The 114,017-nt window shown below is 42.4% G+C and overlaps 1 protein-coding gene across 1 annotated transcript; it reads right to left on the bottom strand.

Moving 5' to 3' along the window:
• Positions 1–41,542: 41,542 nt before the first annotated feature.
• Positions 41,543–99,619, bottom strand: CDC42SE2 (CDC42 small effector 2). The gene is made up of 5 exons (XM_072150755.1): positions 99,234–99,619; positions 55,887–56,124; positions 45,754–45,855; positions 44,815–44,928; positions 41,543–44,722 (listed from the first exon to the last, which is right to left on the bottom strand). The coding sequence occupies exons 2-4, from the start codon at positions 55,938–55,940 to the stop codon at positions 44,830–44,832; spliced, it is 255 nt and encodes an 84-aa protein (XP_072006856.1). The 5' UTR covers positions 55,941–56,124; positions 99,234–99,619; the 3' UTR covers positions 41,543–44,722; positions 44,815–44,829.
• Positions 99,620–114,017: the final 14,398 nt, after the last annotated feature.

Here is a 114,017-nt window from a genome sequence, read left to right as displayed (position 1 = left end):
TTTCACTCAGACGCACCTGAAAATATAAATTGCTGGAGATTATGATCAGGCCCCAGATGAAGCCGAAAGGGCGAAACCTAGGTCAGGCATGAGGTCCTCTGGCGGTTTTAACCATTTTGATATGCGCGCTTTTAATATTTCGTTTGTGAGTATGCTGGAATAAAATTATTGTTACTCTTGGTGATCTGCACCATCTGTCCACATTCTTACTGATACAGGACCGGTGCTGTGATCGCGTGCACAAGAGTGTAACGTGGTCTCTCACAAGATCCAGTATAGAGAGGTGAACATCGTGACAGGAGGAAATACCGAGGAATTTCTTCAATCTATAAGAAACTGGGTGAGACCGTTCTGTGGAATTCTCAATTCTAACGTTTTATTGTGGAGTTAGAGCACTAACATTGTTTTTTATTGGTGCTTAGAGCTTTAGCATGGACAAGTCTGTATATTCCAGATGTACAAACTTTTTCAACTGGTAAAGAAATTATTGGAACCAGTTTCCTGTTCCCCTAGCATAGATCATTAAGAAGATAGTAGTGGCCCAATTTGTTCAGGCTCTTTCTGACACGTTGTAGCACTGGATTGTACATGGAGACCCCAAAGATGCCAGCCAACCTGTCACCCTGGTGAAAAGGTTTCTAGTGACTGAGAATTATCTATGATATGTACTCCAGGGGTGAACCAATCCTTTCTGCTGCCTGTGGCGAGCCGTAAAGAGACGCTCCCCCCCCATATATGTAATATATAAGGGAATGTCATGACCAGATCCATCATATTGGTTTGGTGTGAAAATAAAGCAATGCAAATTGCAAACAGTGTGCCACCATGTAGTATAAAATGCATACAGTGTACCGCCATGTAGTACAAAGTGCATACAGCGTACCGCCATGTAATACAAAGTGCATACAGTGTACCGCCATGTAGTACAAAGTGCATACAGCGTACCGCCATGTAGTATAAAATGCATACAGCGTACCCCCATGTAGTATAAAATAGTATAAAATTATCCACCTCAGCTCTGCTACATGTCTCACCATATATATATATATATATATATATATATATATATATATATATATATATATATTTGGGGGCGTGGCCTGATGCCGAGCTAGGAGGACGTGCGCCGTGGAGCTGCCGGGACCCGACACCCTATCCCCCTTCCCAGGCAGCCATCCCTCACCTGTGCCCACTCCATCTCCTGCAGCCGGCCACGTGTTTTGCGCATGGGGGTTAGTTGCCTCAGCGCCGACCAACTGTGGGAACCCCCCCCCCCCCCTGCAGCTTGGGACGCCGCTCCAGCTGGCCCTGCATCCTGCCGGAGGCGCCATCTTGTTGGACTCCCCTGGGCTGCCTGAGGCCTATGATGGTTAACCCCATCCTTCCTGGACTGCAGCCAGAACTGAGGTAGGGAAGTAATTCCCCTGCTGCTGCCCACCTCCTCCCTGGGGACCCCAAGGTGGACGAGCTTCGACAGGACTTTGTTTTGCTAAGGCATGATGTCCACAAAGCCAAGGAGCGAATCACCGAAACTGAACGCTGAATATCTGAGGTGGAGGATGTTCAGAGGCAGAGTGTCCTACTATCCTGATTTCTCTGCATCAGTCAGGAAACAGCGAGCACAGTTCACCAAAGTTCGTGCCTGCCTCCGTGACAAGGGGTATAAATACTCCATGATGTACCCTTCCAAGCTCCAAATTGTGGACGGCCAGAAGACTCGATTCTTCACCTGCCCAACTGAAGCCCTTCATTGGGCTGATGCAGCGCCTCGGGCACCTGCTGGAAGGCCCGCACCTCCTGAGTGACTGGACCGATATCCTTTTATCTGATGTGCTCTGACAATGCTTGGACTCTGTCCTGAATAGATGTCAAGGGGTTCCAAATCCCTTTTCTAGTTTTCTAATATTTGTTTACATTGGGGCTCACGCCTCACAAATTGTACCCTGTGACTGATTTTGCTTTCTCTTTTGGTCAACTTGGCCTATGCACTTCTCCCCCCCCCCCCTCCTCCCCCATCCTGTTACCGCTCCCTCTCTACATCTCCCTCCTTTCTCCCCAACCCCCACATCTGCTCTTTAGTTCTCTCAAAATATGGCTGCCTAACAATCTCCTGTTTATCTATACATTGAGGGTTGGGGGTCCCGGGACAAATGGTGTATGTTTGTCTTAAGTTAGAGACCACTGTTCTACTATTTGACTGTTAGTGGGTATAGGTCTACACTACTGCTCTTAGGGTGTTAGTCAGGGGGTTTATATTCTTGGGATTGTTCGTTCAGTTCTGGTTATGTTTCTTATGCTCTCTGTTGTCTGTCTATGTCTCTGTGGTATGAAAGGATGAATGCTTGGTTGCTCATGTCTTCTTCCGCACACCCCTTTCCCTTTCGCTAATATGTCTTCACTTAAAGTAATGAGTTGGAATGTGACTCAACTCCAAATTCAAGAGGGCCCTGAAGCGGGCATGGGTGCTAGAGGATATCATTCCTCTTACTCAGTCTATGCTAGGGGAGTATCTATACTTATATCCAAAGCGCTTCCCATAGAAGTCATACAAGTAACGCCAGATCACTTCGGCCGGTATGTGGTCATACACTGTGCCCTGTGGGGCTTTACTTTCACAATAGCGTCCATCTAGGTCCCCCCTCCCTTTGATCCAGCGGTGCTGCACCTAATATCCAGTAAACTGGCTGCTATGCCTCCCAGTGGCTCACTTCTCTAGACCTCGCCGATGCTTGGCGTGGTAAGCACCCTCAAGAGAGAGAATACCCCCCCCCCCGCTGCGCTTGACAATGGTTCCCTCCCCAATTCCATGCGAGAGGCCCTTATTGTAGTTCTTCCTAAGCCTGGTAAGGACCCGCTACTTCCCTACTCATTCCGTCCAATTTCCCTCCTAAACTCAGATGTTAAAATACTAGCAAAATTTCTGGCATACAAGGCTCAACAAAGTAATATTATCCTTGGTTCACCCGGACCAAACAGACTTCATACCTGGGAGGGGAACTGACATAAACATACAAAGACTACACATAAACTTAGCGGAGGCAGAGAGATCATCGATAATGGCAAGGTGTTTGACTCTGTGGAGTGGCCCTATTTGTGGACCCTCTTGCCCAGACAGGGTATTGGCTCTCGCTTTACAGCATTAAACTACTGTATAACGACCCTAAGGCTAGGGTAAGGACCAATCTTAATATCTCACCCACTGTCCCTATGGCCAGGGGCACTAGACAGGGTTGCTCACTATCTCCCCTCCTCTTTGCACTTTTGAATATGCACAGATAAGCTCACTTCTTTTATCGTCCAGGAAGGTTCTGCCTTGTCCTCCACTTGGTGGGGGTGGGGGGGAGTGCGGCCGCTGGGAGCGGATTGGATGGGGGGTTTGGACGCGGGGTGGGAGCCCGTAGCGGACAGGTGGGGCTGCACTTCGGGCAGGGGCATGTGCCGGCTGGCGGGAAGGAGGATGTGCCGGTTTGAGTGGTGGCATGAGCGGACGGCAGCATGGGCACACAACTCCGCCCCATCGTCCAGCTGGTGCCGCACTGCCTGAGGTAAGATTCTCAACTTGCCTCATGGCAGGTGTGCCCCAGGATGTCCCGTAGCCCAGATGGAAATCTTTCTCTGGTAATTGCATTCCATTTATTTGAGAAGAGTGGAAGAGAGCAAAAGGGAAAGAGCTATGGAAGTCTCTCATGAGAAAAAGACTAAGTTGGGTTCCAAACAGCTCACTAGTCCCAGAAAGATTTCTATGCTGGAGAATCCACTGCTAGTACATTGTTGGAGATGCCCTCTCACCTCTGAGACCATGCAGCGTGAAGCTGGCTACTGTCAATTGCTGTTTGTGCTGCAGTACCAGCATACCAGCTGTAAAGTATATTACTGCCAAGCATATGAATATATATAGGAATATACAAATATAGGAACTGTTTTAGGAACAGTCTCCTGTGAAATGGGTATGTTTGGAGATCTCATGGATAATCAGATTTTGGAACTTGATGTCTGGTTGTGGGGAAAATGTAAATTATCTAAACAATGCAAGAACAAAGAATGGTGTAGACAGCGACATGCTCTAGAACAGTGTTCCTCAACCACCTCAAGACCGGGCCGTGGAGCACCTGGCACTGAAAAGCAGGGGAGGCATCCAACAGGAAATGGGCCAGTATAAGTGTGGGAAAGGGGGTGCTTCTTCGGACAATATAAGCCATACATTTTTGGCTAGACACCAGACCGACTACCCATGGCCACCGGTCCCTGGAAAAAAATTAATGCCGGTCCCTGGGAAAGAAAAGGTTGGGGAGCACTGCTCTAAATGATCTCTACCAGTCCCCTGCCCAAGCCTTAGACAACCTCAACAAGCTTTCACTGCAAATGGAAAGGTATGGTACCAGCTAATATCCGTAGCTCTTGTGTGCTCTACCTGACCATTCTTACTTCAAGGGACAGTCTACACATAACTACCAGTGTTCATAAGCTCCCCATTTTCCTCTGACTCAACTTCGATCTGGTAGGTATGGAGTATCCTCACTTGTCATGACATTCTATCTCTGGCTACATCCATCATTATTCTGCATAGTATAATTTGCTTTATCTTGCTGATCTGTTTCACTATTGTTTTTGCTCAATAAAATTGATTGAACATTAACAATGCGAAAAAACTACCCCTAAAAATTACATATATAAATGTGACACGTGATGTGAGTTGATGTCATGGATGCAGCTGACTGTCCACGTACGCTGCTCGGAGCTGGATGTTGTAGTGTTCTATGAGGGAAAAGCAGAACGGAGAAATTGTTGTAGAAACTCTCCCACCATGCATCAGAAACTGCATAAGAAGGCCCATTACATAGAGCTGGTCCTGCTTCCCAGGGGAATCCGACTTTACACCTACGAGCAGAACCCAGTTTTTCTTAAAGGCAATCCCTATATTACAGATGGCTACAGAGCTTATCTTCCATTCCGTTTGTGTCTAAAAAGTACAAGTGGGCAAAAGCAGAATTTACAATTTCTATGCTAGAGCCAGAGTTTAAATCTGGGGATATAGGGGGTTATTTATCATACGCATATGCAAATTTGCCGGTTGCATCGAATGCAGGAACGCACTTGACCACTCCCTGACGGCCGCGCCCACCCGTCATAAAAAGGGGAAAATAATGGCAAGTTCTAGCAATAAGCTAGAATTTGCAGTTATTTCTATGCCACTGGTGTGGTGCAGATGCGCTGATAAATACCCCAATAGTCCTTATCTTGGTGCCTACAGTACTGTGGAAACCTATCCAACTGAACTTGATCAAGTCCTGGAACCAAAGGGAGGTCATGCTGGTCTAAAATGTAAAAGGGATGCTATTTGCTTTGCCTCTATCCCTACATTGTCCCTCCACATGCCTGTAAACTTAAGCAATCAGGTACTAAAGCTGAATGCAAAACACCTGAGAGATGAGTCATTATCATATTCAACCTGTCCAGCTTATGTATGAGTGGGAGGAACAGCCGCACCCCCAGTGCTTGACTGACAGCCTGTATAATGATGTCACCCTCTTGGTGCTGGTGCCTCCTGCAGCCTCTGTGTGTATGAGAGATACAACTGCTCCCGGATGCAGCCACGTGTATAGGAGAACATGTCTATCTGTATCTCTCACATGTGTATAGGTGGAGAGAGCATGTCAGCAGATAAAGCACAGACTCTAGCAATGCTTTACTATACATTACACACAGACAAGAGCAGGGGCGACATCACTTTCGTGATGACCACATGTCCAGCCTCATTTACGTATATTTCCTTAACCACTAACAAACTATCTACATTGCGCAGAATTTACATCACCAGTATTACCAATGTGTATTTATGCACTCAAACTATTGATCAATTCTAAGTCTTTCCATCCTGCTTTTTGGCCGACAGAATGTTTAGCGGACAGGCGGTAGCAAAAACTATGCCTCTGTCTGCCACTATTTGTCAATGTATATGCTAAGCGTATATGTCAGATACTTAACCAACGTTTACATTTAGCGTATATGACAAAACATGATGTGAACCCAGTCTAAGATGCTTAACCCCTACGGGACACAGCATCTTTTGGCCTAAAGGACGCGGCCCCATTTTTCAAATCTGGCCTGTGTCACTATAAGTGGTTATAGCTTTGGAACGCTGTGAGATATCCAGGGGATTTTGAGATTGTTTTCTCGTGACACATTGTACTTCAAATTAGTTTAAAAATTTGGATGAAATCTTTTGCGTTTAGTTATGAAAAAAAACAAAATTTGGCAAAAATGTTGAAAAATTCTTTATTTTCAACGTTCTAAATTCTCTACTTTTGATTCAGAAAGTCATAGCACCCAAATAAATTCATAACTTACATTTCCCAAATGTCTGCTTTATGTTGGCATGGTTTTTTCAGATTCCACATATTTTACTAGAATGTTATGAAGCTCAGAATTTGGGAGCCATTTTTCACATTTTTTGTAAAATCGCCAAAACCTGTATTTAGATGGACCTGCACAGTTTCTAATTGACACTGAGAGGCCTAAATAATAGCGAGACTCGTAAATTACCCCATTGTGGAAACTACACCCCTCAACGTATGAAAAACCACTTTTAAGAAGTTTGTTAACCCTTTACGTGTTTTATAGGGGTTAAAACAAAATGGAGGTGCAGTCTGCAAATTGTAATATTTTTTCACAATACACTCATTTTGGGTGGAAAATTAAACATTTGTAATGGATAAAATGAAAAAAGGCTCCACAAAGTTTGATACGCAATTTCTCCCGAGTACACCGATACCCTACATGTGGTGGTAACCTGCTGTATGGGCGCACGGCCGGGCATAGAAGGGAAGGAGGCGCCATCCGGAGCAGATTTGCTGTCACATTGTACAGGCTATAATTTTTTTCTTTTTTTTAATGAGGACCTATAGGGGCTTATTTCTTTTGCCACATGAGATGCACTTTTCTAATACATAATTTTGGGGCATCTATAGCTAATTGGTGAGATTTAATTAACTCTTTGTTGGTGGAGGAAATGAAAATCATCAATTTTTAGGAAAATTTTTATGTGTTTTTTTTTTGGCCGTTAACCATACCATGAAAATAGTATATTATTTTTATTCTTTGGGTCGCCACGTTTATGAAAATACTTCATTTATATATATTTTTTTATTTTTTCCCATTTTTACTGAATAAAAAGTAATTTGGCAAAATTGTTGTTAATTTTAGCATCACCGACTTACATATGCATAACTTTTTTATTTTTCACCTCAAAAATCTGTTTAAGGGCTTATTTTTTGCAAGAATGATAGCTCTTTTTAGTGGTCTTATTTTAGATTGCGTAACTTTTTAAAATCACTTTTTTAGAGCATTTTTAAAGGGCATTAATAAAAAATCATCTTTATCAGAGAGAGTTTTTTTAGGTTGTTTTTTACGGGGTTCACTTTGCGGATCTAATAACGATTCTGTTTTATTATACAGATTGTTACGGACGCAGGGATACCAAATATGTGGGGGTTTTGTGTATTTTATTCAATTGTACTGAATAAAAACTAATTTGGAGAAAATCTTATTCATTTTAGCATCACCATCTTTTTATATGCATAACTTTTTTATTTTTTGGCAGATAAATCTTGTTAGGGGCTTATTTTTTGCGAGAACAGTTGTTCTTTTTAGTGGGCTTATTTTGGAGTGCATAACATTTTTTAAATCACTTTTTAGAGCATTTTTTATAGGGTATTAATTAAAAATTATCTTTTTTCGGAACGTTTTTTGCGTTTTTTTCCTCCGGCGTTTACCGTGCGGGTCCAGTAACAATTCTGTTTTATTATGCAGATTGTTACGGACGCGGCAATACCAAATATGCGGGGGTTTTTTGTTTTTTTATGTTTTTTATACTTTATTAAGTTTTTTTATGGGAAAGTGACATTTTAGGGGCTTATATTTTTATGTATTTATTTTTTATTTATTATAATGTGTAGTGTTAATTGTTTTTGCATATTTTTACTTATACATACTTGAACTTAAACCAGTGATGCTCTGATCACTGGTTTAAGTTCAATACACTGCTCTACAATACTATTTTATTGTAGAGCAGTGTAAACTGTCTGAGCAAGCTTGCGCATGCTCAGACAGTTTACAGCCAGACCCGGAAGGGGTCTGGCTGCCATGGAGACCGGGCAGCTCCGGGGCACATGCCAGTCCTCGGAGCTGCCCGGCAGAGGATCGGATCCCCCGGTAAGCGGCACGGGGGATCCGATCCACAGCGCTTACACCCTTACACGCCGCGGTCATGTTTGACCGCGGCGTGTAAGGGGTTAACACCCGCGATCGGAGCCGGCTCCGATCGCGGGTGTTAGCGCAGGCTGTCAGCTGTACTAGACAGCTGACAGCCGCTGCTTCTGGTACCGGCTCCGTTCGTGAGCCGGTGCCAGAAGCAGGACGTTATAGAACGTCCCCGTGCGCTAAGCATCTAGCGCCGGGGACGTACTATAACGTCCTGGTGCGCCTAGGGGTTAAAACTAGTCTGAAGCCCATGTACACAAATCTTAGCTTTAATATGACCCCAATAGTAAGGCTCTAGGTGCTATAGAGTTTGCAATATGGACATCTACAGTGATGCTACCCCTTCAGCCACTAATTGTGACTCATCTCTGTTCTCAGCTCTCTTGCATATGAATTTGCATATGAATTTAGAGGCACCATATGAATTTAGGGGCGAGGAGGGAGGAGAGCGGCGTTATTCGCAAAGGAGGCGTAAAAGACTGGAGCGCTGGACCCTTATTTGAATATTTTTATAACTTTTATTTTCTTAGCAATGGCACTGTTTCTGGATCAAAGAAGATAACAGCTGATTTCAGAATGAAGCCGGTGTTATGTAAGTGAGATCAGCTCAAAACTAACTTCTTCTAGTGGTAGATTTCCTTTAAGCATAAAGGAGGGAATGCTAGAAAGGATATTTAATACTCATTTAAGACAAAACATGACTGTTGTCAGCGCATGTGGAAATAAATTTAGAGGCACTTTTTTTTAAGCGAGATTTAAAACGCTAGAATGGCTATTTCATACCCTTTATACACTCATCGGCCACTTTATTAGGTACACCTGTCCAACTGCTCGTTAACACTTCATTTCTAATCAGCCAATCACATGGCGGCACATGGGTTTACAGAGAATGGTCCGAAAAAGAAAAAACATCCAGTGAGCGGCAGTTCTGTGGGCGGAAATGCCTTGTTGATGCCAGAGGTCAGAGGAGAATGGGCAGACTGGTTCGAGCTGATAGAAAGGCAAAAGTGACTCAAATTGCCACCCGTTACAACCAAGGTAGGCAGAAGAGCATCTCTGAATGCACAGTACGTCAAACTTTGAGGCAGATGCTACAGCAGCAGAAGACCACACCGGGTGCCACTCCTTTCAGCTAAGAACAGGAAACTGAGGCTACAATTTGCACAAGCTCATCGAAATTGGACAGTAGAAGATTGGAAAAACGTTGCCTGGTCTGATGAGTCTCGATTTCTGCTGCGACATTCGGATGGTAGGGTCAGAATTTGGCGTCAACAACATGAAAGCATGGATCTATCCTGCCTTGTATCAACGGTTCAGGCTGGTGGTGGTGGTGTCATGGTGTGGAGAATATTTTCTTGGCACTCTTAGGGCCCCTTGGTACCATTGAGCATTGTTGCAACACCACAGCCTACCTGAGTATTGTTGCTGACCATGTCCATCCCTTTATGACCACAATGTACCCAAGATCTGATGGCTAGTTTCAGCAGGATAATGCACCATGTCATAAAGCTGGAATCATCTCAGACTGGTTTCTTAAACGTGACAATGAGTTCACTGTACTCAAATGGCCTCCACAGTCACCAAATCTCAATCCAATAGAGCATCTTTGGGATGTGGTGGAACGGGAGATTCGCATCATGGATGTGCAGCCGACAAATCTGCGGCAACTGTGTGATGCCATCATGTCAATATGGACCAAAATCTCTGAGGAATGCTTCCTGCACCTTGTTGAATCTATGCCACGAAGAATTGATGCAGTTCTGAAGGTAAAATGGGGTCCAACCCGTTACTAGCATGGTGTACCTAATAAAGTGGCCGGTGAGTGTAATTACTAAGGACCACTGAATTGTTGTGTCAACCTTCAAGTATAAAAAGATAATTGCTTTGTCTCCTGTTTCCTTTGACTATAGGAAAATGACATAGCTATTTGTGGATGTGTCTGGAGAAATGTGACAGGTTGCTGGAATTTCTATTTTTTGCAAATTGACTCATGAGTCATTGTTATTGGCCTTTTTCCATTTATAGCAGGCTATGTGTTGTTTCACAGAGTTACAGTAAATGCTTGCCTCATCAGTTAAGGTGACTGTAATTGCTGTAATTTAATGATACAATTTCATGTAAGTGACACCTGTGTCAAGCATAGGACTTTGCCAATCTTTGTAATAAATGACAGAATGATCCCATTCAGGTTCTTGTAAAGCAAAGGACATGAAGTTAGTATTTTGACAAGTAACTTTAATTCCACTCATATTCCAAGTGAAATCCCACAAGACTATGGAACATTATGTGCAGCAAAAATGTTTAGTTAACAATCCTTTATCTATATGCTTCTCTCATAATGTCAACCCAGTGCAAATGTTACTTTAACCCCTTAGTGACCAAGTTCATTTGCACCTTGATGATCAAGGCTTTGTTTTCAAAACTTGTATGTGTCACTTTATTCGATAAGAACTTTAGAAAGCTTTAATTTACCCAGGTGTCTTTGAGATAGTGTTTTTTTTTTTTTTATGACATGTTGTACATCAAGTTAGTAGGAAATTTTAGTTGACATTAGCAATTATGTATGAAAAAAAATCTATTTTCAGAATTCAAAATGTTCTGTTTTTCAAACTAATTCTCTTAGTACTCCAATTAGTTACTAAATAACATTTACCATATTTTAAGTTTGTGTTCAGCATGTGCATAATTTTATAAGTGTCCTTTTATTTTATTATGAAGCTTGTAAGATCATGAATTGAACAGCATTCTTTCAAATTTTCATGAAAATTTTACAATCAATTATTTTAGGGACCATTTTATTTCTATAGTGGTTTTGGAAGTCCAGTTAATAGAAACCCCCCACATATCACCCCTTCTATTAACCTCACCCCTCAAAATATTCAAAGCAGTATGTGGGAGGTTTGTTAACCCTTTAAGAATTTTACAGAACTTAAAACAAAATGAAGGCTTGATTTAGAATTTACTAATTTAATCATTAATACATTCATTGTGCCCTAATTTACCAATTTAAGCTCAATAAAGGTAGAAAATAATGTATAGTGCGGTTTCTTCTGAGTACGAGGACACTACACATGTGAATGTAACCTGCTGCCTAGGCACATGACAGGACACAGAAGGGAAAGGGCATCATTGAACTTTCAACTTTCACCTTCACATGTGGCATTTCGGTTGCAAGCTAAAGGCTTCACCTGCAATCACATGTTGAGGTAATATTGCATTTCCTTCGCATTTAGTTAACACGTTGGAAAGTTTATGATACCTCAACATGTGATCATGGGTGAAGCCTTTGGGTTTCGTTTCAAAAGGCAACCAAAATTCCATGTGTGAAGTTACAAACATAATGAAATATCAGACATACATAATAGCAAACAGCAAGCCGTAAAATAAAAAGGGACAAAATAAAGAAAAAACAGACCTCTTACTAATTGGACTGGCATAGAGATCTGCGGTGGAGAAAACCGATGTAAACCCTGGAAAGTCCTGCACTTTTAATACATTCTCCATAGACTTAACGAGAATTCAATGATGGCATGTTACATTTAACTTACCACCTGATCCGCCCCCTTGGTCATGTGAGAGGGGCGTGGCTACACTTGAATCAAGGTGGTAAGTTGGAGACATATTTCCAAATTATGTAATACCTTCTCACATGGTTCTCTTGGTAAGAAGATATACCTACCACATTTCCCAGCATGAATTAACAAATATAACGATACCAAACACCAATATAAAATGTTGTCCCAATGGTCTAATAGCCATTTTCTTGGCTCCCTTCCTCTGAAATCTTTGGTGCTCGACACCCCAGGACTATAAGGGGCTGCTGATCCAGATTCATTGACCGGAAATTAAAATATTTGCTTTATGACTACGTTTTCTTACTTTGTTTCCTAAGTAGCCATTTTAAGACACATGACCCACCATGAGGGGCTTGAGTCTGTATCAATTAAAAATTCCATTCAAGTGACACAGGAAACCAATTAACATTTAATAAGGGGTGATAAGGGAATCACAGAGGGGGGTGGGATCCGTTAGCTTACGGACCAGTTGCTAAGTACGTTATCTCATAGGGCAAAGGTCCCTTCTGATGATAGCACCTATCATAAGAAGGGACCTCATCACCCATAATTTATGACAGTAAGCATGTGGAAAGTGTGGTTCTGACAGGCGAAATGGATTGCAGAGGCATAAATGGGTCTCCAATAAGAAAGCAACCTACAGTTTTCTGCCTCGGAGTAAATTAAAGAGTATAGAGCGCTTACCTGGAGGCCTTTGACATTCAAGGGGCCCACCTTCAAGGCTTTCTGAGCCATGGGAGATCGGGCCATGATGATATTAGAGGACTAGGCAAATCTCCAAGCTGAGCTGCTGGGGAGAAAAAAAGAAAGAGAGAGAAGTAGGTAGTAAGGCCAAGGAGGAAGAAGAGGAGAGCGAGGACGGGGAAGAACAAGTGGAAGAGAAGAGGGGGAAAGGAAGGACAAAGGGAACAGAGGAGGCCCAACCACAAAGGTTAAGGGCAATAGCAGGGAACGTGAGAGACTCCAAGACCGCTACCTCAGAACAACAGGGTCCTGGGAACTGTTATAACAACATCCCACAGCCTGGTCAGACTTACCCAGCCAGGCAATGGGAGGCACAGAACTTGAACGGCTGACCCTTGGCATCAGTATTAGGGGGTTAGTATGTGTCTATGGTTTCAAATGGTAAAAGCGTAGATAGGTCCGGGAAGTCCCCGGGGAGGTTCGCAGGATCAAAGGGAAGCCAGTCTGCAAAAAGTTGGTCTGAGCTGTGGAATTCAGTGGGAGAACGGTCGCTACATCGTTGTCTCTGCGTCTGGGATCAATGGACACGTGCAGAACTTGGAGCCAATCTGAAATCAGTATCGGGGTGGTGCAGCGGATCGAGAAGAGGCCAGACATGTCTGCAGGGCATCTCAGAGTGAAGACATCAAGGCCTTTTCTGAAGATAAAGTGGAAGGGATGACCCCATCTATAGAATGCTCCAAGTCTTTGATCTTAGCTAGAAGAGGTTTAAGGGAGCACCAAATATATAAGGTGCGAGCTGACACATCCGGGTGTAATTTAACTTGCAACCCGTCAAAGTACTACACTCTGCACAACACATCTCGGGGGCAGGTGGAGGGACTCCATGTCTGGCCAGCCTGGCCATTGTAGTGCCGTAGTGCACCCGGACCACCACGAAGGAGGAGTCAGACATATTGTTAGACACTAGATTGAAAATGTCATTTTCTCTTGACAACAGGTCATCAGAGGGGTGGCGCTCGACAGACCTTTGATCCTCATGTTGTTGCGGCATACCCTGTTTTCTTGCTCATCTAATTGCAAGTAGAGGGTCTGGAAATGCTGCTGGACAGTAAAAGAGGCACATTCAAGCATTTCCAACCTGTTGGACAATGAGTTGAGGACGCGTTCCTTGTCGCGATAACATCCACTTCCTGCCTCACTGATTCAAGGGCCTGCTGCTGTGAATGCTCCAAGCAGGTCACTATAGAGTCCAAGTCCTCTTTAGTGGGGAGGGCCTTATGAGGTCCTTTAAGACCTACAGGTCTATGAGAGGGATATTTTGTCCCATATACTGGGGGTCCCCTGAGGAGGTGGGGGGCTGCTATATGAAGCCTCATGACTCTGTCCACTGACAGTTGTGGGGCCATTGGAAGAAAAGATCCCCTGTGCCAGTGCAGTTTGAAGTTCTCCAGGGGTCCTGCTCTCCATCTGTCTGCCTGGCACCATGTTTTCTGAGGCTGTTGCATTAGGTCCCAGGAGTGAGGTATCTCCCGATGCCCGCAGGACGGGTGGGTTCCGCGATCTGGGGACTGGAGGAGCTGCCGTGACAGCTGCTTCTAGTCGGCTTGAGGGCGCGGGGCAATCAAACTGTGAGCCCACGGTAAGGTCCTATTGGTGCGGAGCTCAGGTGTTGAGCTTCCTCACAGCGTCATAGTCAGGCCACGCCCCAGTTGGCTCTGTTTTTACGTGTTTCACTGTGTATCCTAAATGACATCTCTAATTTATTCTTTGGGTCGGTACAATCATAGAGATACCAAGTTTATATAATTTTGCCATATCCTGATGCAAATAACTATTTAATACTTAGGTGGTGTACAATGTGGTGTAGGGTGTAATTTTTTTTGTTATGGGGTTTACCGCTGGGAATAACTGTGTTTATATTTTTATAGATTGGGAATTTTGGGATGTTGTGATAACTTATATGTTGCAAGTTTTTTTTTTTTTTACTTTTTTAGTGCTATATTTTTTGTGTTGGGGGCTTTTGGGACATTTTATTGAATTTTATTTTTAATTTTTACTTTTTTATGGAATGTTGCCTATGCCCTTGCACCATCATTAGGTCCCCTGCTGTCCAGCAGAGGAGACAGCCCCTCAAGGGCATCGGTGGGTTCTGAGGAGAGGCAGCTGCTTGTACAACTTCCACACTTTCTGCATTAATGCAAACGTGGGTTTATTTTGCTCTGACCTACCCAGTGTCATGGGTGCACCCGTGACCCATGTCTCGGGTCGCAGGCTCATCCGTGCCTCTCCGTGTGCCCTGCGACATCTACTCACCTGTCCTCGCTCCTGCTTCTGGTCCTGTGGCCGCACCTGCGTCCCACTCTCCTAGGGCAAGCACGTGCCGGCTTCAGAAGAGTTAAAGGGCCAGTGCGCCGTTAATTAGTGCTGGCCTTACCCAGAATCCTATTAAACCCAGCCTCTCCCCGCTTCTCTGCCGGATCTTTGTGCTATATGCCTCTGAGAAAGCTTGTGTCGTTGCCTACTGCCTGTTTGCTGATTTGCCGTTGTGACCCCGGTTCTGTTCCTGACCTTGACTCCGTGCTGCCTGTTCTGACCTCATGCTTTGTTCCTGACGTTGATCCTGTTCTGCCTGTCTCGACCTCCTGCCTGTCGCCGACCATGATTCTGCCTTATGTCTTTGTACCTCGCCTTGGCTGCCACCACAGACAAAGTCGCAACTGTGGAACGACCTGGTGGTACCATGCCGCAGCAAGTCCAGTGGGTCCACTTCCCCTGGAGCCTGACACCCAGGATGTCTGCCTCAAAAGCTGACATGGGTGATAGGGTGCCAGCAAAATAGCGAATCACCCTTAGACACCAAGACATATCTCCTGATAAAGCCCAACCTCTGAAATGCTGGCACTGTGCCACAAGATAAAAGGCCCGCGTATTAGGAATAGCTAATGCCAGTTTTTCTTTTAATTGCAGTTTTTCCAACAGGATCCCGGGCACTCCTCTCTTTCAAACCAAGTCTCTAAATAGACTGTGTATACTACGAAAACCAAAACTTTGGTATCCACACTTAAACATTGTGGAGAAACTGTGGCATGAAACCCATTTTAAGCAAATTCCAATGTCCTATAAAGGACAGAGGCAACCTATTGCATGCTGATATCCGGAAGGTCATCTCTATCGAAATAGGCACCGGATTCAACTTTATATAATTGCTCTTTTTTTCTAGTGATCCTCAGACCGAGATATCTGAATTCTGCCAACACTGGGAAATCTACTAACTAAAACCGGGACCTGTGCCTAGAGTGCAACAGCAGTAGGACAAACCAATTATTGCGGCACAATAAAAATTCCCAAACCTCAAATTAAATCCATCACTACAGGCAATAAGCAGTTCACATATGAGAGAAGTACATTGTCCGCATATAATGCTATTCACTCATTGGCTACCAACCATCAAGGCAGTGATAATGCAAGCATCACTGAGAAATTACAGTGGGGAGGGGGGAGTTGCTTTACGATGCAAATGTTGAATTCCACAATGGGATCCACAGTATTTGAATGTATCATAGTATAGAAGGCTGGAAAAAGACGCAAGTGCATCAAGTCCAACCTTTAAGAATTAAACAAATGTTTTTTCCCCATAACCTGTGATATTTTTTCTCTCTAGAAAGGCATCCAAGCCCCTCTTGAACACATACATAGAGTCCGCCATAAAAATCTCCTGCCAATCTCCTGTCAATGATCCTTATACTGCCTGTTCAGGTATTTGTACATTGAATGAGGTCTCCCCTCAGCTGTCTTTTTTCTAAACTGAATAATTCCAAATTTTGTAATTGATTTAGATAAATATCAGTCATTAGGGGGTACTGTATTACGCTGCAATTTTCTGCACTAAAATTCCATGTGTTATATGATCTGAATTTCTCTGCATAAAATCACACCAAATTTGGTGGAAATTGCTGGTTTTGTGTTATGGAAACACAGTCTTAGGTTACTTGTGTAAACAAGTGCAGCCAATGTAATTTCCTCAGCACTGATGTCATCAATAGAAACATAAAGGCTGACTCATGACTCAACTCATGGGAGTTGACGGAAGTTGTTAATGTATTCAAATGTTACAATCTGCACATCTAGTAGTTGTAAACAGTGATTAACCAAAGGAAGATATTTTATTTAGGTTCCTTATACAGGAAGCTGACCCAGAAAAATCTGAAAAAGGCAACTTTTAAAAAAATTCTGCCCATATACCACATAAGACAGTAAGGCCCCTTCTACACTTGCGAGTGTGATGCGATGATCTCGCATCACACTCGCAACGTGTGCTACCTGGATCGCATGACCCGAACGCTGCAAACCGGGACTGAACTGTGAGTGTGATGCAAGTGTGGAACGGGCCTAACCCTCACAAAAGGATAAAGTACTCAAACATGTAACAATACAATATTCAGTTTATATGTCATTCACTGAAAAAGATGCTTTATCCAAAACCATTAAAGGATATAAATTCATGTCTTTATTGCAATGACATTACAATTAAAAAATACCAATTAGGCTCAGTCCGCGCCCGCATCAGTTTCCATTACCCTCTCCGTCTTAGGGTAGGGTAACAGAAAATAAGAACAGGAGGTAAATTCAAAATTTATCCTTTCCCATATTCCATACTTCAATGAACGAAAGGCTGCCTTCCATTAAACATGTTATATAATAGTGAAAAAATAGGCTGTCTGCTGTACAATTTTCTCCGCTATTTGTTAACGGAAGGGGAAACGGAACCTGCCGAATGAAGATATGAACTGAGCCCTACTGTCTTTGATATGTGGTTTAGTGTCCAAAATATGTTTGTTTTTAACTCACTCTGTATCAGCTTAATCAGCCTTTATCAAACAAATATGCAGTGGATAGCAATTTATAGGGGTATCTTCTTAACGCTCTGGTGTGGAGGCTGTATGAAGAGGGCTCACGGGGCGAGCCCTCTTCATACAGAGGTGGGGTTTGCTGCATATTGCAGCAAACACAGACTGCTAATATAAACCGTTCCACATGTATTAACCCTTCTGATGCTGGCACGTGGGCACTGCCATCTTTGTTCTGATCGTCACTCCCCAGCACATTATTATGGAACATTGATTGTTTGCCATGATAGCTTCGGGTCTTCGTCAGACCCCAGGCCGCTTAGCATTTGCAGTTTCGATACATTGAGCCAGTGGCTCGTTGTAATGTATACTGTGTAAAAATGCCATAAACTGCAATATAATAGTATTGCAGTACATGGTAGGAATGATCAGGCCATCTAGGGTAAACGTACCCTAGTCGAAAGCTCCGGCATTATTCCCCAGCCCGGAGGAAGAAATCCGGAGCTTTCGACAATGCGTCGGTGGAATCCAACTTTGTCCTACCAGACTACCCGTACCGAAGGTGACGTCACCGGTACCTCCGTTCAAACAGATTCAGTGAAGCCGCCAGCCGTGGCTTCCCAAACTAAATTGTCAGCGCGTGGATATACAAAGGAGCAAGACCAAATAGGAGACCGTTTGGACATCGTCCCCGTTAATAGAAAGTGCTGCCTATACAGGTTAGTACATCTACACCAACACAAGATTTATTGCTAAGACCGCGATAAACACCGGGTTCCTTGCACCTAAGCCCCCATGCATTACACCCCTATAGTCAGCGCAGGTACATAATAAATGCCCCTATAGTCAGCGCAGGTACATAATAAATTTTCTTGAGCAATTATCTTTATAGTAGTGGTGAGGCACACTACCTGTACCAGGGAAGATATTACTATTTTCCAACAGTATCTAACCATTTAAAATCATAGTTGCACTAGTGTGTTATCTATATTTTGTATGGTTATTGATTGATGACACAAATAAAATAGTACCAACATTATAGCTAGTTTTCTTGTGACATATCAGCTCTTTACACAAACCACACAATAAAGCTGTAGTTGCATTACAGTGGCAGATGGACAGTTATACAGAATATTCATATGAATTAAAACATTGGGGCACATTTGCTTACCTGGTCCCTGTGCGATCCCCGAGGTGCGTTGTCTGACGTGGATGAAGTCTTCAGCAATTTAACATGATTGTGCGGCCGAGATCCTGCATGTGTCGCTTCCCTGCTCCGGTCCGCTGGAGTTCACCTTCTTCTTCCCAGTGTATGTGACTGCATGTCTTGCTACACAATTTGACTTGTTAAATCCCGCGCGTAGTCCAAATTCGTCAGATCGTCCGTCGCGTGAAAGCCGGCGCGATTCGCCGACGTGATCCCCGAAAACGTCGGAAAAAATGACGGAAATCCGCCTGCGGGACCTTAGTAAATAAGCCAATATATCCTGTCAGTAACACATTTTTTTACTGTCTAACAATTTTTTCAAATTTAACAAGGAATTCTTTTTGCAAATACAAGGGGCTCCTATGGGCTCAAAAATATTGGTACAGCTCCCTCAACTGTTGGGTGCATATTTATCAGCGCCTCTGCGCCACGTCAGTTATTGCTAGATGTTTGTTATTTTGGCTGTATTTTAATAAAACACCTATTAGCACCCAAAGGACTGTTTGAATTTGGAAGTTGTTACAAAACCTTTTACTATATTTTCAGACTCCACCAAATTGCCGAGGCACCTGAAAGCTTATCCAGCTATTTTTCCCAACTATGTGTACTCATTTTTTTTTTTTAATTTAAAAAAAAAAAAGGCAGAAATTGTAGACTGAAGTAAATGTTGGCAGGCTGCAGCACTTTCTGAGGCTCATCCTTCCTTACTAGAAGTAGGCAGAAGTTGAGAGATCGAAACCTTTCCTATATCCTAGAGATAGGCCATGAATCATTAGATTTCTGTGGTAAATTGTGCAGTGTACAGGCAGGTTTATGAGATACAGCCACAAGGGGACACCGCAGAGCTAAAGTAATTTTTTTTTTAATGTAGAAACATTTATAGGATGTGTAAGGACTAGAGATGAGCGAGCACTAAAATGCTCGGGTGCTCGTTATTCGAGATGAACTTTTCCCGATGCTTGAGTGCTCGTCTTGAATAAAGAACCCCATTGAAGTCAATGAGAGACTCGAGCATTTTTCAAGGGGACCAAGGTTCTGCACAGGGAAGCTTGGCCAAACACCTTGAAACCTCAGAAAATGATGAAAACACCACGGAAATGGACAGGAAACAGCAGGGGCAGCATGCATGGATGCCTCTGAGGCTGCTTAATCGCACCATTATGCCAAAATTATGGGCAACAGCATGGCGATGACAGAGTGACCGAATGAGGCTAGATAGCATCTAAAACATCCAATAATTGACCCTGACACTATATAAGACGGCATGCAGAGGCAGGCTAGAGAGTGGCATGGCGACATACCCCAAATGGACTCAGGCTTCAAACCAATGGGTGGCAGAGAGGAACCAAAGGAGGTGAGCAAGAAGCGCTGAAATGATTTCCTATGTGAATAAAAGGTTGATGGTATATTTAGTCGATGACGCAGCATGTTGGCGACATAGTGACCAAGTTCCATAACGAAATGGACAGGAAACAGCAGGGACAGTATGCATGGATGCCTCTGAGGCTGCCTAATCTTGGGATGGAGCTGGCGGTCCGCTGCCAGGTGAGCTTTCGCCTGTCCAGCCTGTCCAAGCCCCTGTCTCTCGACTCCTCCCCACCCAAAATGGGCCTAGGGGCCAGAAGCGTTTACTTTGAAAAAATTATAATTTTCAAAGCAGGCGGGGTCGCTTGAATATTTAATCTAGGAATAATAGAATAGCATAGCGGTTCTACTTTTAATTGTTTTTTCGGAAATGGTTCCATGATTAAGAGCGACAGTATGGGGCATCCATATTGCGCTGCTATGATTGCAACTTCAGGTCTCCAGCATGGCGGCGACAGATGGGCCGAGTTCCATTATGTATCTGGTGAAACACCCGAAAATTCTGCCTGACACAGCTCGTTTGATAAGGGGAAGATGTATGGAGGCAGTAAAGTAGTAGTAGATTAAAGGTGCTGCAGTTAAAACTATGTTAGTTGGATCTTGGGATGGAGCTGGTGGTCCGCTGCCAGGCGAGCTTTCACCTGTCCAAGCCCCTGTCTCTCGGCTCCTCCTCACCCAAAATGGGCCTGGGGGCCAGAATCGTTTACTTTGAAAAAATTATAATTTTCAAAGCAGGCGGGGGCTACAAACAGCACTTCTAAGAACCTTTTGTAGTACTTTTCTTATAAGTTTTGGTTATGGCGGGTGAGGGGAATGTAAACAGATGCGCAAAAAGCGCTGAAATAATATCGATGAATGATAAAAGTTTGCCAGTATATTTTGTGGATAACACAGGGTGGCGACAAAGTTAACAAGTTTGATGTGGAAGCCATGAAAACAACCCAAAATTCTGCCTGACACAGCTCGTTTGCTAAGGGGACGATGTATGGAGGCAGCTATGGAGATGATGTGTGGAGGTAGCAATGGAGACAACGTGTGGAGGCAGCTATAAAGACGACGTGTGGAGGCTGCTATGGAGACAATTAAATTTGGATAGTGCATGTATGTGGCAGTCCAAAAAAGTTTTCAAACCAGAGGAGCAGGTAGGTGGTCCTCCACAAAAATTAAATAGATTGAGTGCCTGTAGGTGGCACTCCTAAAAATTGTTTAAAACAGAGGACCGGGTAGGTGACCCTCCAGAAAAATTAAATACATAGAGTACTATAGCTAGAGCCAGTTGGCCCTGGCAAAAAATAGCCAGTTTCCTCTGCTTTAGTGTACAAAGAGGAGGAGGAGTGCATACATTATTCAGATTGAGTTTATTTCACCTGGTGGAGAATGGAAATCCTGAGAAATCTTTATTCATCTTGATAAGTGTCAGCCTGTCAGTCGACAGGCGTGTACGCTTATCGGTGATGATGCCACCAGCTGCACTGAAAACCCGATCAGACAACACGCTAGCGGCAGGGCAGGCAAGAACCTCCCAAGGCGTACAGCGCCAGTTCGTGCCACATGTCCAGCTTTGAAACCCAGTAGTTGTAGGGAGCTGTGTGATCATTTAGGACGATGGTATGGTTAGCTACGTACTCCCTCACCATCTTTCTGTAAATATCAGCCCTACTCTGCCGAGACTGGGGACAGGTGACAGTGTCTTGCTGGGGTGACATAAAACTGGCAAAGGCCTTGTAAAGCGTACCCCTGCCAGTGCTGGAAAAGCTTCCTGCTCGCCTACTCTCCCTCACTACTTGTCCCGCAGAAGTACGCCCTCAGCCGCTATCGCTGTCAGAAGGGAAATACTGTTTCAGCTTGTGCACCAGGGCCTGCTGGTATTCATGCATTCTCACACTCCTTTCCTCTCCAGGGATGAGAGTGGAAAGATTTTGCTTGTACTGTGGGTCCAGGAGAGTGAATACCCAGTAATCGGTGCTGGAATAAATTCTTTGAACGCGAGGGTCACAGGATAGGCAGCCTAGCATGAAATCTGCCATATGCGCCAGAGTCCCAACTCGCAAGAATTCACTCCCCTCACTGGCCTGACTGTTCATTTCCTCCTCCTCCAACTCCTCTTCTTCTGCCCATACACGCTGAACAGTGAAGGACTGAGCAATGCTCCCATCTTCTGTCTCGCCAACATTCTCCTCCTCTTCCTCCTCCACCTCCTCCGATATGCGCTGGGAAACAGACCTGAGGGTGCTTTGGCTATCAACAATGGAATCTTCTTCCTCCGTCTCGTGTCGAGCGCAAAGCTTCTGACTTCATACTTCACCAGAGAGTTTTTCAACAGGCCAAGCAGCGGGATGGTGAGGCTGATGATGGCGGCATCGCCACTGACCATCTGTGTTGACTCCTCAAAGTTACTCAGCACCTGACAGATATCAGACATCCACGTCCACTCCTCATTGTAGACTTGAGGAAGCTGACTGACCTGACTACCAGTTCTGGTGGAAGTTGACATCTGGCAGTCTACAATCGCTCTGCGCTGCTGGTAAACTCTGGATAACATGGTTAATGTTGAATTCCACCTCGTGGGCACGTCGCACAACAGTCGGTGAGCTGGCAGTTGGAGGCGGCGCTGCACTGCCCTGAGAGTGGCAGCATCTGTGCTGGACTTCCTGAAATGCGCACAGATGCGGCGCATCTTCGTGAGCAAATCAGACAGATTGGGGTATGTCTTGAGGAACCGCTGAACTATGAGATTTAACACATGGACCAGAAATGGCACATGTGTCAGTCTGCCGCCACCAGGTTACGGCCGTTGTCACACACAACCATGCCTGGCTTCAGGTTCAGCGGTGCCAGCCACAGATCAGTCTGCGCCGTGATGCCCTGTAATAGCTCTTGGGTGGTTTGCCTTTTATCGCCTAGGCTCAGCAGTTTGAGCACCGCCTGCTGTCGCTTAGCGACGGCACTGCTGCTGTTCCTAGAGCTACCGCCTGATGGCGCCATGCCCATGGATGGTAATTCGGAGGAGGAGGAGGCATAGTAGGCCTGAGAGACCTGGACCGAGGTAGGCCCCGCAATCCTCGGCGTCGGCAGTATATGAGCAGCCCCCGGGTCAGACTCGGTCCCAGCCTCCACCAAGTTAACCCAATGTGCCGTCAGCGATATATAGTGGCCCTGCCCGGCAGCACTCATCCACGTGTCCGTGGTCAGGTGGACCTTGTCAGAAACGGCGTTGGTCAGGGCACGGATGATGTTGTCTGACACTTGCTGGTGCAGGGCTGGGACGGCACATCGGGAAAAGTAGTGGCAGCTGGGGACCGAATACCGAGGGGCGGCCGCTGCCATGAGTTTGCGAAAGGCCTCGGTCTCTACCAGCCTATAGGGCAGCATCTCCAGGCTAAGTAATTTGGAGATGTGGACGTTGAGGGCTTGGGCGTGTGGGTGGGTTGCACTGTACTTCCTTTTGCGCTCCAGCGTCTGGGGTATGGAGAGCTGAACGCTGCGCATGGAGACATTGGTGGATGCTGTGGAGGCGAAGGTGTGGTTTTCGCACGGGAGGTGTTTGGGCCAGGGTCCTGGGCAGGGGGCTGACTAGCAGAGGCACAGGGGAAGGAGCAGTGGTGTGCCCGGCCAGAGGAGAACGGCCTTGGTTCCATTGAGTGGGGTGTTTAGCATTCATATGCCTGCGCATACTGGTGGTGGTTAAGCTGGTAGGGGTGGAACCTCTGCTGATCCTGGTGTGGCACAGGTTGCACACCACAGTCCGTCGGTCATCCGGTGTTTCCTTAAAGAACCTCCAGACTTCCGAAAATCTAGTCCTCGCCACGGGAGCTTCACTACGTGAAACATTTGGCACTGATGCACCAGCTCTGGCCCTGCCTCTCCGTCTGGCCCCACCACTGCCTCTTCCAACCTGTTGTCGTCGAGGACTCGCCTCCGTCTCAGAAGCACTGTGTTCACCCGGCCTATCAACCCAGCTCGGGTCTGTCACCTCATCATTCTCCGATTCCTCAGTCTGCTCCCCCCTCGGACTTCCTGCCCTGACAACAAATTCACCAACAAATTCTGACAACCGTGTCTCCTCATCATCCGACACCTCTTTACACACTTCTTCCACTACGTCAACAATGTCATCATCACCCAGAGACTGCGACCGGTGGAAAACTTGGGCATCGGAAAAGAGCTCAGCAGCAACCGGACAAGTGGTTTGTGACTGTGGGAAGGATCCAGAAAACAGTTCCTCAGAGTATGCCGGTTCAAATGCCAAATTTTCCTGGGAGGGGGCAGACTGGGGGGAAGGAGGCTTAGGTGGAGGAGCTGAAGGAGTGCTGATTTCGGTGACATGGGTGGACTGCGTGGAAGACTGACTGGTGGAAAAATGGCTAGAAGCATTGTCCCCAATCCACGACATCACCTGTTCGCACTGTTCTGGCCTCAACAGTGCTTTACCATGAGTCCCAGTAACTTGAGACATGAATCTAGGGAGTGTAGCTCTGCGGCATTCCACTGCTCCCTCATCAGCAGGTGGCCAGGACCACGGCCTCTGACCCCTGCAGTAGTTGGACGCCCACGCCCTTGTCCTTTACCCCTAGCCCTCGGGTTCAACATTTTCAAAATTAAAGTGTAAACTGTAAAATTTTTTTGTGTTTTTGTTTTTTTAACAAAACGATGCTATCCTATTGCTATGGCTAGTTTCTAACCTACACTGACAGCACACAACAGGATTTTGTGCTGTGCCTGATGACTTTTAGAAGAAAAAGAAAAGAAAAAGCAGACTGTGCCTAATTCAATCACACCCCTAATAAATTGTCCCACTTTGGTGTTTGAGATGGATATGTGTGTCACTAAGAGCTAAACAGAACGTTCACAAGTCTCCCTGCAAATTCGTCACAATATGGTACTAGCTGCACTACTAGTGCCAGCAAGGCCAGCCACAAGCAAATATAAAAAAAATATATATATATAACGCTATTGTAGCCCTAAGAAAGCCAGTTGGGTTCTCGTATGGCTAGTTTCTAGCCTACACTAACAGCACAATACTGGATTTTGTGCTGTGCCTGATGACTTTGAGTTATAAAAAAAATAAAAAGAAAAGTAAACAAAAAAAGAAAAAGCAGACTGTGCCTAATTCAATCAAACCCCTAATAAATTGTCCCACTTAGGTGTTTGAGATGGATATGTGTGTCACTAAGAGCTAAATAGAACATTCGCAAGTCTCCCTGCAAATTCGTCCCAATATGGTACTAGCTGCACTACTAGTGCCAGCAAGCCACAGGCAAATAAAAAAAAATATATATATAACGCTATTGTAACCCTAACAAGGGCTGTTGGGTTCTTGTAGAATCACTCCTGCCTAACACTAATCTCATAGAACACCCTAAAGCTATCCCTGACCAGCAGCAGCTCTCTCCCTAACGGCATCCAGACAGAGAATGATGCGAGCAGCGTGGGCAAGGACTAGTCTATTCCAGGGTCACCTGATCAGGCCAGCCAACCACTGCTATCGACGTGTAAGTGTACCATGTCATGCTGGGTGGAGTCTCCTGGCTTGTGATTGGCTCTGTTTCTGGCCGCCAAAAATCAAAACGGCGGGAGATGCCATTTTCTCGAGCTGGCGAAATATTCGTCCGAGCAACGAGCAGTTTCAAGTACGCTAATGCTCGAACGAGCATCAAGCTCGGACGAGTGTGTTCGCTCATCTCTAGTAAAGACTAAATAATGCATTTCTATTTTTGCTCTTTTCCTTCTTTTACCTGTTATCTTGCAATCAGATTTAAAGGGAAACTGTAACCAGATACTATCCCCTCAGGTAGGTAAATATTACTTTTAATAGTCCAATTAAAATCACACAAAAAAAAAAAAACTAAAAGCAGAATACAATGTTAAAAAACTCAGACCTGCCATTCAGTGTTCTATGTTATGTAGCAAAAAGGTGGTTCAGTCTTACCAATCTGTGGAGGGTGAGAGCCAACATTTCATCCGTGCATGGGGTGTGTATAGCCAGGCCAAACAGCTGCCCGAATCACCCACATTACAAGGGGCAATTCTGCCGCCTCATGAATGCGGCTCAACATGAGGGGTCCCCTTTAGGACAGTAGGCCCTGGGCAAATGCCCAGTTTGCCGCCCCTTAACGCCGGCCCTGCAGGTGGGCACAAACATTGCTGTGAATTGGCCCAGTAGGCTTCTTTAACCCCTTAAGGACAATTTTCAAAGGCATTTGACACCGTGCCACATAAAAGGTTGGTATATAAAATGAGACTGCTGGGAATAGGAGAAAATCTGTGTATTTGGGTAAGTAATTGGCTTAGTGATAGAAAACAGAGGGTCGTCATTAATGGCACATTCTCAGATTGGGTTGACGTTACCAGTGGAGTGCCACAGGGGTCAGTATTGGGGCCATTTCTTTTTAATATTTTTATTAATGACCTTGTAGTGGATTTACACAGTCAAGTTTCAATATTTGCAGATGATACTAAGCTGTGTAAAGTAATAAATACTGAGGTCGATAGTTTAGCATTACAGACGGATTTGTGGAAGCTTGAGGAGTGGGCAGAGAAATGGTTGATGAGGTTTAATGTAGATAAATGTAAAGTTATGCACTTGGGCCTGGGAAACAAAAAGTATAATTATATTCTAAATGGTCAATTACTTAGTAAAACTGGAGCTGAAAAGAACTTGGGGGTATTGGTGGATGGTAAACTTAATTTTAGTGACCAGAGCCAGGCGGCTGCTGCTAAAGCAAATAAAATTATGCGATGTATCAAGAGAGGAATAGATTCTCATGATAAAGACATAGTTTTGCCCTTATACAAATCCCTGGTCAGACCACACATGGAATATTGTGTACAGTTTTGGGCACCAGTGTATAAAAAGGGTATAGTAGAGCTGGAACGGGTGCAGAGGAGAGCAACCAGGATTATTAGGGGAATGGGGGGATTAGAATACAATGACAGATTACAAACATGCTTACCCTGTAGCAATATTATTCCACCTTTTTAAAGGGTCCTGAGGTTGGTAATATTCTCTCGGCATTTACACACCTACCCGGTGATACTGTGTTCCTTGGGCATTTAGCAATATAGCCTTTATTTTATTATTGAACGGTCAGGCAGGCCTTGCATCACTTATTTTGTGTTGGTCAGGAGGTTGTTTACAGTTCACCACACTGGGTGACTGTATGTATTCTTGTACATAGTGTATTTTAACTGATTTTAAATGTCTGTTCTCTGAATGTCTGTCTTGTCAAATAATTTTTTGGAATAAACTTGGATTTATACTTTTGCATCATACATGAGCCTTTTGAATGCATTCTTTCTCTTGTTGTGTTTTCGGTTAATTAATTGTGCATTGGCTCTATTAATACTTGGTTGTGCTACACCCCCCCTGCTGTTATTACAGATTACAAAATTTGGGATTATTCAGTTTAGAAAAAAGACGACTGCGGGGAGACCTCATTACAATGTACAAATACCTGAACGGACAGTACAAGGATCTCTCCAAAGATCTTTTTATACCTAGACCTGTGACCAGGACAAGGGGCATCCTCTACGCCTAGAGGAGAGGCGATTCTACCATCACCATAGACAAAGGTTCTTTACTGTAAGAGCAGTGAGACTGTGGAACTCTCTGCCGCAGGAGGTTGTTATGGCGGACTCTATGTACATGTTCAAGAGAGGCCTGGATGCCTTTCTGGAGAGAGAAAATATCACGGGTTATGGGGATAAAACATTTATTTAATTCTTGATGGACTTGCGTCTTTTTCCAGCCTTATATACTATGATACTATGAATTTTTCAATTCTGCCATGTGTCACGATATGCAGTTATAACTTTAGGATGCTTTCACTTGTCAAAATTATTTTTAGACTGTTTTTTAATGACATATTTTACTTCACATTAATTAAACTACTTTAGGGGACCAAAGCAGGGCACAGAGCTTTTGGAGGGCAGATTTTGATTATCCTTTTTTTAGGTGCCATTACACATTTATAAAGGTACCAGAACAGTGAAACCCCACAAATGATCATATTTTGGAAACAACACCATTTAAGGGCTATTTTGTGCTTTTTACCGCCACAGATTTTTCGAAAAACCTTGCTTTGCCCCATAAATCTTTATTTTTAGAAGGGGTTAAAGAAGGAAAAGGTCCCCATAGTTTGTTACCCAGATTCTTTAGAATTCAGTAATATCCCACACTTGGTCACAAACTGCGGTAGGGGCGCACACTGAGGCTCAGAAGGGAGGGAGCGTCTATTGGCTTTTGGAGAGTGGATTTTGCTGGAAGAGATTTCATGTACTGTATCACATTGACTGAGCCCCTAAGATAGTAGTGTAGTAAAAAAAAAAGATTGGACCCATTTTGAAAACAAGACCCTTCAATGAATACACTATATTTGGGGGCACAATACACCGTTGTTTAGCCTTTAATAATCTTTTTTGGAGGGGAGATGCAAAAAAAATCTATTCTGTCATTGATTTTTACTTTTTTTGTGTGTGTTTTATACACCAAATAGCATAGATATCATGTTACTTATGTTCTCTGGGTCAGTAGGATTAAGGCCATGTCCCATTACATAGCTCTTTTATGTTTGACTATGTTTCTACATAGTAAAAACTAATTTAGAGAGAAAAAATCCCATTATTTTTGCTGTATTCTAAGAGCCGTAACATTTTTTTTTAAATGTAGATTAAGCTGTTTTAGGGCTTATATTTTGCAGGACGAATTGTATTATTTTTAAGGCGTTCACCATATGGGTTCAGTATTGATTTTATTTTATTGTGCAGATTAGTTTTTTTTGTACACTTTTTTTTGTACCCTCTGGGACTTATTCAACTTAATACATTGGCAGTGTATTATTCCAGTGGGCCTATGCTTACGGATAAGCTGATACTGGCACCTTTGGCAGGACCCAGGAGGTAGTCAGACCTGGACCCCAAGGTTGCCGTGGAGACGATGGGACCCCCGTCACCAGCACAGGGGTGCCAATCTCCAGTTGGATAGGTAGGTTAGCTTAAATGGTTAAACAGCTGGGATCCTGCACGGTTCCCACAGGCTCTGCTTCTGAGTCTGTGTGGTTTCCATGACATTGGGGAACGTCATGGTGCGCTAAATACAAGCACCGCATGATGTTCGACAACATTGTGGTGCTGCAAGGGGTTGTTGGAAATGTTGGACAAATTATAACGGTGTGTTTGAGTATTATGCTTAATGGGGACAGAAAAAAAACAAGCATGAGACTGAGTCCAGAAAAATAGTATGGTGAGAGTTTGGTTACATCAGGTTAGTGTTAGACCAGCAACAACATTGGCACATTAGAGAGCCCTAGACTAGGCCATGTAGAAGACTGACATTAGGAGTTTCTGTTATGTATCAAGACAGCGAAATTTGCATTGTCTTTTCTGTACCACATCATTAAGCTAGCCTCTTACTGATTCCTTCTAAATTGATATCTTGCAGTGCTTGGCTACAATATAGTTTATTATTCTATAAGGAAAACACTGAGATGTTGTTCTATGTGTTTGTGGTCACACAGATGTAATTGTTTAAATTATATTCTCCATGTTACAATTTACTGGGATAGAAAAAGCCATAATTAGAGTAAATGTATAGATCTCATGGCCTCATTTTTGCAAACCAAGCAAAATTGGCAACATAAAATTTACTTTTCTCAATGTCAATGACTGCATTTTCTGTTTAGGTCATCTAGGGAAGAATTGCTATGTTTTCTTTTACTATACAGACGTACAAGATAGGTTCTGTAGGTTTGTTCTTAAAGGGAACCTGTCACCAGGTTTTACCCCTGTAAGCCACTAGTCCCAAGAGGTAGGGGATGATGGAACCTTTCTAGAATAACCTTTTTACCTATGTCACTTCAGCCCCTATCTTCTGTTCTATATAACCTAGAAACATTGTACTGGTGTCATATTAAAGATAATAATTTCATCTTTCAGATCACATCAAGCTTTATGCCTTTGTGAGTGACATACATTCAGTTAAACCAAAATGATTCTGTGATGGGATGTGAAGGATATAAGATCTTAACTTTAATATTATACCAGTAACAGAAGATAGGGGCATCTGAAGTGGCAATACCCCTACAATCAGAAAACTTGACTCATCTCATGTGAAAATGAGAAGAGTCAAATATGCCAGACTTCAAGGTATATTTTTAAAAGGTAAACGGGTGAGATTTAAAAGAGGGAATTCTACAAAGGGCATTTCATCCTCTACTTGAAGGCGTTGGTAGTTTAGTGGGGTAAAACTGATGACTAATTCCTTTTAAAGGGAACCTACCACCACAAATCTAGCTATAAAGATTAGATCGAATGGTAGGTGGATCAATAGAACGTGATGATAGCCCTTTTAATGGCTAATCCTCACGTCCCCGCACTGTTTCCATAACTTTTATTAGCTTTTTATGCAAATTTTGTTATGCGGCTACTGGGGTGTGGAGTAGCCGCAACTGAGGCTACACGGTGCGGCACTGTTTCGATAACTTTTATTGGCTTTATATGCACATTTTGTTATGCGGCTACTGGGGGGAGTAGCCTCTTTACTCCTCCTACCCACAATCTTCGTCGCAAAGCACCTCGTAGCTGCGCGCCCTCATCAGACGAACCTGACATCTGCGCATGCGCAGAACAGCAGGCCCGCGCCTGTGCAGCTCCGGCTTCAGAGCAGTGACCGCACAGGCGTGGGCCTGCTGTTCTGCGCATGCGCATACGGCAGGTTGTAGCTGCGCGCCGAAGATTGTGGGTAGGAAAAGTAAAGAGGCCACTGGTGTGTGGAGGAGCGGGCATGGTATTTTTTGTAAGTGTAACACCAGAATCTGGACATTTCATTAATGGGGGACATTTGAATAGCAAATGGGGGCTCTGCTGTGGGCATTTCATTAAAGGGGGGTCCGCTCTGAACATTTCATCAAATGGGGCCTCTGTTGTGGACATTTCATTAGTGAGGGGGAGGGGCTATGCTGTGGTCATTTCATTAATGGGGGAAGGCTGTTGGACAGTTTACTAGTGCTCAGAAGCCGGTGTTGGACATTTTATCAGTGAGAGGAGGGTGCTTGACATATTATTAAAGAGTAGTGGTTGCATTTCCCTACGCTTATACTCGAGTGAATACGTTTTCCCATTTTGTTTTGTGGTGAAATTAGGGGCCTTGGCTTATACTTGTGTATGTACAGTATGTAATAGGGAAGAATAGTATGCCTAACAGGGTTACCCATATTATACTTACCCTCTTAGAGCTTGCCAAGAGAGCTACAGGTCAATTGATACCCAGGCAGAAGGACTCAGACTTCCTGTGATATCCCGTGGCCTTCCGGCGGGTGGAGAGGGCTTTGCAGTCAAGGCAATTTAGTTTCAACAAAATTTAATTGAATCAAAAACATAATAGTGCCTTTCAATAGGTCGCGGCATTACATATGCCCCTGGCTGGGGGAACTCACAGAAATTATTTTAGAGTGATACATAGCCAGCTACCGTACCAAAAACTGAATAAGTAAATGGGGGAGGAGGTGGGGGAGGGCGAAGGGTTGGGGAGGGTTGGATTAACCTGAGAAGGGAGTTAGTATAAGATCAGTATAGGTGATCGCTAAAGGTGAGAGTGGTAACAATCATGTATATTGGTGAGCCATGTAGTAGTAATCTATTAATGTCATTAGGTGGACAAAGAGCCCTCTCAAGGGTAGGTGAACCCTGTGCAACGATCCATGGGTTTCAAATACCTTCAAATATAGATAGTGTTTCCGTCCTGGTTGCCTCTGTCCTCTCAAACAACAATAAAATGGCAATTTAAAGTGTAAAAACCTATAGCAAAGTTCTCTCACCAGTGCAAGAAATCAATGTTGTATTTTTTCAGTATTATCAGCAGTATTACTGCTCAAAGTATTGCTTTCTATCTACATAATCACAGCCCTGTCCCCCATAAAGGGTTTTGTGTGAAAACCATGTGTTCATCTAGATTATGTATACCAGATCTTATCCATAAGTGATCTGAAGAGGTTCCTACTTTGTTACCGCTGAATAATGTCCATCAAGGACTTCCATTGTTGCTGTGTTTAAAATATTTCCAAACATTTATGACTTTGTTTATGTGAAAACACTTTTGTGCACAGTATATATAACTAAGTAGTAATTTGTTCATTAACACAATCATCAGTAGACCATACATTCTCAGACTCTTATGACAGCTTGTACTGTAACATATTATTTCCTAGCTGATTCATGCCTTGCTAGATAGTCATTATTAAAGTTTATTTTTAGCCCCAAGAGCATACAAGAGATGGGAGTTGTTAAATGCACTTTGCTCCTGATAATATTGGAATAAAAACAACAAAAATAAACAGTGCAACGTCAGAGCTTCAAAATAGCAGTTAGCTCCGAAATAGATATTTCTTTGAAATGGGGTCAAGTCACTTCCAAATCTGTAGACATTGTTAGTTTACAGCTGAAACCATGAGAATTACTAGTGATGGTACTACATTCATGAGAATTTAGAAAAAATCAACCATTTCTATGCGTATTTACTGGTAATGTGTGTTTGAAAAGCGGTCTTGGTAGGATGGACAAACATTGATATAACTTTCAGCTGAAATTTTGCACACTATAACCCTGTATTCCTTTAGGTTGGCTTGTCATTCTGACAACTCCATTTCTTTTATCCTATTGCTAAAAGTGATTGTGTCTTGTTGGGTTGGGACACTCATCTGCTGCATGACTAAGGTTACTCATACACCATCCAAGAAAATTTGTAGGATGTACTTTACAATTTTACTCAGTTTTATTGCTGTTTCCGGTCCTATCACTTCATGATGGCCAATGGGAAATTCCAGACACTTCGTGATTCCTCTGTGCTATGAGATGTTATGTGCTGACAATGTGCTTAGATTATCAGGGTACAGGGTCATGGTTTGTCTACACTTTAATTTAGCTTCTGAATATTCTACTAGTATCTGACACATAGAAAAAGTGAGATGAGACAGATTAGAGATAAAAGATGAGAGATAATTGAGATGCCTACAACGCACAATGACAGACTTCAGATCTGCTACATCTGAGCTACAACATACTTTGTCAGCTCATCTACATTTGAGCTATAACACACATAGTGCCTCCCTGACTTGGATAAAGACCTTATCTTATCTGTATCTTGTAGAGTAAGTCTCTGCATGATGCTGCTTGGCGGCAGGAAGTGCCTGTGTGTGACATTGGGGCAGATTTATCAAGCAGTCTGAAAGTCAGAATATTTCCAGTTGCCCATGGCAACCAATCACAGCTCAGCTTTCATTTCACCAGTGCTCATGAATATTTTAAAGGGGAGCTGTGATTGGTTGCCATGGGCAATTGGAAATATTCTGACTTTCAGACTGCTTGATAAATCTGCCCCATTGTCTTTATGGGAATACCCCTTTAATAGTGTAAGTATAAAACCCTTATAGAGTCACCTATTTTATACTTAACCCGTTAAATTAAGCTTGGAGCAGCAGGGCACATGTCTCCCAAGGAGCAGGACCCAAGACTTCCTTTGATGTCATGTGTCCTGCTTCCATCAATGGTTGGAGGGCGTACGGATGTTCTTGGCAGGGTTAGTATAATATGTTTGACCCTATAACAATTTTTACTGGAATGTTCTTTTAAGTGTTTTGTTTGTGGTTTATATACAGTGGATACAGAAAGTATTCAGACCCTCTTACATTTTTACTCTTTGTTTCATTGCAGTCAATTGTTAAGATCAAAAAATTAATGTACACTTTGCACCCCCATCTTCACAGAAAAACACAGAAAAATATATATTTTTGCTAATTTATCAGACATTTCTGGGGGGGGGGGGTTCTATCGAGGTAGGGTGCAGAGTGTAAATAAAAAGGGTGTAAAATGTAAAAAGATTGGAAAACTTTAGCAATGTATAGTCATAAGATTATCTTGTCCCCAATGGGCCTGTCCCTGTGGTCCCTGTCCCCAATGGGGCTCACAATCTAATCGACCTACCAGTATGTTTTGGAGTGTGGGAGGAAACCGGATGACCCGGAGAAAACCCACACAAACACAGACATTGAAGACATTTTTTTAAATGAATTGCTTAGGGAACTTTAGTGTAATAGCACTGCATTCCCATTCCCCCTCTTGCATGGGCTAAACTTTTTTACCAAGAAACATACCATTATAATGGAGGCTGTGCAGTATGTATAATTATACGGTTACTGACAATAATGTCTAAAACTTGACTTTTCATGGCGCTTGTGCTCATTTGCAACTTTTTTGCGCCTAAAAGAGTCTTCTTTCAAAGTTCGCCATTGTCTAGTTTTATGCAGTTCTCCCTAAGTTATCACCTGACTCTAGATGTGAAAGTTGCTACTTTGGTGCAAATTTTGGTGCAAATCTACAGCTGCCTCAGACTAGGTGGATAAATTAGCTTGGAACTTATTGCGGCTTTTGTTTTAAAAAGTCTAAAATTCACTAAAGACCAAACACCACATGTATCAATAAGGAAAAACTGCTAAGATACATCTGACCAGCAGAAAAGCCAAGAAATGTCCCAAAAAACAGACGGACAAAGCCAGACTTATGATACATGTGCCCCAGTGTAAACTTAGAATTGCACCAGATTTATCATAATGGCAAATGCTGGATAATAAATTCTGCACATCTTCTGGTAGTCTACAATATACATGGTTAACCCCTTAGGACAGCACCCATTTTTCGTTTTTGCATTTCTATTTTTCACTCCCTACTTTGTATGTCTTGTTTTCTGCACAGCTAATTGTACTTCCTAGTGATAGTATTTAATATCCCATGCAGTGTACTGGGAAGCTGGATAGACAGCTTTTATTGTGCACTCCATATGACACCTCCATTTTATTAATTGGGTCTGTACGATCATAGTGATACCTAATTTATGTAGGTTTTATTATGTTTAAGTAGATTTAAAAAATTCTTATGTTTTGTACAAAAAAAAATTCTGCCGTGTTCTGTTTTTCTATTTTGATATATATCAGGCATTTTGGGACAGATGTGAGTCCAATGATATTAATAGTGTCCTGCATATGCAGTGTTCCTTGCCCTGTCTCCCTAGTCCTGATGGACAGGTCTCACTGTTACCAGTACTTAGGAATTGTCTGGCAATATGTAGCAAATATGGGTCAAATGTTTTACACAGTGCCTTGCTGAAACGTTGAGAGAGAGCTTTGTTACATCATTCAGCACTTCATTTCATGTGACCAGTGTGAAGTCATCTAAGTTACTTTGCCCCCTAACATTTGCAAAATGTACCCCATGAACGTATCTGATCACATGAAGTCACAGCATACCTTCATGGAGACCCACGGAGAACTAAAAGCCCATGGAGGCAAGCTGTGCTTTCATGTGATCAGAAACAGACATACATGGGGTAGATTTTGCAAATGTTAGGTGGTAAAGGACCTTAGATTGCATCACCCTGGTCACATGACAAAAAGTTCTGAATAGTGAGAAGAGGCATAAGGCATGGAGAGGCATGTCCCTTCACACTTCCAGCTGTATGCCAGGTAAAAGAACAAAATTAATTTTATGTGAATGTAAGGGAAAGTATTTTTAGCTTAAAAAAGGGTGACATTAAGTTAATGGGGCTGTATGGGAACCTGTCATTAGCTGTATTTGTGAAAAATGTGGTGACAGGTTCCCTTTAAGTCAGGGACTACCTGCTATAACACCAGTTAAAAAGTGCATGTAAGTTCATTAAAAAAGGTAAAAGAGTTTCTAAGAGAGATTAATACAAATGTGAACTTGGCGTTCATCTGTGCCACAATTGTGTGCCAAATTGAAGTGCACATTGTTGCATCGTAAGCCACACCCCTTTCTGTTGCTAGAGAAGGCAAAAATATTTTTTTAAAAAAAGGTCTTAAATGTAGTGCATAGCATGTAACCAGAGTTTGGGTTGTTTCTGCCACAACTGTCTCCCATCGTCTCATCTTACATGTACTCTTTATAGACCTCCTTCATATCCTCACTGCATGTTGTTTTTGGCAAATTTTCTTCTAGGCCTCCTTCATTGGAGCACTGTCTGTTATCCTGTGTTTCTGAATAATTGTACTATATAAACTTCACATTGTCAGATGTTATCTTGATGAGAACATTGTTGTTACAATATAGAAGTAAACTGTTTGTATACACTTTTGGCTGGCAGACTTCTATCCCTTGATGTCATGCATGCCTATTTTCCTGGTTATTGTTATTTTATGTGCATGAGCTCATTTCCTAGAAACTGCCCGGAATGTGAGACTTGATTATTTAAAGGAAGTTGTGACATTGGACAATTTGACATTGCAAACCTGATTCAAAGGTAATACATTCCTGAGAAATGCAAAAACAGACATGTTACTATGTTATAGGAGTATTGGGATAAGCAAAAACATTTTATCACTTGCCTAACATAGAACAAAATTGTGGTCCATGAAAAGAAAATCTATTCTTGTCTCTATAGTTACAGTTTGTAACTATAGTTATAGTTACAAATATGACAAAAATGATAATGGGCACAGCTCACCAATTTGTAGACAGCAACATGGAGTAGAGAAATAAGAGACCACGCACGGAGCAGAGAACGCTGAGTTACTTCAGGTAAAAAAAAGGGTTCCAAAAAAGAAAAGGGTAGCTCCAGCAGGTAAGTATAAAAACATTGAGGTTTATTCCATAAGGAAGTATAAAAACAAGAAAAAAATGCACTCAAAATAAAAAGAAGTTGACGCGTTTCGGACGGAATACCGTCCTTAGTTGTAAGGATTTTGAAGCAAAATTTCAGTACGTAAATTGATTAGTTCCTGCTTCACCAACTTGTTAAGTTGTGCTGCAAGGTTGTAGCGCTAACTACTGAGCCACCGTGCTGCCCTGTTTTTAAAGATCTCAGCTTGTTGTACTGTAAGTGAAAGACATTAAAGAAAACCTGTCACCAAAATCTTATCTCTCACAACAGAAATACCTGCTGGTAAAGTGTTAAAAGTCCACCAGTTATCACCTAAAAGGATCTGCCACTAAGCCACTGTACCTTAATTACAGATAATTAATTACTGATATGCAAATTAGTAGAGATGAGTCAACTTCTGAAGTCAAGTAAAGCAAAATCAAGAGTCAACTTTTCTCCCAGGCTGCCAGTGAACCACACCTCCTTCTTGACTCACATCTGTGTGTCTCTTCACATCTTGACATGAGTTGAGATGAAGTCCTCTCCGTTCGGTACTAGAATGCAGTCCTTTTTATAGCATGAGAGCACTGTGTGTGAAATTGTACATTGTCTCACCATTTAATGCGCCCCACGGTGGGTGGACCCAAGCAGCGGGCAGAGCTAACATATGCAATGGGAGAAGCAATATGGTGAATTATTTTACTGGCTGGAGGAGGAAGGTTTAACCTTTGATGTATGCACTGCACTTTTCAACAAATGCTCAGTGGGGAGAGGGGGGGGGGTAAGGTTTATTGTGCCCATTCTTGTTAAAGGTTCCCTTTAATAATATATTTAGAGTACAGACCTAGTCCTAGTATGACAATGCTACATTGAAATGCACTCCAGGACTTCCCCCGAGCTTCGCCAATTCTCTGGAATGCTCTGCCCCGGCTATCAAACTAATACCTAACCACCAAAGCTTCAAAAATGCTGTTAAAACCCATCTTTTCAGGCAGGTCCATCATATTTCCTAAGTTTATGCAACTTCAACTCCTTTTTCACTAATGAATGCTGGGTACTTTTGCTGACTGTTATCCTGCAAGCACTAGATACCTACATAAAGGCCACTCTGCAGTCCTATTCACCTTGCACTCTGTATATAAGATGGCGGCTGATGAATGGTTCATGCAGAAGCCTTATTGAATTCTGTTTTTTAGGTCCGATCCTGGTTTTATTCAATCTAATTGCCTTTTAAAACTAAATAAAAAATGCGATGGGATCTTGAATTTGATATGGCCCAACTATTAAAGAAAAGCAGAGCAAACAGGTTATGGCATGAATAGGAGGTCTCCTGACTTTTCCCATAAATAACCTCTCAATGGAAGTTATGGCCTTAGCTAGAGAGAAGATCTTGCTAAAGGTGTTAAGCTTTATTCTCACCACTGAAAAAAATGCATACATGCTTGTGAGCAATGAGGGAGTATGTGCATTCAGCTGACAGCTACTGGAGGCTTATGTGAACATTAGGTATATTTTCCAAATCACTAGGCATTGAGTCGGACCATCATTACAATGCGGTGTAAAGTCACGGCAATTGAACTATTTTAACCTTAGAAAACCAAGATTTATTCACAGTTTTTAGAATCACTTTTAGAGGCTGCCTAATATGTATGAGTTTTTGACCCACAACCATAAAGTTAATCTTGGCGAGATGTGAGGACCTTTCCCAACTACATGCAAGTGGCACTGGCTCATTATAGTCACTCTGCTGTGTGAAAATCTCACCATACTTTACTATACCAAGGGACAAAAGCCCCATTGAATTTGCACACCATCCATGTTTTTTTCACTGATCCATTGCTATAGAAACCAAAGACCACATTTATCAGATTTTATTGACAACCATTACACTTAGGCCTCTTGCTCACAAGTGAGTGCATAGATCCCAACAGTTCCCTATCCAGCAGGACAGTCCCAGTTCTCAATCACTATACCTCCATCCGCGGGGGTTGGGAGATTGTCCCAGTCTGCCCCTCTTTTTCACACCTCCTCCTGGTCTGGTACATTACAGCTGCAGAGCAGCAGAGGCATTGGGGTCAGGAGTACACTGGGTTAGCTATCTGCTACCTCCTCACATGTTGGCTTCTCTTCAGAGAACTCCTCCCCTACTCCAAATGACATTCTGAGCCCAGCAGAAGAGCAAGTGGTACTACTGCTGGGGAACGAGGGAGGGTATGTAACAGTTTTTTTTTTTCATTTCATCAGCAGGAAGACAGAAGGGGCACAGTAAGAGAATGTTGGACGAGAGGGGGCCACGGTTAGAGTAGGATGGAGGACAGGATAGCCACAGTAAGAGGAGGGTGGAGGACAAAGGGGCCACAGTAAGAGGAGGGTGGAGGACATGGGGCCACAGTAAGAGGAGGATGGAGGACAGGAAAGCCACAGTAAGAGGATGGTGGAGGATAGAGGGCCACAGTAAGAGGAGGATGGGGAACAGAGGGGCCACAGTAAGAGGAGGATGGAGGACAGAGGGGCCACAGTAAGAGTAGGATGGAGGACAGGAAAGCCACAGTAAGAGTAGGATGGAGGACAGGAAAGCCACAGTAAGAGGAGGGTGAAGGACATGGTGCCACAGTAAGAGGAGGATGGAGGACAAAGGGGCCATAGTAAGAAGAGGGTGGAGGACAAAGGGGCCACAGTAAGAGGAGGGTGGAGGACAAAGGGGCGACAGTAAGAGTAGGATGGAGGACAGGAAAGCCACAGTAAGAGTAGGATGGAGGACAGGAAAGCCACAGTAAGAGGAGGGTGAAGGACATGGTGCCACAGTAAGAGGAGGGTGAAGGACATGGTGCCACAGTAAGAGGAGGATGGAGGACAGAGGGGCCACAGTAAGAGGAGGATGGAGGACAAAGGGGCCACAGTAAGAAGAGGGTGGAGGACAAAGGGGCCACAGTAAGAGGAGGGTGGAGGACAAAGGGGCCACAGTAAGAGTAGGATGGAGGACAGGAAAGCCACAGTAAGAGTAGGATGGAGGACAGGAAATCCACAGTAAGAGGAGGGTGAAGGACATGGTGCCGCAGTAAGAGGAGGATGGAGGACAGAAGGGCCACAGTAAGAGGGGGGTGGAGGACAAAGGGGCCACAGTAAGAGTAGGATGGAGGACAGGAAAGCCACAGTAAGAGGAGGATGGAGGACAGGAAAGCCACAGTAAGAGGAGGGTGAAGGACAGGGGGCCATTATTCTGAATGCCTGTTGTGCACCCAAATGGTGCTGCATCTCATGGCGTGCATAAAGATAAATACAAGATCCCAACACGTGAAAGGCTCTGCAGACATTTTGTACCTAGATACAGTTCATGTGTCTGGAATGTAGTGGAGTGTTCTTGAGTTATTGCTTCCAGTGACAATGATGCATTCCATGGACATTCCAAGGAAACAGATTATACTTATCTTAAGAGTTCAAATATTTTGAAAGGGAGATGATTTTTCAATAAAGGGAATGTTTTTGAACATTACATCATAGCATACATGAGACTAAAGAGTACTCTGTGTAATTATTCAGACAGTTCCATTGGATGTAAAAACAATAGGGTTCAAGTAATTTTGATCATGGAATACTTTATTGAATTCATTTTTTTGTCTTACGCTTGCTGGATCCTTTAAAGTTGATTTATACCATTTACACACAGATTTGTACCTTGGTGCACGCCCCCATACATTTTGTGGTTCGTATACAGCAATTTTTAGTATTTATATAAAAATTTTTAAGGCAATTTTTACACTAGTTATTCAAGGTGACAATGCACACTACCTGTTACTATTTGTTCTACTATGTTGGTGTCTTGTGGTAACTTCTGATATTTTTACAAAGAGTAGCATACTTTACAACTATTATTTATACATTTATATGCAATTTTTGCAGTGAGCAGATATGGTACCTAATGGGGAGTCACCTTTTTAACTCCTGGAATTATCCTATTGTACCACCAGTGTTTTATAAAGCCGAGTTGGTTAGATTTTGGTTATATTGTGATTGCACCCAGTAAGATGGTTATATTTTTATATTCCTTTATTCTTGTGTGTCTTGTTGTATTAGTTATCTAATCTAGAAGGCAATACTTGGACAGAGCATGGACAATAGTCCAGTAGAACTCATATAATTGTTAATAACGCACTTCACTTTCTGCCCTCGCCCTGTGACCTCAACTTTAATAGGTCAAAAACTTTTTAACCTAGTTTACATTGGTGAGATACATATATTAACCATGAATAGATATCTCAGAGAAAATAGCTTCTTTCTAACTTTAGGACTCATTCAGAAGGGCATGTCCCTTGCATGTCCACAAAAAATGTGGATGCATGATTCAATGCATCCATTTTCAATCAGTATTTTATCTGCAATGGATTGGTTTCTAATCTACTTGTTGCCCTGCCCAGTTGGTTGTGTCATAATTTTTTTTTTTTTGCGGATCCATTAACTTCTTTTTTAGGTCCATGGTCTGCATGTGAGAAAAAAAATAGTGCATGCTGTCATTTTTTCTCACGGTCTGCACATCTTTAGAAAAAAAAGGGCATTTAAACAGACCCATAGAAATCAATGGATCTGTATTCCATCCACACAAAACCTATTAAGAAAATTAGACTTCCAGGGGATCACCATTCTCATATATTGTATGCTGCCAATACAATGGTTTGCAAGGGTTTACTATGCAGACAGATATTCTTGAAGGGTATATTTACAGTACACCATCATATTGCAATTTTGCTTTGCCTGTAGAAAGATGTAATTTGATAGATTAGCAGTAGACATTATAAAAGGTGGTAGTTTATATCGGACCTCCTGTTCTCCAATGTATAATGTCCATACACCCAGGTACATCCCACAAGAAATACACTTCTTAAACCTCACATCATTTCAGTCGCCAACTTTATCTGATAAGGTTGTGGGGAAAAAAAATGAAATAAAATCTCCAACGCAGAGATGAAAGAAAACATTTATTGAATCCATGTCAATACTTCTCTGTAATATCTACAAGCCAACACTGAACTGACTTTATTCAAGAATGAACACAATGTACAAAAAGTATGCTTTGTTATAAAAATATGTCAATTATTTACTTCTTATTCTCTTGATCAAAGAATGTGAAAATATTTTTTGATAAACCTGCTCTTGAGACAGATTGCTAGTAGGATGATAAAAAGCATGGCGAGTAATCCTGGCACAGTCTGATGCCTTCCACAGAACAGTGTGTAACACCACACAATACTGAATGTATTATAACAGTTTAATAGGCTTTTGGATGTGTCACAACAGCATAGCCATTTTGGTTGGGCGAGGTCCATGACCTGGAGACAACAGATGTCTGAATCCCACCACTGCTTGTTCATAAGGAACTTTGATCCAGCGGGTGCATTGCAAGAAATTCACATTATTCATTCCCCCCTCTGATAAGCCATCTGTTGTAACACGTTATAGTCATACTAGATATAATACAGAACAGTGTGGCTTCATGGATCTCGACAGGCATTCAGTCACACTTACATTTACATCCCATTTAATCAATACTATGTTTGAGGTGGTTCTGAAAAATAGCCTGACAAGATCGTCATGCTACCTTCAACACACAATCGCTTACATGATCTGAACACAGGACCAAACAACATGTATATCTGTAAACAGTGCAATATCAAAATATCTATTTTTTTACAGAGTGTAGAAGACATACACGTTTTGGAACCTGAGCAAAAGACATTTTACAGACGCGGTCAATAGTCACCCTGTATATTACAAGCCTTTTAACCTGTTCCTATGCCCTGCAGCACAGAGCAGCAGTCTACAATCTTATAGTCTGTAAGAAATTAAAATGGGATTAGACTGTCTCAAAGGAGGACTCTTAAAAAGGCAATATAAAAGAGGAAAATGTCAACTATACGATCACTGGGATCAAGATCTTGAAGATCCCTCAATCAGGTCCAATGACATCATTTCTGATTTTGCTTAATATCAGGATAAGACATCCATAAATTAACTCCTATTTTTCTCCCAGGGTTAAGCCGTCAGCAGGTTCATTGACATTTACAGACTGCTCTTGTTGTGTCCCTAGCTTTATATTCCCATATGAGCAAAATGACAATGTGACTGTTAGTATTGCCATCAGGAAAGTAAGAAAAGCTACTCTGGCTCATGGAAAGCAAAACTGCCAGGGCTTGGGAGGTAGATTATACATCACATTTGGAGTTTACCACTGTTGGCTTTTACCATTGCCTTTTCAAAAACTCTACTTTGAAGATCTCCAGCTATGCTTTTTATTCTTTAAAAGGAGATCCGTCCGAACCAACTGTTTTCGAGGTATCCCTGCCAGATTTGGTAACAAACCTCTCTAGAAAAAGGGCAATTCCACTCAGTTATGTGTTATACATGAATGTAATAAAATCAGCATAGAAACACCCTTCACCATTGTCACGCTCACTCTCCAATCCAGATCTCCAGAGTCATTGCTTGGAGGCAAAACTCAAACATGAAGGAGAGGGGATCTGCAATAAAGTCAATTGCCAGTGTGCATGGTGACAAACATAGGGTTTCTACGGGAAGCCACAACCACTGGGGCTTGGGGCCACTGAAAAAAATGGCAAAGCAAGAAGCAAAGGACGCTACCAGAAAAGACACACAAGATCTTGAGAAGATCAGTGCCGTCAACTTCCTTAAAAAGGATGGTGGCAGATGTTACTGATGTACCACCATGCTGTGCGTTTACCAAAGTTTACTAGTTTTGTACAATTAAGGACTGGAGTGGGTGGGGTATCCAAACAGATTTAGTTTCACTGGTTTATGAGTGGTAAATGGCTTATGACCCAACTCTACCTACATTTGGCCATTCAATGTAAAACTCAAAACCAAGTGAAAAAGCCCTTTGAATGGATCATTTTACCATCCCTGGCAGGAATCACTGACATCTCTGTCTCCTGTGGGTGATTAAACCTTTAAGAATATAACTTGGAATGATGAAATATATGAATATTTTCCAATTATAAATCTAGAAGTTCTTTTATATTCTCCTTTTTTAGAATTCTACATTTGAAAATAATAATCTTCTTCCATCTATAGCGGTTTGTGCCATTATGTAGTTTTGATTACAATGCTGGAAGAGTGCAATGTTAATATTGAAAAGCTCAGCATAAGTTTCCATGGCTAATGGATTATATTGAGAACAATACTAGATTTCCTAAGTGTGTGACTTAAATCAGAGTTCTTCAAACCAGCCATACAACGAGAGAGTTTTGCTCCTGGTGGCATTTTCTTGCCTGTACACATATTATGGGATTATTGCAGGTAGTCTGACATGCACTATTGGCCACCTGACTTTAAGCAGGTAAATGAGTAAGATAGCAGGAATGGCGATTCTAAGATTTCTTTAGAATAGACAAAAGCACCAACACAACACTTTATAGGTTACTACACTGGTTTACAATCTTGAGGTCAGATCTTCCAAATAAATATAGTGAACATTTACAACAGAATTCCTTATGAATGGAAGCTTTTTTATTATTACTTATTATTATTATTATCATCATCATCCTTAGCAGATCAGATTGGGGTAGACCTAAAGTGATATAGCCATACTAGGAGTCTTTACACATTTACTTCTGTTGCTTTAGGAGGGCATTTTGGCAGATACAAGTAGCATCATCTTCAGCAACAGGTAGTTTCCCATTTCTAGGCCCAGCATAGGGCCACTGTACAAAGTAACATTACATAGCATGCAAGTCATCTATTTCACTGACAGTCCAAATTTCAATAAGCATTGTGCTTGGCGGTCCCAGGCCTTCTCAATATCCAGGAATGAAGGCCGGCATCCAGCAATTATTATCTAAAAGGAAAAAAAAAACCCTCCAAAAATACAAAAAAAAAAAAAAAGGAGTGAAAAATGTGTAGATCTGCAAATTAAAATGGTGTCAAAGATGCTGTTGCTATCAATTTTGGCATGGGCGTCTTGTGCCCTTTTGCGCTTGGTAAGACCATCGGCACAGGTCATCATCTTTTCATGTGGGAGTACAAATGCATCTTCTTGCACACAATGAAGAACACAGAAAGCAGTCACTGATGCAAAATGAGGGTGGTAAAAACAAAAAGGAAGGACAGGTTAAGAACCATCCAGAAGACCCTAGAAAGAGAAAAAACAAATAGGTTAGAAATGGAACCTGAATGTTGCTGGTATGTGTTTATTGACAATACCCTAATGTTATATGTACTGACCAGGTAATACTATGGTTATCCTGCTTTTGTATCTACAAGCTGCATCTGGACATTCGCAGACATGTTGCCACCATAGCCGCCCTTTGACTGCATTTGGTTTTGGATAGAACTCACCTAAAACATAAAAAAAGGAATACAAATATAGGTTATTTTTCTAAATTGTACCCAGTACAGTGACAAATACAATGGAAGGTTAAAGGACTTGTCCAACTATACTGAAACATAAGTAACCACTGTAACCAGTGGCCATGTGGTCACATGAACAGAAATGATATGTCATCTTTGTTTTAAAGGGGTTGTCTGGTGGCTCAAAAACAGGGCTGGTTTTGTCCAATAACAGCTCCACTCCTGACCATGGGTTTTATGCGGTATTGTAACTAAACTCCATTCATTTCTATACATCTGAGCTGCAATATCAGCACAAACCATGGTCAGTTGTGAATAGGTTTTTGAAGATTCAGCCATGGTTTTTCAACCTCTGGACAACCCCTTTGAATATTGACTATATTGAAAAACTTAAACAATTCCTTAAAACCTCAGACACACAAGAGAGTTCTGGCTTCTGCACCAATTCATTGACTTTGTACCTTAAATTGTGATCGAGAAAGTACAGTACAATAGCAGACACTACAGATTCTTTGCTGAAAACTTTGGTTCACATTTATGAATGCGTTTAGGCCAGTTTTGTACAATTAAAATATAAAATTTGAAAAGTCTCAAATGAACACATACCAAATGCAAACTAACTATTGCAGCATTTCTACTGGATTTCATAGGATGGAAGAAAAGTGTTAGACTGCTGAGTGCTGTACTCCACCATCACCATGTCCTTGAAGACACTGCTGCAGCAGTGTGAACATTGCTTGTCTCAAAAGGGGGACACTGGGACATTATAACATAGAGATTTGCAAATGAGCATTTTCAGAAAGTAGTACTTACAGAATTCATTCCGCTAAATACATCCCCTGATCCTACATGTGCAGTATGAACAAAGTTTGTAGGTTCTCCTATCATGCTTCTGTCGATACGCCGCCTTCTTTTCTGTAATAAAAAGAGGGGGGAGAAGAGCAATGTTAGATTTTAGCTTGGTTACATGCGGCATAAGCATAATATATGACGGTCTATAAAAACTAACCATTTAAAGTCCCAAATAGTGTGGGATAAACAGATCTAGAGGACTTTGTGACCACATAACACAATTGGTAATTGTGACAACTTTGGCAAAGTAGGGCGCCATAGTATAAAACTGTGGCCAGCATGTAGTCTTTAATGAGAATTACTTCTGCATAGGGCACCTCAATTCTGGAGCCAGTTTAATAGATGCTTTCCACAGTGTTCAATTTGAGGATTAGTTTGGGACACAGGCAGATCCCGGGTTACGTTCAAGATAGGTTCTGCATGTTTGTTCTTAAGTTGAATTTGTATGCAAGTCGGAACGGTATATTTTATAAATTGTAACCCCAATCAATTTTTTTTTGTGTATGTGACAATTGGCTTTTAAAAATGTTGGATTGTCATAAGAACCAGGATTAACACTAAAGCTTAATTGCAGATACCTCTGATAACTGTTATAGCTGTTTATTTTTACCTGGAACTAAAGTACAGTAAATTACCAATATCCAGAGGTCCGTTTGTAACTAGGGGTCGTCGGTAAGTCGGGTGTTCTTAAGTAGGGGTCTGCCTGTACTAATTTAGAAATGGGTACACACCAACAGCCTATTGAGTTTCACCAATACTGTCATACATGACCCACAATGTGTACACACTAGATAGGAAGCAAGAAAGGAATAAGGATGTCCTGTTACATAAGATTATATACTAACTTGTCTCATGGTAGTAGTAAACAGCTGCATAATGCACGATAACAGGACCTGGCTGTAACTTATTGTATATGGCACAAGGGGGGCATTTATTAAGAGACAGTGGTTTGGGGCATCTCTTGGCCATTATATCGGATTCTCAAAAGGGCTATTCACATATCGCAGCTTTGAGGAAGTATTCCTGGCCTTTAACTCCTTTCTATACTCCTCTAAAGTATCCCCTTGTCAGGAACAGTTAGACTCTGTCCCTTTACAGACTTTAGGAGCAGGGCAGGTGGCTTCTCTAGATGCACCCATAACAGAAGATGAGTTGGAGTTATCTCCAGCTGCCATATATTAAGTCCCCTGGCATAGATGGATTTCCTGTTGAGTTGTTCAAGGTCCTTAAAGAGCCACTACTTCCATGCCTGTGTACCAAATAGAATGAAGCCCTAGAAAGGTAGCTTACTGGAATCCACGAGAGAGGCTGTAATAGTTATAATCCCTATGACGGGGAAGGACCCATTACTTGTGGACCCATTGACGGTCAACAACGTTTCCAGCAAAAGCATTGGCCATCTGATTTTCCAACGCAAGTGCAGTTATTATCCACCCAGATCAGGGAGGATTTTTGCCAAATATGTCCACTCAGATAAACATCAGATGCCTTTTTCTAAATATCCAACTCTCTAAACACCAGCTGCCAAATGCTGCGATCATATCTTTTAATGCAGCCAAAGCATTCGATAGTGTGGAATGGAATTATCTTTGGGCTGTAATAACTAGGTTGGGGTTTGCTCCTCAGTTTATAGCTTGGGTCCAATTTGCTCTATTCACATCCAACAGTTAGATTACAAGTCAACTCACAACTTTAGTCTGCATTTCTCCCTGTACAGAAGGACACGGCAGGGATGCATGCTGTCGCCCTTACTTTTTGCAATGGCTGTGGAATCTCTAGCCACCACGTTGTGAAGTTCTACTGAAGTTAGGAGTTTCAGTATAGGTGTTTGGAGGAGTAAGTTACACTGTATGCAGACAATCTCCTCCTTTTTATAGATGATTGGGAAAGTTCTCTTCTTGCTGCAGTGACCAGAATTATATCCTCTGGGGAGTTGTCTGGACGACTGATTAACTGGACAAAATCGGTTATTCTTCTGTTATCACTACAAGCCTGTCCACGACTGACAACAAACAGTGGTCTGGCCTTGGTATCCACTTTCAAATACCTGGGGATTGTGATAGCTGTAGTTGAGGAGTCTGATTTTCTTAATGTGCAGTGGTTACTGGCAAGATCCCAGGTTAAGATTAAGGAATGGTGTAAACTCCCCTTGACTATAATTGGTTGGGTCAACCTTCTAAAAATGATCCCTATCATCCCGGTATGGATACCAATTAAACTGTTCCATAAATTAATTTGTATGTTAATAAATCTTATATGGAGAAAGTGAATCCCTGAGTCTCAGCTTCAACACAAGAGAGGTTTTGGGGACTCTTCTATTCGATCATCCTCTTCTGCTCCTTTGTCCAATTCAGCATACAAAACATTAGGCCATAATGTATGCAGTGGACATCTAGAGGCATTACTGATTTAATTCACATATTGGACGGGGCATCTCTGAAGTAGTTTGACCAATTACGGGAAGAGTTTTCTTTATCCCACTCATGCTTCAATCAGTTTCTGCAGATCCACCACACAATATCCACTCAAAACCGAGCTAACCGGGTTGAGAAAGCTGCTAGTAACTTGGTATTGGAAATGGTGGCGATAATAAGAGAATCATCTCTTTGCACTATGGATACTTATTAGACTCCCACTTTAAAAATTTCCGCTGACAGTAAACCCTAAATGGGAAGAGGAACTGAGAAGTATCTCAAATCATCAGGGGAAGGATGTACTAGGATGTACCTAAAGCTTCCGCTAGTGAGGCGCATCGTGTCTCTAATCTATACCTAATTAACAGAGTAAACTACACTTCCACTAGGTTATTTAAAATGGGGTATAGAGCGGATGACACATGCCCAAGATGTCAGCAAACAAGAGCCAGTTGGATTAATTTGATGTGGAATTTCCCCCGGTTAAAGAACAAAATTGGCAGTAGGTGCTGGAGCTCATTCCTTCTATATATCACACTGATGTACCCTGTTCAGGGATTATATGAATTCTTAGATATGTTTCTGAACTTCGTGTGTTTCGGTTTTGTAAGTTGTTTTGTATTGGTTTTAAACTAGATACTTTTTTTTTTTAATCCGATATTTTTGTAAGAGTTGGCTTACCGACTCCACAGCCCTGCGTGCAAGTAACAACAGCCTAGGGACTTTCCACTATGATGCAAGGACTCCTGTGCCAAGCACTTGATCCGTGAAGTCCGACCAGCACGTGGCCCATAGTTCAACAACTGTGCATGGTCATTGTGTGCAGTCTGCCTTAACCAGAGGCATGGCCACAGCTGCTGGCGCACCCCTTTTTTTGTCTCCATCATGCCTGGTGCCACATCTTTAGGGCTTATTCACATGCCCGTCTGCGGTTTGCAGCCGCATGTACGTCCCCATAGACAGCAATAGTGGCACAGCGCAAAAAGATAGATCCGGGCCACACACCGCAAAAAGATAGAGCATGCTCTATCTTTCGGCGTGTGTGCAGCCCGGATGGAGGGAGTAGGGGCCACCTCCTCCTCCACTCCAGCACATGGCGGTATGACCGCACCGGCATACCGAGTGTGAATGTACCCTGTGACTGACATCCCCCATAGCAAATAAAAGGGCATATGAGCAGACACGGCCACCACACTGGAGCACTAAGGAGTTTGTATCAAAAAGCTGCAGAATTTCTTTGGTTCTGACAGGCCATTGAAAAGTATAAAAGGTATGTCTGGAAAGCTTATAAAGGGGCAGTATAGTGAACCCTTATTGGCCCACCAGATGCAGCATCATCTCACTCTGCCATTTCCATAACTTCTATTCACTACTAGGAGAGTTATGGAAAAAAATAACAAAAACAGAGAACAGCCTTGTTTGGCCATTTTCACAAATCTGACCCCCTCAGTGTGGTGGATACAAATGGCTCGGACAGGAATAGCCCTTTTACTATTCGCAGGGGCAGCAGCTCCGTCTAGTTGTGCACAGTTTGTCTGGGCATCAGATAGATGTCAGAAAGTAAGGGACATGTCACAGGGCATATTTAGCGCAATACCTATAGGACTAGACAAACCGGTTCCCCGCCTTTTGACTAGTTAAGGTAAATTTGCATATACTGAACGAAGTTTAATGAGGGGCACCAAAAGGAAGGCAGTAACCCCACCATTACCCATTTCAGTCTGCATTATTATTTGCTCCAACTTTCCTATCTTTTGATGGCATATGATTCATACCACCACAAAGGACACCACAATTAAATCTGAAAAACTCCACTATAAATCAAAAGAGTCTACCAGGGTCATTACAGATACAACACTGCGTTCCCCCATTTATCATGCTATAGCACTGGTTTATGCTATCAAAGTCTATGGTTGCTGTATCCGATTACTGGGAAATTTGCAGGACTAAAAAATAATATAAATTTTTTGGACTTGTGAATCAAGCTATAGAGAAAAGAACATTAGAAGGGTCAGACATCGTATGGGTCAGATATGTAAACAATGACTTGCTACATACCTTCCATGTTTTTGTAATTACAGAAGCCTAAAGTTCACTTTATAGGTAGTGTCCAACATCTTAAGCAGACTTACATTTCCAGAGGAAGTAAGCCAGGCCTTTTAAGTATGACTAATAAACATATGTAAATCTAATGTTCTGCATGAAATACAATATCTCCCACTAGGCCTGGAGACATCCATACTGAATAGCTTAGGGACAGTGACACTTCATACCAAAGCTTTAGTATTATTCTGCAATAAATAATCAACACAAAAATGAAGATTAGTATTAAGCTATATGGTGTTCTTGATAAAGGAGTTGGCCACTTTAGCAAACATTTTTTTGTAATGTGTGTGTAAGTGTGAGGGAAGGGGCATGATATAAGGTAACTTACCAATATACATTTCTTAAATGTTTTGCACTGCTTTCTTGATATGTTAAGTAAAGCCCCTGGTACAGAAATGCTTTTTACCACATCAGCCAAATTTTCCTGTCCATAAAATGGCCACAGAAGGAGGGTCATGTGATCATAACTGTCCATGACCAACAACCTTAATCCCTTACCAACATGCGGCATATCTGTACGTCACACGTGGGTCGTGGGCTGCATACTGCCAAGGGCCATGAGGCTGCGGTAAAGCACATCTCAAAATATTTTTAACACAGCAGAGGAGAATCTCGGGCAAGATGTCCGCTTCTGTAACCATGAACAAAAGAGGATTTCTAAAAGGCTAACTCCTAGAGACCCCATTCTAATGCAGGGGTAGGGAACCTGTGGCTCTTTTGATGGCTGCATCTTGCTTGCATTCTTTGCGCGACCCAGGCACTGCCGCTGTTTTGGAGTTTATGTCGGGGTCACAGAGAGGAGTGGAGGCAGACTCCTCTCTATGACGCAGATGCCATTGCCTAAAGAGCGGCGGCGACTGGATGATAGAGAAGAGTGCAGGAGCGATGAGGAGCTAGCTGCATGGAGCACAGGGTTTTGCTGCTTATCTACTGGGGGGCATGTGCATATTGTATGAAATTTTTAAATGTGTGGCATCATTGGCCAAAAAGGTTCCGGACCCCTGGTCTAATGTGTATGCTAAACGGGGGCTTGTGTGTCAAGGCACTGGTGTAACATTTACCAGTGGGTTCTGAAGGAGACCACCTATTTCTATTTCCAATAGTATAACTGGAGGACAGTAGACAAAATAAAATAAGACAACAACAGCCTCTGGGTAACACAGAATCAGCACCAACAGCCGGCTATAACAAACATGCCCTCAGAAATTATTCTAAAAGCCTGGAATCACACATCTGAATTCAGAGACTGCTTTTTAAAGCCCAATCCAGAAGAAGGCAGAATATAAAATGAATGACACCACTCTTATCTCACTGAATGTGCGTTTCCAGTCTTAAAGTGGGTAAGATGTATCAATATGTCTATGCTCTAATTCTGGTTCATTTGCACCTGAAATGCCACGTGCCAAATATTAGACCATTTTAGGCAGTTTTCCAGACTTTAAAAAAAAAAAAAAAGGGATGACCCGGCACCAGAAAATCCTAACATTAAACGGAATTCTGACCAACTCACAGCTGGTGTAAAGTACGCTCCACAGTCAAACTACTGTAGATACATCATCCAGCGTGATAAATCTAGCGCAGAATAAAGTTGTGGAGTCTGACTCTGCACTTCTACACACCAATCTTGCAACCAAATGGTGTACAACAGTTATCTCCCCACACCCAAAGTGCACAATTTACAGACTTTCCTTTGTTTTGTCTAAAGGATTTTTTTTTTTTCAAAGATCATAGAGCTCTGCATTTGTGTAATACTTTTGCATAATTTGGGGATTTCAATTCTTCCACAAAGAATTAAAGAGTTTAGGAGATTTCTGCAAATGGAAAAAAGACATGATCTTATAATAATGTCTGTAATATTTCCATTTCGTATTAAAGCAAATCTACCACCAGGATCAAAAATTGTAAACCGAACACACGGACATACTGATGTGTGCCCTCTGGCAGGATCCACTCTTCTTTAAGCTTCTTATGCCTTTCTTATCGTTTTTTTTTTTTTTTAAAGGGGCTTTACAAATTATACAAATGAGTCTGAGGGACTCCAGGTTCCATTATCACCGCCTGGAGCCTGGAGCACCTTAGGCTCATTTGTAGAATGTTGAAATCCTTTTTTGTTAAAAGCAGGTCATAAGAAGCTAAAAGAACAGCTTATCTTGGTATACCAGCACATCAGTGGGTTTGGTTTACAATCCCCATACCTTACATGGGAAAAGGGGTAAAGCGTTACACTTATTGGATATTATAGTCTCTTGAGAAACACTTGTATACACGATTTACACCCAGAGCTATGTAAATACTAGGTACATCTAGCACCCAGTTCAGTATCAGTCAATGTCAAAATTACAGGTTATAGCCTAGAGTCTCTAAAATGACCAAGCATGAAATATCCGTAAAACTGATATTGGCTATAATTCAAAGCAACAGAGTTTGTAGTAGGATGAGGCCTTGAAAATCTGCCAGAAGGAGAGCGGACGGCAGACTTGTAAATGTTCCCAAGTATTTAATAAAATAACAGCTTTTGGCGTTTTTACTATATCTGTTGGCATGTAACATTGCAGCGCTGATACTTAAAGGAAACTTACTGAAAGGAGCCCGTTGTGTATGAACAGATTGATAGTTTTTCAATTCTGTTACTTTTCATTTCAGAGCCAACGCCTAAACACAACATCCTCTTCCTTTGTAATACAGTCCTGGTCTAAGCCGCTAACCCCACCATCCCTCCAGCCTAGCCAATGGAGACAAGTATATATACAGTGCCTCAGGTTATGAATTAATGAAATAGCTACTAGGGATATATCAGACTTTGATGCCAGGTAGAAAATGGTGACTGGGAGCTACTTACTGGGTGCTGCATTGATCAGGGCTTTTACTAATGCTCCCAGTGCAGGTTATCACACACAATACCTGCCAGCAAAGGCAAAGAGGGCATTCGGGAATTGTCTGACAATCCCAGTTGAGAAGATCACAACACAGAAATACATGGCAGAGTATAATTGGTGTAGGTGTGCTAGAGGAGGGATCTATACCTACCATGGATGTGTATACACAACCATGGGAAAAGATGGAACGACGCTGTCAACTTTAGGCTGCAATTAACAGTCCAAGGGAGTAATCCAAAATATTATTGTAGACGCATGCCGGGCATAGATGCACTTGATCATGGATTTAATGTACGTGATGAATGTCTCCGATGTCTGAAACGCATCTTCAATAAATTATATTCTGCATTACTCCCTCGGATTGTAGACTGAAACCTATATCTATCTATCTATACATACATACATACTTGACGAAAGTCCACACAGCACACACAACTAAGCACAGCAGTGGGTGCACACCTAATAGGGCCAGGTTCAGGTCTTCAATAATATGAAATAGAAAAAAGGCAGCACTCCAAATAAATCCAGTGAAAAAGTTTCGGCGCTACAAGCCGCTGGATTGAAAGGCTCATGGAGAATCGAAACGTTGCTGTACTACAGGCGGTCCCCTACATAAGGACACCCGACTTACAGACAACCCATAGTTACAGACAGACCCCTCTGACCTCTGGTGAAGCTTTCTGAATGCTTTGCTATAGTCCCAGACTGCAATAATCAGCTGTAAAATGTCTGTTATGAAGCTTTATTGATAATCCTTGGTCCCATTACAGCAAAAAATGTTTAAACTCCAATTGTCACTGGGGCCAAAAAATTTTTTTGGCTGGATCTACAATTATAAAATATACAGTTTCGACTTGCATACAAATTCAACTTAAGAACAAACCTCCGGACGCTATCTTGTACGTAACCCGGGGACTGCCTGTATATGCTATGGAATAAAGAGGACCACTAGCTTTTTCAGCAAATTTATTTGGAGTGCTGCCTTTTTTCTATTTCACATATCTCTCTATATATTATTATATATTATACACACATATGTATATACATATATTATATATATACACACACACCGTATTTTTTGGGCTATAAGGCGCACATAAAATCTTTTGATTTTCTCAGAAATCAAAGGTGCGCCTTATAGTCCAGTGCGCGTTATATATGAACCATACTCACAGACAACAGCTGCCTTGAACTGTGCACAGGGCGTTTTAGCAGGCATCTATTGATGGTGCGCCTTATAGTCCGAAAAATACGGTACCCTGATATTTTTTTTTCACTTGAAATTTTGCAGTGCAACCATTCTTTTTTTTATCTGTTTATTGTGGATCCATGTCAAAGCTCTGGGATTTTGCACCCAAGTTACATTAACAATACAAGTGCTGCTCCTTTCCATATATATTATATATAATATATATATTTATATATACATTATATATATATACACACACACACACACACACATATATATATACATACATAACACATTTTTTGCCAGTCAACAATGCAAAATACATGGTGCTTCTTCCCAAATTCAAACATTTGGGAGAAGCTCATCCCTTCTGCATTTCAATTGCGTTCCTAAATACAGTAAAAAGTAACATGTGAACATGGCCTTACTGATATTTACATATACATTTTAAAATATATGTAACAATTTCAATTTCCTTAAAAAAGGTATTCCATAATTTATATTCACATAGTCATTAAATATAAGAAAATAAGCAATTAGTTGTTATTTAAAATTTTTCTTACTGTTCTTTAAAAAATGTTGTGGACATACATTATGGTGGAGAATTTAAATGCTACTTGCCCTTTAATCAGTCCATCGATCTTGTCCCTGTGGATGAGACACGGGGCAGAAGATGGCCGCTGGTCACATCACATGTCCTGCACCTACCTGGGCAGGTCATGTGGTCACCACTATGTTTGTCTGTAGTGGATTGGTTGCAATGCATTGGGATTATATCCAATCCTTAAGGGCAATTATAAGTACAAGATAAAAACCAAGTGTCCAGCAAACAGCATCATTTTACTCTCAAGTGTGGTTAGAAAGCCAAGAACCTCACTGGTGTTAATGCTCTCCCTATTTGCATCATTAAATACTACTTATCACCCACAGCATGAAGTGCTGTGTTACTGGTGTCTGTAAGTTTCCATCAGCTTTATGCCTACTGCCTGAGGTTCACCTATTGGACTCTTAATGACACCAGTCAGGCACATACAAAAATGTGCTCATCGGATGTTCTTTCGTATGTTAAAAAACATAAAATGGGCCGGCAAACGTAATGTGAGAAAAGGAGATGTGTTGTTGACCTTGTACAGAGGTGCTTCCTCCTACAGAGGTTTTCCTATAAGAGACCATGATCATAACCACTGCTGCCAAAGATAAGAGGATACACTTCAGCACAAGAGTTACAGTTACCATATGACACTGTTTTTCCAAGATTAATTGCACAATATAATGAACAATGCATTGCCAGACCGCTATCACATGGAAGCCTTCAACCACAATGGTGGATGCTTTAGTTCCTCCAGCTGTATGATACTGGTAGGAAACTCACTACAAACAGATAGTAGTAACAACTTACAAAATCTAAAAGAATTCTAAGACGCACAATTCTCCAACTTCATCCTGTAAAATAGGTATATGGCAATTTTTCTATGGTAATTCTAGTAATAAAAAGTGGAAAGTACTTACAGGCTGCGGTTGTTCTGCAATACAGCAGTTGAAACACAACCAGAATTCACTCATTGCTAAAAGTCCAAAAAGTTATAGTGCCTACAAAATGGTGACAGTCACGCTCCACAACCAAGTGGAAAGAGGTGAAGTCCGGAAGGTCAATATCCAACACAATGTCAAGTTCTCAACAAAGCCGTATCCTCAGAGAGTTTCGCCTGCATTGAGGAGAGTACACGGGTCTCGTGTAGATGGAAACCTGAGAAAAACATAAAAAAAAACACGTCAAACTTTACACAAATAAATGTACAAAACCTGTGCAATAGCATGTGCACACATATAACAAGCTCCTGTGTTCTGCTCAGCTACTATTGACAGCAATAATAGCTAGAACCCTTGAAGAAATGATGAATTAGGGAAGGTGTTCCCAACCATTGAGCCCCTTGAATAACATTGAGCAAAAATAAAGTCATTAGGGTCAAAACTCTATATCATACTAGGGCAGTGATGGGCAACCTTTTGAGCATGGTGTGTCAAAATTCGCCAAAAAACCGAGCATAACTCGGGTGGTGTGTCACCTTGACAAAAAAAACATAATTTTGTGATATTTATAGTTTAAATAACACATATGTATAATTATTTAACTTCTAGGGTACTTTAATCCTAGGTTGTCTGATTCATCCTACCATGTACTGCCATACTACATCTATTTATTACAATGTGCTGGACAATCTCTCAGCCTCCCGGCTACTGCACCTGGCCGTGTAGGAGCCGAGGATGAAATGTAACTCTCCGGCGGCCGCGTGTCACTGAAAATGGCTATGCGTGTCAGCACTGACACGCGTGTCATAGGTTGGCCATCACTGTACTAGGGTTATAAATGCATGTAAATTTGTTATACCTTCAATGGACCTTTTAACTTTTAATGCCCGGTGTGGCGTAACATCACCTGACATATCTAAAAATTTCACAACCTCAACATAAGGGTCTAGGAGACTTCCTAATATTTAATCTGAAGTGCTATAAACTCAAATTGCAAATGGGGTAGTGACCACAAGATTTCAGCTATATTTTTACCAAGTCCAGCTTCCCAGCGAATAATACGCACAATGTATTCTCGATGCTGCCACCACATTAATGCAGGATTTTTCGATACATATGCATGTGGCACCGGTACAGTCCAGCTATAAAAGAGCTTCAGTGACCTGACCTAACCTCAGTGCTGTAGCCAAATTCTCAGGTTTCAATAACCAAATATGCTATGATATACAAACGTTGAAATCAATTGTTTCCAATGAGGCATCATCCTTAATTCTGCCACTTGTAATTCCTTACTGGGCAAAAGTTAATAATAACATTAACCCATTACATTCCGGTTAATGTTATTATTCCTGTATGTCCCCTGCACCCGTCTGTGGAATCGGACCTGTGTGCTGGTCAGATCACACAGACCTAACACATTTCACTGTACGGTAGTCCTAGCATGATACAGAAATATGATGCAGACTCACAGTTACAATTAAATTGGATTAGTTAATAATTCACAATAATTCCATAGTTATGATCCATGCCACATTAGTTAATTAAAATCATTTCATTTACAAGGTTCAGGTTTTTGTGCAGGTCATATCTATATATAAACTGTAGATTAATGTTCAGCAAATGCCAAGTCACATTACACAACTGCGTGCCACCCATGCTCCTCATCAGTAAGTGGCAGACTTGTATGATAAAGTAATACCCTGACAGCTAGAACAGTGCAGAAGAGAAAGTGTGAGCAGAGGCTGCACACCAACTACAGGTTTGTAGATTACGATGTGGTCCGTGCCAGGCGCCATGATTTCTGAACAGAACGTAATGACACTAGAGAATGTAAAATTTTATGTATGAGCATATAGAAATGCATGTGTGCCAAATACCACATAGTACAAATAGCTGAAATATTACATTTAGTAGAAGTAGCTTACTGTGGAACTTCAAGACTGCATATGGAAGGCTTAATTTTGAAGAAAATATTAAAGTGGTTGTACCAAGTATACAAGTTATCCCCAATTCATCAGATTTGGATTGAAATTGGTGAGGGACCAAATGCTGGAAACCCCTACTGAACACGAGAACAGGATCCTAGCTATGCTGCAAGCAGGAGTTCCCTTCTAAAGATCAGTAGAGGTCTCAGTAGCAGGGATAACTTGCCAAATTGGTACAGCCACTTTACATATAGCATTTATTTCAACTAATCTGCAATGTTTAAACCCTGTCTGCAGAGAAATCATAAACCCCTCCCATTTATCTCTGTCCTAAATCCTGAGAACCAGTGAGTACCATTTAACCCCATACATCAGTGGTGGCGAACCTATGGCACGGGTGCCAGAGGCGGCACTCAGAGCCCTTTCTGTGGGCACCCGGGTCATCACCCAAGCACACCAGACAGGATTTAAAGAATCTTCCTGCAGTTCCAAGCAACTTATATGACTGAAAGCAGCATCTTTTATCTAAGTGATACTTACTTTGCTACTTGGGTATGTAGGAAGAGGGAGAATGAGCCCTTCTGCTGGCCCCAAAATTCTGTGTACAGAGGGACACTGGAAAGAAGCTAAATGATGCAAATTTTCCATCTTGTCTACAGGAGGTCAATATGATCAAACGTTGTTGAAGAACAGGGAGCAATAAGTTACTGCTTTAATATTTGGTTGGCACCTCGCAATAAATAGGGGGGGTTTGTTTTGCAGTTTGGGCACTCGGCCACTAAAAGGTTCGCCATCACTGCCCTACATACAGAAACTTCTCTCTACACATATTGGGGGGAGATGTATCAAACTGTGGATGCCCAAAATTTGCACCTGAAATGCAGTACGTCAAATTTATTTTTATAGAAAGTGTTCTGACAGTTTTCTGACTCATCTGAGAAAGAGGCAATCGTTGGTAACTGAGGGGCATGACCAGACAGAAAATAACCTGTGCATAAGAAAATTAAAATATTGTGGTGCAGCACACTAGACCAACTAAAAGGATATAGTGCACCACATTAATCATCCGGCATCAGACACTGATCTGTTGCAGCACAGAACAGTCCAGTTCTACTCTGCACTGCTCTAAATACCAACACATCAATAGATCTCCCCCATTGATACAGGGAATGCAATCAATCACCATGGTGCTAAAAATCTGGGGCAAATCTGCTATCATTCTCTCCTGAACTGACATTTTGTTATGCCATTTAGACCGTAGATTCTTCTATTAAGTAGACAAAAGAATTCTCATGCATTTATGCGAAACATAAGAGCAAATTGATTGTTTTCCTCTTAAAGTCACACTATTTAATTTCTCACTAGTGACAGCTGCTAAAAACAAACAGCGGGTATGTACAGTGTGAACTGAGCACACAACACACCCAAGGTTCACCCATTACTGGGTATTAAAGAACTACATAATTCCCCAGACCTAGGTAATCAGAAACTGTTTCATTATTTCAAATATCAAAAATAAAGAGTAAGTTACAGTGTGAAACCTGTAAAAACAGATCTGAGGATTAGCTTTGTGGTGGAAATCCCACACAGAAAGAAAAATGTATGCACTATTGAGAAGGTGAAGAGAAAAGTACTTTCCAGTCATCTGCATAAGTTTCAATTGAAATGACCTCACAGGTGGGATACAGATTTATGGGAAAAGATTCTATATTTTTCCCCCATCAGAACCATATACCAATCTCCCTGCTCTATAACATGCAGCCTGTGACAGATCCTCTTAAAGGGGTATTCCAGGAATATGAACGTCTGAAACAATAACTCATAAACTCAATGTCATTAATCAAAAAATGGAGCTTAAACAGATTGATTTTATGTCTTTATGATTTTAAGTCCCATGATCCTTTAGTTCTCAGTAACTCCTCCTCCCTCTTATGCTCTGCTCCCAGTGATGATCTGACAGACTGTCCTGCACTGTTACCATAGTAATGATGCGTACCTGCCATCACTGAGATGATGTCTCACCACAATAATGATTCAAAGAAACTGGCATTGAGTAGGTACCGTGGTGACCACGGACGTGCAGCAACCAAGCCAAGAGACAAAATAGAAAAAAAGTGCAGAAGACTCAAGTGAAATCTTTTGGATAAGGGAGATAGACACTTAGGGAGAGACTCTCACCTGGTGCATTTAAAAGAACAGCATGTCATAAAGGCTGTGGCAAAGGAGGAGCTACTGCCCATGGGACAAATTGGTCCGTTCACCCAGAATGGCGGGCCCGGCGGTGTAGCGAAGATCCACGAGATGTAGTCCCGGTGGAGTCGGCGCTGCTTCACTCAGATCTGATTACAGTGTTCTAACCATAAAAGTGCTTTATTCTATAAATGCTTAGGTACAATACAACGCGCCTTCGTCAGTTGAAATTACATACACTGTCTGAAACGCGTAAGATGCGCTTTTATTTCCATTTGTATGTATCCATAATTGCTGTTGTCGGGAATTGGCCTGATGTAACCCTACAATGGAGGGCAAAAACGAGATATAAAGGTAGCTTAAAGGGGTTGGCCACTTTACCTCATGTTTTTTGTAATGTGTGGGTAAGTGGTGGGGGCAGGATATTAGGTAACTTACCAATATACATCTATTAATAGTTCTGCACCAGTTTTTTGATATGTGAAGGGAAGCCTCCTGTCTTTTACCTCATCAGCCAGACATTACTATCCATTCAATGGCTGCAGATGGAGGGACATGTGATCTCTAACTGTCCATGAACAATCGCCTGTTAGAGATCACATGTCCCTCTATCTGCAGCCATTGTATGGACAGGAATGTCTGGCTGATGAGGTAAAAGACAGGAGGCTTCACTTCACATATCAAGAAAGCGGAGCAGAACTTTTAATAGATGTATATTGGTAAATTACCTAATATCCTTCCCCTTTCCCCACACATTACAAAAACATTAGGTAACGTTTCCAAACCCTTTAATTATGTATCTCTAAAATCTTGGAAGTAGGATGACACATCTGGTAATAGCAGGAATGAATTTCATGTAAAAGATACTACAGAATCTTAATGACTTCTCAGATGAGAAAAGGACTGTAGTGCTGACCTTTATTTTACGATAAAATTATCAATTTCTAAAAAGAGTCTTTGCGGAGCTTAGTCAATGTTTCACTGTGCATTTTCTAACACTTCTAGGCGACCTGTATGCATACGCCCGAGGTTGGGGGTAGACAGGAAATTCATCAACTTCTTCTTATACAAGATGAATTTCTAGACGCCGACGCCTCAAGCACTGTATAATGAGCCCACGCTTATGAAAAATGCTGACATGTGGGTTTATTTCATCGAAATGATGAAATATTACTAATTCAGACAACCTTACATATTTCTAGAATAAAGGAGAATGTACAAAAGGTTAATATTATATTTCTGAACAACTTCTTATGTCATATTTATAACTAACATTTTTTCTGCAGTGTTTTATAGTCTCGGGTCTTCCTGTTACACACTGGCACCGCAGAACATAGGTGACAGCCCAGAAACAGCAGACACCCTCCCAACCCACGCACTTGTGTCAGATCATAAACACAAGCGGAATAGACTGCAGACCTAATCTAGAAGATAACTACTATTAATGCCCCTCAGGTATATAATAGAATGCCAACAGCTTAAGATATAGCAACCATGGCTTTACCAGCAGTAAATATTACCAGTATAGGTTACAATTACAAGGAGAAGGAGAATGAAACTAAGTGAAAATGGAAAGAACCTGGCACAAAAGCCTGCCATTCATCCAGCCTTGAATAGACTAGCAGATGGTCAGGTTGTATTATATACATATTTACATAAATCTTTTTCATGTGTATTACAAATACAGACCGTATAATGTAACATGGAGAGTGGCTGCTGGGCGAGTTTCCGTTCTATTCTTACTATGTATGTGAACCAATTTCCCTGAAAGTTTCTTCTGTAAAGGAAGCAGCATATGAAATGTTGATGGTATCAGATATATCTCCCCAAGCTCATGACTTCAAGTAACAGCTCGCCGGGGAATCTGTTATAATGAGAGGCGCTCAGACACTACCACTGCAGACATTTATTCTAGGGTTATACTAGAGGAGTGCCGTTTTATCAGATTAGGGGCAAGGTTCATATGGTGTCAGCACAGAAACTAACAGACTAGCACAGGCAATAAGAGCATACCTTATATGTTAGCAGTACAGTAATATGTAAGCTACTGTACGAAAGCTATAAGAAACCTTGAAGGGGGGCTGTTTGACTAGTTTCCCATATAGTTAAAGGGAGCCTTCAGTAGAAATTTGACCAAATTAATCACTACCAGTATGTTGTCAATAAGGTTAACACCCAATCATGTTTCTTTCATGGTCTAGTGTGGTGGAAACATTTTCTACCAAATCAACTTTGAATTGAGATGCAAAGTGGTTGCATAAAGTGATGGAGGTGGAGAATTTACCACTATGGTCCTGCAGCTCCTAAAGTCTGGTGAATCCCAGCAGAGGGGTGTTCCCAGCTGGGGAGAGCTTGACTTCAGTACCAAACTCTCCAACTCCACAGCTATATAAAAACATTTTACATCTCATATCAAAGTTGCTTTTTTGGAGGATGATGATGCCACCATGCTGGGCCATGAAAGAAGCTGCTTGACAACCCACTGGTAGTAGTTTATTGGTTACATTTCCGCTGACAGGTTCCCTTTGAGTAAAGTGGTCACCCTTTTATTAACACAGGAGCGACCTGTATTGTGAACAGTAAAGCCAAAGCAATCAACCCCCCCGTGACTTTATATTTTCCACATATTTTACAAAAAAGATAGAATGATTTCAACATGCCCAATCCTTTTTTTCCATTCACAAGATACGCCTCTCTTGCCATTTAAAACATATGGCTTAGCCATATATCTAGGTGTATAAATGGGCCACAAATAACATGGTATGATGATAGCCACCTTATTTGCATTGTCCTCTTACAGTAATGTCAATCTTTCACTGTACAAATCTACTTCAATTTAGGCTGCAGAGATCCCAACATAAGATTTCCTTAATATTGTTATGTGTCATACCCATTCACAGCACAACTCTCTAGCACACCAAAAAAAATATTATGATGCTAAAAAGCATGAACTACCGTATATACTCGTGTATATGCCGAGTTTTTCAGCACAAAAAAAATGTGCTGAAAATCCTCACCTCAGTTTATACACGAGTCAATACATGAGCCCAGCACTTAAAAAAAAAAACAAAACAAAAAAAAACGTATATACTCACACAGCACGGCTCCACGATGTTAGCACGGCTCCTCTTCTGTCTTCCGTGATGGTCTTCTTTCGTCTGTAACATCCTGCAGGGCGCGGCCATGTTTCCTCATGGAGGAGCTGCGCTGTGCATTGGGGCGAGTATACAAGTTTTTTTCTTTTTTTTTAGTGCTGGGCTGGCAGTATAACCCAAGACCCCTAATTTTACCACCAAAAACTGGGGAAACCTATTGACTTGAGTATAAGCCGAGGGTGGGAAATGCATTGATCACGGTCTCCCAGTAGTATACATCCAGCCCCCAGTGGTAAAGAGCAAGGCAGTCAGCCCCAAGTAGTATACAGCCAGTCTCAAGCCAAGCACATACAAAAAAAAAAAAAAAAAATTACATAATCACCCTCCGGCACCCCGATGCTTGTCGCGGCTCCTCTTCGGTCTTCATTCTGCTGTATTAGCCGGCAGAGACGCGTCCATGTGATGTGCCGGCCAGCGCACTCTATGGATGTTATCAGAGGCATCATAGTGTGCGTCAACTGGCAGATCGCATGGAGGCGTCTCTGCCGGCTAATACAGCATCGGTGAGTAAGTAAGTTTATTTTTTTCATTAACTCGTGTATAAGCCGAGATGAGGTTTTTAAGCACATTTTTTGTGCTGAAAAACTCGGCTTATACACGAGTATATATACGGTAGCCATGTTTTTATCATAAAATAACGAAATATTAAAACACTTAGATTATTACGCTATTACCCAATATAGGAATTTGTGCATTCCTTGAAAAGAAGCAGAGATTGGAAGTGAACCACAATAGTGTGGGATCCTCCTGTTTATTCTGGCCTAATACAGGTGAGTCACACTAGGCATGAAACACAGCAGCCAAGTTCCCACTCCATGACATAGAGAGAAAACCAAAAAAACATTACTCAGCTTTCCGGGCACTGATGGACTGAACAGCTGAGGTATCTGCATTACTGAGCAGAAAATAACATTTCTGTCTGATAACCACTTTATAAGCCATTTCATCATTCCACCTCTAAAAGCCTCTGAGCCTTCTTGGAAGAGATGAAGATCCTGTTACCACATGCTACTGGATGAATGTGCAGGACTATGCCGAATCACTACAGATGTAACGTGGACTCAGCAAGCTGATATTTGCCACACAACTATAGTGAGCTTTAGGATTTCCCATTTTACCTATGTAAAGAAGTGTTTTTGCCAACTATTTGCAGTCATTTAAACAGTTGTAAAAAAAAGATAAACACTGCTGAATGTACCAAAATATTATCCATCGATCTGAAAGACAGGTTTCAGACACTGGAGTAGGATTCTTCAAATCCAAAATGCAGGTCAAAATTGGGGCCTAAAGAAAGAGGTAGTTTGGTGCCTCTGCTTTCTACCATTATCATTATAAGGGGTGTTCCCATTTCAGCAAATTACTGTTATTGTTTGTATCATGAAAAGTTATAAAATGTCTAATATACTTTCTCTATAGATTCATCACAGTTTTTTAAATCCCTGCTTGCTGTCTTTCTATAGAAAGCTTCTATGTTTACTTCCAGTGGACAGAAATCTGACAGGTGCACAACTCATTAGCAGCATAAAGAGTAATGAGAGCTGTGTGTTATACCGAGCCATGCACCTGTGTGACCATGGTCAGATTTCTGTCCACTGGAAGTAAACACAGCAAGCAGAGATCTAGAAAACCATGATGAATTGATACAGAAAGTATATTGGACAATTGTATAACTTTTTTTCATACAAACAATAACATTAATTTACTGTAATGGGAACACCCCTTTAATATATGGTATTTATGATATGGGATACTAAGGGGAATGCAAGTATTTACAAAGACTAAGGGTGAAGATGCACTTAGCGTTTTTAGGCCGTTTTTGGGCCGTTTTTAGTTTTCAGATCGTTAAAAACGCATGCGTTAAAAACCGCATGCGTTTTTGACCAGTTTGGATTAAGATAATTGGTCAAACCTGTCAAAAAAACGCATGCGTTTTTAACGATCTGAAAACGCACTTAGGGCCGTTTTTACTAAGTGCGTTTTCAGATCGTTAAAAACGCATGCGTTAAAAAACGCCTCCGTTTTTTAAAAACGCATGCGGTTTTTGAAAACGCATGCGTTTTTGTCGGTTTTCCGAAATTGCGCAATGAAAAACAGACAAAAACGCATGCGTTTTCAAAAAACGCATGTGTTTTTAGAAAACGGATGCGGTTTTTACGATCTGAAAACGCACTTAGTAAAAACGGCCCAAAAACGCCATGTGTGTCTTCACCCTTAGGCCGCGGTCACACGTACCGCTAGACATCCGTTAATAACATCCGTGCGACGTTGGCGCACAGGGGGAGGTCCTCGGCCCGAACGCACATGCGTTTCCAGAGACCAAGGACCTCCCCCTGTGCGCTAGCATCGCGTTATGAACGGACGTCTAGCGGTACGTGTGACCGCGGCCTTAGGGTGCTGTCACACGTCGCGTTTACTGCATGCGTTTAAAAACGCATTGCTACAACTGAATTGAGATTTGCCTAATTAAACAGCTGTTAACACCTGCGTTTACAAAACGCAAGCCTTAACAGCTGTTTAATTAGGCAAATCTCCCTTCAGCTGTAGCAATGCGTTTTTAAGTGCATGCAGTAAACGCGACGCGTGACAGCACCCTCAGGGTGAAGACACACATGGCGTTTTTGGGCCGTTTTTACTAAGTGCGTTTTCAGATCATTGCGCAATTTCTGAAAAACGGACAAAAACGCATGCGTTTTTAAAAAACTGATGCGTTTTTTAACGCATGCATTTTTAACGATCTGAAAACGCACTTAGTAAAAACGGCCCAAAAACGCCATGTGTGTCTTCACCCTTATGTTTGTAAACGCACTGCTAACGCATGCGTTAACATCGCGTTTACGATGCATTTTGTAAACGGAAATGTTAACAGTGATGTAATTAGGCAAATCACCCCTCCTCAGCTGTTGTATATGCGTTTCAAACGCAATGAAAACACAGGTCAAAACGCCACGTGTGAACGCGCCCTCACAGTATATTTTGCCCCAAGTGCAACCAGCAGGTCCTGTCTATTACAGCAATGCTGGGCTGTGGCTAGTAAATATGTAAATTCATAATGAGAGCTTCACTTCAGAACTAGTAAATGGCGTCTATCAGAATCTGCTTGAATAAGGATATAGGTAGAGGTCATGATACCAATATGAACAGAGCCTCAGAAATAGGTATTAGAGGTATATGGATAAAATCTGAACGGTCAAATTCCTTGTCCTAGGGGAACTATTATGTTGACGCAGAAAATTATTAATTATCTTTTTGGAGTTAACTATAAAAAGATGAAGCTGGAATGAGGCTCAATGTTTTTATGCTATATTCGCTGTGGCGGTAATGAATACTGTATATTTAGCAATAACTGTATTACAAGCATCTACATCCTCAATATGGCAGATGTACCTAGTCTACAGCCTGCATGCGCCCTTCCTGTAGAGGAGGCCCAATAGAAATAAACCACTTATTCCTTAGGGCGCGTTCACTCGTTGCGTTTTGGTCGCGTTTTCATTGCATTTTAAACGCATATACAACAGCTGATGAGAGGTGATTTGCCTAATTACATTACCGTTATGTTAACATTGCGTTTACGATGCGTTTTGTAAACGGAAATGTTAACAGTGATGTAATTAGGCAAATAACCCCTCCTCAGCTGTTGTATATGCTTTTCAAATGCAATGAAAACGCAAGTCAAAACACAACGTGTGAACGTGCCCTTAAAAGGGAACCTACCACCACGAATCTACCTATAAAGGTAGAACGGGTGGTAGGTGCATGTATGGTATGTGGGGATAGCCCTTTTTCGGGCTAATCCTCACGTCCCCACTATCTCTTTTAAATCTTTATTGCCCTAATATGTCAATTTTCTAAAACGACTACTGGGGCATGGAGTAGCCGGACATGAGGCTACACGTTGCGGCTACTCCACGGCCCAGTAGCCTCTTTGTCCCTCCTACCCTGAGATCTTCAGCGCTCAGCTCCTTGTAGCTGTGCACCCTCGTCCGAGAAGTCGTTGTTCCGCGCATATGCAGAATGAAGGCCGCGCGCCCACTGCAATGAAGCCAGAGATACTCCGCATGCGCAGAACTCCGGGTAGGAGATTTTAGGCCGCGGTCACACGATCCGCTAGGCGTCCGTTAATAACGCGACGCTAGCGCACAGGGGGCGGTCCTCGGCCCAACCGCACATGCGTTAACAGCGAAACGCATGCGATTGATAAGCCGATCGCATGCGTTTCCCTGTTAACGCATGTGCGTTCGGGCCGAGGACCGCCCCCTGTGCGCTAGCGTCTCGTTATGAACGGACGCCTAGCGGATCATGTGACCGCGGCCTTAGGGTAGGAGGAACAAAGAGGCTACTGGGGCATGGAGTAGCCGCAACGTGTAGCCTCATGTCCTGCTACTCCACGCCCCAGACGCCTCTTTAGAAAATGTACATAAATAGGGCAATAAAGGTTTAAAAAAGCTACAAGGTACGTGAGGGATTAGCTCTAAAAAGGGCTAATCCTCACGTTCCATACATCCACCTACCACCTGTTCTACCTTTATAGGTAGATTCGTGGTGGTACGTTCCCTTTAACCTACTGGTAACCAAACCTAAGCTTAAAAGGGGTTGGCTTATTAAAACAGCACATAGACAATTTAAATTTTAAAAATCTACGGTGAAAAAGCTAATCAAAAAGCTGCAGAGCAGCACCTCTACTTGTGGACCCACAGTGTTTTAGGGTGCGGTCACACGTTGCAGTTAAAACTGCATCGCAATTAGTTTTGGGTTGGTTTTAGGTGGTATTACTTATTTTAACAAGTGAAAGACATCAAATCAACAGGTGAATGAAATTTGTGGAATAGCTTTCTCCTTCAAAATCAAATTCACTCGTTCAGTTCATGTCTTTCACCTGTTCAATTGACAAAACTGCACCTAAAACCACCTCAGAGCCGATTGAAATGCAGTTTTAACTGCAACGTGTGAACGCACCCACAGGGCGCGTTCACACGTTGCGTTTTGACCTGCGTTTTCATTGCGTTTGAAACGCATATACAACAGCTGAGGAGAGGTGATTTGCCTAATTTCATCACTGTTAACGCATGCGTTAACAAAACGCATCGTAAACGCGATGTTAACGCATGCGTTAACAACGCGTCAACGCATGCGTTTTGTTAACGCATGCGTTAACATTGCGTTTACAAACGTAAACGGTAATGTAATTAGGCAAATTACCTCACATCAGCTGTTGTATATGCGTTCCAAACGCAATGAAAACGCAACCAAAACGCAACGTGTGAACGCGCCCTCAGGGTGCTGTCACACGTCGCGTTTACCGCATGCGTTTAAAAACGCATTGCAATAGCTGGAGAGTGATTTGCCTAATTAAACAGCTGCTAACACCTGTGTTTACAAAACGCAACCGTTAACGCATTGTTAACGCATGCGTTAACATAGCGGTTAACGCATGCGTTTTGTAAACACAAGTGTTAAGAGGTGTTTAATTAGGCAAATCACTCTCCAGCTATTCCAATGCGTTTTTTAACGCATGCGGTAAACGCGACGTGTGACCGCACCCTCAGAATGGGAATAAATTATATTCAGCTGTCATCCAGTTTCGTTTGGAGGGAGCTTTTAAAAACAAGATGTAAATAGGAATTTATCCATCTACTGAAAGAAAGCAAACTGCAGAATGTCTGGTAACAAGTAAAGCACTATTCATACAGAAGCAACTTTGTACTTCTATAGATAGGCGAGTATGCAAACAACGAGTGGCTTTCCTTGTCCCATCCTGTAAAACCTATTTGCATATTTCCCAGATTATACGTCTCAACACTTCTACAAGGTGGCCTTAATGATAATATCAGTCAGCAATGATTTATAATTCTTCTGGACAGCAAATAATTTCTGAGGACACAGTAGGAAATTTGTATAGTACATATTACATATACAGTATATATATATATATTCTAGCAGAAGTTGGTCAACCACAGAAATAACAAATACATATGTTATGGATGTTCTGTAATATATAGAAACTTTAGAAATAAAATGAAATGCAGCACATGAGGGTTATGTACCCAGAGTATTTTAACACCAAGGGGTAGGCGACATCCATCATTTAAGTACAAAGCAGCTTGAATCGGAGCATCTCCTCCATATCATTTATTTGCGTGTAGGGCCTGGCGTGTCATTGTCAGGATGTGTGCCTTGAATTAATCTGACGGATTAGTGTGCCTGGCTGCAGGCGGAGCTGTGCTTTGTGTTTGGAAGTGTGCCCTACTTCTCTCTCCCATGGTCTTGTTGCCAGGGATGCAGCTGCACTGTCACCGTCTACTAGAATGCATGTTCTGATAGAGGCACAAAGACATTCATTATGTGAGTGCTCATAACACGCTGCGGACACCACGGCATCCCCCATCACCCCGCTATACATAACACAGCCAAAAGAAACAAAGCCTCAACAAGGGTCAAACCCACAGGCCGTTATGAAACTCGAAACATAACTTTTCACCAGGTATTCAATCATTTCAATGAATTCTTATGTATTAAAGAAAACCTATCATCCAAATTCATCATGATAAACCAGAGACATTTACTCATAGATCCAGGCACAGTGACTGCGGTAATCTTCTTCTATTTGTTATCCATGGCCTCCCTCCTTCTAAAATCAACTATTAAAATTATGCTGATGAGCCGGTAGGACTCCTGGTAGTATTACCCTCTGTGCAGCAGCTTAATAGGCTATTACACTGTCTCCCACACGCCTGCTCTTCGAGCACTTACCCCCCTCCTTCTGCCAGATGTAATCTTACAGAAGCAGAGGACATTTCAGCACACAGTGGGAGGAGGGAAGTGCTCCTGCACAGGGTAACAGCCTGTGAATCTGCAGCACAGCAAGGCTCTGTTAAAAAACCCCAAAAACCCTTCATAATCATTAGCATAATTTTATAAGTTGATTTTAGAAGGAAATAGGCCATGGATAACAAATACAAGAAGATAACCATAGTCACAGTGGATCTATGAGTAATTGTCCCTGGTTTATCATCCTTGCCATCAAGCTGCTGAGCACCTTCCAGATCCTGTCTAAATTATGGCCAAGCATGTTGGCATCATCCAGAAAATCAACGTAGAAATAACGTGTTATTTGGTTGTATAACGTCAAGGAGGCGGAGGGTTTAAAACTGAAGTCAAGCTCTCCTCACTTCAGAATGCCCTCTTCACTGTAATTGATAGTCCTGCATCCAGACACATCACTAACCAGATTTCCATTCTGAAGCATGGTGAGCTCGACTACAATGCTGAGCTCTCCGCCTCCATGACCTTATACAGCCGATGTGCATCTCACTTCAAAGTTGATTTTTTGAATGATGCCACCAAATTGAGCTCAACAGCATACTGGTAATGGTTAATTAGGTCAATTTCCCTTTTAGAGTTACTCTAGATAGAAAGATACATATTACCTTTTTATATACAATGAAGTAAACATAATATTTTCTATGCAGATCACTCCAATAGCAGCTACCTTTAGGGGGAAGCCTTGTTTAGACAACATGTTGGGCCATTATATAAATTGCCCTACCTATTGCCGTTTTTTCCTTTTTCATAGATTTGGGGGCTAGTTGCCAATATCACTGACCAGCAAAATAGTAATTTTCCCTTCATCTAATTAGGTCAGCTGCAGCATGGAGTCTGCGTTCACATACTGCATAGTGTTTGCATTAAAGCATGCATTTTCAAATACATCACATCACATTTGCTCAATTACATTGCTGTCAACATAGGGTTTACAAAATGCATGTCTTAACACATGTTAACATCAAGTTAACACATGCATGTTGTGAACGCAATACTAAAAGCAATGTAATTTCCTCTTCTCAGCCGTTGTGATGCATTTGATGCAAACAAAACGCAACAGATGAACGCACCCGGAGGTGCGTTAATATGGCTACTGTGCATAACTAGCAGAGGGGGAAGTACACCTTCAGTCAGCTTAATGTGTCCTAAGTAATGTACTGACGGTCCCCTACTTAAGGGCACACCAATTTTCTCTGGATCTACAATTATAAAATATACATTTTCGACTTACATACAAGTTCAACTTAAGAACAAACCTATAGAACCTATCTTGCCTGTATAGGACATGGGGTTTTTGTGAAGCAGCCAGTATGTAAATACTGTGTACAGCATACTGCTAGAACTCTACATTTCTCTTTACCCCTCTCCTAGGAGTGCACTGGTGCTAGCAAATAGCTTCTAGACTGAATGACCTGTGAATTGCTAACACCAGAGAGATACATTCTATTAAAGGATCTGTGCAGTTATACTTTTACCGGGTCTTTCATGTCCATTCCTATAAATCCACTGTCCTCAATGAAGGCATCGCCTTTCTTAGAAGGTAACACTATACTTTTGTAAATGCAGTGGAGTAGAGGGAAGACAATGAAAGAGTGATTGATCTTCACAGCACTAAAACAGTTCAGAGAACTTTAGTTTCAGGCAAAGGAGACCTAATTATAATGAAAACTTGCCCAAAGATCTCTACATAGATTCAATACTTCAGTGAATATTGCTTAGTGTAAGGCATGTAGAAGATTAGTTGGGATCTGTTGGGATTCCATGGTTCCACCTCAGTACACAGCCCAGCATTTTATGTAAATTATTGTTTTCTAGGTAAGGAACGCTTCAGAGATGCAAAGCGTCATTTCCAGTCTACTGCCTCCTAGCAGTTCACAGATTTGTGCCACAGATGCAATTTTCCAGAGCCATGAGCTTGACATAAAGAGCAAACCATTGGATTCATGCTGACAGCTCTATCTCAATTGTCAAACAGGTAGTGTGAATAGTTGGCCTCATCAATTACATTGCAATTGTTGGGATTATCATTTACATATCACACCTAGCCACAATACTGCAGCTACCAAAGAGGAAAAGAATTAAATAAACAAAACATCTACACTTATTTGTCATGTTCCATAGTTGGATAAGTTCACATCTCGTTACATGCAAGAGTTGGAAGAGTACACCATGCTAGTAATGCGTTGGACCCCCTTTTGCCTTCAGAACTGCCTCCATTCTTCGTGGCATAGATTCAACAAGGTGCTGGAAGCATTCCTCAGAGATTTGTCGGCTGCACATCCATGATGCGAATCTCCCGTTCCACCACATCCCAAAGATGCTCTATTGGATTGAGATCTGGTGACTGTGGAGGCCATTTGAGTACAGTGAACTCATTGTCATGTTCAAGAAACCAGTCTGAGATGATTCCAGCTTTATGACATGGCGCATTATCCTGCTGAAAGTAGCCATCAGATGTTGGGTACATTGTGGTCATAAAGGGATGGACATGGTCAGCAACAATACTCAGGTAGGCTGTGGCGTTGCAACGATGCTCAATTGGTACCAAGGGGCCCAAAGAGTGCTAAGAAAATATTCCCCACACCATGACACCACCACCACCAGCCTGAACCGTTGATACAAGGCAGGATGGATCCATGCTTTCAGGTTGTTGACGGCAAATTCTGACCCTACCATCCGAATGTCGCAGCAGAAATTGAGACTCATCAGACCAGGCAACGTTTTTCCAATCTTCTACTGTCCAATTTCGATGAGCTTGTGCAAATTGTAGCCTCAGTTTCCTGTTCTTAGCTGAAAGGAGTGGCACCCGGTGTGGTCTTCTGCTGCTGTAGCCCATCTGCCTCAAAGTTCGACGTACTGTGCGTTCAGAGATGCTCAAATCGGGTGGCGATTTGAGTCACTGTTGCCTTTCTATCAGCTCGAACCAGTCTGTCCATTCTCCTCTGGTCTCTGACATCAACAAGGCATTTCCGCCCACAGAACTGCCGCTCACTGGATGTTTTTTCTTTTTCGGACCATTCTCTGTAAACCCTAGAGATGGTTGTGCGTGAAAATCCCAGTAGATCAGCAGTTTCTGAAATACTCAGACCAGCCCTTCTGGCACCAACAACCATGCCACGTTCAAAGGCACTCAAATCACCTTTCTTCCCCATACTGATGCTCGGTTTGAACTGCAGGAGATTGTCTTGACCATGTCTACATGTCTAAATGCCGCCATGTGATTGGCTGATTAGAAATTAAGTGTCAACGAGCAGTTGGACAGGTGTACCTAATAAAGTGGCCGGTGAGTGTATGTAGAAATGGTAGTGTATGTGGCCGGTGAGTAGTATGTAGAAATGGATTAAGGAAATTAACACTAATAATATACAGGTATCCGATTGTGTTCTCTAGTTTTAAAAGGTGTTCTTTTACAATTATCACATTTACATTTTTATTATGTCCTTTTGAGTATATATAATTTTTGAAATAAGCTAAAAATACTGCTAATCTACACATGTATTCACATATGACTACACAATGACCTTGGCTTTTGTGTGTTGTTCTCTAATTTTGATATCCAGTGATATGAATACCTGTTCTACCTGTAAAGTCTTTGGGTAAAGTATCTGTTGCTAGCCTATGACCTCACTCATAATATAATATCTGGGTCATGCATAAACACATGTGCTGCCAACTTTTCATGCCTTGTAATTATCTCATTTCCTGTTTTTTTTTTGTCTGTAGACTTGCCTCGTCAGATATGAAACATGACCACAATTGGCACTACCCCTGGCACAGGACTACAACTTCTCTGATGTGGTGGTATTCGATGATGGGCTGTAAACACTCAAACATTGAAATAATAAATGAAGTACATTACACAATCCCAATAATTTGGAATTATTCAGTTTAGAATAAAGACGACTGAGGGGAGACCTCATTACAATGTACAAATACCTGAACAGACAGTACAAGGATCTCTCCAAAGATCTTTTTATACCTAGGCCTGTGACCAGGACAAGGGGGCATCCTCTACGCCTAGAGGAGAGGCGATTCTACCATCACCATAGACAAAGGTTCTTTACTGTAAGAGCAGTGAGACTATGGAACTCTCTGCCGCCGGAGGTTGTTATGGCGGACTCTATGTACATGTTCAAGAGAGGCCTGGATGCCTTTCTGGAGAGCAAAAATATCACAGGTTATGGGGATAAAACATTTATTTAATTCTTAAAGGTTGGACTTGATGGACTTGCGTCTTTTTCCAGCCTTATATACTATGATGCTATGATACATAACTGTTATACATACAATCCTATGACAAGTATGCATTATGATGCCAGTCCCATACATTAAAAACATGGGAGTGTGTCAGATGAAGACATTCCAGGAGCCACCCCCCTCTAAAAGAGCAAGACTGTCTGATCTTAGGTCATTATTGTTCTCATGAATTTACATTCTGCCCCTAATATTTATTGTATATTTCCTCTCCCAGATTCCTAAGGTACCAGCCACCAGAATAGACAAGTGTTGCGTGTGTGCCCTGGACATAGACTGTACTATTCTTGCACAATTTTTTTGTCTTTTTCTAGGTGCCCAATTAGGCAATGGGGTTGATGTAATCAGGTGCATAGATGAAGGAGAAGCAACTTACTTGTGATACTAAGGGCTCTTTCAGATTGGTGTTTTTCAAGTCCGTGGTTCAGTGATTTTCATGGAAGCCTTATAAAGCCATTGATTTTTATGGGCGTTTTCACATTGGCTTGTATTTTCACTGATCCATTGTCCGTAGAAAAAAAGATGTCCTAATTTTTTCACAGATGTGGATCACGGGACGCAATAGAAGTCTAAGGGTCCGCAGAAAAAAACTGCTGAAACATCCATTTTTTGTCATTGAGGAGGCTGAAAAACCAGGTGTGATGATTTCAAAGCAATGTTAAACCTTCATGGTTTTTTTTGCAGACACAGAGACAAAAGGGAAGAAAAACGGAGACAAAACGCAACAGAAGCTGAGCACCAACGCCAATGGGAAAGAGCCCCAAGGCTCTGTCCATAGACTTATACTAGCAGAAGGAGGCATCTTTTGGACTTGGTCTGCGCTGTTGACACCCCTATCAGAAGAAGACACTGCATAAAACAACCTAGTAGCCTGCAAGGTATGGAGGAAGGATCAGTTCATTATAGCCTACGGTGACTGATACCACTGTATAGCATCCATCAACGGCCTCCGCTAAACATACATTGTGGGTGTGTTCCAGTGATTTCCATATATGGAGATTTACATCACTAGGGAGACACCCTGAAACCCAGCAGCAGCACAGTAAAGTGTACTGGAAGCTGGGCATAATCCACCATATAAACATTCAGTGGGATACATTGTAGCCCTCCATAAGTGTACACCGGAAATTCTCTTGACGTATATTTACTTCGAAGGTTAAGAACGAGATATGAAGCAGCTTGTGAAGTCAGTGAAGTTGAAAATGAAGAAAAGAACATTTTTTAAAATTTTTTAACTGGTTAGTAAGATGAATGGTTTGCTCCAATGCACAGCCATCTGCATGCACTACTGGAGCAGGAGCTCTGGGGTGAATACTGCTGTGACATATGTGAGCATGTGTTCCATCTGGAAGCTCGTGGTAGAGATCTGGAGGAAGATATTACTAAGGAAATCAATATTCGTGCTGCTTATTAAACAAGCGATTAGAGAAATAAATTTGGAGCCTGAAGAAAGAAGCCAGGAGGACAAGGTACTTAGTTTGGTTATTTCACTTAGAGGGGGTTGAAAAGGTTCCCAGAAACGGAAGGCCACTCCTGCTTTAGTGCACCCAAACACAATTGCTAGATTGGGTGATGATACAAAGTTGTCAGTGTCATAAACAGAAGCACTGGCTGATCCTGCTCTGCCAAACATCCAGAAGAACAGCCCAGCAGGTAAAGGCTGGTATGGTCCAGGTGGGCACCAATGTTTAAAATGGTCACTCTCTCATTCTGGAGAAAGGGCCTAGCTTCTTAAAGCAAAGTAAAATTGATGGTTATTCAATTTCTTCTCATGGTCGAACTAAATTTAACTAAATAGACATATGTCTTTTTCAACCATACCATACCAGAGGCATATAAATGTATCCACTCAATAACAGTTTATTCAGTATTAGTGCCAAGTAAAACCACATTTGTTCACCCTTGAATGGTTTTATCTAGCAACACGCTTGGGAATCTATCAACATTTCTCTGCTGGTTATTTAGGGTTTAATACAGCTTTAACAATGGTGTCTACCTTATATAAAAAACGTAATCTTGCCACTCATCCAAGGTGTAAATAAATGTATTTATAGTACAGGATAAACCACTGGTGAGCCTACAGGAGCATATTTTTACCTCCAATTAAATGATTCATATTTTTATTTGGGCAGGGTTAGTAACATTTTACAGACTCCACTTCCCAGGGCATAAAACAAAACAAATTTGGAAGGGGAGTGGTTGGGGGAAAGGTGGTATGAAGCTAACCCTAACCCCCTTCTTATACCAGATATATTAAGAGGTATCGGATGCCTGACATATCTGGTGGATGCCTGTGCTACTGGACAAATAACCTGCACAGGCCATAGTAAGTGCACAGGAACGATCTGAACTGGCTCACTCCACTGCCGGGCTCAGCACTCTTTATGCCCACTTGCTTTAAGGTGGTATAAGAGGGGAAAGAGTCACAATTCCTGGGTGTGCACTGCGTAACCATACCTACTTGTTATTAGTAACAACAGGACTGTGACAAATGCATTCCAGTATTGTAGATTATCCAAATGCTGTCCTCACACTGCCGTTCTCTGTATTGAGCCACTTCTTGAAAGATAAGAGCACTGCAGTGTGAGGAAACACCCCCATGTCCAATTAAAATAGCTGGGAGGTTCATTGTAATAAATACAATACCAATACAAAATAACCAATACGAAAGCGGCATCTAATTTTATGAAAGAATAATAATTGTATTAATTTTAATAAACACAGGCACCTATGCACAGGCATGGTTTTCATATTCCAATGGATAAAGAGTCATTACTACAAGATGCTGGAAGTGCTGTGGAATTTTAGGCCACCATGAGCAGATATTCATCAATTTCTGACATAATAACATAAATCTGTTGCCGCTAGTTTAAAAAGCACAACTACTAGCATTCTTTGCAAAGCAAGTCACAACAATCAGTAGTGAATGGTGACATCTGTCCTCTGTAGAGGATGTACATGGGATGTAGGCTGATGTAAAGCAGGTAACACGCTAGTGGCAACAGAATTACTTTTAGGCTACATGCACACTGTGTGCTCGCTGCACCATAGCACGGCGGGCACACGGCAGCGCGGGGAGAGGAGGAGGAGGTGAGCGCAGCTCACATATGGGCCACGGCGCCGTAATACGGGAAAAGATAGGACATGTCCTATCTTTTCCCGGGCAACGGAGCGGTACGGTGCTGCACGAAGTGTATGGGGGACGTATATTGACCGTATATACGTCGGCCGTATATACGTCCCACATACAAGTGTGTGAATGCAGCCTTATACTGTATTTACATTAAAACAGAAGTGACTTACAAAATGGTTTAGTCTTAAACCGATTGATGTAAAATGTATGTAGGTACAATTCTCCAACCAACGAAGTTATCTACACTTCCCCAAGTAAAAAAAAAAAAATCCTATGTATCTTCTATCTATAGTAACAGATTACATACAAACCCTGTGTGGTCACACTTCCTTTTAAAAGTCATTTTTTTGCTTTCACCAGGTCAGAATGAAATAAGAAAACAGATAGAAGTGGGTACAATTTAAGGATAAGACACCAACATCAAAAAACAAAAAAGTCGATAGGTCTTATTTTTTTTAAATCATGACTTCCTGAAAAGCTACCTTTTTTTTTTACAAATACATTGAAAGAATCAAAAAATTGCTAACATTCAAATTGAATTTCATTAGTTTTTACAAGTTAAAAACCATTTTAGAAAACATTTCTAGGAAATCTATGGTGAACATCTCTGTTGCCCCTATTGGACCAGCATCTCTGCCAATAACTGATGGTCAGGTATTGATGCAGCGGAAGACATCTGTTCCAACATCTTCGGATCAAAGACATTAAGTGGCTTTTTTCTCTATTATAAGTGCAGAAATCTAATACAAGACAGGACAATCTAGAGAAAGAGGCATAAGCCAGGCAGATGGATACTCTAGAAGAGAGATAGAGAGCGGAGTACAAGGAGGAAAGAGTACCCCTCCTGATGAGAGGAGAATAAAAATACACCAAATTAATGTTCTGCCATCTACCAGCATTACAGGGACAATTTAGTGTCGTCTGCTGCAGCCTTTCTAAGAGCAATCCAAGCGGCTGTAAGAATTGATAACCTGCTCCAAAAGTACAATCCAATTCTGTGTGATAATGATTCTGCGGTCATGAGTCTGGACATCTTACAAGAACAACACATCTACAAACAAACAGAGCCTTGTTTGTCAGGAGAAACAACCAGAGAGGCTCTAAATGTTGTGCAAATGTTTTCGAGGTGAACGTCATGGCCATGTGCAAAGAATATACACAATCGCGAATACACAAATGAGGGGACAACACTAGTTGTTTCTTTGTTCTTTAGCATTGACAATTTATCAGATCACATAATTTGTTTCCTGTAGGAGGGGCATGGACATATAGACACTGATTTGAGAGGCTTAAAGAGGACCTGTCGCCAGATTTTGACCACCCTGACTAACAATGCCTGCTGATAGAGGGTTACAAGTCCTCCCTGTATCACCTAAAATTGCCAGCCGGTGGGGTGATGTACCTTACGTTTTTCTGATTTGTAAATTAGCTTTTGTGACTCATCTCTGGTCTTTGTGACTCTGCTCTCTGGCAGTGGACCACACCCCATTATTGTGACTGACAGCTCTGTGTCTCTTCACATCCCTGCTCTGCCTCCTTATACGTAGGGACTGTCTGCTGATAATCAACTACAGACATATAAAGCTCTTTGTACACATGGGAAATAATGTGTCAATTTTTTTTAAACTGTGCCTTGTGTAACATTCATGATATGTGACCAGCAACATCATTGCAGGTCCTTCAGCCATCTAAGAATAGCAAACTGTACACCATGTGTTTACATGATATCACAGCAGCCTCTATGGAGGATGGAGAAGAGTAGAAGTCCATGGAGGCTGCTGTGACTTCATGTGGTCAGATTCATGCATGGGGTACAGTTTGCTGTTAAGAGGCTAAAGTACCTGAGATGATGCCACTCTGGTCACATGACATGAACGTTGAACAGTAAGGAGGCATAAGGTATAGGGTGTATTAGATAGAAGGGGTCGGATGAACAGGACACACATCCCTATGATGCTAGGGAATGTAAGATAAAAGGTGATTTATGTGGATGTAAGCCAAACAATTTATAGCTAAAAGAATGGTGTCAGTCAGTTAGTAGAGCTCTATAGGAACCTGTCACTGGCTGTATATGTGCAAATGTGGTGACAGGTTCCCTTTAAGTAGAAGTAATAAACCTAAAATGTCAAAATTGGTAACTGTAACAAAATTAGAGAGCTAAATAATGGTAAAGGGGATAATCCTAGCCAAGCAAAGATATAAAATATACAAATCATGTATTTCATTGCAGGTGTTAAGACTTTGATGAAACCTACAAAACGCTCTTGTGTAACAGCACCATTGAAAGCTAAAATACAAGAGGCTGCAGAACAGACATTGAGCACCTCCAAATCATCTCCAGATGATCTTCAGAGACCATAAGAGATGGGTAGAGGAGATTTATCAACTCTTGCCAGAGAATAGCAGACATATTGCAGGCACATAATTAACTTTTGTTTGTACTGACAAGACTTCACCAACATCCAAAGGTTGCTATTCCCTAAAGGTGGCTGCCAGTCTCCTAAGCTGTATCATTCCCTAGAAGCTCTAGATTGCGCCTAATCTGTAGTGGGATCTTCGGGATGGAGTAGGTGGAACACACTCACTAAATATAGAATGAAGGACAGGGAGCTGAAGGAGTACATTGTGCTGCTCCTTCACTCTGGCCACCTACACCTAAAAGCAGGCCGTATACTACAAGTCAATACAGTCACTTACAAAGTGCCAAAGTCAATGGCTGTTCATATGGAGGACTATGAATGAAGCATTATATGCGGCCCTGACAACGATTGCTCTGTTCTTTTCCTAGCAATAAAACACAATTCATTTAGTGTGCAATAGCAAGACACAAGAGTCCTACTGCATGCGAGTGACATCACAAAGGTTGTTTTCCGATTATGTGTGTTCGCTTTTAATTACATTAGTTTGATTAGTTTTATTATTTCTCTTTAATTTATTTTTATATTTTACTGTGCATTGCGAAGGTTACGATGGGAAAAGTAATTTTTTTTGTAAAATGATTGATATTCAGCAGTAGTACACATTCTGAGCTTTACCGCTGTACTACAAAACATTATGGATGATGTGAATCTCCTACCAGCATACACACAAACTCCTCGTCTTCTGAGTATCACAACTTTGACTTGTGTGACAGGCATATTACATAGGAGAACATATCATGTGTGGAGGATGAATGCAGTACTGACCAGTATTGCCTCCCACACTATATATTGCCATGGATACATGACGTCCTGCTGATCTGAATTCAGAGCACTATCTAGGCTCCTGCTCATTTCTCTGACACGAGGAGCATAAAAATAGAAACAATACTCAATGCAATTCAGCTAATGCTGGAGCACTCGGGCTAGTGATGAGCCAGCATGCACACACATCCAGTCACGTACTACAGCTTTACTCCAACTTTCACATGGACCAATACATATATTTTCCCCATTATAAAAGAATTGTCAAGTAGTTGTACCAACTAGGCTACTTTCCCTGTCGAGGGAGAGGAGGAGGGGTGAGTGCTGCTCACTCTTCCCCTCTCCATAGCAATGCACGTCCACACATATGGGGAAAGATAGAGCATGTTCTTTCTTTTCTCCATGCACTGTACAGTAAAATTGTGCAGTCACCATAGCCATCTATAGGGACGTATATCCATCTATAAGCATGCAGTTGGATATAAGCTGTGTAAAGTAATAAATACTGAGGTAGATAGTTTAGCATTACAGGGGGATTTGTGGAAGCTTGAGGAGTGGGCAGAGAAATGGTTGATGAGGTTTAATGTAGATAAATGTAAAGTTATGCACTTGGGCCAGGGAAACAAAAAGTATAATTATGTTCTAAACAGTCAATTACTTGGTAAAACTGGAGCTGAAAAGGACTTGGGGGTATTGGTGGATGGTAAACTCAATTTTAGTGACCAAAGCCAGGCGGCTACTGCTAAAGCAAATAAAATTATGGGATGTATCAAGAGGAATAGATTCTCATGATAAAGACATAGTTTTGCCCTTATACAAATCCCTGGTCAGATCACACATGGAATATTGTGTACAGTTTTGGGCACCAGTGTATAAAAAGGATATGGTAGAGCTGGAACGGGTGCAGAGGAGAGCAACCAGGATTATTAGGGGAATGGGGGGATTAGAATACAATGACAGATTACAAAATTTGGGATTATTCAGTTTAGAAAAAAGACGACTGAGGGGAGACCTCATTACAATGTACAAATACAAGGACAGTACAAGGATCTCTCCAAAGATCTTTTTATACCTAGGCTTGTGACCAGGACAAGGGGGCATCCTCTGCGCCTGGAGGAGAGGCGATTTTACCTTCAACATAGACAAAGGTTCTTTACTGCAAGAGCAGTGAGACTATGGAACTCTCTGCCGCAGGAGGTTGTTATGGCGGACTCTATGTACATGTTCAAGAGAGGCCTGGATGCCTTTCTGGAGAGAAAAAATATCACGGGTTATGGGGATAAAACATTTATTTAATTCTTAAAGGTTGGACTTGATGGACTTGCGTCTTTTTCCAGCCTTATATACTATGATACTATGATACCCGGATAGTGTGAAAAGGGCCTTGACAAGTTATCCTCTACCCACAAGATAGCAGATAAAATTGATGAAATTCTGACTGCAGGGACCCCACCAATTACGGGAAGGGTTCTCCCAGTAATCTAGATAACGGGGGTCCCATTCTTACTAATGGGTTAAGTGGCAGGTGGATTCCATTGTATGGGAGTATCAGAAATTGGTGAGCACAGCACTCAATGTCTGGTACTCGTTTAGACATTGAATGGGAGTTCCAGAGATAGCCGAGTGCTGTGGTGTCACTCCTGTACTATTTAATGGAGTGGCAGGAGACATGCTTGTCCTGCTGCTCTACCCACTAAGAAGAATGAGGATCATCCGGATTGCTGGGGTCCACTTTGGTAAGGTTTCAGCAGTCAGATGCTCAATGATCATCTTGATATCCCCTGCCCTATGAATAGGGAATAACTAACTTTCTTGGTACAACCACTTTAAAGTACAACAGTAATGTATAAAAAACGTTTACCCAACTCTGCACTAAACCAAGAGAAGCAATTCTCTCATTTTAGCTTCTAGCAGATGGTTTATTACAAAAATGCTTTCCTGAAAGGCCTTAAGACCTAGAGTGATGTCACAAGTATAGGACTCATCACATGCTGTAGGTCATCCAATTGCAAACATGATTCATATGGAAGTCCTTAGTGCTCTGGCCTCAGCGCCCTTAGCTGATGTCACAAAGAGAATGTGCCACTCACTTCAGGAATAGCTGAATATGATTTTATTAGAAGGAATGATAGATATACCAGGCTGTATCCAAGACTAAAAAGAAGCCAGTAGTATGATACAGGTATTATTAGAATTGTTGCCAAAGGCTCTCCAGCTGTGCTAAAACTAATTTTTAGTCAGATGCTTTAAGTTTAGATCCTCAAATATCAGATAGTCATAACATATGCCTTAAATGTATGTGGCTGGCAATCCCTTTAATTCAGTACACACAATGATTTTTTAAAAAAGTGGTTCTAAAAGTAGGAAATGTATCTAGTTCCACCTTTGAGGCTCTGCTTCTGGTTAAAATTTACACCAGTCCCATGTTCATGTGCAGTTGAATCATATGCTGAACACAAGACCAGATGCATGCAGCTGTTTGCCTAAACAATTGTATATATCTGTCATTGACTGCCATTAAACATGAACAACATATTGCACGCTACACTTTTCTAAATACTGTAGTTTGGCAGCTGAATCTTGGCGAATCTTGGTGTATTGCTGGCTATTCATGCCAGAACAAACCAATTACAGTGTATATTTCCCAAAACGTGATCTGATGTGAGTGTTTAACCACATGCTACAATACACAGCACTGCTGCTTTGACCTACCCTTCAGTTTTTAAGGGGAGGAATGGGAGAGAAAAGGCTGGAGGGAAGAGACATCTGACAGGCTAGTACATTAGGAATATACCCAGCCATGTCAGTATTCAGTGGCATTGTCACCGACTCTTGTTATATAGCAGATATATTAGAGCGGAACATATATGGATCAATCTGCAATGCATCCACTACAGCCACAATACATTTCACAAATAGGTACTGACACATTGATTATTACTTGCTACATATTTCTGCTTGTGCTAAAAGGAATCAGATCAATGCGTTTATGGAACACATCATCCAACATGACATTGAAAAGGGGAAAACCAGCATGTTATATGTATCCAATAGACAGAACTCTCCTGTTTCCAGTTTAACTTCAAGGTAGTAAATGTAACTTCTTTCCAGAAACCACGCTATTGTGCATTGTGATAAGAGATCCTAGAATGTGCCCTCGCCAGCACTATGATACAGCAGATTTTCAGCTCAGCAAAGAGCAGAATACAGAGGTGGCTCTAAGATCACAGTCATTACACCTTTACAGCTGGTAGCATATAACACTATTGTCAGGATCTGAGGTAGTGGACCCTCCATACCACCGCGATGGCGTAAGCCGACACCTGGGAGCGGAGTCTAAGTGGCACCTGGTTTTCACCAGAACCCACCGCAAAGCGGGATGGACTTGCTGTGGTGTGGTACCACCAGTCGTGACTTTGTCCACGGTGGTGGCCAAGGCGAGGTACAAAGACGTGAGGCAGAATCGTGGTTGGGGACAGGCAGGAGGTCGAGACCTGTAGCACAGGATCAACGTCAGGTACAAAGCAGGAGGTCAGGACAGGCATCACGGAATCAAAGTCAGGAACGGAATCGGGGTCACAATGGGAAATCAGCAAACAGGCACTAGGCAACGACACAAGCTTTCTCTGAGGCATATAGCACAAAGATCCAGCAGGGAATGTTGGGAGAGGCCGGCTTTTATAGAATTCCTGGAAATGGCCAGCACCAATTAGATGTATAGATGTATCTGTATTATCATACCCCAAAATATCACTACCAATATCACTTGGAGCTGGTCCGGCTTTTTTACAGTCATAGATACATGAGTGGATCTCACACAACAATGACACACAGGCTGCAAACAATGGTCAATGGGTCCATTATTTGCGGTCCGATATAGCACATGTTCCTGTGCTGGCAGCATTAGAGAAATTATTTTCAACAACTATGTCTTACATAGAACACAATAGTCCAACAATGTTAATCTGAATGGTAACTACATTTCTTTTCCAGAGGCTGTGCATCCTCTCTACAAATGTTAGCTTTGCCGTGAAGAATGCAGCAGATTGAGGCTGCCTCAAATCCAACATAAAAAGAAAATAGCGCTCGGCACAATCCGAATTATAGCGATAACAATCGCAAACCAATCGCGGGGAGGTAATAGTCACTGCAGATAGACTCCGGTAATACAATCCTCTTCTAATAGCACTATTGGTGGTGCTCTGCTAAGGTGACGAACAGTCCAATAAATATCCAAAGAAGAAAGGATAAGCGGCACTCACCATTACTGTGCAATCGATATCTTTATTTCGGGTGCAAGTACGGGGAGGAGCGGGACCTGGCGACGAGTCGTTTCGCGCCTACTGGCGCATCATCAAGCCAATGACGTCACTCACCTGCGCCGCGCACAATTTATGCGCACGCGCCGGCGAGCGTTGCCATGGGAACAATATACATATGTCAAAGACACTAGTGAAAAACACGGTGAATATAAAAACAAAGATCAACTAGTTTAAAAACATTACATAATCATATGTATTCGCATTGGCAGATAGCAGAATAGATAATAAGCATCATTTTGTATTAAGCAGAGTATAGTTTTTTTGTATATGTCTTAATTCAGATAACCATCCAGGTGAGTATATCAGGCGGGATGCATTAAGGGGGGCAGCCTAATATTCTGAGGGGGCTTTTTAAAGGAACACACTGTAATAGTTTTTTTCATTCAATCCTAAAGTGCCCGTGGCATCGAAGGCGATAATCTGCCTACTTTCTTCTCTCAGCAGCCTTAAATTCCTATCTCCTCCAAGAGAATTAGTTTTAACTTGCAATAGCTGCATGGAGCGGTACGGTACATGTCATATCTTTCCCTGTGTGTACAGCCTGTATGCCGTGCATTTCTATGGAGAGGGGAGGGGTCACCCCTCCTCCTCTCCATGGCACCAGACATATAGCTGGGCGGGCATACGTTTGTGTAAGTGTAGCCTTATGGAAATAAATGTAAATGGAATTTCTGGAAATAAATGTAAAACATTATAAAATGTAGAATATACTTTTATTATTTGCTATTCTGTATGATGCAGTTACGTTTTTCTCAATAATTGCATCAAGTCTGGATAAATCCTATACGCGTTATCAGTCAGAATGCCAGGCTGATACATGGCACTGTGATGATTCCACTATAATAACAACCAACTGACCATTTAGACAGATCATGGATTTGAGGCAATACTAAATCAGGAGGAGCTATTTGTATCTATCTCTAAGCTTTGCCACTGTACACAAATCTAAAGGAAAACAAAAATAATATCACAAAATCTGCAATGCATAAAAGCAGCCAGCAACAAATTTAAAAGAGGTTTTCCAGTCCCTCATAAATTGTTTGAAACCCTGGAGGGGATACATAGTGATTTGATCTGGGAAAAGAGGAGTGCAAGGATTAGTACATCCTCTTTAAACTTCCCCCGGGAAGCAGGGGGATTGGGGGTTCCATACCTATTTGGTTATTTCCTTGCTATTATTGACCTTTTTAGCCTCTAGAAGGAATTGTAGCGCTTTTGTTAAACTTATTTCCCTTAGCCAGGGGGACAGGGACTCAATGTTTTCTGTTAGAGAGCGGGGAGTTAAGGGTTAATCAATATATGTTGGGCTGCATATAAAAAAATAATTGGTATTCAAGGGATTTTTTGGTTTACACCAATTTGGGGTAATTTTCACTTTAGGGAATTTAGTGCCATCGCAGACAGTGGGTACTGGATTCAAAAGGGAGTTAAGATTTTTTTCACAGATAATTACAAATTCTAACTTATGTGACTTTGAAGAGTTTAGCACTCGTTTTAGGGGATTTGACACTGGCTATTTTAAGTATTTTCAACTTCGGCACGCTTTTCAAACAGGTATAGGTAAACAATTTTTATCCAATAATATAGTATGTAAAAAGGGAATCTTCTTTATATAAGCAGATTATTTTGGGTTTGCAAAAATCACCCTTCTAAGAGAAAATGGCAGGAATTGTTGGGTACTCTGTCCACTGAGGCATGGGAAAGATGTTATAGTGGGGTAGCGTTGTCCTCCCTATCATGAAACCATTGAATGGTACAATTTAATTTTGTGCATTAGCTATATTATTCCCATAATCGGCTTTTTAGGATGAAATTGAAGGAGACCTTGAGTTGTCGTAGGTGCTCCCGAGAGAGTGCGTACTATTGGAGAGAGGTTATCGGTGGTACTCTGTTCTGTTCAGGTAGCACTTTTTGAGCTAAATAGCGATAACTTGAAGAAAAGATATGTTATATATAAAATCCTTTTCCTGACCTGGTTGATCATTGCAGGTAAATGGGGGAACCATTCATTCCATGAATTTGTGGCAGAGGTGCGAAAGTGTAAGCACTATGAAATTATAACAGCTAAACGAAATGGGTTTGTGGAAAAATGGAGAAAAGATATGGATGGTTGGACAGCCCGAATTTCAAGACTGAGTTGTAGGCTTCTTTTTCCCTTTTTTTTTTTTTTTTCCTTCTTTCTTCTCCTCTCCGGGTGGCTGTGGGGGGTGGTTTTGGGGGGCATGGGTTATGCTTGTTTCTTTCTGGCATGGATTATTATTTGTCTAACTATACTGTATATTGATGGATTTCTAAAGATATGAGTTGATATATTTTCGTATTTGTATATGGCTAGATTTTTGGATACATACTAAAAAGATTTTCCAGAAATTCTTGAAAACCCACTGGGGCAGAGGTAACCCACATACATAAGCTCTCGTTTTCAGCATTGTGATGTCTTCAGCAGATTTGGCCTGCTGGGAAATCGGTGGTATCAGCGGCACCTCGAGACCTCACTCATGTAGTGACATGTCGGGTCCAATGAAGCGATTGGTCAAAGCATGAACCCCAATCCCCCAACGCTTTTGGCCCCAGGAAACTTTCACAAGACAGGATAAGCAATTTTAGGTTCCTACCTCTAGGTTCCCCACTGATGACACATATAGCGTTTTATTTTTTGTCATACAAGACTCTCATCATTTCTTCTTACACGTTACTGGTCACTTTCTGGTAAACTTTGTGTAGCAGTCTGTTGTCCACATCCAGACAGATTAAAATAGCATGTGAAACATTTTGTCTATTGCTGGGAGACATTTGATGCAAAAAAGATAACAGAAGCATCAGTTCAGGGGCGTAAATAGGAGAGGCAGGGCCTCATGTAGATTTCTGAATGAGGCCCCACTTACCCCAAAAACAAATATACATACAGTATATACATACCATATGTACATACAGCATATGCACCCATGCAACATATAAACAGACATACAGCATATATACACCCAAAACCCCAGATGCCGGGCCCCCTGACACTATGGACCCCATAGCAGCCGCTATAGCTTCTACCCCTGTAGTTACACCCCGGATTAGTTATGGTATAGGTTTTTCTATGGGACTTCGCTACTGTGCCAAAGAGAATGGATGCAAGTAACCTTCTCATCCATGTAGCTAAATCTGGAGGAACTATTTCAGCCTTTTTTGTAAACTTACTAATTACAGTAAATCGGCCATGGAGATACCAATTACTATAAATAGAATTTATGAAAACACCAAGGTGTTCATTTGCATCTCCACATGCATCAGAATAAGAAGTTGGTATAAATGTAAAAGCTGATGACTGCTTCCATTAGCCATGACTCTTCCGGCCAGACAAGATTCCATTGTACCCATATTACAGTGACCCATCATCATCTACTAATGCAATTGTAAGACCTGGCAGGACTCCACCGAGTGTAGAGATGATAGTACATCCTGTGTACTGCTAGAAACAAACAGTCTAATTTTAGGATATGAGCTCTGCATCAGTAAATTCTATGACATCCACTAGCCTGGCCTTATAAACAATAAGACTTCAGCCTTGAAAGTATCTTGCCATCTCCCTGGGAATACTTACTGTACATTGAAAGGCATGTATTATACATGTGATGGCTTTGTCTTTAAACAAAGGCAGGAAAATACAGGTAAATGGTCTGGAGTATATATACAGAGGAATGGATAATCACTGAAGCCATTTCAAGTGATCACAAGCAAAAATAAATCTAATTTCTATAGTAATATATGCCATAGTTGCAAGGGGGATTGCCACATGTAGAGGTCAATATAAATTTGTAATACTTAGGAAAATACAGAGAAAGAAGAGGTTGTACTAGATCTAGCTGATCATGTGATGCTTGGGGCACATGCAACAGGGTGCACTGTGCTTAGTAAAAGAAAAAAAGATGTACACAGCTTATTTCACATATACAGGAGGTCACCTGACTTACAGACGACCCCTAGTTACAGACAGATCTCTCTGCCCACAGTGACCTCTGTTAAAGCTCTCTGGTTGCTTCATTGTAGTCCCGGGCTGCAATGATCAGCTGTAAGGTGTCTGTAATGACGTTTTATTGATAATCCTTGGTCCAATTACTGCAAAACATTTTGAAAATACAACTGTCACTGTGACAAAAATAAATTTTTTTGTCTAGATCTACATAAAGAACTCATCTTGTAAGTAACCCAGGGGCTGCCTGTAAATTTAAAGCAAAACTCCAGAAAGCTAAATCCTATCTGTCAACAAACAGAAAATTAGAATGACTTACAGAACTGGCACCATAAATTGGTCAACATTCGGGATAACTATCTTCTCCCTATATTGTCTACTATCTAGCGCTGTTCAGTTTCCTGTGCAATTGGGTCATGCTGTGAAAACAGGATTACCCTGCTGGCTGACAATATGCCCATGCTGAAGTCATGGCATGGATACAGTGATCGCTCATAACCCTTGCCCAAATTAAGTGGGACCCAACATAATAACGGATGAACTGTCTGAAGAATGTTTGAGAGGCTGGTAGTGCTGCTGAAATCATACATTTTTCAGCATTTTAAGGCATATTAAGAACACTTTTGGCAGGAGCCAGTATAAATGTGCTTGGCACTGGCAGAGCTTCAGCAGCTGTTTCAAGTCTCTATGGAGCATTGGGGCAGACGGTTCTCTGAACTTACAAAACTACTAGTGTAATACAGACACAGGCTGCTTACTGTATAGTAAGTCATCATTTCAGGACAGTGAGCAAATTATATTTTGGATCTACATTGGAAAGGATTGGTCAGCTTTATAGAAAAACTGATATTTTGCTTGGAAATCCCTAACCTTATGTCTGATGCTTCAAGTATCCCCCAAGCTCAAGAAAATGACTTGTAGAGGAATTCCCCAATTCTTGTTACCTCGAATCTAGACTATTAAGAAGGACTAGCAACGCTAGGCTGACAATACACATTTTTTGTAAAAGGGAATTGTCTCATATCATTAACATCTAGATCCCAAAACATTCTTTCTTACCAAACTATTTTTTTGGTGGCACACTTGTTGATTCTATTATCTGTAGTGTATTATGGGGCTAAGAGTGTTCTAGGCATAACCTGTACAAAGGTCACTGGGATGAGCTGTCATAACCTTTCACCACTGATGTGATCCTGTGTAATCTATATATAGAATGTGACATTCTGGGAAAAATGGGTTTATATTCCAAGACTGTAGCTGGACTTGGAGCAGGAGGGGGATGTCCTCACGCTTAGGTGTGAAGTATGGACTGCAATGCTACACTGCCCTGAGCAACTGCTGTAGCATGCTTCTCTTTGTATAATACAGCAGTCACTCAGAGCAGAGGAGAGGTGCTGTGGAATGTGTAGTTTTGGAATTGATGAAATATGCCCATTCACAAAGGAACAATATAAGGCAAAACCATACAGCAAGTCTATAGGAGACCAAGCCTACATACACATATCAGTGAGAACAGGTACAATGCACAACGCAGAGAAGTGACACACATCTTCCGTCATTGACTATTCAATCATCTCTTCTATTAATGAGGCTTTGGGGCTATCCGGAGATCATACTGACTCCAGAATATATAGGAAAGCGAAATCTAGGCCAAAAGCTAAATTTATACTCTGTAGACATTATGAGACAACAGGAGACTGAAATGACTGAATTAATATGCCAGCAGTGTATATTATATACTGTAACCCTCTACATACATGGCAAGTGGATTTCCCCTGCGTGCAGCCATTTTCACAATTCAGTCACTTAACAAAATACTAAAAGATTAGCACTGACCTCAGGGTCCTATAGAAGCAATAATGAAGACATCTGCCAGTGATGTTTTAATAAAGCCAAGGAGGCAATAAAGTGGTGCCCTGAAATCACATGGCTCATCTCCAGGCTGGGCACACTGTGCTGTCAGGAAGGGACACGACCGTCTTATTGGGGTAAAAATAACCTACTGTTCCACTTTGGAACAAAAGTCATTACAGAAGAAATGCAAAATAAGACAGTCTGTTACTGTTGAGATGTCTAGACGCAGAGGCCCTAACCTCAAAACTGAGGTTGCTATGGTCACAAACAAAACTGATTTGTCAAAATGAGTGCAAAGAAAAAAAATGGGCCAATGTCCTGGTACCAGAGAATCCACACTGAAGCTTTGATTCGTAATTTTCTAATAAAAGCAAATGTTTTATTTCCTTTTTCCCTAGTTATAGTCAACAGTACATAATGCATTCGACTTAAAACACAGGATTAGTTTTATCCTTTAAAGGGAACCTGTCACCCTGGACATCATTTTCACTAAAGATGGGTTGAATTAGCCCATTACAGCTGCATTACAAATATGTATTTCTGTTTTCTCTAAGCATTTGCATTAGAATACAGAATACAATAGAATTGTGTGTAATAACTTACCTTGCAACCAGACAGAATCCTCTGTGTAGTCCCAGGGCTGGGCTTTGGTTTGGGTGGATTTCAAAAGACAACATAAGACTTGTCTGTGCTGCAGACTGCTCAACTCCCCACCTTTGTGTTCCTGTACAGCTCCTCCATCTTGCTCCTTTACAGAGGTCACATCCTGGTGAGATGACATCAGTGATGGAGGGAGGAGCTGTACAGGAGCACAAAGTGGGGGGTGAGCAGTCTGCAGCACAGACAGGTCACATGTTTTGTGAAATGCGTCCAAACCAAAACCCAACCCCTGGGACTACACAGAGGATTCTGACAGGGTGCAAGACAAGTTAGAACACACAATTATATTGTAATGCAAATGCTAAGAGAAAGCAGGAAGGCATATTTACAGTGCAGCTGTAATGGTTTTTTGCAACCTGTTTTTAGTGAAAATGATGTCCCTGGTGACCGGTTCCCTTTAAAGAGAACCCGTCATGCAAAATAACCCCCCTAAACTAAATATATTTTCATAAACTGCCATTAGAGAGCATTGCCTCTATCCCTTCATTGTCCCTCTACATGCCTGTAAACCTAAGCAATGAGGTCCTAAAGCTGTATGCAAATGACCTGTGAAATGTACAATGAAGCATTAGCATATTCAAGCTGTCCACTCTATTCATGAGTGGGAGGCACAGCCACACCCCCAATGCATGACTGACAGCCTGTGTAATGATGTGAGGCTGTATAATGATGTGCTTCCTGGTGCTGGTGCCCCCTGCAGCCTGTGTGTGCATGTGTGTGTGTGTTTAGGAGAGATACAGCAGCTCCATGTTACAGCAGAACATGTCAGATTCATGTGCAGCTGATGTCTGTGTCTCTCACCTGTATATTAGGAGGATGCAGCATGTCAGCAGATGCAGCACACACACTAGCCATGCTTTACTATACATTACACACAGACATGAGCAGGGGGAGGAGAGGGGAGGGGTAACAGGAGTGACATCACTGCCTCTGACCATGTGACCAGCCTCATTTACATGATAAAAAATAGATGATTTTACAATGAATAATGTATGAAATAACTAGATAAAGGCTGGGATGGGATCCTTGTGAGCTGCTCCAACAGGTAGAGGTGACAGGACTAGTGACACAGACCTGATGACAGGTGTCCTTTAAGTAAGATTAGAAAATACATTTGAAAAAATTATATATACACATACATACACACATATATGACTGGGCTTTCAAGCTATATATCTTGGTGCGGTTTTACTGTGACAGATATTACATGACCAGGGAGCGGTAAACTGTGAAACTTCTTCTAGAATGACAGCAAGCAGAGGTCTAGAAGACTGTGAGGAATTGATAAAGAAAGTATATTGGAAAATTGTAAAACTGTACACAAACAAATATCAATTATTTGCTGAAAGTGGACACCGCCTTTAAGTAAAAGTGAATTGACTGTACTATTAGAGGTAGATACTTCAGGAACCCTTCTACATGTTTTACTGTTGATCTCCATGAACAGCTGCCAGCCATAATCTCAACATCCAGGCTCAGTGTGGATGATTAGAATAGTAAATACTTGCATACCAGTATTTTATACATGTAAAACCCATTTTATATACAAATATGTGCTGAAAAGCATTCCTTCCATGTTAACTATACACATTTTTCTGAATGGGAGAAAAACCGTTTGTGATGACAGGAAATATACCAGACAATTTGCAGGGCAGTAGCAAGAACTTCAAGCAATTCTACATTGTATGCATTCTCTCAGAGGTTGTAGTGGGAGTATTACTTCAGGCGCCTCTTTCCTGGGCTCTTATAACACCTAGAACCATGCTTTTGGTATCATCTTTAGGCCCCATGCACACTGACATATGCCCGTAGTGCTACGGCCGGAGGGCCATTCATCTGCCGCAATGAAGAGGAGGAGGGGTGACCCCTCCCTTCTCCATAGCGATCCACGGCGCACGGCCCGAAACACGGGGAAAGATAGGACACGTCCTATCTATTCCCTGGGTATGGAGCGGTAAAGTGCCACACGTGTGCCGTCTATGGGGGAAATAAGCTTGCGGGCGTACATACATCTCCCATACGTTCATGTGCATGGGGCCTAAAGACAAGAATCTCATCTTACAAAATGCATCAGGCTTGTAGTATTGTGATCTACAGAAACTGAGATACTAGCAGTTACATACATAGTTGGGAATTCAAGCTGCAGATAAATGTCTAGTTGTTGTAACTTACTGTATCTGACTGCTATCTGATATTCTTATTTTTTTTTATTTTTAAGACAATACCATATGCATGTGGTACTACATATGGGCACCCCCCTCCAGACTCTCAGCATCCCATGCAAACGAACATGCTTGGGGTGTGTAAAAGGACCCGGGTGCTGATCAGACCCCACAGACCGAACACAGTACAGTGGACAGAAGTCTGCATCATACAGAAACAGAATGCCAGCCCAGCTTCAGTGCTGTCATTGTAATCATTGTAACAATAATTCCTGTGCAGGTTGCCTAAACTCGGGCTCTTCACAACTATTCTCAGCTCATATGCATATGACTTTGCAGGTGATTTTTATTTATAAGCAAACAGATGTGTTTTAACATAAATAATTCTAGAAAAGGACACTTAATACCCTGACAATGGCCATATATGGCCATCTATTTTATGGACTACAACCTAAATGTCAATATAAAGCATTGGACTACATATGATGTCATACTGATACAACTGGAATTCTAAAATGTGAACAACTATTCCAAGAAATCAAACATATCATGTAGATTATCCGCAAAGTCTAAAAAAAATCAATTGATAAGTTTCACTCAAATAATATTCCTTATGGTAAAAACTATCAATACTTGATCATCTTCATTGACCAATAACGCAGTGGAATAATTGGTAAGGAAGAGGTTAGACATCTTCTCCCAGGAGGGATCCTTCTTATAGAGAATGTTTCCAGAGCTATTTTCCATCCTTCACAGGATATTACTGAATATGTAAGGCCAGTTTGAATGGTTTAAGTGTGTTTGGCTACACAGCCTACATCTGTTTACTATGTATAAGTTTGCTTTGCATTTACATCTTGCAGGAATAGACAAAACAAACCTATATGCAAAACTTAGAATATAGTAGGCTGGGCTATTTGTCTCAACATGGTACACTCTACTCCAGGTACCCGCACCATCTTACCCAAAACACAAAATGTGGATACCGTGAAATCTGAGTTCCCTCCTATAAAAACAGTTTAAAAAAATAAATAAAAGTTACTTTGGGAACACTGCCCAATTATGGTTAAATATAGTGATGTACGATCTATGGCAACAGCAGTTAAGTCACAGAATGACTAAGAACTAATACAGAAACCTTTACTTTTAGTCAGTGGAACAAACCTCTATAAAACAATTCTTCATAAGGCACATAAACTTGTACCATTACTTGGTCATCCTAGTTTATAAAGTGCTTCAGAGAAAATGACCAAGCTAAAGTTATAAGTAAGCCGTAAAACACACAGAAAGCCTATAAATGAAACCAAGCTGAATCACGTGTGACCTTATGTACTTCATTCACTGCTTTATGATGTCTTCTTGTCAATCACAAGAATGCAAGATAAGTCACATGTGTCCTGCTCTGTACAACTCATAGTCTGCTCGGCTAAAGGGCTGCGCATGGTATCAACTGTTTATATGTGTAGCCCTTGCAGAGGTGTAAGATTTAACATCCAATTTCTATCATGTGACCACTGATCTGCGAATGTGCTTTTCACACTTTGTTCAATGACATTAAAGGACATTTATCATCATATTGGTAGATGCTTACAACTCATCTCCCGTTCTGTGCCCATTGCCAGAAAACTTCTTTTTGTAGAACGGCCACATTTAGTAGAAATAACACTTTTTAAAATATGCAAAGCTAAGCGCTTCTTGCCTCCAACGATCAGTATTTTTTAATGCTCTCTGGCGGACTGGCTCTGCCTACACTGTGCTAACAGTAAAATCAGTACATATAACCTTATAAGCACACCCAAATATTTATAATAATTTTTTATTTCTATAGTGACATCAAATTCTGTAGCTATCTATGGGCTCATTTCAATAGGTAATTCTTGTAACTATTTGCCCATTTCTGGAAACCCAATCTCTCATTAGATAGGAATAGGTGCTGGATGTGAGAAATGCGTTGGCCAGCGGTGCTCCTTGGCCAGTGGCATGGCGTACATACATTCCAGACCTTGTGACACATACTTGTGTATTACAGCTTTGTTAGGTGCCCATAAGCAGCCACACCTTATGACAACATTTCCAGCCGGCCCTGTTTGCTCCTGTTACACTGGCAATTACTTAGTAGACAGCAATGTGTGACAGGCTGCTACCACACATACAGTATATAGATTGAAGTTTATGCCAGGAAAGGGGATGTCCACCGTCATTATAATGGTGGCATAATTATTATCATATAGTTCTATAATTACCACTGTTCTTACACTGAGTATTCAGGTCGGTCTTCCTATAAACAAGCCAGATCCCAAGGCCATGTTTTCATTCACCACGTTCTAGCTGTTTTGTTAGTTTTTTTGATCATGTTAAATAAAAGTTTGTGTGAAGATATGGCACAACTTTCTTTACTAACCCGTCCTGTGTCCTCCTTCCATCTGTCATCCAGCAACCAGAGGCCCCAAGCTTCAGGCTTTTCTGCAGTCCCATTCACCTTGGACTTTGTATATAAGATGACTGGGTCAAGCGACAGCACTTCTATTTAAAATTTGTTCTATTCCCTTAGGAAGAATGGCTTGATCATTATATAAGCATTTTACCTCATGTCACCCCACTCTTCCTCATAGACTGTAAGCTCTTGCGAGAAGGGACTTCACTCCTTTTGTTCCATATGAATCTTTGTACTCTGTCATGTTTTATTATATTGTCCAATATTATTTATAAAGCACTACGGAATATGATGGCGCTATATAAATAAAGATTATTACTACAACATAAACCCATAAATAAATGATATCCCCCATCCTAGAAGTCAGAACCTCACCAGTCATAAGGATTGAGGTCCCTCAAACCAGCAGAAGAATGGAGAAGCAATTGCACCGATTTCATTCTCTTTAGACTGTCAAAGCTCTGTACTCTGCCACGTTCCCACAAAAATCAATGGAGCAGCAGTTCACTGTGTGACCACCACTACTTTCAGACACGGGTACCAAGAATTTTTAATCTGGACCAATGTGGACATCAATAACTTCTAGGGTGCTGTGACACAATAGCGTTTTTATTCCATCTTGAAACAGAATCAGAACACACAGGCCATGGTCGATTACATATGCGCCTGAATGCAACACATGTGATTGGCAATCAGCACCCAGTGTCTTATATTGTCAAAATGCAAGACACAGGGTGCCAATTACCAATGTTTTCTCTCTTCTCTATATCTTGATCTTCCTTAAATTTACAGTAAGAAATTATAAAAAGTTGTGATTGTTTTTTGGCCATTGATTTTTTCTCTATACAGGCAGTCCCCGGGTTACGTACAAGATAGGGTCTGGAGCTTTGTTCTTAAGTTGAATTTGTATGCAAGTCGAAACTGTATATTTTATAATTGAAGTTCTAGACACATTTTTTTCTTTTGTCCCAATGATAATTGAAGTTTCAAAATTTTGGCTGTAATTGGACCAAGGATTATCAATAAAGCTTCATTACAGACACATTACAGCTGATCATTGCAGTCTGGGACTATAGTAAAGCATCCAGAGAGCTTTACCAGAGGTAACAGTGGGCGGAGGGGTCCGTCTGTAACTATGGGTTGTCTGTAAGTCGGGTGTCCTTAAGTAGGGGACCGCCTGTAGTACAGAACCACCAGAGACTCTGTGTGCCGCTATATGGTGCTCTGTCAGGTGGTGTAATATGGCAGAAGATGGAGAATGCCACAGAGATTATTACTTCTAGGCAGTGAAGCATCTCCTATCACCGTCTTCATATGGATTTGCCATGGTTTATCCCATTGAGTTTAATGTGTAATAAAATAAACATAGAAGGTAAAAGGCCTAAAACATGGTGTCATGCAGTGTTTACAGCTGTGAATTAAGCCAAAACACTTAACTCAGTATGCCAGATACTGAGCTAGTGTAATGTGCATGAAGACAACAATATCTTTACATGTAGCAAAAAACGACAAGTAAATATAGTCCATTTAATAATTTTAACATTAAAACCGCCGCACACAACTATGTTCAGTTCTGTTACGTACCAGCGAGTTTGAACCCGGAAACTCACTTTGCACGTGTTGGATTTACCGGACCGAGCCTAAAATGAATAAACTGAGCAGACATGCTGAGTTTAGAGATTGTAGGTTTGGTCTAGAAAATCCCATTAGCGCAGTGAGAGAGTTTGTCGGACTCACTTGTGGGCAGTAGGTTTCTAAAACAGCAGTCAGCAGTTTTAGGGGGTCAAAGTATTTGAAGAGACGCTGTTAACATAACCAGGTTTGGTGCCTGAAAACCAGCATCCAGCTTTATGTTGCTGGGTCCAAACAACTGTTTCCCTATTTTTAATAGCTTTATATTGCCAAAACCATTCTCAAGCCTAAATCTGCACAATTAAACAGCAATAATATTACCCCATTTGTCCCTGACCTTATGCACAGAAAGCATGGGTGCATAAACATTGTACAAAGGGCTAGTTCAGGACTACTTCTGGCAAATTGAAGGATGGGGTTTTGTTTCATTGAGGACGGAAAACAAGAAGCCTAGAAAACAGATTCTATGCAAAACCCACATTTACTAGAAGGAGTGCAGCCTGGCTGAACTGAATTCACTACATCATAGTGATTTATGATGGTGCGAGTCCCAGTATGACCCTGTATGCACTGTCCTCTACTCAGAGAATCATTTGAGTATGCTTACTGCCATGTGAACTGCCCCTTTATCTGTCCAAGCTTCACTCAAGTACAAATGTCCATACACATGGCGGACATTTAGCAGTGACAATTTCCCCTCAGAAGTGCAATAGGGCAGATTGAACATATACTTATCTATAATGGTGTCTGTTTGGTAATGGGGGTTTACAGCAGTAATACATAGGAGTGTAATACATGTATATTATGTTTGTGTGACATAGGTAATAACCATAGACTTTAGTACACAGCAATCTCCACATAGGATGTAAATGTCATTGCATTCTGTCAGACAAGTAAACAAGACTCCTATTTACACTCTACACACCACAATAAAGATTATCTGACAACAATAGCAGCCATTATTCTCTACAAAAAAGGAAAAAACAATCACTAGGTCATTTATAGAGCCATTATCACTGTGGTCACAGCTTATGACAGGGCGGATGTACAGGTAACATGGGGTGTATTATCGTTAATAGTACTACAGCCTAAAACAGTCTATCAATTACACAGCAGGTAGTAAAATATGGGAGCATGATAAATGAACAGGGATTACAAACCACACACATACACATATATATGTGTACACACCCACACACGTACATGTATAGAGGTGTCAGTCACACACCGTGCTGTGTACAGGGCCTGAACTGGCCGATGTCTGCAGCAGCAGGAGGGGGTACAGGTGGTACATGTTCACACAGTGCAACCTCAGAACTGCACCCAGCACAGGTGCCACACACTACTACCTGTGTGTATACAAATACAGATATACATACATACATAGACCTGAGGTATATATATATATATATATATATATATATATATATACACACACAATGATGAATCAATTCTTTAGCATCCACCCAGAGGCCATCTCTATGACATGATGTTGTTAGCGGTCAGTGTGCTGCTGCCCGGTGTCACACGGAGTGAGGAGCCGTGTGATGCTCCGCCGCCCCCTGCACACACTGATTTCTTCCCAGGTACAGTGAAGGGTTAATGGCTCCCATCATCATCATCATCCGCCGCCGTGCACTCACCGGTGTCTCGGTTGCTGTCCTCCCGTCACCCCTCAGTATCCCCCCGGTGCTTCTAGGATGGATGTACGGGATTCCCTGTGCTGCTCCCGCTCCGCCGCCCTCACAAATCCGGGTCACCTCCCGCCTTGCCGATCCGCCAGACAAGACAAGTAGGATCGGTGAGCGGAGCCGGCCGCACTGTCCCGACCACGGCGGAGGAGACGGACGGCAGATATCAGTGCTGTGTAGCGGGAGGAATGAGAAGAGGAAGTGAAGATGGCTGCTGGAGAGGAATTGAATGGCTTCACATCTCCCCCTCCCTCGGCGTGTGAGTCAGTGTGTGAGTGATCAGAGCTGCAGAGCTGCTGGGAGGAGGAGACAAGGCTCAGGCCGGGCACCTCACACCGAGCGGCCACAGGTGGTGGCACAGGGCAGCGCACCCGGGGACCACTGCCCATCCCCCACCGTCACCTTACTCCTTCCACCACAGGCAGCTCATTCATTTCCAGTAGTCAGGGCACTGAAGCAAGTGTACTGAACAGAGCATAGCATACAGCTGTGTCATGTAAGACACCTCTTCTCAATATGTATCTAGCAAATGAATAGTGACACCTCTGTCATGGATCCTGTCATGAAGAAAGCTTCAAAACTCTAAAGAAAACATCCATAGGGTCCATTTTTCCACTGGAAAATGCAGGGTCAAAATACATTGGCGCACCTTTACTAAGGTCCTTGCGCCAGTTTTCTGTCGGGCTTTGCACGTTCTTTTAGGTGCAAACTGCTTGCATCTGCATATAAGAAGTGTCTGCACCATATTTGTGTTGCATTCGACAGTTTTGCGACACGGTGCTAACCTCTTGGGATTTTGACAAGCATTTTGCTGCAATGTAATGTTGCCACTTTAGTTTGGAGAAATTGGAATTTTGTAATTTTCTGCTTGGATGGGGACCCACGTAGACAGACATTTTTAAGTCTCTCTAGATATGCTCAATAGGGTTCAAGATAGGGCTATATAGGATATTCACAGAGTTGTCCCTAAGGCCGGCGCCACACGTGGCGCTTTTGTCTGCGTTTGCAAACGCAAACGCAGACAAAGTCGCGCCCACCGGGGCGGGCCTCGGCCCGATCGCATCGGCGTTTCTATGGAAACGCCTGCGATCGGGAACGAGCCGCCGGTGTTTCGCGTTAATTTAACACGAAACACCGGCATCTCGTTCCCGATCGCAGGCGTTTCCATAGAAACGCCGATGCGATCGGGCCGAGGCCCGCCCCGGTAGGCGTGACTTTGTCTGCGTTTTCGTTTGCAAACGCAGACAAAAGCGCCACGTGTGGCGCCGGCCTAAGCCTTTCCTCTGTTATCCCCCATGTGAGCTTAGGATAATTGGGGCAGATTTTAACCCTTTCAGGACCTTGCCCTTTTTTGTTTTTTCATTTTCATTTTTCACTCCCCATGATCAAAAATCCATAACTTTTTTATTTTTCCATGTCCAGAGCTGTGTGACAACTTGTTTTCTGCGTAACAAATTACACTTCATAGAGATGGTATTTATTATTCCATGCCGTGTACTGGGAAGCGGGAAAAAAATTCCAAATGCAGTGAAATTGGTAAAAAAACGCATTTGTGCCGTTTTCTTGTGGGCTTGGATCTTACGGATTTCACTGTACACCCCAAATGACATGTCTACTTTATTCTTTGGGTCGGTGCGATTACGGGGATACCAAATTTATATAGGTTTTATAATGTTTTCCTACATTTAAAAAAATTAAAACCTCCTGTACAAAATTTTTTGGGGGGATTTTGCCATCTTCTGGCGCTAATAACTTTTTTATACTTTGGTGTACAGAGCTGTGGGTGGTGTCATTTTTTGCGGATTTTGATGACGTTTACAATGTTATCAATTTTAGGACTGTACGACCTTGTGATCACTTTTTATAGAATTTTTTTTTTAAATGACAAAAAAGTGCCATTTTCGACTTTGGGTGCAATTTTCCTTAACGGGATTAAATGCAGTGAAAAACCGTTATCATATTTTGATAGATCGGACATTTTTGGACAAGTCGATACCTAATGTGTTTATGATTTTTACTGTTTATTTATATTTATATCGGTTCTAAGTAAAGGGGGTGATTTGAGTTTTTAGGGTTTTTTATTATAATTGTTTTTTAACTTTTTTTTATTTTTATTTTTACTATTATTCAGACTACCTAGGGCAGTGATGGCGAACCTTTTAGAGACCGAGTGCCCAAACTGCAACCCAAAACCTAATTACTTATCGCAAAGTGCCAGTACGGCAATTTAACCAGAAAACTGACGGTTTAGTTTAGAATCAATTTACACAGGACTGTCTGAGCTCGGATTCCAGTAGTCCTATACACACTGAAACGCCACTTTTACACCATTTTACATCACATAAAAGAGTAATAAAAAGTTATCAAAAGGTCACGCAGTCCTCAAAATGGTAGCAATGAAAATAACGGCTCGTTAAGCAAAAAAATCACACCTCCCCAGCTCCGTGCACTAAAGTTATTAGTGTCACAAGATGGCGAAACTATTTTCTTTTTCGTACACTGTTTTAATTATTGAAAAAGTATTAAAACACAATAAAACCTACAAATCTGGTATCACTGCGATTTTACCGAACCAAAGAATAAAGGAGACAAATGATTTGGAGCGCACAGCGAAAGTATTAAAATCCAGCTTCCCAGTACACGACATGGAATAATAAATGAGAAGTAAAATATGTTACGCAAAAAATAAGTCCTCACACAGGTATAAATATATAATATAATATGTATATACATAAATATATACATAGAAATACATATGTTACTTACTCTTTGGTTGTCCAAGGTGGCGGCCATGCTGGCGGGCAGAAGTTCAGGTGTCTGTTGTTCCGGGGGGGGGGGGGGGGAGTCAGTAGGGTAGATGGGCAGAGGGTGGGCGGCCAGAGTTAGGGGTGGGGGGTAATGGAGCATCTGGAGTTTGGGGCAATGGGGTTATGAGGCATGAGTTCCAGGGGAGGAGGTATGGGGGGCAGTGACCGGAGTTGAGGGGGGGGGTAGTGAGATCGGCCGGAGTTCGGGCAGTAGTGGGTGGAGTGTGGGCGGAGTTTGGGCGGGGGCGGTTTTGTGCGATAGCGGGCTGGGGTTCGGGCGTGGGGGGGCTTGTGGTAGCGGCGCAGTGAGTTGCGGGCCGGTTGCTTAGGGGAGGGGCGGGAACGGGCAGGAAATCAGCCTCCTGCTGATCTACTATGCCCCGTGGAAGCGCTGAATTAAAAAAAAAAAACTCACCTCAGACTCCGCGTTCCTCCGGCTGATCACTGCAGCGCACACGGAGTAAGGTGTCCAGCGCTGGCAGCGTAATTACATCATTACGCTGCCAGCGCTGGGACGCTTATCGTCCTGTGCGCTGCTGTGATCGGAGTGACAGAGAAGGAAGTGTCAGCACCCTGCTCTGTCATGGCTGTTAACAGCCATTACAACCAAGTTTGGACAGTGGTTGCCCGCACCTGGCTGTGGTTGGGAGGATGGGGCGCTTGCCAGCAGTGAGAGCTCTGCGTGCCCTCTCTGGCACGCGTGCCATAGGTTCGCCACCGCTGCCCTAGGGTACTTTAACCCTAGGTTGTCTGTACAATCCTATCATATACTGCCATACCACAGTATGGCAGTATATGTGTATTTTACTACTCATACATTACAATGTGCTGATAGTGATCGGAGTGACAGAGCAGGAAGTGTCAGTATGGCAGTATATGTGTATTTTACTACTCATACATTACAATGTGCTGATAGCACATTGTAATGCATGGGTTAACCCGAAGTAGCCGAAGCTTTGCCGGCGGCGATCAGCGGGAAAACACCCGCGATCACGGGTGTTACCGGTAAGCCTTTGCTGCAATATGCAGCAAAGACTTTCCGGCTATGGAGAGGACTCGGCGCGTGAGCCCTCTCCATGCACCCGCGGCCGACCCGTGGTTTGCTATCACGTCACGGGTCATGAACGGGTTAAAGGCGATTGCTGCTCTTTATCAATATGCCATTTTCGACTCTAAAAAGAAAGATGAGTAGACCAAAACTTTGGGTTTGGCATCCTCCATTTGGCAGCTCTGCCCATGCCGTACATGTTGCTTTATGGGCTGCAAAGTAGCATATCAGGCAGCTTTATACCTCTAGCAACTTGGCATGGTTGTGATTGGCCAGTGGTAAAGCTGTCTGATTGGCTGGTCTGCAGCACGTCAAACAACATGTTCGAGTTAGGCAGAATTGTGAATGGAGGACATCAAACCTAAAGTTATAGTCCATACATCTCTACTCACAGGTTGAGCTCTCTCCAAATACAATGGGGGAGATTTAGCAATATGTCTACGATAGAATTGGGAAGTACTTTGCACTTAAAAAACGCTCTGTACCACATTTATAAAGGGTTTTAGACAGTTTTCTGGCTCTCCTACGAATAGTTGACAAAAGGGGTGTGACTTGAGCTCCGAGGTGGCTCTCCACACTGCTCACCGCACATGTGTGCCTTTGCTACGCTGTCTTACTAGGCAGGTGCAGAGGTACGTAAACTGTGTAGTGAGTTTGCGGAGCGCATGTCAGGATTACAAGGCTCACTGTGAGGTTTGCTTGTGCAGTGAGCCTATATCATGACTGGGAGACGGAATAGAGTTAGGATGTGGGAGGGTGTTTGGGGGAGATAATAATAATGAGCCGGGGGACAAGGCTATGTTGCTGCAGCTGGCAGGGAGCCAGGTAAAGTTTACCATCCAATATTTCTGTAACCAAGTAATGCATGTGCAACACCCCTGCCAACGTATAGGCAAGGGGTTAGTTGTGAATAGGGCCCATGTGTCAGGATCCATTTGGTGAGCCAGGGCAACCCACCCAAGGGATAATGCAGGGAGAACTCGGGCCTCTGCCTGGAAAGGCAATAGTTAAATGGGTGTAATTGGATGTTATCCAATTATGTGGCTGTATTGTAAACTGGAGTGTGATTGGAGAGGTGATACCACCTGATCAGGGGGAGTATAAAATCCCTGTACAGTGGGAGCACATGGTCTTTCCACAGAGCAGAGAGTCCGACTTGCTGTGAGAGTGAAGAGAGAGATAGAGTGTGTAGCACACCTTTAGTGCTGTCACAGAAACCAATCCCAGGAACTGAGTCAGGAGACTCTAATACAGAGCTGCAGCTTTCACAATTTGGACACAGCTCCATCTCCATTATCACAGCCTGCATATAGTAGCAGGCTGGTGCCTACTCTTGCGGACCACTCTCCACGACCACTCCAGTATCAGAATCCAGATCTGCGGTTTGACCGTTTAGGCCGGTTGGTTGCTACCGTTGTTCAATAAAGAACCGTGAGTTGATTTGCACAATGTTGCCTCCGTCTGATCCCTGGATATGGCTGTCTACCACCACGGGCTTCCCCATCCATAACCCAGGGACTTATCTTACAAACATCTCAGGGGTTGCCCCAGGGAGAACCAGTACATCAGCCTCTCCCTCCATATTTCTTGCACACACCATCTGTTGGAGATCTGCCAGGCTGTAGGACAGCCCTCCGGTCCCCATACCAAGCACCGTGACAACAGTGTGCCCTAGGCCGCAACCACCAGCCACTGCGGTATTCTGGGCCCCGGCTGCCTCCAGGCCCCAAGAAAAGGCTAGGCCCTGGTGGGGGATGTTACATATGGAATATTTTAAATCATGGATACTAAGTATTATATACTTTCAATTGTGATGACAGGTTCCCATAAACAATACCTCTTGACAGGTTCCTGTTAACAATACCTCTGTACTTTCTGTCCTATCCACTGAAAAACACCCCAATGGCATGATGCTTCCACTACCATGCCTCAATGTAGGGATTGTATTTGTATTTTCTCATGAGACATGACACTTAGATTTAAGGATGAAATTTCTTGGTTACATCAGACCAGACAATCTGGTTTGTCAGAAAGTCAACATTTACATTTATGCAAACTTTAGGCATCTTCATGTGCCAGTTACCTAGAGCAGCTCTTTAAAAGAGTTGTCCACTTTCAGCAATTAATTGACATTGTTTGTTTCAAGAAAAGTTGTACAATTTTTTCATATACTTTCTGTATCAATTCATCACCATTTTCTAGATCTCTGCTTGCTGTCATGCTGTCACATCTAAAGCCCTCTGACAGCTTCATGGCATGCTAATCATGTATTACTATAAACTGCACAAAAGTTTCATTGGTGCACCAGGTAGTTGTATAATTTCCACAAAGAAGAAAAAATGGTCAACGGCTCACCTTCATCCTGATTCGTGCTCCTGGAGTGCGTCCGGACCCAGACAAATGCACATATGCTGGAAAAAGAAAGTTCACTCCGGCACCGATGTGAAATTTCAATTCTTTTATTTAATCCAAAATTCCAATGTCATCCATATAGCATCACCGTATTTTGTGAGTGGAGAAACGGCCTGTGGGTTTCGGATGTAGCCTACATCCTTAGTCATGGCACTAAGACTGGTTGTGAATACAGGGCTTATTATGCAAGACACCGGATGACGTGAACCACGTACATCCGGTGTCCACTCAAATTAACCCTGAAAAAACATTTAAGAACTGTTAAAATACAACAATCTTAAAACAGAAAAAGAGAAATACATCCACAAAAATGTACTCCAATGACTATTGACTATGTAAATAGAAAATAGTTCCGTAAATTACAGAAAACTATGTTATTACATGATACTTGCAAAAAAAGCATATAAAGGCGGTCCCCTACTTAAATACATTCGACTTACATACCACCCCTAGTTACAAACGGACCTCTGGATGTTGGTAATTTATTGTACTTTAGTCCTAGGCTACAATAATCAGCTGTAACACTTATCAAATGTGTCTGTAATGAAGCTTTAGTGTTAATATTGATTCTTATGACAACCCAACATTTTTAAAATCAAATTGTCGCAGAGACCAAAAAAGTTCTGGCTGGGATTACAATGATAAAATATACAGTTCCGACTTACATACAAATTCAACTTAAGAACAAACCTTGTATGTAACCCAGGGACTGCCTGTACTCCAATAGAACTACCAATCCATTACTACATTGTCATTGGATCACTAAAAATGATAGAATGCAGAAGCATTCACTCCGCATCATTGCCCCTTCCCACTTAGAATATTATACCCGATGTGCATGCGCACTCACGACATGTAGAGGGAGGTCACAGCGGGCCTCACTCATTCAGGGCTCACTCGTCGGTAGACAAACCCCCTCAAAAGACTCAAACAAACACGGGACAATCTCTTCTCTATGAGGTGAGTGTCACGGGCACCCCCGCGATCCATACCACGGATCGCGGGTGCACCCGTGCCTCTCTCCGCTGTCCCGGTCCCGCTCCTGTGCACTCACCCCTCCTGGCTCCCGCTCCCGTCCGGACTAGGTTGCGCGCGCGGCCCCGCTCCCTAGGGCGCGCGCGGCACGGTCTCAAGATTTAAAGGGCCAGCGCGCAGGTGATTGGCGCTGGTCATTTCCTGTTTTGTATTTAACCCTATGTCTCCCATCATTCCCGGCCTCATAGCCTTAGATAAAGCTTCCAAGCGAGTATTCCTGCGTTCCTGTGTAATCCTGCGTTCCTGTGTGTCTCCGCTCCCGAGTCCTGTGTTACCTGTGTTCCTCCGTGTTGCTGTGTTCCTGTGCCTGTGTTCCCGTCCCCTTCTACCTGGACCTCCTTTTGCTGACCTCAGATTGGACTTGACCTTGCATCTCTGCGGCCTACCTTGACCCTGTGCCTGGACCCGACCACAACACTGTCTCCTGTTAAGGTACCTAGACCTCGGCTGCCACCGCGGGCCAGTCGCACCTGTGGAACGACCAAGTGGTATTATGCCGCAGCAAGTCCAACCCGCTTTGCGGCGGGCTCTGGTGAAGACCAGGTGCCACTTGGACTCCGGTCCCAGGTACCACCTCCCCCGGTGGTCCAGGGGATTCACAAACCCCGAATCCTGACAGTGAGTATGTATATATACGGTATAAACTGATGTAAACTGTCCTCAATATATTTCATGTGAATACATTTGAAATGCGGTGTGTAAAATATGACTTGTAACAAATTTACCATTAAATATACTACAATATATCATATCCATGTATGTAGTCAATCCCTACAAACTATAACATGATATATCCCAATATGTGTATACAATCCATGATGCTATATAAATTCATCCTTAATGTTGTTGTATAATTTGTCCTAAATGGAAAAGTTAAACAAAGATATGGCTTTGTAATACAGGAGTTAAAAATGGAAATTCATTCATTTAGTCATTTGTGCGTTGCATATTTTTTGCTCTATTATTCCTTTTAGGAATAAATAAACTGATACCTAGGTGTTAGCACTTTACCATGTGTGTAATTATATCCAGCTTGTTACTGGAAGCTCAAATGGTAACACATCGGCCCACAATTATCAAAAACAGTGAAAACTGAACTAGGTGCACGTTCTTTCTAGTGCAAAGTCAGACAGAAAACTGGTGCAAACACTTTAATAAATGCGGGCCATAGTTGTCAATTTATTTTTACATTTCTAGGTGGAAATAAAAGAGAGAAATTAAGATACTAGAATTTATGATAGAGAATTGTAATTTCATTTTGAATGCAAGTATAAAAATATGTCAGGAAAGGTGACTGCTACTCTTCAGTGTAACAGGTCCAGTTAGTTTAACTGTATGGTAAAATGCTACCCAGCCTTTATGCAGGATTTAGGTTACATAACTTTATGCTATTTGCTTACAATTTCTTTTCCTTTTCATGGATAAACAATACAGGAACAGCTGAAAAGTAGGGACATGCAAATACCTATTTTCTTACAGTAAGCTAACAATGTACTTTTCTGTCTCCTTTGTGAACACTATAGTATACTAATATTAGAGTATACATGTGCTTCCCGATTTAAGGACACCCGATTTACAGAGGACCCCTAGTTACAAACTAACCTCTCTGCCCACTGTGACCTCTGGTGAAGCTCTCTGGATACTTTACTTTAGTCCCAGGCTGCAATGATTGCCTGTAATGTGTATGTAATGAGGCTTTATTAATAATCCTTGTTCCAAGGACAGCACAAAACTTTGAAAATCCAATTGTAACTTGGATAAAATATACAAACCCAAATAGTCAGCACAAAACAAATGGCATATGTCTGAGGAATAACCTACTTATTCGGACCCACTCCAACACATATACTCAACCAGAATAGTTAAAGGGGTTATCCGGGTTTAAAAATCTTTTTATGGCCGGGCTGGGGAGGGCTATTTAAACACAATAAACATGTACTTACCTCCTCCGCCGCCGCCGATGTCCCGCGCCGCGGTCACTTCGATCCGTGCCCCTGTAAACAAACAGGGGCACGGAAGCCGCACACAGGGAGCTTTCGGTCCGCGTTGTGGACGGCTCCTCCCATCCGTCCCTATCTCTGAGTTGTAAGCGCTGGGAGATGGTGCGCATGGGAGCATCCGGCCGGCCGGAAGCTCCCTGTGCGCCGGTGTAATGAAACCGGCGCACAGAGAAGACGGGCCGCGGCGCGGGACATCGGCAGCACCGGAGGAGGTAAGTACATGTTTATTATGTTTAAATAGCCCTCCCCAGCCCGGCCATAAAAAAATGTTTAAACCCGGATAACCCCTTTAAGAGTGAAAACCGTTTTTTCCACAATTAATCACAATGTGATCCTTTAAAAATCCAATTCATTTTATTTATTAAATACAATTAAAAAAGAACCACTACAGTTGTGGAAATTCATGACAAAATAAATTGTTTCCGAAGATCCCTCTGATACATCTCCGCATCACCAAAACAAATTCTCATATATTTTTATCATTAGTCAATATGTGCAGACTAATGCAATTCATATAAGAAAATGCTAGTGCCAGTGCCGTTATAAGTCAATCTGCCATACAAATTTCTAAAGTGTCAGTGCATCATAATTGTCTATACAGGTATATAGAAAGATAGAGGGTACACACAAGGGTAGTGATCAAAGTTTCCAATAGTTTACTCAGTAAATATGTTTTCTAAATCCACTTACCCATAATGTGTGAATGTTTAGTGAGTTGGGATTCGCTACCCCGACGCGCGTTTATTAATATTAATAATTTCAACTTAACCAGCCATAATTCCCAGTGCACGGTCAGGCTACTACATGCTCCAGTAGCCTCTGCAGTTAATTTCCATTTTACTAAAATAACGTTTTTATTAAGTCAGGTTCCAGGATTATTAAATTACAGTTTAGGGCACAGGCAGGCAGGAGGAAACTACCATCATATCTACCTCTGATGGTAGATTCCTCATGGTAGGTTTCCTTTAAAAACATATCTTGTACGTAGGGTTGGCGCCATGTTTCAGTAGGCCACTGGTTGACAGAGCCTCAGTGGGCCTCTCACAGGGCAGCATTCAAAATTCAGAAACTAAAAGAGTCTTCTGTCTTAAAATATTCCCTCGTTTTCATCCCAAATCTCTAAACCAATACAGTTCCGCCATGACACTTCCATCTTTACACACTTTGGGTTCAGTCTTTCCCCAGTTTTTCATTAAACATAATAAATTGCCCAAACTGGATCCTAGGCATTGCCCATGGCCAGGAAGAAAAGAGAGGAGGAGTTAGCAATCCGCAATCCTACCCTCTCCATAGAAAGCCAAGTGGCCAGCACCCAGCTCGGTCACGGTGCGGTGAGACACTGTCCACTTGCTCCCGTACATTACAGCTGCAGAGGAGTGGAGGCATCGGAGCCAGGAGGAGGTGGGATCAACAAGGGAGGCGGGGTAACAAGGGAACTTAAGTGTTGTTTTTTTATTTAATATCCAGGAACAGAAGGAGAAGAGGGGCCACAATAAAGAAGGATGGAGAACAGGAGGCCACAGTAAGAGGAGGGTAGAGGACAGGAGCCACAGTAAGAGGAGGAGGGAGTACAGGGGCCACAGTAAAAAGAGGTTGGAGGACATCAGGCCACAGTAAGAGGAAGATGGAAAACAGGGGCCACAGTAAGAGGAGGACAGGGGGCCTAAGTAAGCGGGGGTGGAGAACAGGAGGCCACTGTAAGAGGAGGCAAGAGGCCTCAGTAAGAGAAGTAAGGAAGACAGGAGGCCACAGTAAGAGGAGGAGAGAGGGCCAATGTAAGAGGAGGATTAAGCCACAGTAGAAGGAAGATGGAGGTCAGGGGCCACAGTAAGAGGCAGATAGGGGGCCAAAGTTAAAGGGGGATGGAGGACAGAGGCCACAGTAAAAGTGGCATGAAGGACAGAGGTCACCTTAAAAGGAGGAAGGAGGATGGGACCCTAAGTAAGAGGGGGGTGGAGGACAGGATGCCACACTAAGAGGAGGGTAGAGGACAGGGGCTACAATACGAAGTATGGGGGACAGGGGCCACAATAAGAGGAGGACAAGAGGCCACGGTAACAGGAGTAAGGAAGACAGGAGGCCACAGTAAGAGGACAGGGACCACAGTAAGAGGAGGACAGATGTCAATGTAAAAGGAGGATGGAAGACAGGGGGCCACAATAAGTGGAGGTTGGAGGATAGGAGACCGAAGTAAGAGGAGTATGGAGGGCAGAGGTCACAGTAAGAGGAAGACAACAGGCCACAGTAAGAGGAGGATGGAGGACAGGAAGCAACAGTAGGAGGAGGACAGGGGCCACAGTAGGAGGAGGACAGGGGCCACAGTAGGAGGAGGACAGGGGCCACAGTAATAGGAGAACAGGGGGGCACAGTGAGAGGAGGACAGGGGGCCACAGTAAGAGGAGGACAGGGGACCACAGTAAGTGGAGGATGGAGGTCAGAAGCCACAGAAAGAGGAGGATGGAGGACAGAGGCCACAGTAAAATGAAGATGGAGAACAGGGGCCACATTAATAAGAGGATGGAGGACAGGAGGCCACAGTAAGAGGAGGATGGAGGACAGGAGGCCACACTAAGAGGAGGATGGAGGACAGGGGACCACAGTGAAAGGATGATGGAAAACAGGAGACAACAGTAAAATGAGGACTATAGCCATAGAAAGAGAAGGACAGTAAGCCACAGTAAGAGGAGGATGGAAGACAGGGGCCATAGTAAGAGCAGGGTGGAGGAAAGGAGGCCACAGTAAAAGGAAGACAGAGGTCAGAGTAAAAGGAAGTCTGAGGATAGAGGCCACAGTAAGAGGAGGATGAGGGCCGGAGGCCACAGTAAAATGAGGATAAGGGATAGAGGTCTCCGTAAAAGGAGGTAAGAGGAGGACAGTAGGCCACACTACGAGGAGGATGGAAGACAGGGGTCACAGAAAGAGAAGGGTGGAGGATAGGAGGCCAAAGTAAGAGGATGATGGAGGACAGAGGCCACAGTAAAAGGAAGCCGAAGTCTCAGTAAGAGGGGGGTAGAGGACAGGAAGGCAAAGTAAGAGGAGGATTGAGGACAGGGGACACAGTAAGAGGAGGAAAGGGGCCACATTTAAAGGAGGATGGAGGACAGATGTCACAGCAAAAGGAAGATGGGGGACAGGGGGCCTCTGTAAGTGAGGGTGTAGGACAGGAGGTCACAGTAAGAGGAGGATAGTGGACAAGGGCTACAATAAGAGTAGGATGGAGGATAGGGGCCACAGTAAGAGGAGGATAGAGGACTGGGGCTACAATAAGAGGAGGATGGAGTACAGGGACCACAGTAAAAGGAAAATTGAGGACAGGGGACACAGTAAGAGGAGGACAAGAGGCCACAGTAAAAGGAGGACAGGGGCCACAGTTAGAGGAGGATGGAGGACACATGTCACAGCAAAAGGAAGAGGGAGGACAGGGGCCACAGTAAGAGGGGCTGGAGGACAGGAGGCCACAGTAAGAGGAGGATAAATGACAGAGGTCACCATAAAAGAAGGTTGGAGGATAGGGGCCACAGTAAGAGGAGGATGGAGTATTGAGACTACAATAAGAGGAGGATGGAGGACATAGGCCACAGAAAAAGGAGGATGGAGGACAGGGGGCCCCTGTAAGAGGAGGACAGGGGGCTGCAGTTAGAGGAGGATGGAGGACAGATGTCACCATAAAAGGAGGATGGAGAACAGGGGTCCGCCATAAGAGGAGGGTGTAGGATAGGGGGCCACAGTAAGAGGAGGATGGAGGCCAGGGGCTACAATAAGAGGAGGATGGAGGACAGGAGGGACACCGTATGTGGAGGATGGAGGCCAGGGGCTACAATAAGAGGAGGATGGAGGACAGGAGGCACAGTGAAAGTAGGATAGAAGACAAGGGCCAAAGTAAAAGAAGGATGAAGGACAGGAGGCCACAGTATGAGGAGGATGGAGGACAGGAGGCCACAGTAAGTAAAAATAGGATGGAGGACAGGAGGCAACAATATGAGGAGGCTGGAGGAGGAGAGAGGCCACATAATTAGCATGGCAGACCAGAGACCATAGTATGAAGAGGATGGAGGACAGGAGACCACAGTATGAGGAGGAGGGAGGACAGGAGACCACAGTATGAGGAGGATGGAGGACAGGAGGCCACAGTAAGAGGAGGGTGGAGAACAGGGTTCACAATATGTGTTACCATAGTATACTACTATGTGCTTACTGTACCATACCATGTTAAACACTCCAAGGCCCCATTTAAATGACCGTAATTGTGATCTTGCCACAATTACGGTCATTGCGGAGTGTGATTTAACATCAGCAGGACATCAGGATGCACACACTGGCGTATTGTACTGATAGGTCAGAACCTCTTATTGCACGTCAGGAACGGTAGTGAGTTGGGGGGATGTTGAGTTTGTGTTCCTCTTGTGGGGTACATGTGGTCTCTTCTCCCAGGTTCTGCATAGTATTTAGCTCTTAGCTGTAATGGATATAGTGCCACATCGCCATCTGCTGGTCTTTAGTAAATAATGCATTCAGGTAAACGGGCTCTGTGACATATGCAATTTTTGGGCACAATAAAATGGCACACTTTTGCTTCACTTTACTGTATTGAATGGCTACATGTTACATTGTAGTAAAGAGGATTTTATGTATTCCCTCAATTCTCTTATCTTGCTTTGGAAATGAATTTTTGAAGCCAAACTGGGTGACATAATCAGTTCTCAGAGGGGCTATGGCAGGGGTAGGGAACCTATGGCTCGGGAGCCAGATATGGCTCTCTTGTTGGCTGCATCTGGCTCTCAGACAGATCTTTAATAAATAGTGACGGCTGCTGCTGTGTCTCTTAGACTAATCACTGGACACAGGCAGCAATGTTACCGCTGCCCACGTCCTTTGTACGACCCAGGTGCCATCGCCGCCATTGTCTAAGCCTGGGTCAAAGAGAAGAGCGTGGGAGCGATGAGGAGCTGGCCGCAGGGAGCGCTGGTAAGTGAATATTCTTTTTTTTTTTTGTGATTACCTATCTAATGGGGGGCATGTGCTGTGGCTACCTATCTAATGGGGGGCATGTGCTGTGGCTATCTATCTGCTTGGGGGCATGTGTTGTGGTTACCTATATACTGGGAGTATCTGCTGGGGCTACCTCCCTACTAGGAGTATGTGCTGTGGCTACCTCTCTCATTAGAGTATGGCTATCTATATACTGGGGTTTGTGCTGTGGCTACCTATATACTGGGGGACATGTGCTATGGCTGCCAGTCTTTATAGGAACACGGGAAGTGGGTGGAACACGGGAAGTGGGTGGCACCAATCAGCGCACTGGCCCTTTAAATCCGCGAGTACAGGAGCGCGTGCTGGCCAAGCGGGACAGAAGCCGCAAAGTGGTGGGATGAGTGAGCACGGAAAGGGGCGCCGCCACGGAGAGGGGCACGGGTGTGCCTGCAATCCGCTAGCA

The sequence above is a fragment of the Engystomops pustulosus genome, chromosome 1, assembly GCF_040894005.1.
Source record: "Engystomops pustulosus chromosome 1, aEngPut4.maternal, whole genome shotgun sequence".
NCBI classification, from domain to species: Eukaryota; Metazoa; Chordata; class Amphibia; order Anura; family Leptodactylidae; genus Engystomops; species Engystomops pustulosus.
This window is presented reverse-complemented; position numbering and strand designations above follow the sequence as displayed.

Bases quoted from the DNA above. Each gene is read 5' to 3' on its own strand.
- CDC42SE2 (XM_072150755.1), bottom strand. From the start codon at position 55,940: ATGAGTGAATTCTGGTTGTGTTTCAACTGCTGTATTGCAGAACAACCG. The intron at 45,856-55,886 runs GTAAGTACTTTC...TTTTTATTACAG, and splicing joins TTGCAGAACAACCGCAGCCT to AAAAGAAGGCGGCGTATCGA. The intron at 44,929-45,753 runs GTAAGTACTACT...TTTATGTTTTAG, and splicing joins TATTTAGCGGAATGAATTCT to GTGAGTTCTATCCAAAACCA.